General features: G+C 43.9%; 1 protein-coding gene across 3 annotated transcripts; it reads right to left on the minus strand.

The window, feature by feature from the left end:
- Positions 1 to 1,348: 1,348 nt before the first annotated feature.
- Positions 1,349 to 114,376, minus strand: CDC42EP3 (CDC42 effector protein 3). Of its 3 annotated transcripts, none has more exons than XM_054022479.1 (3): positions 114,358 to 114,376; positions 7,890 to 7,946; positions 1,349 to 3,442 (listed from the first exon to the last, which is right to left on the minus strand). In XM_054022479.1, exon 3 carries the CDS (start codon positions 3,138 to 3,140, stop codon positions 2,370 to 2,372), a length of 771 nt encoding a protein of 256 aa, XP_053878454.1. In that variant the 5' UTR covers positions 3,141 to 3,442; positions 7,890 to 7,946; positions 114,358 to 114,376; the 3' UTR covers positions 1,349 to 2,369. The 3 variants fall into 3 exon arrangements, with proteins under 3 accessions (XP_053878454.1, XP_053878453.1, XP_053878455.1); XM_054022478.1 differs by lacking the exon at positions 114,358 to 114,376 and adding an exon at positions 46,786 to 47,141; XM_054022480.1 differs by lacking the exon at positions 114,358 to 114,376 and adding an exon at positions 46,786 to 47,141 and having other exon boundaries at positions 3,150 to 3,442.
- Between the last annotated feature and the right edge of the window lie 14,095 nt (positions 114,377 to 128,471).

Consider the following 128,471-nt stretch of genomic DNA (forward strand, 5'->3'; position numbering starts at 1 on the left):
TAAGCCTCCAAAGTATGGGTGATGGTACATGCATTCTCTCCAACTAGTCCCACAAAGTTCCCCATACAAATGTAATACAGCTGCAGAGCTCCTGTTCCCAGTTTGTTCTGCAGGAGATGATCAGACTCTCCATTTTACTCAGTCCTCGCGGGGCAACTCCTGTTGAATCTCAAAGTTTGCGCAAAAGGAAAAACATGGGTTTAAAAGAAAATCCTCAGAATTCAGTCCATCATCAGTGCTAAGGGAGCCAAAGGCGGCCAGCCTCAATGGCTCCTCAGGCTAATTTTCAGAAACAGTCCAATAGGGAAGAGAATAGCCCAGTCTCATTCTTGAACTGTAGTCCTTTTGAAGATTTTCCCTCGGTCAGCTTAGGGAAGAATGCCCCTCCATAATGGGCCCTGAATAGGCTCATGGAGTCCTTTATCCAACTGGGAGTTGGGTAGGGCCTAATTGAAGTCCAACAATCGGTCTAGGCAAAAGGGTTTGATTCCACGCAGTAGTAATTAGAGCTAGTTTAATCCACCAACACCCACCCACAAAAAACCCCCAGAAAGTTATTTTGGTTCTGTAGGTTTTGAAGAGGAACCATTTGTTTATCCAAAATTATCAAGTTTCATTTGCAAAATTTTGGTTTCTGTGCTTTCTCCCTGCCACAATTCTCTCTCTCTCTCTCTCTCTCTCTCTCTCTCACACACACACACACACACTCTCTCTCTCTCTCTCTCTCACAGCAACCAGAATCTGTGCAGCACCATACACTTCAACCCCACCTGACATACCCTTCCTCCCCCAAACTCAAACCCCTACAGGGGGGCTGGAGCTTGCAATGAAGTCCTCAAAAGGAAACTTTATGGCTGTGTCTGTACTGGAGGAATCCTCCCCATCTAAATATGGGCGTTTAAGGTGTCTTTATACTACTCTGGCCCTTTTATCCAGTACAAAGGGAGCTGGGTGGAGAATAGAACCTCACCCCTCAGCTGCAATTAAAAACTCTTTTCATCTGCATTAGTTTTCTTTTAATTAGCTTAGAAAGACTTGACCTTTTAGTAAAACTTCTATCTACTTTTAACTTTGGAGAGACTAACACTTAATTAAGATAATGGGGCTGACTCGGTCTCCTGCATGACTCATTTTCCACTAATGTTGCTGCATGCAGTGGACAATCAGCCCTCAGGTTGCCAATCCTCCAGGATTGTCCTGGAGTCTCCAGGAATTAAAGATTAATCTTTAATTAGAGATGTCATGTGATGAAATCTCCAGGAATACACCCATCCAAAACTGACAAGCCTAAATCAGGCCCAATATTTCATGTGAGAGCTATGTATTTAATCACAAAGAGACAGGGGAATTCAAACATTTATTCTTTATTGTATTGCTCAGAGTATCTATGCAATTTATGTATGTAGTGTAGTTAAGGATCCACATTTCCCAAAACATCACATTGCAGCACAGTCTCTTTACACATGGTGAATAATCAGTGCCTTCTTTAAAAGGTGACAATCAGTTGCAAGTTTAAGCATTTCTGGTAGTAAATGAAGGAAAAAGCCAAGTTATCAATACATATTTTTTCAAACACTCAAAAATACAGTTTACAGAGGACCGCCAATGAAGTCAAGCAACTACTTTGATGATACTCTATCCGTAAATGTAGACTCTGCAGTTAAAAAAAAAAAAAAAAAAAAAAGCTAAATAAGCACAAAAATATATATTTTAACTTTTAAAATAATTTAAATACAGTAATATTTTGCTTATGTTACCTGTGTTTACAACATATGGTCTATGATCTGATCTATAGATATAGGGCCAGATCCTTAGCACCTGAGGCTCTGACCCATATTTAAATTGAATAACCCCAAGTTGTTCATATTTGAACACAGAACAATTGTTTAACACTGAAAAACTAGTTACAGTGCAGCTAAAAGAAATAGTACTAATTTAAACAATTTAAGATTCTAGAAAGAATCTTAGATGTAAAGCAATGTTGAAATAATTAATATTTATTCTTCACCTCATAAATCTCTAGTCTGATGCTTACAGATTGATTACTCAAAAGCCACTGAAGATCAGTTAAGCTAATGGTCACAAGTAGTATTATTATCCCCAAACAACATTTCTTAATTTTTTGATAACTAATACTGGTATTTGAAAGACATTTGTATGGTTGCTGAAAACTTTTATTAAAATGTATCCTCTTGCTACGAGATGTTTACCATACTAAAAAAAACCCCATAAAAAACATAAAAAAATATTTTTAAAGATTTTTAGAAAACCCAAACAACTGCAAATACAGCTCATCTTTTAATATATATATTCTTCAGGTTTTTTTTTTTAATGTATCATTTACAAAGAGGCAAAAAAGTACAACAGTCCTAGGATTTATTTTTGTCCATTACATTGAGGACCTCATCCAGAAGTGAGGGTCCCAGGTCAAGCTGCAATGAAAGAAGCGAGCCTGCAAGATCTGAAAGGGATTCTTCTGACTTAGTCTCTGCCTTAGTTAGTTCACACGAGAGATGACTGTCATCAAGTAAGTCAACTGTTTGCCAATCAGTGCATTGTTCAGAAAGGCTGGATGAATGACTCTCTCTGCCATTAATATAATGTGACCCAGAACCATTCGGCTCCCATAGGATGTCATCTTTGTACATTTCCCCATTCTCCAACTGTTTGCTTTTCTCCTGCAATTTTTCTTCCATTACTGGCTCACAGCTAAGCCTTGCATTCTTTGATGGCCCAAAGGAGTCCCGCTTTGAATTAAATGTCACTGGTGACAATAAGGGCAACACAAGGGCTTGAGAACCACCAATGGCAGGAAGCGAGATGGCATTTTTGAGCACGGGTGAAGGAGTTTCTGTAAACATGGAGTCACAGGTGCTGTTTGCCCTTAAGAACTCATTATGTCCACCAAACTGACCAACTCTTGGTGTTCCCTCATTCCCAGGCAACAGCTCATAATTTCCTTGCAGAAATGAGATGTCCCCAAAAACATCATGTTGTCCCTCTTTCCCAATGTGTATGGTGTGGCGAAAGTCACCAAGTGGTGGACTGATCATATCAGGAGACAAAATATCCCTTAATTTGAATTTCTTCCCTTTCTTATTATTGGCAGCTTTCAGGTAGATGGGTGTCTTAGCTGGCATTTTGTTTGCAGGTTTTGAGGTGGTCTGGTCTGTTTTATAAGGGATAAAAAAAACCAACAAAAAAAACCACTTCTGATAAGAATTAGCGATTCTTCTCCAGCAGACTTTCAATGTTATCGTTGTCACATTATTGATCTGGATGCCTCTCACAACCAGGGTCCATTTCTTCTGAGAAAGAGAATCTGGGAATTAAGAGAGCTGAAGAACCTCAACGTAGAGCTTTCCAAGTTTAAGCATACAACCGTCCTTCAGGTGAGGAGTTAGTGACCAAGTACTCTATTACTTCCAAAGCCTGAGAAAACCTGTATGGGAAACAAAGCAGGTTATTAGCTTACTCTTCATGGTTCACTCAGCCTTGCTTTTACAAAAACAATTAGTAATGGTACTGACAGTTCCAGCCTACAGATTAGCTTTATGATGTTGCTTCCCTTCATTAAGCAGGATAAAAGGCTTTAGTCTAACAAGGGCTAGCTAACCTCTTCCTGACTTCATAGTTTTTTGAAGTCAGAGTTCCTTAGACACGGTTGCTGAGCACAGTTCACTTGGTAAACTCACTATCTCAGTTTCTCTCTCACTCTGTCAGTCATCTTCAATCTGGAGAGGCAGCAATGATATTCAAAGATTTCTACATTGACATTTAAAAGAAAAAAAACCTCAAACTTTTTAAACAAAAACCCACATACTTTAACACAGAGGCCTATACACATTACGATTTAGATAGGTTTGAGAAAGTTTGAAGTTAGACTTGTATAGCCAAGATTTTCAAAAAATGGTGTAAAAGGCTATGGCTTACAGCGAGCGGCACAGCTGCACCACTGTAAGCTCTCTAGCGTAGCCGCGCTAAGTCGACAGGAGAGAGGTCTCCTGTCGGCTTAACTACTCCAGCCCCAGCAAGCCGCAGTAGCTATGTCGGCGTGAGAAGCTCTCCCACCGACATAGCGTTGACCATACCAACACTTAAGTTGGCATAAGTTACGTTGCTCAGGAGGGTGGCTAATTCACACCCATGAGTGACATAACTAGGACAACTTAAGATGTAGTGTAGCCATGGAGCCTAGATTTAGGTTCCTACCCCCATACTGAAGCATCTAAATAAGATACCTGATTTTCAAGAGTATTAAGCACCCACCACCTCTCATTGCCTCCCCCCAAGAAAATGAAAGCATCAGATCATTTATTTAGAAGCCTAACTGTAGGCCCTCTTTTGCTTCCCCGAAAGGTCAAAAATTTAGAAAGTTATCATAGAATATCAGGGTTGGAAGGGACCTCAGGAGGTCATCTAATCCAACCCCCTGCTCAAAGCAGGTCCAATCCCCAAACAGATTTTTGCCCCAGATCCCTAAATGGCCCCCCTCAAGGGTTGAACTCACAACCCTGGGTTTAGCAGGCTAGTGCTCAAACCACTGAGCTATCCCTCCCCCCTGAAAAGATATAGAATGGAAACTCTCACCTCAGCTTTAACTACAGTTGTCATTAGCACTTCAATTATAATTAAGTTCAAAAAATTGCACATTTGAAACAAATCACAGGACATAAGGAAGTGCAGAAAGTGTTAAAAACCATATCCCAGGTCAAAGTCTACTGAAGTCAATGGAATTAGGCTACAGGTTCTAACAGCAAAATTAATTCAGGCAGGCTGCATGCTATCTGCGGTCAATATGATTTATTTACTAAAATGAGAAATAAAGCTATATGGTTAAGAACAGAAAACATCATTTATGTGCAAGGTGGTCAAGTTCACTTTAATTTTTTTATTTCTTGGTTTTCTGGGTGTGATTTTCAAGCCAGTCCTCCAGTTTTTACAGGCAAAATTTTACATCCACAATTAACTGCGCCTAGTATTCATTCAGGAAGGAGCAAAATTGTGGGAGTAATTCACTGTTGGTGCCAAACAACACAAGCAAGACTGGCCCAGCTTGAAAGTCAGCCCTCTGCAAGATTTACCCTTTTGACTTCTTGCTATTCAGTTTCCTAGTGTGCACTTTTAGGAACTAAGTGCCTCGTTAAAAACTCTTAGCCAGTGACTTCTACATGCACTGGAAAGTGATCTTCATATCCCTCCCTGGGCTTCCCTTTCTCCATCATATAAAACGTCAGCTACGTGTTCTCACTTCCAAGGAACTTTAAGACCCTTCCTCACCCAACCTCATCTCTCATTCAGGATGATTGGCCCATGATGCCAGCCTCTTCAGCCCTGCTGTAACAAGAGTAAGGGAGTGGATCTGTGATAGCAGAGCTGCAGAGAACTCCTGGAACTGCGGCAGGGCCCGGGATAACAGATCCCTGCAGGCAGAGGCGAAGTAGGGGTTTGTGGGTCCCTGGGCCAGAACAAGTGGGGCCCTTCCCTATCCCTTCCCCCTGCATTCCTCCCGGTGCTCCTGCAGGGGAGGAGTGGGGTTGGGCTATGGGGGCTTCCCCCACTCCCCGGCAGGAGCGCCGGGCAGACAGAGCAGGGCAAGCCAACGCGGGGGCACCCATTTTGCTGGTGCTCTTGGGCACGGGCTCCATTGGCCCATGGCTAATCCACCACTGCCTGCAGACACAAGGTAGGGGTGAGGGAAAGGAAGATTCCAGTCCTAGCGAGGCAGACCAGAGACCCCTGGCCAGGGCTGTGAGGAAGAGGAGGACAACAGTAATGAACCTCCCTCCGGCCATGGTGGAGACCACCCAGTGCAGTGGCTGAATGGCTCAGTCCACAGGCAGGAACTGTTCAGGAACACCCCATGGCCACGCGCTCATCCTCCCTTCTGGCAGTCCTGACCGGGGGGTGGGAAGGGGGTGGGTCTCTGCTCTGCCAGGCCATGACCACTTACTGCCCTGCACCTTGCGCCTCAGTGTCTTGGGCCCCTGCTGTTGGCGCTGGTAGCCCCCTGCAGCCCCGCTGTTGGTGTTGCCCTATCTATACCGTGCCCCTCCCCCCCCCCCCCCCAAAAAAAAAATTTACAGCAACTGTAAAACTAAAAATAGCTAAAAAAAATTCTTAAAAGTGAAAAATGCAATATTAATAGTTGAGATAAAAGTCCCGGATTCTGCCAAGGCTATACATAGCACAATATGGTCCTGCTCCATCACTAAGGCTCCTAGGCACGATGGTAAAATAAATAGATAAAAAGGGCACAAATAAACTTAATAAAAAAAGGTGAAAAGGATCGCCTTCAATTTAAAAATAAAACAACAACAAAAATCCCCCCTCCCCCCGCATACTTTGAATAGAGACGAGTCCGGAGACATTTCAGCCTCAATGACCCATTTTCAGTACTTGATTCAGTTATAACCCTGTTTTCACTCAAGCAGTTTTACCTTCTATTCTTTGCTACCAAGCAAACATTTATAATGCTGTCTCAGACTCCTTTCAGCAGTCTCATCAACCAACTACACAGTCAGCATAAGCCTCCCTCATGTGCAGCCTAAAATTTTCAATGGATGCCTCAGTTTATACCCCAGCCAGCACTGCACAAAGAGTTACAAGTTAGTTTTTGAGGACTAGGACTTCTAGGCAGAGGTAAATACATAAGGTAAAGGCAGATTCCCATCACCATCCCCAGCAAGGCCAGCGGCAATTTCCTGGTGAGAAACCCACACCCATCCCATCTTTTGGAGGGTGATGATGGGATTTCTATTAGAGCAGTGGCTTTCAACCTGGGGTCCACAGACTATATCTAAGATTTCCAAAGGGGTCCACAAATGAAACAGTGGTTTTCAAACTTTTATTAGAGTGATCTCTTTTGGGGACTCCACCTTTCATATCTATCTCTGGTTAATAGGTGTCTTAGCGTTGTTCTACATACAAAGTTGCACTGGTTTAACAAGATCGGCACATCACCACACCTTTAGTTCCACCAGTGCAACTTTTGGGTTCAGAACAAGCCTTAAATCTGAAGTCTCACCCCCAAACTGTTGGGAGGAAGGAGATGCCTCCTAAAAGGGAGAGGATCTCCACTATTTTGCCCCTACCCTTGGAGCCTTCTCTCCTCTGATTAACTCCAGTGCATGCCTCTGTTGCTGCTCAGAGCTCTCCCAAGCAGAAGCAATATACATTTGACATCTTCAGTTTCATTGCTGCTCACAGGGTTCTGAATAGCAGCAGTCAAAAGTGACCAGAACCATGTTAACTTGACTCTGATGCTCCTTGGCAAAGCTAAAAGCAACGAATCTGTGCATCTGCCAACTCAACAAAATGACACTGCATTGAGCCTGCATCAGTTTACATTTTGGAGGTTCTCTTAATATACATTGGAGTTAGAAACATACAAAATAATCTTCAACTCTGCAGAACTTAACAGGACAATCTCTGTACTTGCCTTGTAGATTTGTCACTTAGTCACCAGATGAATGTATTTTTCAAGCCCTGACAAGACACTCTTTGTCTTGAATTTAAAAAACAAGGAGATGGATTAAGTACTAGACTGCTATTCAGATACTCTCCTGTTTGTCAACTCTAACAAGAATATGCATTGATAGGGTCCTCAATTAGCACAATGGCAAACTCCCTTGAAAAGCTGGACACTCAAAATACATACAGAATATATTTTATGCTACTTACAAAGCCAAAGGCCAATACAGTCATCATGCAAGACAGAAATGGGTTCTACAGAAAATGCATTACTCAAACCAGATCAGAGACTCTGGTGCAGCTACAACCCATGGCGGGCCAATGATGGCTGAAGTCAGGGCAAACTAGTTAGTACAGTGTAGACAAGCCCTTAGTTATAATATAAGCAGTACTGATATACTTAATTAAGAACTTACCATCTCTTATCTTTGAAATTCCATCTAGATTTCTGTATCTGTAGCAGGCAGCAGCCCCTGCAAAATATGAGAGAAGGACATATACGTCTGTTTCCTGGAAAAGATCCCTTAACTTCTGTGTTTATATAACTCCAAATCCCTTCTGAGTAGCTCCAACCAAATCAGTTGGTATTGTTTAGCTCTTTTGTTGCTCCCTGCTAAAGGAGTTTGCATCCTTTTGATTCAGGCCACAAATTTAATTACTCCATTAAAGATTCAGGCCAATTCACACACCAGTTCAGTTCAAGTGATTTACCCTAACACTGCTCAACCCAGCCCTTTTAGATTAAATTTACCCATTCTGTCCCAGTTTAACTCAAAAGAAACTGTAAAAAAAAGAAAAACCACATAAATACATGAGAAAAATCACACCTCCTGCTCCCCACTGGACATATATTTGTCAGTGATAGGGAATGCATGGAAAGCTTCAAATATTTGATGTCATAGTGAGCTGAAGGGAGAATAAAAGGAATTGGTTCATTTTCAGGAACACTTTCCTCTCCACTTCCCTTCCCAAAGGTGTGAAACACTTCTTATATGGATTCTATCCCTAAATGTTTTCATTTCCTCTAGTTAGATTCCCTCAATTTAATGAAACATTAGACGAAAAGTATGCCAGCAATGTTTAGACAGGTGGTGAAGATAGTTGAACTGCAAGGATAGGCTAGGACAGATGGAACTTAGAGCCCCTGCCTCTAGATATCTCCATTCCTCCTATGTCTGCTCTCCCCACAGAGTCCCCTTTTATGTTGAAGATGAAAATAAATATCAAACTTTTGGAAAAATCATTCAACTATTTGCATCTTTAAATCTTGCAGCCTTTCCCCCATGGAAAACCACCTCACACAAATCAAACCTTAGCACCTTAGTTGCTTCTATTAAAATGCACAACAATGAGATAAAGTTGCCATTACAATGGTCATACTAAAATTTCAGTTACCCACCCCACTGAAATGAATGGGGTAATTCACACATCTAGGAGCTATTATTTTAGTCTTTCAATCAGCAATCTTAAAACTGTCTTGCACTTATTAACACTTGAAAGGATATCTCTGAAATCAGAAGGGTGTCCCACAATGCCTGTTCTCACCTCTCTGGCCATTGGTTTGAACTCTACTGCTCTGCTCTCAGGTGACCAACCGTCAGCCCCACCCCATACATTCCTTTGCAAATTTGAAAGTCCCCTTCCTGTTTGCTTGGTGAGGCATGCAGTGGTCTCAGCGCGTCTTTCCAGGTGGCCATGCCTGCTCCATGCAATCCCCCGCTTGGAACAATGCCGAGCTGCTGGACCTCATCGGCATTTGGGGAGTGGAGGCAGTGCAGTCACAGCTGCGCTCCAGCCGTCAGAATTATGATACCTCTGGACAGATTTCTAGATGCATGATAGGAAAGGGCCATGACCAGGACACATTGCAGTGCAGGGTCAAAGTGAAGGAGCTGCAGAATGCCTACCACAAGGGGCGGGAAGCAAACCGCTGCTCTGGTACTGCGCCCACGAGCTGCTGGTTCTACAAAGAGCTGGACACAATACTCGGTGGTAACCCCACCTCCACTGCAAAGTACGCTGTGGATACTTCGTTGGCTCATGTGCCAGTCGAGAGTGGACTGAGCCAGGAGGAGGGGGATGAAGAGAGGGAGGGGGAACCAGAGGCAGAGGATGACTCGGAGGCCAGAGACACATGCAGTCAGGAGTTCTTTTCTACCCCGGAGGAGCCTCGCCAGTCACAGCAGTCGGATCTTGACAAAGCGCAAACAGGAGAGGAGGCCCCTGGTAAGTGGATCCGATTTGGGAAGTTGTTGGGGGCAGGAGGGTTGCAGAAAGCAGGCTTGTCTCCCACTTCATGCCTAGTTTGAGCGGCGGAGCAGGCTGTTAATACCCTCCCTCACTTCGCGGGAATCTCCCTCAGATCTCCAGGAAACTGTGGAGACACTGGGCAATCAGCTCCCATACATTCCTCGACAAAGCTGCTTTGTTTCTTCCCCATTAACGGTAACTTTCCTGCGCCACTGTGCCATTACCGGGGGAGGGGGGGAGCGGAGGGGGGGGGGGGAGAGAAGAACCATTGCTGCACACAGGTGAACCGCATAGGGGCCAGGGTGGAAGCCGCAGGATTGGAGAAGACCCTCCCTTGATTCCCTGCTAACCCTCAGCAGCGAGATATCTTCCATAATGATCACCTCCTGTGGAAAGTGTGGGGACAGGAATGATCATCAGGCCCTCCCCACAGTGCTGGCTCTCCCCAAGTGCCCAAGAGCCACATGCCCAGTGTACAGCAGGGTCCGGGAACAAGGATTTGCCCTGCCCCTGCGGCTACTCACCATTTTGGGGGTCTTGTAACTTGTGTGTGCTTGCTTGGGTCAGCCAGTTAGTGACAGTCAGGTGTGTGAATACTGGCTGTGTTTTAAAAGCACTGAAACAGTGTTGTCTGTGTTGCTTCTGTAAAAGGTTGCATTTAAACTTCACAGAGATGACCTTGGGAGCCCAGCCTCCCCCTTTGTTATCAGCGGCAGCACGGTTGCAAAGAATTAGGAAGTGTCCAAGAAGAACTAAGGCGGATTTTATGCATGAGGTTATGATGCACTCCACCGCTGAGAAAAAGGAATTGAAGAAGGAGTGGTGGGACAGCAAGAAGAGGGAACGAAAGGAGAATGCGGCACACCAGAAAGAAGCCACGGAGCGGCTCTTAACAGTTATGGAGCACCAAGCGGACACACTCCAGGCGATACTAGCTCTTCAAACCGAAGAACTCCGCGCCTGCAGCCACTGTTGCAAAACTCTTTCCCATGCGCCCCCTCCACACCACCACCACACTCTTATCAACCTCCTGGCTCCACTCTCTACCCGCAGCATTCCACTCCTCCCTCCTCACAGTCCAGCAGCGTGGACTCCCACTACCCACTGCACTCAACACCCATCCCTCTGCAGTTTGGCTCTGCTGAAGTACAGCACCTGCTGCATCGTACTCCGAAGGAGGTGGTGGATATGATTCCTGGACATACACAAATCTGTAGTTGTCCTGGGACCGCTCCTCCTCTTCAGACCTTCCATTCCCCCTCCCCCTCCCTGCTGATGAATTTTTTCGTTTGACTCTCTCCTCTGGTCGTCTTTCAATAAAATAATTGTGTTTGTTTGAAAGCAGTCTTTAGTCTATTAAGTGAAAGCAAAAAGAGCACTGCAAAGCAACATGTAATTAGGTTAAGTCCCCTTCTTGCATCATGTGCATCACCTCCTAGCATTACAAGCACTGCAATCCTGAGCATAGCAACAAATATTATTGGCTTTCAGCTTCAAATTGCTGCCTCAAATTATCCCTGATCCTTATGGTCCCATGCTGTGCCCCTCTAATAGCCCTGGTCTCCGGCTGTCCAAACTCAGCTTCCAGGCATCAAGCTTCTGTGGTCCAGCCCTGAGTGAAGCTTTCACCCTTCCTTTCACAAATATTATGGAGCGTACAGCACGCGGCTATAAGCATAGGAATATTGTCATTGGTCATTATCCAGCTTCCCATACAGGCATCACCAGCGGGCTTTTAAACGGCCAAATGCACACTCCACAGTCATTCTGCACTTGCTCAGCCTGTTGTTGAACTGTTCCTTGCTGCTGTCAAGTTGCCCAGTGTATGGCTTCATAAGCCACGGCATTAAGGGGTAGGCAGGGTCTCCCAGGATCACAATCAGCATTTCGACTTATAGAATCATAGAATATCAAGGTTGGAAGGGACCTCAAGAGGTCATCTAGTCCAACCACCTGCTCAAAGCAGGACCAATTCCCAACTAAATCATCCCAACCAGGGCTTTGTCAAGACTTCCCCTATGATGATCTTTGGGTCCAGGAAGAAGAAGGTCCCAGCTTGCAGCTTCCTGAACAGGCCAATGTTCTGAAAGATGCGTGCGTCACACACCTTTCTGGACCAGCCTGTGTTCATGTCTGTGAAATGCCCATGGTGATCCACAAGCACCTGGAGAACCATTGAGAAATACCCCTTGAGCTTAATGTACTCGGTGGCTAGGTGGTCTGGTGCCAGAATTGGAATGTGCGTGCCATCTATCGTCCCTCTGTAGTTAGGTAAGCCCATTTCTGCAAAGCCATCTACAATCTCACACATGCTGCCCAGAGTCATGGTCTTTTGAAGCAGGATGCGATTAATGGCCCTGAACACTTCCGTCAACACGACTCCAACGGTTGACTTTCCTCTCCAAACTGGTTAGCGACTGATCGGTAGCAGTCTGGAGTAGCCAGCTTCCACATTGCAATTGCCATGCGCTTTTCCAACGATAGGGCAGCTCTCATTTTCATGTCTTTGCGCCGCAGGGCTGGAGCGAGCTCATCACACAGTCCCATTAATGTGGCTTTCCTCATCCGGAAGTTCTGCAGCCACTGCTCATCATCCCAGACATGCATCACGATGTGATCCCACCACTCAGTGCTTGTTTCCCCGAGCCCAAAAGCAGCGTTCCACTGTGGTCAGCATCTCCGTGAATGCCACAAGCGTTCTCGTGCCATAACTACTACGTGTGGCAAGATCAATGTCACACTCCTCTTGCCTTTGTAGTTTAAGGAATAACTACACTGCCACTCGTGACGTATTGGTCAGTGCAAACAGCATACTGGTCAACAGCTTGGGATCCATTCCTGCAGCCAGAAAGAGGCAAGGCAGGGTGCAAAGTACACAAACCGTTGAAAGATGGTGCCAAATGCGGACAGAAGCACAGGGATTGCTGGGATGTGAAGCAATGCATCACAGGGCATTGGGACAGAACCCAGGATGCCCTGCAACCCCTTCCGCCTTCCCACAAGTCTTAGCAGCAAAAGAGGTGCTCTGAGGGATAACCCAGAGTGCACCGCTCCGAATAGCACCGCAAGTGTGAACACGCTATTGTGCAGGCAGTTGTCAGTGTGAACACACAACAGCGGTTTTCCTTTGGCGCTCTCACTTTTCCAGTGTAGACGTGCCTTAAGTGACTATGCAACAGAGGGGATGTACTGCTTTAACCCTAAGTGACTACACAAGGTGCAAGGTAGCAAAGAATTAAGCTTTTGTCTTCATTAAGGAAAATATTTACCAAAAAGAAGTTCTACTGTTGCTGACACTGCTTGAGCTCCAGCATTGTTAGGTCTTGTCTACAAACAGAAGTTGGGTGGGTTTAACTAAAGATGTGATGTTACATCAATTTAGTTAAACCAATGCAGTTTTGTGGGGGGACACTCCACATCAGTTTAAATCTGGTCTCCCTTGGTTTAGGCTTGCCCCACAGAGTTGCAACAAGCAACTCTGTGGAACATTACACCTTTAATTAAACCGGTGCAGCTTTGTGTACAAATGAGGCCTTAGTACCTTAGAGTAGCTCTAACACAGGTGCTGTGGCAGCCATTTTCAGCACTGTGTTGATTAGACTTGCTGTGATACTGAAAATGGCTGCTGGAGCCAGAGAGCTATCTATGCTTGTGCCTCCGAAAGTTGCTCTCACTGGGGAGCTGAAGGATCAGAACCAGTGACAATTAAAAACAAATCCTTAGTTTAGATCAGTGTTTCTCAACTGGTGGGTCAGGACCCCTGGGGAACATGAACGGCTGTCCTGGTGGTCATGAGATCTTGAAAATTTTATTCCAGTCTAAAGCAAAGAAAAATCTTGCTCCCTGCACACCCTTATCTATCAAGCACCAGTATTCTCTATCATTCTCTCAAAACACTTGAACACTTGCACAGATCAATGACATTTTTTACTCTTACTTTTATAGTAAATGTCAGGGGACCGAGTCTTTCTTTTTTAAAACTTCAAATCAGTGATTAGCAACCTGAAAAGATTTAGAAACACGGGTGTTGAGAAAGTTTTAAGGCCCAAGTACACACTTTGTATAGATATAAGTGACAAAACAAAGTGCAAGGCAATGGAAAACAAGTCAAGACAATTTGTACGGACCCTATTGATGGGTAAGAGTGAACCTCCTCTCGGTGTTGTAGGTCTTCCCTTCCCAAAGACTAAAGTAGAAAAGATAAATCACCGTGGGTGGCAAGGTGGTGAAGTCTTGCACTGAATTAAGAACTCTGCTTTCCTGCAGACTTCAATGAATAGGTCTACACAGCAATTGGGAGGTGTGATTCCCAGCATGGGTAGACAGACTCACGCTAGCTCAGCTTGAGCTAACACACTAAAAACAGCAGCGTGGATATTGTGGCACTCGCTAGCAGTCGACAGCTCTCACCAGCCGACTAAGTCCAACCCTCTGGGTTCGAGTTCAGGTGGCTAGTCCGAGCTCTCACTAATGTTGCACAGTCCACATTGCTATTTTTAGCATGAGTCTGTTTACCTGTGCTGAGAATCACACTTCCCAGCTGCAGCGTAGACATACCCAGTAAGATTTTTGTTTTAGATCATCATATAGAAGAGAACCCAACAGAATGAAAACGAAGTGTTAAAAATGGGCTCAATCTTGCGTTTCCAAAGCATGATTTCAATGAGAGTTACATGTGCTAGCATCACCGGACTTGCATGTTGGGTGGTCCATTTCTCATACAAGTGAAAGACATGTCAGACACTGCCTTTCTAGCTGGGGCATGTCATTGTCACCTATCGCTTGCCTCTGACTTTGCTGATATGAATGCACCATGCCAGAGAGTAATGCAATTCTTCCCGCTTCCTTTTGGAATCTGTTTGCTGACAGTAAACATGACTTGGTAAAGAGTCCTCCATAGGAGTCATGTCTCATTAACTTATAGGTCTGATATAGAACGTACCTGCTCTATCTTTTTCTGGAAAGAACCACTTAAATATTTATGCTCCGAGTGCCTGGTATTGCTTTGAAAAACAGTTATGCTTCAGATACTGCTTTGCAAAAAGCAGCCTAATTTCAAATAGCATATTTAACTAGGACCTTATTCTGTGTTTGGCAAGAACAATAAGGTACAAAGAATGAAATACTAGAGTGTGGCAGCAGCACCACTATAATTAAGACTGGAACTAGCTCATTAACAGCTGATTTTTCTAAAGCTCTACAATCTACAGGCTCTCTCCGACTGTCTTGGAAAATGAAGTACATTTTGAGGGTCTGATGTAGGATCTGTGGTCCAAACTGGAGGTTGTTAGAGCAACTGGTTCCTGAGATGCAGCCCCCCAAAAATTTGCCCACGTACTATGGCTCTGATCATTCCCAAATTTACCACACCAGCTTGAGACTGATCTCAGCTAGTGTCCATCAACCACTGTCCCTTTGGGGGAGCAATATTTAAAAAGTTATGCAGGGTAAAAGTTACATCTCACAGTGTGGCTCTGATCAACTTGATAAACCAGAATTTGCACATGTGCAACATGAGTTCTGTCAAGACAGCATTGCAGGCAGCCTGGAATTAAGGTAGCGGTCTAGGACTGAATCACCTATCTGTGAGAGAGTGAGCTTTCTAGGAGTATGAGTTATACATATTACTTGCTTTCTGCCTGCATTCTATAGGGTCTCCTTCTGGAAGTTTTGTCCTGAGAACAAAGCTTAAACTCTGGTAAAAGCTGATACTTCAAAGTGCTCCAATATCCACATGAATACCCAGATTTTACTTTTGAAGTACTGTTAAGGAAAATTGCATTAATTAACAGATGGAGGATGAAAGTCTGGTAAACAACAGCATAATGTAATCATGACATGCTCCTCACCCATTTCCTGAAGAATAGGATTGAATGGGATAAGAGGAAAGCAAGTAGTTGTGTCTCATCTATATTAACAGGAAAAGTCATTAAGTTGCCAAATCAGGTTATTATAAGTAACTTTTGGCTTGTTTTTGTGGCATGGGGCAGTTGTGTTTTTGCAGTCATGTGGCCTGCATTTTTTCCTGCTTGCCTGTGGGGAAGCTTAAAAACAACAACAAAAACCCACCAAACAAACAAAACAAACTGCCCCCTCCCCCCTTTTTTGAGGTTTTCCACAAGTTTTTTGGGCCAATGAGGCTTGGTTTTAGGTGGTGCTCTGGCACAGGTCCCAAAAACTCTGCAAAGGTCTCTCTCACATGGGAAGGAACATGGGGCCTCACAGAGACAAAGTCCCACAAATTCTAGAAACTTCTGTGACGGCATCAGCCTCTCAGTACTCAGTACTCTCAGGTCCAAGCTGCAAGAAATTCATGTGGCCAACTGGGGAAAAATACCATGGAGTGACTGGGATGGAGTCGCCCTGGATCCACCAGATACCTTCCGGCTGCAGAGTACACTTAGGTTTTGATTTATACTGCAGCAGTCACTGTAAAAATTTCCACACATTGGGTATGTCTACACTACGGGATTAATCCGAATTTAGATAATTCGGATTTGAAAAACAGGTTGTATAAAGTCGAAATGGATGCGGCCACACTAAGCACATTACTTCGGTGGTGTGCGTCCAGGTACTGGGGCTAGCGTCGATTTCTGCACCGTTGCACTGTGGGTAGCAATTCCATAGCTATCCCATAGTTCCCGCAGTCTCCCGCGCCCATTGGGATTGTGGGTTAAGATCCCAGTGCCTGATGGGACAAAAAACATCGTCGCAGGTGGTTCTGGGTACAGCCTCACCTCCTCCCTCCCTCCCTCCCTGCATGAAAGCAACGGACGGCAGACAACCATTTTCGCGCCTTTTTTCCTGGGTGGGTGAACACTGCAGACTCCATACCATGGCAAGCATGGAGCCCGCTGAGCTCAAGACAGCAGTCATGAATATTGTAAACACCTCGCGCGTTCTCGTGGAGTTTATGCTCAGCCAGGACCAGAGAAACGAGGCGAGGAGGCAGCGGCGGCGGCAGCGCAGCGACAAGCATGATGAGGACATGGACACGGACACGGACACAGAATTCAGTGAAACCACAGGCCCCGGTGCTTTGGAGATCATGTTGTTAATGGGGCAGATTCTATCCATGGAACGCCGATTCTGGGCAAGGGAAACAAGCACAGACTGGTGGGACCGCATAGTGTTGCAGGTCTGGGACGATTCCCAGTGGCTGCGGAACTTTCGCATGCGTAAGGGCACTTTCATGGAACTTTGTGACTTGCTGTCCCCTGCCCTGAAACGCCAGAATACCAAGATGAGAGCAGCCCTCACAGTTGAGAAGCGCGTGGCGATAGCCCTGTGGAAGCTTGCAACGCCAGACAGCTACCGGTCAGTCGGGAATCAATTTGGAGTGGGCAAATCTACTGTGGGGGCTGCTGTGATGCAAGTAGCCAAAGCAATCACTCAGGTGCTGCTACGAAAGTTTGTGACTCTGGGAAATGTGCAGGCTATAGTGGATGGTTTTGCTGCAATGGGATTCCCTAACTGTGGTGGGGCGATAGACGGAACCCATATCCCTATCTTGGCACCGGAGCACCAAGCCACCGAGTACATAAACCGCAAGGGGTACTTTTCAATGGTGCTGCAAGCACTTGTGGATCACAAGGGACGTTTCACCAACATCAACGTGGGCTGGGCGGGAAGGGTTCATGACGCTCGCGTCTTCAGGAACACTACTCTGTTTAAAGGGCTGCAGCAAGGGACTTACTTTCCGGACCAGAAAATAACCGTTGGGGATGTTGAAATGCCCATAGTTATTCTTGGGGACCCAGCCTACCCCTTAATGCCATGGCTTATGAAGCCATACACAGGGAGCCTGGACAGGAGTCAGGAGCTGTTTAACTACAGGCTAAGCAAGTGCAGAATGGTGGTAGAATGTGCATTTGGCCGTTTAAAAGGTCGCTGGAGATCATTATTGACTTGCTCTGACCTCAGCCAAAGAAATCTCCCCATTGTTATTTCTGCTTGCTGTGTGCTCCCCCTTACTTTCACAGAGATTGTGGAGACCTTTATGGCGGGGTGGGAGGCTGAGGCAAATCGCCTGGCTGCTGATTACGCGCAGCCAGACACCCGGGCGATTAGAAGATCACACCATGAAGCGCTGTGCATCAGAGAAGCTTTGAAAACCAGTTTCATGGCTGGCCAGGCTACCGTGTGAAATATCGGTTTGTTTCTCCTTCATGAAAACCCGCCCCCTTTACCGACTGATTTTCTGTAAGGAACCCACCCTGCCCCTTCCCCCAGCTTTCTTTCAAACCAAATAAAGTCACTATCATTTAAAAATCATTTATTCTTTATTAATAGATTAGAAAAAGAGGGAGGGAACCCGGGTGGTATTTGGGAGGAGGATTGCTGGGAAGGAAAAAGCCACAAAGAAAAGGTTAAAAAAATGACAGCCTTTTGCTTGGGCTGTCTACTGGGGTGGAATGGGAAGGTGTACGGAGCCTCCCCCCCCCCGAGTTCTTACACGTCTGGGTGAGGAGGATACGGAACATGGGGAGGGGGGAGGGTGGAACAGGGGCTGAAGCGGCAGTCTGTTTTCCAGCAGCCGTTCCTGAACCTCCACCAGACGCCGGAGCAGCCCCAGCGTTGCATCCTTCATCCTCTGGTCTTCCTGCCGCCACCTCTCATCTCGAGCGTCTCTCCTCTCCTCACGTTGGTCCCTCCTCTCCTCACGTTCACTGACTTCTTTCCTATACTATGAAACTGTTTCCTTCCACTCATTCACATGAGCTCTGTCACTGCGGCTGGATTCCATAATTTCCGAAAACATGTCCTCTCGCGTTCTCTTCTTACGATGCCTTATCTGTGATAACCTTCGGGATGGAGGAGGGAGGCTTGAGGAATTTGCAGCTGGTGTAGGGAGGGGAAAAAAGAGAGAATTGTTTTAAAAGCTACATTTTGCAGAACAATGCTTATACTCTTTCACGGTGACCAACACTGTTCACATTACATAGCACATGTGATTTCTGTGCAAGGTCGCATTTTGCCTCTTAATGCTGAGTGCCTGTGGCTTTGCTGCTAGAGATCACACGTCTGGGCAACAGAATTCGGCTTGCATGCGGCCATGGTAAGCCATTGTTTTACAGCTTCTGCACCCTCCTTTCCCACATACCAAGCATAGCCTGTAGAGTGCTGCAGAAGCCTGGCCAATCTCAGCCAGTTGGGGGGGGGGGGGGGGGCAGTGTGGGGGGGCTTGTCTGGGCCCCTTCAGGCAAGTAGAGTGCTGCGGTTTTTCTGTTAACATTCAGCAGCACCAGAAAACAAACTAACCACCCCCCCCCCCCTCGCCATGAATTCTCTGGGATGATCGCTGTACCCCTCCCCCCCACCGCGTGGCTGGTATCAGGGAAGATCCCTGCAGGCACCAAACTAACCCCCCCCCCCCCCCGCCGCCGCCCCCCTCCCGCCATGAATTCTCTGGGATGATCACGGTACCCCTCCCCCCACCGCGTGGCTGGTAACAGGGAAGATCCCTGCTAGCCAAACGCGAAAAACTCAGGGCCAATTTCCCATCTGCGCTTGGCTAACTGCAGGGAAGGATTTATTTTCCGCCACAGGCAAACATCCCAGTAGGAACGGCCACCTCTGTCCCCTTAATTAAGTTCCCGTATTTCAACCAGGTTACCAGGAGTGATATCACTCTCCTGAGGATTACACAACAAGATAAAGAACGGATGTTGCTTGAATGCCAGCAAACACCGGGACCATACGCTGCCAGGCTTTGTCAGGCAATGATACCAGATTACTTGCTGCAAGCATGGCGTGGTCAAGTGTCCTACCATGGAGGAGGGAATAAGGATCCACTGCCCAGAAACCTTCTGGCAAGGCTTTCGGAGTACCTCCAGGAGAGCTTCATGGAGATGTCCCTGGAGGATTTCCGCTCCATCCCCATACACGTTAACAGACTTTTCCAGTAGCTACAGACTTTTCCAGTAGCTGAACTGACCGCGAATGCAAAGTCAGGCAAAGTAATCATTAAAAACCATTTGCTTTTAAAACAAGTTTTATATTTTAAAAGGTAAACTCACCTGAGGTCCCTTCCATGGGGTCAGAGTCTTGGGTACTGGCTTGGGAGGCTTGGGAGGGTACTTCAGTCAGGGTGATAAAAAGATCCTGGCTGTTGGGGAGAATGGAGTGCTGTGTACTCTCTGCAAGCTCATCCTCCTCCTCCTCCTCTACCCCATCGGCAGAATCCTCAGGCGTCGCTGATGAGACTATCCCCGACCCAGAATCCACGAACACAGGTGGGGTAGTGGTGGCAGCCCCCCCTAGAATTGCATGCAGCTCGGCGTAGAAGCGGCATGTCCGCGGCTCTGACCCGGAGCGACCGTTTGCCTCCTTTGTTTTTTGATAGGCTTGTCCGAGCTCCTTGACTTTCACGCGGCACTGATCTGAGTCCCTATTGTGGCCTCTCTCCATCATGCCCTTGGAGATTTTTTCAAAAGTTTTTGCATTTCGTCTTTTAGAATGAAGTTCTGCAAGCACTGAATCCTCTCCCCATACAGCGATCAGATCCAGTACCTCCCTCACGGTCCATGCTGGTGCTCTTTTTCGATTATCAGCCTGCATGGTTACCTGTGCTGATGAGCTATCTGTGGTCACCTGTGCTCTCCACGCTGGGCAAACAGGAAATGGAATTCAAATGTTCGCGGGGCTTTTCCTGTCTACCTGGCCAGTGCATCCGAGTTTAGATTGCTGTCCAGAGCGGTCACAATGATGCACTGTGGGATAGCTCCCGGAGGCCAATACCATCGAATTGCGGCCACACTAACCCTAATTCGAATTGCTAAAATCGATTTTGGCACTACTCCGCTCGTCGGGGTGGAGTACAGAAATCGATTTAAAGGGCCCTTTACATCGAAATAAATAGCGTAGTTGTGTGGACGGTTGCAGGGTTAATTTGAATTAAAGCTGATAAATCCGAATTAAAGTCGCAGTGTAGACCAGGCCATTGCTCTGACAGAACATTTCTAAAACTGATCTATAACACTCCTACTATATTAATCTTGTGCCTCTTTTAAGCATAAACTGCCAAGAATAATCATGCCAAGTTGGGCAGACGCATAACTTGAGGAACAAATATTCCCTGTGAATTAGAACAAGACCAAAAACCATAAATTTTCATTTTTAATCCAAGGCAGAATTTGAACCTGAAGGTGAAAGACTCACACAGTAGCCCACTGTAGGTAACCCCTCTGATATCAGATTTATTGTATATTTTCTTTCATGTCCTCCTCCACCGCACACATTCAATGATTTTTTGTTCATACAGAAAAATATACTTAATAAAGTCAACAAAAATCTTTCCAGAGGATACCTTTTAAATGTCATTATATATAAACTAGATTTATTGGATAATTAATAATATTCTTCAGTGTGTGTGTGTGTGTGTGTGTGTCTCACACACACACACAGATTAATAACACCTTTCTAGATAACTTGATTGTACAAGTTTGACTGTCACAAGAATACTAATAAACTCATGGTTTCTATGTGTTACTATAAGGACTCTGGATAGTTGTTGAATCTTCTTTTCCAGAACCCAACGAAATTTTTGGAAAATACTGTGGGATTTACTTTTATGTAAACTTACTCAAAATACAAGAATACTGATCATTTGGTATTTTTGAGTAGTTTTAAATTAATTTGATTTATTTACCTTTAAAAAATAAAATAACATTCTCCAATCTTCAGCTTTTTACTACCCACATGAGAGTGCAACATTCACCCTTCTATAGAGACGGTCTAGTCCTCCCATATCACCTGTTTCCCTCAGAGTCCAATGTTGAGGATCAAACAAAATTAAATATTTAATAAAAAAAATGAAATTATAGGCATTTCTAAATCCTGCAGCTGTATTCTCGTAGAATGCCCTTTCAAACAATTTAAAACACTCTGAATAAAGCACATTAGAAGTAAAGCTTTTATTAGAAGCACAGCAGTTAACATTTATACAACATTCACTGGATTTCAAAATTAACCCTCATAAATTCACACCTCTCAAAGCTACTGTTTCAGTGAGTTTATCAACTCAGGAAGTCAGCATTTCAGTGGGTCACATCTGGAAAAATTTCTACGCAAACAGAAAGACTAAAAACCTCATTTTAAAATGAAAGCTAAAACTTGCAATATACAAATATTAAGAATACCAAAAATCCAGAGAGACCCTTAATCTGCACTATAGTTTGGCTCTTCCAACTTGTGCACTTCCAGTGTCTTTACTTCTTATTTCAGTAATACGTATAGACTGGTGTGTTTTTATTGCTTGATTAAACCAACCTTAACACTATTCTGGTGGAATGCCCTTCATACTTGAGGATATTTACTTCTCCCATGTGGGAGAAGATATGAAAAACTTTCTTGTGTGTTTTTTTCCACGTATTGGAGCACTGCTGTTGGACTTTCCATTATAAATCCCTAATTTCATAATTGCTTAGCAATGATCATTTGCTCCCTGATGAAACTTGGCATACAAAGTCTCAGGGCACAAAAAATGTTTTATCAATTTTGAAACCACCTTAGTTCACATTAAATATTGTACATTGCACAGTGCTAAAGTAACAAGTGTCTCTTAACAGGAAATACATTGTATGCTCTAGTTTCCCTAAGTATTTTGTTAGTATGTTTTACAATTAAATGTTAGGTGTAAATAATGTTAGGGTCAGCAGCTGCTTCTCAACTTCTGTACACACAGGGACACTTTTCCAAACTCATTTTGCTAGCTTGAAAGACCAATGTAATTCCTTTGGGGTCCTTAGGCCCATTTTTGATCTCACTCAGTTAGAAGTAACTGTTGAAACAAATGGAATTACATCAACGTACAACTGGTGTAAGTGAAATCAAAATCACACCTCGCTTTCCCTTCACTCCAATTAAAGCAGGCTGGACCCTTAAGATGTTGATGTATTATATGCAACTCCACATCATCCAGTGCACTCTTGCAAAAGCAAAGAATAATTTTAATGCCACTGCTGCTCCTGCAAGTAGTGGGCCTGGTCCTCTTACACCATTTTAACTCTAGTGACTTGGATGGAGTTTTTCCTGACTCCCCCAAGGATAATGACATTACAAGTGTGTTCCCAAGAGGAGCAGTGCAGTGACTGACTGAGCATGCATCAATTTACCATGTGCCTACTAGGGGGTGCTACAGACAACAGCAGAAGCACAGACACAATCCATACAGACAGGTTTGTCCTACAGGAAAGAGGGAAAATTTGGCATATTTTATAGAATCATCAATTCCAAGGCCAGAAGGGATTATTGTGATCATTACATCTGACCTCCTGTATAGCACAGGCCATAGAGCTTGACCAAAATAATTCCCACAACAGATCTTTTAGAGAAACATCCAATCTTGATTTAAAAATTGGTGGTGGTGAAGAATCAACCACGACCCTTAGGAATTTGTTCCAATGGTTAATTACTCTCTGTAAAAAATTTACACTTTATTTCCTGTCTGAATTTGTCTAGCTTCAACTTCCAGCCATTGGATTGTGTTTTTCTGCTAGACTGAAGAACCCATTAGTAAATATTTGCTCCCCATGTAGATACTTATAGATTGTAATCAAATCACCCCATAACCTCTTCTTTGCTAAACTAAATAGATTGAGCTCTTTGACACTGTCACCATAAGGCAGGGGTGGGCAAAATACGGCCTGTGGGCCAGATCTGGCCCATCAGGGCTTTGGATCCGACCCACTGGATTGCCACCCCAATGGCGCCGCGGGCTCTGCGCCGCTCCTGGAAACAGCCGGCACCACGTCCCTGTGGTCCCTGGGGGAGGGGAGGGCATAGAGGGCTCTGTGCACTGCCCTCGCCTGCAGGCACCACCCCCCGCAGCTCCCATTGGCCGGGAATGGGAAACTGTGGCTAATGGGAGTTTCGGGGGAGGTACCCGCAGGCGAGGGCACTGCGCGGAGCCCTCTGCCTCTCCCTCCCCAGGGGCCGCAAGGACGTGGTGCCAGCCACTTCCAGGAGCGGCGCAGAGCCAGGAGAGGCAGGGAGCCTGTCCTGGCCCCGGTGCGTGCCGCTGCCACCCCAGAGCGGCTCCACGTAAGCAGCGCCGGGCCGGAGCCCACACCCAGAATCCCTCCTGCAACCCGCACCCCAACCCCCTGCTGCACCCCAACCCTGAGCCCCCTCCTGCACCCTTTGCCCTGACCTCCTTCCTGCACACTGCACCCCCTCCCACACCCTGCACTCCCTACCGCACCCTAACCCCCTGCCCCAGCCCTACATGCATGCAGGGCCATGAAATTTCCCCACCAGATGTGGCCCTTGGGCCAAAAAGTTTGCCCACCCCTGCTATAAGACATGTTTTTAATCTTTTAAATCATTCTCGTAGCTTTTCTCTGAACCTTTCCCTTTTTGTATTGCGGACGCCAGAACTGGACACTGTATTCAAGTAATATTTACACCAGAGCCAATTACAGAGGTAAAATAGCCTCTCTATTCCTACTTAAGAGTCCCTTCTTTATGCAAAGGATTTCATTAGCCCTTTTGACTACAGTGTCAGACAAAGCTCATGTTTAGCTGATTATCCACCCCGACCCCCAAATCTTTTTCAGAATCCTATGCAAAATTTCAGTCTTATACAAAATTAAAACCTGTGACCTTCAAACTCTGGATCTGGTCTACACCTACACCGTCACTCACATATAATACCCTCTTTAAAAATGTCCCTACTCTTCCTGTCATCAGGCACTTTCCTTTGCTCCTGCAGTTTCAAGACAGAGCTTAGCTCTAACCTCATCAGAAAACTGAGCCTTTTGTCGAACTGAATTAGTGCAAAATTCAAAACAGCAACAGTATCCGATGTGAAAAACCAGAAGAGTTGTACCAGAATTTGTTTCCACAATGAATATTATGACTAATGTTAAAGAATATCCTGTAGTTTTAAATATTTTATATTTAGACAGACTTCTACTGTTTTGGGGAAAGTAGGATGTTTAGGAAGCTGTCCTTAAGACATTTCACAGTGCATAAATAACTCTGAGGAGAATAAGGTCTCTGTTCAGCTACTGCACAGCAGAACTAACCAGCAACATAAGTGCAGTCCATGGTATTCCATCTTAATCATCATTCCCATAATCTATTAATATTAAGAGTTAGTAATTCAGTAATTGAGTTATTTCTGCACTACAAGTCGGGATTCTAGGCAGAGCTATTCCCCACCCTACCCCTACCCCCTCCCCTTTAAGACATTAAAATGCCCAGTGTTTCAAAGATTTACCATACACCAACTAACCAGGTCAGTAAGAAAAATAAGGTGAGGCCAGCAGCAAAGCTGAGAGAGGCAATGCCTTTGTGAGACGCTCAAATAACATTCCACTTCCTTTCCTGGTGGTGGAAATCCCAGCAACTTCTCCTTCGAGGAACTTGCTCAGAAACTCTAGCTTCAGTACAACAGTTAAGTCCCGGATATATTTTGAAGTCATTATTTTAAAATTGAAACTTAAGACTAGGCTGCCAGGAGCTGCAGAGCCTCATTGGCAGCTAACAGAGAAAGAGGCTAGGCAACAGAACAAAGCAACCAGAGGAGAGGGGATTTCCTCTTTAGTCTTCAGCTTCAGAGAAACAAGAGAGGAGAATGTCTCCTGCTCTGATGCCTTCCACCAAGTTCCCTTCTGATCATACCTACCCCCAGCTGAACCCCTATTCTCCCCATGCTGCTGAACACCTTTTGAAGTCTGCAGGATGGTGGCTCTGACTGCCCAGCCATTAGGAGATACGAGTGTAAAGAGTGTGTGGCTACATGGAGCAAGGGGCTTGAGTGAGAAAAGATTGGGGAGTATTTCCTCCCTTCTTGTTGACATCCTGATGTCTGCAGTGAGAATTCCCAGTGCATCTCAGAGTGGCTCGTCAGCCCCTCTCCTTCCCTGGGGAGGCTCGCTGAGGGCAACCCCTCCTTTGGGGGCCTTCACTCACAGAGGTGGCCCTCAACTTGCATTCGTACAATATTCAGCAGCCTTTGAGAAGTCTGTTTAGACTTGGCGGGGCTGACAAGCTTATTTAGGTTCATCAGGCTCTGAAGGGAAACATAAGGCTGCACACATTTAGAGGGAAGCCCGAATGAGCTGCCCTTAGCTGTGAGGGGACCCCAATGAGTCTTAAGATTCATGAGGGAGGAAAGGAAGGTTTGGGTTGGGGTACGACAAACAATGAGCTTCTTAAGGATTTAAGGGTGATGCTATCTTAGGGCTTATGCCTTTACCCATGTGGAGCCCTCAACTCCTGCACACTTCCAAAGGTTGGAATCACCACATGGGCTTCAAGAGGTCTGCAGGCAGAAAGGATGGAAACAGTCACTGATGTGTTGCTCCCTCTCCCAGCTATTATGATCATTCTATTCACCCCTCTGCCTCCTACAGATCTCCTGAGATCAAAGGAGGAAACCCCCATCCAGCCCATGGCTACATGAAAGGTGCTACCCTCTTGCAGAACACAGGAAACCAGCAGGAAAGCAAGCAAGTGTCCCTGCTCTCTCCCTAACTCAAGTCCACTTTTCTTCCTAGTCCCATGTTAAGGCTATTTACAGGGATAAAGGAAATTTAAGGCAAAAACAAAAACAACCAACCCTTTTTAGGGTAAGCTTACGGTGGAGAGTACATAACAGTAATTTAAGGATTTTAACACACACACACAATCAATCAATCCAGTCATCAAGAAAAAACAACAATGACCAACATCCCTCTCACCCCATCCATTAGAAAGGTCTGGAAATCTAGAGCAAAGTTTCAACTTGCAAGAAACAAAAGTATCTGAATGCATGGAGGAAATTCACAGTTAAGGTACTTATACAACCAACGCTGTCCCCACAGTGATAACTTAAGGAAATCCATAACAAAGAGTTTGATCTCACCAGTGACCACAGAACATTAATCTTTACTATAGGAGGGTTGTGCTGACACAGGCTTTGTCTACACTGGCAAGTTTCTGCGCAGTAAAGCAGCTTTCTGCGGTGTAACTCCTGAGGTGTACACACTGCCAAGCCACTTAGTGCGCAGAAACGATGCAGTTGCAGCGCTGTAAAAATAAATAAATAAAATAAATACCTACACCCACACCCCCTGACGAGAGGCATACAGCTTTCCGTGCCGGAGGTACAGCGCTGCAGTGCCAGTGTAGACACCCTGGTCGATTACAGCACTGCAATTGGCCTCCGGAAGATATCCCACAATGCTTGTTCTTGCCTGTCATCAGTTTGAAGTCTACTGCCCTGCCCTCAGGTGACCAACCGTGAGCCCCGCCCCTTAAATTCCTTGGGAATTTTGAAAGTCCCCTTCCTGTTTGCTCAGTGACCTCAGCGCATCTTTCCAGGTGACCATGCCTGCTCCACGCACCAGGCAATCCCCCGCTTGGAGCAATGCTGAGCTGCTGGACCTCATCAGCATTTGGGGAGAGGAGACTGTCCAGGTCCAGCTGCAGGAATTATTATACCTACGACAGATTTCACGATGCATGACAGAAAGGGGCCATGCCAAGGACACACTGCAATGCAGGGTCAAAGTGAAGGAGCTGCGGAATGCCCACCATAAAGCGTGGGAGGTAAGCCACAGCTCCGGTGCTGCGCCCACGAACTGCTGGTTCTACAAAAAGCTGGACACGATACTGTGAAGGCCACTGTGGATATTTCGGTGGCTTGCATGCCAGCTGAGAGTGGACTGAGCTAGGAGGAGGAAATCTTGGATGAGGATATGGAGGATGACTCAGAGGTCAGAGATACATGCAGCCAGGAGCTCTTCTTTACCCCGGAGAAGGCTAGCCAGTCACAGCTGTCGGAGCTTGGCAAAGTGCAAACAGGAGAGGAGGCCCCTGGTAAGTGGCTTTGATTTTGAAAATAGCTGAAGCGAGTTATTGGGGGCAGGAGGGTGGCAGAAAGCAGGCTTGTGTCTGTATGATGCATGTACCACCACATGCCTAGTCTGAGCGGTGGAACAGGCTGTTGATTGACTCCCTCACCTCACAGGAATCTGCCTCAGAGATCTCCAGGAAACTCTCATGGAGATACTGGGCGATCCACTGCTGCAGGTTCTTTGGCAGAGCTGCTTTGTTTCTTGTCCCATGAAGGGTAACTTTCCCGCGCTACTGTGCCATCAGAGAGAGAGAGAGAGAGAGTGTGTGTGTACCATTGCTGCACACAGGCAAGCCGCATAAGAGCCAGGGCAGAAGCCGCAGTCTTGGAGAAGACCCTCCCTTGATTCCCTGCTCACCCTCAGCAGCGGTGAGATAATAATGAACACAGCCTCTGGAAAATGTGGGTACAGTGATGATTATAAACCCCCCCCTACAGTGCTGGCTGTCCCCAAGAGCCACGTGCCCAGTACAGTCCTGGAACATGGGTTTCCCCGCCCCCTGAGGTTACTCACCATTTTGGGGGTCTTCTGGCTCATGTGTGTTAGCCTGGGGTCAGCCAGTTAGTGACAGATATGTGAATAGTGGCTGTGTTTTAAATCAGTGGTCTGTGTGTTGCAACCAATACTGCTTCTGTAAAATGCTGCATTTAAACTTCACAGATATGACCTTTGGAGCCTAGCCTCCATCTTCGTTATTGCAGGCTGAACGGCTGCACAGAATTAGAAAGCAGCCACGAAGAACTGAAGAGGACTTTCTATGTGATGTCATGATGCACTCCGCGGCCAAAAAAAACAAGAACTGAAGGAGTGGCAGGACAGCGAGAAAAGGGACCGAAAGGCGAATGTGGCGTGCCAGAACGAAGCGGCTCTTAAATGTTATGGAGCATCAAGCGAACAGGCTCCAGGTGCTAATAGCACTGCAAACCGAGCAGCTCCACGCCCGCCCTCCTCTGCAACTGCTGTCGCAAAAAACTCTTTCCTATATGCCCCTCAGACACCATCAACACACTCTTATCAACCTCCTGGCTCCAGTCTGCACCCACTGCATTTCACTCCTGCCCTGTCACAGTCCTGCTCTGCAGACTCCCAGTACCCACTGCACTCTACACCCATCCCGCTGCAGTTTAGTCCTGCTGAAATACAGTACCTGCTGCACTGTACTCCAAAGGACAAGATTGCATATGATACCTGGACATACACAAATCTTTAACCCCACCTCCTCTCTTCCCCCACAGTGCTGATGTGTTTTTTTTTGTTTGTCTCTCACCTCCGGTTGTTGTTTTTTAATAAAAGAATTGTATTGGTTTGAAAGCAATCTTTATTCCATTAATTGAAAGGAAACAGAGCCCTGCAAAGCAACAAGCAATTGTCTTAAACCTTCATAGTCCATGGTCTGCACCAATCATCTCCTAGCATTACAAGCACTGCACTCCCGAGCATAGTAACAAATATTAGTGACTTTTCGCTTCAAATTGCAGCCTCAAGGCATCCCTGATCCTCATGGCCCTGCGCTGCGCCCCTCTAACAGCCCTGGTTTCTGGCTGTTCAAATTCAGCCTCCAGCCACTGAGCCTCAGTAGTCCAGCCCTGAGTGAAGCTTTCAGCCTTCCCTTCACAAATATTATGGAGTGTATAGCACGCGGCTTAAAAGAACTAAAAAAGAGCCACCGTGGCTTAACAACCATGTAAAGAAGCAGTGAGAGATAAAAAGGCATCTTTTAAAAAGTGGAAGTCAAATCCTAGTGAGGTAAATAGAAAGGAGCATAAACACTGCCAAATTAAGTGTAAAAATGTAATAAGAAAACCCAAAAAGGAGTTTGAAGAACAGCTAGCCAAAAACTCAAAAGGTAACAACAAAATGTTTAAGTACATCAGAAGCAGGAAGCCTGCTAAACAACCAGTGGGGCCCCTGGACAATTGAGATAAAAAAGGAGCACTTAAAGACAATAAAGTCATTGTGGAGAAACTAAATGAATTCTTTGCTTCAGTCTTCAAGGTTGAGGATGTTAGGGAGATTCCCAAACCTGAGTCGTCCTTTATAGGTGATAAATCTGAGGAATTGTCACAGATTGAAGTGTCACTAGAGATGGTTTTGGAATTAATTGATAAACTTAACAGTAACAAGTCACCGGGACCAGACAGCATTCACCCAAGAGTTCTAAAAGAACTCAAATGTGAAATTGCGGAACTATTAACTATGGTTTGTAACCGGTCCTTCAAATCAGCTTCTATACCCAATGACTGGAAGATAGCTAATGTAACAACAATATTTAAAAAGGGCTCTAGAGGTGATCCTGGCAATTACAAACCGGTTAGTCTAACGTCAGTACCAGGCAAATTAGTTGAAATGATAGTAAAGAATAAAATTGTCAGACACATAGAAGAACATAAATTGTTGAGCAAAAGTCAACATGGTTTCTATAAAGGCAAATCATGTCTTACTAATCTATTAGAGTATCAGAGGGGTAGCCGTGTTAGTCTGAATCTGTAAAAAGCAACATAGGGTCCTGTTTCAGATGCATCTGAAGAAGTGAGGTTCTTACTCACGAATGCTTATGCTCCCAATACTTCTGTTAGTCTTAAAGGTGCCACAGGACCCTCTGTTGCTTTAATCTATTAGAGTTCTTTGAAGGGGTCAAACAAACTTGGGGACCAGGGGGCTCAAGTGGACATCGTGTACTTAGATTTCCAGAAAGCCTTTGACAAGGTCCCTCACTAAAACTAAGTTGTGATGGGATAAGAGGGAAGATTGAGAACTGGTTAAAAGACAGGGAACAAAGGGTAGGAATAAATGGTAAATTTTCAGAATGGAGAGGGGGTAACTAGTGGTGTTCCCCAAGGGTCAGTCCTAGGACCAATCCTATTCAACTTATTCATAAATGATCTGGAGAAAGGGGTAAACAGTGAGGTGGCAAAATCTGTAGACGATACTAAGCTGCTCAAGATAGTTAAGACCAAAGCAGACTGAAGAACTTCAAAAAGATCTCACAAAACTAGGTGATTGGGCAACAACGTTGCCAATGAAATTTAATGTGGATAAATGTAAAGTAATGCACATTGGAAAAAATAACCCCAATTATACATACAATATGATGGGGCTAATTTAGCTAATCAGGAAAGATCTTGGGAGTCTTCGTGTATAGTTCTCCGAAGATGTCCATGCAGTGTGCAGCAGCAGTCAGAAAAACTAACCGGATGTTAGGAATCATTCAATAAGGGATAGAGAATAAGACTGAGAATACCTTATTGCCCTTATATAAATCCATGGTACAGATGTGGTCTCCTCATCTCAAAAAAGATATTCTGGCATTAGAAAAGGTTCAGAGATGGGCAACTAAAATGATTAGGGGTTTGGAACGGGTTCAATATGAGGAGAGATTAAAGAGGCTAGGACTTTTCAGCTTGGAAAAGAGGAGAATAAGGGGGGATATGATAAAAGTATATAAAATCATGAGTGGTGTGGAGAAAGTGAATAAGGAAAAATTATTTACTTGTTCCCATAATATAAGAACTAGGGGCCACCAAATGAAATAATTGGGATAATTTGAGCTAAAATGGTTGAGCCATTTCTGGTATTTGCTTCAGGTTGGGGGGCTAAGCCAACGCATCATCAAGGATCTATAACCTGTCCTGAAGGACGATTCCTCACTCTCTCAGACCTTGAGAGACAGGCCAGTCCTTGCTTACAGACAGCCCCCCCAACCTGAAGCAAATACTCACCAGCAACTACACACCACACAACAAAATCACTAACCCAGGAACCAATCCCTGCAACAAACCCCGCTGCCAACTCTGTCTGCATATCTATTCAAGGGACACTATCATAAGACCTAACCACATCAGCCACCAGGGGCTCGTTCACCTGCACATCTACCAATGTGATATATGCCATCATGTGCCAGCAATGCCCCTCAGCCATGTACATTGGCCAAACCGGACAGTCTCTACGCAAAAGAATAAATGGACACAAATCGGACATCAAGAATTGTAACGTTCAAAAATCAGTGGGAGAACACTTCAATCTCCCTGGTCACTCAATAAACAGACCTGAAAGTGGCAATTAGTCAACAAAAAAACCCTCAAAAACAGACTAACAAGAAACTGCAGAACTGGAATTAATTTGCAAACTGGAAACCATCAAATTAGGTCTGAATAAAGACTGGGAGTGGATGGGTCACTACAAAAAGTAATTTTCCCCTCTGCCAATACTCACATCTTCTTGTCAACTGTTGGAAATGAGCAACGTCCACCTTGATTGCATTGGCCTCGTTAGCACTACAAAAGTAATTTTCCCTCTCTTGATATTCACCCCTTCTTGTCAACTGTTGAAAATAGGCCACTTCCACCTTAATTGAATTAACCTCGTTAGCACTGACCCTCCACTTGGTAAGGCAACTCCCATCTTTTCATGTGCTGTAATATTTATACTGCTTTCTGTGTTTTTTCACTCCATGTATCTGATGAAGTGGGTTTTAGCCCACAAAAGCTTACGCCCAAATAACTTTGTTAGTCTCTAAAATGCCACAAGGACTCCTCCTTGTTTTTGATGATACTGACTAACACAGCTACCACTCTGAAATATATCATTAATGTGATCATGCATACACATAAGGAGGCCAAATTAAGGCTGCACAGACAACCTTAATTCTGACATTGGCTACCCCTGAGTTAGGAAATTATTTTTTGTCCAGATCCAAACTTTTTGGTCAAGCCTTAGGTATAGTCAAGGACCAGACTCCAAAGAAACATTTTTCACACTGCAATAAGTCTACACTACAAAATAAAGTCAACTTAAGTTAGATCGACATACAGCCACTGCAGTAATTATTATGGTTTTTCATGTCCACACTACGCCCCCTCTATCAGCGGTGCATGTCCTCACAAACTTAACTGACAGTGTGGGGCACTCGCAGCCCAGAGCCCTGCCGCCCCATGGCTCAGGTGGTCAGCCCTGCCTATACATCGCCTGTTGCTGCCTTTGACAGTCCAAGTTGTCAGCTGTAGGGCTGAGAGCTCGGGCATTTAAAGGCAGAAACAAGCAATGTTAACATAAGTAAATAGGGCTGTCAAGTGATTAAAAAAAAAATAATTGTGTTTAATTGTGCGATTTAAAAAATTAATTGCGATTAATCGCACTGTTAAAGAATAATAGAATACCATTTATTTAAATATTTTTGGATGTATTCTACATTTTCAAATATATTGCTTTCAATTACCACAAAGAATACAAAGTGTACAGTGCTCACTTTATATTATTTTTTATTACAAATATTTGCACTGTAAAAAACAAAAGAAATAATATTTTTCAATTCACTTAATACAAATAATGTAGTGCAATCTCTTTGTAAGTTCAACTTTCATGATAAATGTAGAATTATGTACAAAAAATAACTGCATTCAAAAATAAAACAATGTAAAACTTTAGAGCCTAAAAGTCGACTCAGTCCTACTTCTTGTTCAGCCAATTGCTCAGACAAACAAGTTTGTTTACATGTGCAGGAGATAATGCTGCCCACTTCTTGTTTGTGATAAAGATTCATATGTCCCTTGATCTTCAAACACCATTCCAGAGGACGTGCGTCCATGCTGATGACGGGTTCTACTCGATAACGATCCAAAGCACTGCAAACCGATGCATGTTTATTTTCATCATCTGAGTCAGATGCCACCAGCAGAAGGTTAATTTTCTTTTTTGGTCATTCAGCTCTGTAGTTTCCGCATCGGAGTGTTGTTCTTTTAAGAAATCTGAAAGCATGCTCCAAACCTCGTCCCTCTCAGATTTTTGGAAGGCACTTCAGATTCTTAAACCTTGGTTCGAGTGCTATAGCTATCTTTAGAAATCTCAGATTGGTACCTTCTTTGTGTTTTTGTCAAATCTGAAGTGAAAGTGTTCTTAAAACGAAGAACATGTGCTGGGTCACCATCCGAGATTGCTATAACATGAAATATATGGCAGAATGAGGGTAAAACACAGAGCAGGAGTCATACACTTCTCCCCCAAGGAGTTCTGTCACAAACGTAATTAATGCATTTTATTTTAAAATGAGTGTCATCAACATGGAAGTATGTCCTCTGGAATGGTGGCCGAAACGAAGGAGCATATGAATACATGCCAGATATGCTAAACAGATACCTTGCAATACAAAAGTGCCATGCAAACGTCTGTTCTCACTTTCAGGTGACACTGTAAATAAGAAGCGGGCAGCATTATGTCCCGTAGATGTAAGCAAACTTGTTTGTCTTAGCGAGTGTAGGCTCTAAAGTTTTATGTTTGGTTCTTGAGTGCAATTATGTAACAAAACAAACGAACAAAAAAAAAAATCTACATTTGTAAGTTTCACTTTCACAATAAAGAAATTGCACTTAGGTACTTGCATGAGGTGAATTGAAAACTATTTATTTATCATTTTTATAATAAAAATAATATAAAGTGAGCACTGTACACTTTGTATTCTGTGTTGTAACTGAAATCAATGTATTTGAAAAAGTAGAAAAACATCCAAAATATTTATTAAATATCAACTGGTATTCTATTGTTTAACAGTGTGCTTAAAAGTGCAATTAATAGTAATTAAATTTTTTTTGAGTTAATAGTGTGAGTTAACTGCGATTAATTGACAGCCCTATAGGTAAATAAAAAGATTTCACGGTCCCTTCAAAAGCATCTGGCGGTCTGGATTTGGTCCATGATCCGCCCATTGACTATCCTTGTCCTAATTTATGAGCGTTTGACTTTGCCACTTTAACATTCTTTGAATGTAGTTTGTGTGTAGTCTCCACACACACACACACACACACACACACACACACACACACACACACACACACACAGAGTTAATACTGATGTAATAACAGCTAGAATGCTAGGATTTTTCTTTTGCAGTACTACAGGAGGAAGTTGTAACAATACTTGTAGAGTGTTGCAGTCTTTCCCTGCAAATGTGAAGTATAGGGTGGGTGGGAGGAGGCGAGAGAACGAGATATTTAAATCCTTGTTTAGTGTGCAGAATTGGGCCCTAAAACGTATTTCTTTCCTTAGACATTGTTCAGCTGCATACAGATTCTCTTTTCATATTTTCCGTGAATTTTTCAAACACAATTCAAAGATTTAAATTTCAATGGATATGTTTTCTGCTAGGCAAAGGAATTACTGAAAGTATTTAAAATTATGAAAACACTGTTTCAGATTTAGTACATGCCACTCCACAATTTCCTTCAAAGTCTCCTTCAAAGACTCCTGCAAAGTCACAAAAGTAGCGTCCTGGCATTCCAGCGGCTATTTCAATGCCAACATTAACATTAGGAAATGCGTATAGTCTTCTGCCAACGTAGAACCCTAGAGTAGTTTCAAGGTAAGATGATATACAGAAGTCTTGAAGTCAATAAAAATAAATTTTTACTTTTTTATTACTGAACATTAGACAAAAGATGGCTGTTTGCAATAAAACTACTAGTTTTGCACTGGTTTATCCTGTTTGTTGATTTTCATCTCCTAAGCAGATCCTTTTAGATCCATTAGTACTTTTGATATTGTAGGCCAGAGGTGGTTGAGTAATAACTGTCAAATAATTGTTTAACAAAGAATGTTGCAACTTTTTAGAATGAAATTAAAGTGAATTTTGTTTTTTAATTGACCACCCAACTCTACCATTAAATCTGTGCTTTTGTTGATGTGGCTGTGGACCCTAGGCACAAGTGAACTGAGGCGGCGTAAGAGATTCCAGGGACAGGTCTAGGGTTTTCAGTACTTAGTTTTAAAGCACTGCCCCTCAAATGCATATTGCTCATGTACTGTATGTCAGTGAAGGTGTATCAAATCCTGCCAACTGGGAAAGGTGAATATAGGAACATAGTATTGCCATAAAACCAGTGCTCTGTCTAGTCTCCGACAATGGACTCTTCTACTCACCCTATCTAGCCTCTCTATATCATTCATTTTGTATGCCTTTAAAAAGGAAACCAATATTTGCTATATCTCTTTTAGGTGGGATGACAGAATTGAACACTGCACTCCAGGTAAGGGAGTACCACTGATTTATAGAACATCATTATAATATTTTAAACATTGTTTTCCATTCCTTATCTATACCAGGGGTTCCCAAACTTGATTCGCGGCTTGTTCAGAGTAAGCCCCTGGTGGGCCGTAAGACGCTTTGTTTACCCGAGCATCCGCAGGTACGGCCGCTCGCAGCTCCCAGTGGCCGTGGTTCGCCGTTCCCAGCCAATGGGAGCTGCGGGAAGTGGTGGCCCGGCCTGCGCCGCTTCCCGCAGCTCCCATTGGCTGGGAACTGCGAACCACGGCCACTGGGAGCTGCGAGCGGCAGTACTTGTGGACGCTCGGGTAAACAAAGCATCTCATGGCCCACAGGGGCTTATCCTGAACAAGCCACGAACCAAGTTTGGGAACCCCTGATCTACACATACATCACTGAAAGATGTTGCCAAACTGCAGGAAGTGTCTTTGGTCACAATGTATCATACCCTCTTGAATTGTGGTTATTCTTCCAGGGTCCTATTCCAAAAAGCCATGAGCAAACAGGCGGCCAAGTTAAATTGATCAAAAGGTAGTAAACTTTTGCATCAATCCTCTACAAGCTGGAATATACAAGTGCCTCACATGTAGGACAAAATCACATTATCCTCTCAGTGTCGCTTGTGTTCTGGTCATCCAATTTTCTCATTGTTTAATAAGTGTCAGGGCCAAGAGCAAACAAACAATCTAAAGGCCAAAAGAGCTGGAAAAAAGAATGAGACAAAAGGTAGGGGCTGTCAAAAGGAACTTAATATAGTTAAACATATCTGTACATATAAAATTGCACCAATAGCCCTTCTTTCTTACTATATGGGGCACACACACAAGAGCGGAGATAACTTTTCTTCACAAAGATACGCATAATCAAGGATGGAGACAGAGCTTTCTCCTCCCCCATCCCCCCCAACTTCCATGACTAGGCACTGCTGTATTTAAAAAAAACTAAGGGCAGAATCTGGTGGCATTTCCCCCTCCCCGATATATGCAGCTTTTGTTTTCTTAGGCTTTTTGTTTTTAATTCCTTGTGATTACATTAACCAGTATCTTAATTCTCTCAACAAACCCAGCCAGATTTGTATTCACATTTAGAACATTATCATCATGGTTGGTTCAATGCCATCATACAGGTTTTGTAAAATTAAGAAGATTTATACTGGTACAGATATAGTCTGAAACGGAAAAGGAAGAGGTCAATAATGTATAGTTGTTATACAAGACAGAAATAGAGTCCTATGGTTGGGAGGCATTTTATAGAAAAATTCAACAACACTCTAATCCCCCAAAGAGGGTATATCAACTGTACCTGAAAACAAAGATGGTAAACTGATACCAAACACTACTTACCACTGTCAATGAATCATTAGAAGCAGTGGCAATAGGTAGTCTGAGCATGCTGCTGTTACTTAATAACTGGTGTGCCAAATTGAAAACAGAACGTTGGTATATTTGGAATGTGCACCTTGAAGAGTACAGGGGGGAAAAAAAGTGACACATACCTCTGTCTAATCTTTGCCTGTGTTTCAGGTTTCGTTTGTCCACCCCAGAGAATAAATGGAATTAAAGTCATTTTAGGAAACTAAATCAAACCATATTTAGCCACAGCAGTTAACTTGAGTTCATGGTAGATTTAGAGGGTTTCTCTCAAATATTCAAAGATGTATGAAAAGCATTTAAAGAGGTGTTAATATAAACGGGTTGATTCTACTCTTGTAGTAGACCCATACACAATACGGAGAGATACACATATAGATGGAGACAGGAGCAGTGGAAGTGCCCTAAAAGTGAGGATGCTACAGGCGACTGAACTGTGGCTCTGTCCCCCTGCGTTGCACCCCCACACTGCCCTCTCTCTCTGAGCCCCCAACCTCACACAGCCTCCTCCCCCAAGGCCCCGCCCCTGTGCTGCCTCTTCCCCTGAGACCCCGCCCCCACTTGCTCCTCTCTGCCTCCACTCCCCGTCGTTCGCCCTTACAGCCAATAAAAAGTGGGAGGGACATGGCCTCCTGCACCCTCCTCCCCCGTTCCAAACACCCTTGGATGGAGAGAAGAATAGTTGTTTTTTGAGCACAGTATGTTTTCTTAATGTTTTGTTGAATACAGTTAGAAAGGTCAGATTTACCAAGGATCAGAATCAAGAATGACATTAAAAAGTCTTCGTAAAATCCAAATAGCTAGATGCGTGACCTGTACAATATTTTTTCATAATCAATGATATTTAAAAAGGCATCTATTTTTTACTTCATTTAAAAATCTCTTTCTTAGTGAGAAAAATCTAATAGTGCTGCCACACAATTCAAGGATGCATCAACATATCCTACTTAGGGAAATATTAAACAAAATTACTCAAGATAGTTAAGTCCAAAGCGGACTACAAAGAGTTACACAGGGATCTCACAAAACTGGGTGACGGGGCAAGAAAATGGCAGATGAAATACAATGTTGATAAATGCAAAGTAATTCACACTGGAAAACAATCGCAACTACGCATAAAAAATGATGGGGCCTAAATTAGCTGTTACCACTCAAGAAAGCGATCTTGTGGTCATCATGGATAGTTCTCTGAAAGCATCTGCCCAATGCATAGCAGCAGTGACAAAAATGAACACAATGTTAGGAACCATTAGGAAAGAGATAGAGAAGACAGAAAATATCATGTCATTATATGAATCCATGGTATGCCCACACCTTGAATACCACGGGCAGTTCACCCAATCTCAAAAACAGATATAGTAGAATTAGAACAAGTATAAACAAGGGCAATAAAAATGATTAGGCGTATGGAACAGCTTCCATACAAGGAGAGATTAAAAAGACTGGTACTGTTTAGCTTAGAAATTAAATGACTAAGGGGGATATGATAGAGGTCTATAAAATCATGAACGATGTGGAGAAAGTGTTATTTACCCCTTCACATAACACAAGAACTAGGGGTCATGCAATGAAATTAACAGACAGCAATTTTAAAACAAACATAAGGAAGTACTTCTTCACACAACACACAGTCAACCTGTGGAACTTTGTTTCCGGGGGATACTGTGAAGGCCAAAAGTATAACTGGGTTAAAAAAAGAATTAGATAGGTTCATGGAGGATAGGTCTATCAGTGGCTATTAGCCAAGATGGTCAGGGATGCCACCCCAGGCTTTGGGTGTCCCTAAACCTCTGACTGCCAGAAGTTGAGACTGGATGGTAGGGGATGGATCATTTGATAATTGCCCTGTTCTGTTCATTCCCTCTGAAGCACCTGGCATTGGCCGTTGTTGGAAGACAGGATACTGAGCTAGACTGACCATTGGTCTGACCCATTATGGCTGTTCTTACTATGTTTTTAAAAAGGCAAGAATATACATTTGAAAAAAAAAAAAACCCAACAAACAAACAAACAAAAACAATAACCAAACTAAAATTAAAATATTTATATGCCCTCAGCACCATAGTCCCTGAGCATTTCCCAAGTACCGAAGAAATAATCAACTGTCTCTTAAAACCCCTCTTGTAGCAAACCCTGTCATGTGAATCAGTCACTTCCTTTCAACATTGAACAAGGAACTTTACTAGAATAATGGCTATTTGGTCCATCATCGGCCTGTACTTCACTGAAGAGCTTAAACCTAAAAAGTCTTCTCTAGCACCTCTTCCTCCCACCACCCCCTGAATTATTACAGATCTAAAGCAGTGGTTCTCATATCCTCACAGGTGTCTTTGGTTGCCTTCCCCGGTAGATCAGGAGAAAAGCGAGTACTGCAGTCTAGACTAGAGAGAGTTGGTTTTACAACTGCCTTGGAAGAATTCTCAGCTGGTGAATCAGGGCCGGATTAAACTTTTGTGGGCCTGGCGCCAAACATATTTGTGGGCCCCCATGGGGGCAATGGAGCATGGCACAGGGGGTTCAGTCCCCACAGCGAGGGGCCAGCCAGGGGCAATGGGGCATGGCATGGCAGGGGGGGGCATGGCAGGGGCAGCCCCGCTCTGCCCAGCCCAGTGCGAGGGCACGATTTACAAACCGGCAGTTGCCAGATGCACAATGGCCCACCCAGCTCTGTGCTGCCAGCATGCCCCTTCCTGTTGGGGGTGAGCCCATCTTGTGCCACACAGCCCTCCACCCAACACTGGACCCCCCCCACTCAATTCCCTATGGCCAAAGCCCCCCTGGACCCGCTATGCCCAGCACCCCCCCAGACCCTGTCACAAATGCACAGTGCCCTGGACAACACCTCAACTACTCAGCGCCCCACACAGAACCCCCACTCCCTAGTTCCCCAACACACAGATCTTCCCCACCCCCTCACAGCCCAGCAGCCCCCCAGACCCTCATAGACCCACTCCCCCATGCCCTGCCTCCTGGCCCCACTGGGAGGTGACTGTGATTGCTAGGCTGAGCCGCCAGTGTCCTGGAGCAGGGAATCACTCCGGCTCCTCGGAAGTGATGTGATCAGCCAGGTCGAGCCTGCCCCTGCCCCACCCAGGCTCTCTCAGGACCCACTTGCCTGGAAGGGCCCAGCCAAGCCCCCCTTCTCCCCCCCACACTGTTCCTCCCACCCAACCGGCCAAGACTGGCCAAGCTTCTGCATCAGTCCCAGGCGGCTCAGCTCCAGGGAGACAGGTGGAGCCCCACAGGTGGTGGGAAGCAGAGACTGCCTGGAGCTGGAGGTGCACTGGGGTCTGGCCAGGAGGCAGAGAGAGAAGCCGGCAGGTGTGGCCAGGGGGTGGAGAGGAACCCTCGGCCGGCCGCTGGGCAGGCCGAGAGGAGCAAGTGGTGGGCAGGGTGTGGGGGGGTGCCAGTGGGCTGGCGGGGTCTCAGTGCACAGTGCAAGCAGAACAGGCCGGGGCCCCTTCTGGGCATGTGCCCGGCTCCATGGAGTCACTGGCGCCATTGTAAACCCAGCACTGCTGGTGATAGTGGCAGGGAACCTCCTTTGATCCCCCTTATTGGGTAGTGCAAGAAGCAGGAGGAAAAAGTCTTATGATCAAAATTCTTCATAATTAAAATTACATTTGAAAAAATCCAAAATTAGAATGTTAGATTGCAAAGTCAAGTAATGAGAAGTTAGGAAATGCCAGGACTAAAGTTTCCTGTGCAACCTTAATTTGGCCCCCTTGTGCATACACTTTAGGACAGTGGTACTCAACACTACATAGGAAGTCTGTGGCAGCTTAGGAATAGAACCCAGCTCTCCTGGCCCAGTACCTTAAAATAAGAAAATGTCTTTTCTTCTTGAAACCTCTGGCCTCATTCATTGTGCACTGAATGAGGTGAAGTCCTGTGGTGAAAAATAGTATGAGATTATGTTATGACTGATGGTCTCGTAGTAAATATGCACAAGGGAATCAAATTAAGGTAACACAAACAACCTTAATTCTGGCATTTCCTAACTTTTGCAACCTTAACATTCTTTTAATCTAATTTTTGTATTTAAACTTCCCAGATTTTTTAAAAGCCAACGAACAATTCACATGGAACAACATTCTTTAGTCAGATTGTTTTAAATTGTTTGTTATTGTTAACATTTTACACCAATGTCTAATTAACATTTAGGAGAAAGAATGTTGTGATTAAAGATTCAGCGCCTCAGTTCTGCCATTAAGATGCAAGAGCTCATAATACACATGCTCTGTTTTGCTGGAAGATTTCTCTTGGATGCCAATGAAGATCAGACTTGATATTTCAAATATTTTTAAGATAAAAACAAAAAAAAAAAAAAGTCCAACAACTCCTGCCTTTTAGGCCTTCTTTATAAACCATAAAAAGCACAAAACGAGTGAACAAACCCAGTTTAAAAAAAAAAAAATGCTTTGCATGTTACCTTTAAAATATTTTTACTGCCATAAAAGTACATCTGGACAGCTTCTGTGAAGCTTGGGTGAGTCAAACTCAGTCTGGATGACTTCAGCTTGTAATCAGCAATTTTATCTCTACAGAAGGTCAGTCATTATTTGCAATGGCATAGAATCACAGAAAAGATCACTTGTATCACCCAGTCTGACCCTTAGCAAGATAACTGCCTGCATCACTTCATCTAATGTCTTATCTAAACTTGTTCTGCAAAGAGAATGCCTTCACTACCTCCTCTGATAGCAATCTAGGTATTGAAATAGAATTTCTGAACTTTTCCCAATTAAATGTAAGCATACAACATTAATAGTGTATAGTTAAGCAACAACAGTTCATCCAATGTAAAAGTTAAGGTTGAACACATCCCCTTGACTCTATCCCATTGCATGCATGGTCATTCTATCTTTAAATTTATGAGGGTGCATAATATTTCTGACCAATATATTATAGCAGCTTTTTCTACAACTTTAGGCAAAGATGTAGCATATACCTTCAATAACATGATCACTGTATAAATGCAAGAAGGTAAAATTTAGGTTGAGCATTCAACCATAACTTTTGAATTTCTGGGCTTTGGGGTGCTTGAATGTGCAGTCCTAGCAAATATAGGTTTTTGCATATCATTTCCGAGACTTTTAAGAAGAAAAACGTTTCCAGCTCACCGACACCACCAAAGACAAAGGTTGCCTATAAATGTCATTAGTAATTTGTGGACTCAAATAGTATTAGTGTGAAAATGAATGCTTAGCTTGTAATACCTGGGCATTTATCCCACGGCAGCATCAGTTCCTCTTATCTCCCTGTTATTTCTGTATACAAACTCAATATGTATTGTTTTGCAAACTTCACTGAGACTTGAGTTACTTCCAAAACCACAAAAATATCACTGTTTGCCTAATCCAAGATTGCTTCTGTTATACCCAATTCCTGTAAGAGTCCCATGTTGGATTAATAGCTTGATACCATTTTAATGAGCTTAATACTAAATTTTAAATTCAATGCAAGATTTTAGAAGTAATGATTACTCCAAGAAGGGCATCCAAAAATACAATGAATACTACATTAAATAAAGGAGTAGGTCCATTGCAAAGCATACGGAAATGGATTCACATTTTAGGCTATATCTTCATTATAGAGCTGGCACATGGGTTAGCCTAGCCTGGTGTGAGTGTTCCCACAGCAAAGGCACATTTGTGTTATTGTGTCCTCCCTCATGCAGTCTTTGTTGCAGAGCTAACTCGGGGTCTTATTTGAGTGTTGCCCCTAATCTCTCGCCCGTCCACACAAAAAACCCTTTCACCTGAGTTTTGCAGTGCTTAAATTCTGGCTTAGCTGGAAGAGTGGTTTAGACCTCAGGGGCTGCTTTCACTTGGGCTGGTAACTCATCCACTTTTCAGTAAGGATGCAGGAAAAGTCACTTGAGGGCTGATAGTTCTCCTATTCATGTCCCTGCCCCCCTGTACCCATAAGGAAAGACAAGTTCTTCCACAATCCACTGGGAAAGAATCAGAGCGGCACCATTTACCGGAGAACATGCCCCATAAATCCTAGCGACACACTCGAGTGGTGCACCAGTGAGGATGTAGTAATTTTGCGGTGGGCTTTGCAGCGTGATTGCTCACACCTGTGCTATGCTAAGCAGGATGACAATACCCAGAGACAACAAGGAGTCTGGTGGCACCTTAAAGACTAACAGATTTATTTGGGCATAAGCATTCGTGGGTAAAAACCTCACTTCATCAGATGCATCTGAAGGCCACTCTAAAGGAGGTAGAGAGACTCCATTCAGGATAACCTGGGAACCCCCAGAGTAGGGCAATGGCTGTTTCAAGTGTGATGTAAGGAAAAAAAAAAATTTCTTGCTGCGTTTTTCACTACTTTACGTTTGCATCATTAGCTGTGCAATTAGATCAAATCCTGCAGTAGCACAAACACTGTGCTTCTGCTGTGCAGTGCAGTCAGGATATGAAGAGGCAAGAGTGGACTCTACCCTCCCAGTGCAGCAGCAGTGCTATTCAATGGCAGAACGGGAGCTTGGTGGACGCATGGACCGGGAGTCTATGAACTCTCTTGATCCTTTGGAATACAACAATCTCATTGAAAAAGGAGACATAAAAGGAGAACTAGAGCGAGCCAGGAAGGTGCTCTGAACTTGGTAACAAGACATGAGGAGAAACTCTCCTTTTAACACCCTGTACAATAACCCCTACTCAAGACTTGGGCTGGGGACCAGGATTTCACCCATAAGGAAAAGTTTCAGAGTAACAGCCGTGTTAGTCTGTATCCGCAAAAAGAAGAATTAATTAATTGGCCTCTCAGAGTTAGTAAGACAACTCCCACCTGTTTATGCTCTCTGTATGTGTGTATATATATCTCCTCATTATATGTTCCATTCTATATGCATCCGAAGAAGTGGGCTGTAGTCCACGAAAGCTTATGCTCTAATAAATTTGTTAGTCTCTAAGGTGCCACAAGTACTCCTGTTCTTCTTTTTACCCATAAGGAAGACATTTTATTTGAAACAGATTATTAAGTATGTTGCTCTCGTTTACAGAGAAAAACAGAGAACAGTTTTGTTTTGCCAAACCTTTGGCTTTACTTGGTCAAAGCAGAGCTGATACAAGTGGTTTGGAAGAGTTTTAAACAGTTTTTTGGAGCTAGATTGCAGCATTTAGCCACATCACTTGAAGGCCTAGTGCAGAGCCACAATGCCCCAGGGAAAGCTTGGGTTGAGATTGCACTTTAAAAGATAATTCTCCCCTCTTCTCCCCCCAGACTGCAAACTCCAGACCCTTCTCCTCCCAGTGCATTTGGCCAGCTTTGAAGGCTGGTATGGGGGGGGCGGGGTCACATGGCTATGTTTCCCCTCACTTTTGGGGGTGATGTGTACTTTTGACAGTGCACAAGTGAACTCTCACTGAGCTCACGAGAGTGAGGACGGTAATTTTCCTTGATCTGTGCAGAGGATGGACCCTGTGAAGCCTCCTCTCCCAACACTGCTCACCCATACTAGAGCCAGAGAAAATCTGGCTCTTTACTATTTTTCTGCAGAGACAAACAAAACCCTTTTTAAGAACAATGTATTCCAGCATATTCCAATGCAGAAACAAATGCTCAAAATCAAATAATATTTTGGCTGGATATATCTACTTCATTCACTTTTCAGAATACCAGTGCTGTAATGCTACTTGTAACATGCTGCTGTGAGAACATAAATCTAAATGTGAACCCAGTAAAAAACTAGGCCTTTCACAACACACTTTAAAAATAAAATCCTTGCAACATAGTAATCACTTGACTATATACAGGTTTATATTTCTGCAGTCACCCAGGTGACATATTGGATTCCAATATTGTGTTTTCTTTTCCTGTGAAGAATGCACAAAATCTTGCTCTTTGAGATTCACTGAGCACCACAATTCCTTTATTGGTACCATGTTTCTAAAAATCCTAAGTGAGGCACATTCATTTGATAAGAATGGTCTCATTAAGATTTCAAATGGAAGATGGGTTTTAGGAATCACCCATTTTAGGTTTTCAGTTGTTTTTAAATTCATGCTTTTAATTGTTTATTCAAACATATTGTCCCCTACATACCTCTAATCCACATTTAGCAAGGAATAATGGCCCACTTAAATGATTGCTGACAATGGAGCAATTTCCCAAATGCTTTCAAAGAAAAATAAAAGGTCAAGCTCATTTTATAAATATTAAGATTCTAAATAGTTTTAAATCACAACTACAATCTACAGTGATGAACTCTTCCACTAATTGCTTCCTGGATTTGGGACTTCATTTTCATGTGAAAAAAATTTTTCCCCCCCTCAAAAATCTTACCTCGGCTTTACTTTTAGGGTAGGTCTACACTTACCTCCGGGTCCGGCGGTAAGCAATTGATCTTCTGGGATCGATCCCGGAAGTGTTCGCCGTCGACGCCGGTACTCCAGCTCGGCGAGAGAAGTACGCGGCATCGACGGGGGAGCCTGCCTGCCGCGTCTGGACCCGCGATAAGTTTGAACTAAGGTACTTTGAATTCAGCTACGTTATTAACGTAGCTGAATTTGTGTACCTTAGTTCGAAGTGGGGGGGTTAGTGTGGACCAGGCCTTAGATAGCATCCTAATAAAACCCCTTTGGTGATTTCCTGACTTACAATCTCTGTCAGACAACCAGTATTACACTGTACTATGGGCTCTCTTTTCAGCTGAATACTCCGCTTTGATGCATTCAAGTCACAGCTATGTAGCTATTCAGAAATGCAGCATTCAAGTAGATATTTATTTTTAAACTGACCCATCCAGAACTGCACTGCAAAAATGACATCCTGCCAAAAACAAAAAAAAACCCAACACCACTCTATTTTTATTCAAATATGTGACTCTGAAAGTAGGAAATGAAACTAGGTATCACCTTTAGTAATAAATTGCATCAATTATATTTGTCTGTCTGAATGCTAATTTTTTAAGTCACTGAAATTGACAGCTTTTTAAACAAATTAACTCAGACAGTAGCCAAGCCGCTTCAGTACAACTGTCCTAAGCTGCCATGTGTTATGGCAAAACACACTGCATCTTGACTCCTGTAATCGGCTCTTGAGAGAGCAGAGTAAAAAACCTGTGATGCTTATGGCAGCTCCACGCCCAGAATTTTGCCCATTCTGTGCACACAGAGGCGCAGAAAAGAAGAGCCATGCTGCGCTGGGTAGATCCCAGAGCAGAATTTTGCCAGTTGTTCCCTGTGGAGAGCAAAGTATCAGCCAAGGTGCACGGGGAGAGCAGAATTGTGCCCGTTTCATGCACATGCTGCAGAATATTGGAGCAGAGATGGGCAAGGTGGGTGTTTGTTGGAGCAGAATGGGACCTGTTTCACGGGGAGAGGGAAAGCGGAAAATCTGAGCCCTGACGGACTGGGTGGCTCTGTGTGGGAGCAGAATTGTACCTGTTTTGCACGGAGGAAGGAGAACAGAACCACTAGTCGCACTGCACTGGGCAGCCCTGCGCGCAGAGCTGGCTCGCCCTGCACACCCCTAGCAGAACACTGGAGTCCTGCTGCATGGGGCGGGTCCGGGCACAGGGCTGTGCTCGCTGAACATGCCCAGGGAAAGCCGGATACCCGAGGGGCAATGCCGCAGGCAGCTCTGAGAGCAGAATTGTGCCCCGCTCGCGCCTTGGGGGTGCTGCTCCCCGGCGGTTAGGCTTTATAAACCCGCCCTTCCGCCGCTCGCAGCCCAACACACGAAATCTCCACATCATGCAAGGGAAAAACAACACCCGCTGCCTGCAAACCACCTGCCTGCCAGGCCAGGAGGCACGGGCAGGGGCTGGGGACGCAGATCTTTGTACGCAGCAACTTACAGGCTTCCCAGGGCGTCTGCTCCTTCCCCCGGCTGCGCGGCTCGGTGGCTGCTCCTCCTGCAAGCAAGGCCGCCTGTGAGGAGTTGGCTCTGTCTGGGCTGGCAGCCGCAGCAGCCTTGAGGAGGGGGAGGGGGAGCAGCAGCTGGTTGGGGCGCAGAGACGCCTCTCCCGTGACTCAGAGGCAACAGCAGCACCTGTGACCGCCTGTCACCCGGCAGCTCCCTCCCCTGCGTGCTCTCCCCCTCCTCTGGGCTGGTGCATTGGATGGGAAACGCCTTGCTCGTCCCCAGAGGCTGCAGGCGAGAAAGCAGCAGCAGCATCCACAGGCTGTTGCAAGCCTGATGTCTGCAGCAGGTCCTGCGTGTGGCCAGCGCTTCCCTCTGGAGCCTGGGTGTCTGCTCACACCGGCACCCCTCAGGGCTAAGCCCACGTGCTTGCTTGGGCGCTAGGCAGTTCTCTGGTGTGAGGCCAACTGCAGCTGAACTGAAAACCTGGCACAGGTCAGGGCTGGCTGGAATACACTCAAGACACACTTGATTTTTAAAAATATATATCTTGATGGCTAGTTTGCGCACAGCATTATGGAGGCACTAACTGCTCCCTAGTTAAAGCTGCATCTGCACTAATGCCAGGCATTCCTAAATAAATAACTAAATAAAATAAATCAGGAACGCTCTCCCCAAACATCACGATTGGCTGGGGAAAATGAGTTTGAAACCACATTTGGGGTTCTTTCCATTTGCCTCCTCATTTTTCGATCCTTTACAGTTCATGATTGCAAGCTTTTCTCTGCAACTGGGAGGGCTAGGGAGACTGTTTTGTTTTAAAGGAGGTGAGATTTTTGCATGGAGTGCCATGACTCCAGGAGCTGGGATTGTAAGAGAAAACCCCCAAACATGGCAAGAATTGGCAACAGAGCTCAGGCTTTTGCTATGCCCAAAGATATAAACACATGCTTTAGAGAGACACTTCTGTGTTTGTTAGGAGTTCTCACAACCAAGCTCATTTTGAACACCAGATTTAAAAGGAAACTGTCCATCTATTGGATGAAAGCGAAAATGCTTTAAACAGAATGTTAAAGAACTAAGAAAATAGTTGTTGGCAGTCCGGCAGGTTATGGGATAGGAAGCCCATAAATACTAAACTGATGTTAATATTTTTACAAGTGCCATAGTTAATCCTGATAGAGACCCCAGCATTGTTTGGCTTCTTCCAATGATATCCTCCCAGAAGTTATTGTTGGCAGCTACCTGAACTTAACACAACTCTTCTGACAGTTTTACTAAAGGTTCATTTTTCAAAATGTTACATTTGGCACAAACACGCAAGCACTGCATGTGAATTGATTGAAAATATTAAATATGTTACAGACCTTACACAAAGATATTTTTATAAATATTTACACAGTTTTCATTATGCATGGTATTTTTATAAGTATAAATGCTAGATATATACCCAGTATGTATACTTCTCCCCTCTATTGTCAGTGGCTGTTAAGCACTTTACTTCAGGGCGATTGGGAGTAATTTCTTTTACAGTTTATATAAATACAATGTCACAGGACTGAGAAAGCATTTTCACTCTGTGGCCCTGATTTTGGAGTGGTCAACATGCAGGTGGACTGCTGCACCCTCACAGAGACCCTATGAGGGCTATGGCTGGGCACAGCCATCCAACCACACATAATGCATAGAGTTAAGGTCCCGATCCTGCAATTTTCATAATTCCCTCAAAAAACCCTACCACCTTTCAAATGAAGTTTCACACACTCAGAGTTGGAAGTTAATTTTTTTTTGGAAAACTTTATAAAAACCCCTTCAGCAAGTACTGGAGGGGGGAAAAACAGGTTTCACTTGTTAAAGGAAAATTGCAGTGATGGATTCTCATCGATTGAAGAGGTAAACACTAGTCTTCAGTATATAACTGAATTTCCAAACTTTTCTTTTTAAATACGTTCTTGTCACACTTTTCATACTTGTGTTACTGTGAATTGTTCTGGTGTCTGAGTTATCACCAGATTAATGGCCTGCTGTAGTGATTTGCTCCAAACTCCCTCAGATTTAAATGGGGCTGAATCTGTAAGATGCCTTGAATGGCATCAAATGCTGTATTGACCTTACTGGAATCAACCCATGCTCTTTGACTCCAGCCCACAGAGAGATAGGGCAGAATACAACTCTATTATTTGTTACGAAGTGCTTCTCTGGAGATGAATACATGGGAGGCTGGAGGCTTTCATGTTTGTTTATAATAAGTTGAGTTATGTGTTATAAAAGTTTGTGTATAATAGCATTCATGATAGGAAATGCTATTGGTGAGTTCAAGGGCTTTCCATTCCACTTACTGTTTTCATTTGTGTATAATTATTTTTTTAAATGTTTAGACAAACACACTCCATGTTTGGTTTCACACCCAGGAGGTGAATTTGCTTCCTCAGTTGGACTGCTGACAGTTTGGAGTTTTGTGCAGGAAGTTATTTCCCTTGCTACTCTCTGTGTGGTGGGGCTTCCCAGCTACAATGAGAGTACCAACTCAGCAGCTGGAACTAGAGCATAGTCCCACTGCTGCTGGAGAATTGGAATGGCTCTATGCCCTGGCAGCCCTTAGTAGTAGTGGCATGACCAGAGCATGCAGTATTTCAGTGATTCTTAGTTGCTCCAACAGCCTACATAAATTGAGAGCAGCTTCTGGGCTGCTCTAAACTTAAACAGGGGGCCAGGCATAGACTGTGGGTACCACAAAGTTGTCTTAAAGTGGTCTTTGTCACATCATCTCCATTCACACCCTGAGAACAGTTTCGGAAGAATGGTGAATGGGACACACGGTCTGAAAAACACAAGTATCCCCTGTGCAGCAAATTGGTACTTTCAGGCCCCAAGTAATGTTACTTACAAAAAATATATATATTCTTCTTAGCTCAATATTACCCCAACTGTTATGAGATACAGGAGTTGCCAGTTAGGTTTCTTGGTGGAATGGATTTCCATTCCACCCCAAAGGGAAAAAGAGAATCCTTTATTAAATCTTACTTCTGTGAGTCCCTTTCTAACTGCTGCAATGTTCACATCAGGCTTTGCGATTGTTATTTGTTTGCCAGAATGCACTTATGCATTATCGGTCTTTAAACTGACTACTGTTGAGACTGTGCTTTCATTCTAAAGACCCTGTTATAAGCCACTTAAAGGTAATGTTGGGGTTCAAGTTTGTCGTGCTACTTGTTAGTTCACAGGTGAAATTTGTGTTGGTGGTAGTTTGAAGAAAATCTAGGGTTACCATACGTCCTCTTTTTCCCGGACATGTCCGGCTTTTCGGCAGTCAAACCCCCGTCCGGGGGGAATTGCCAAAAAGCCGAACATGTCCGGGAAAATGGCGGCTCTGTTTAAGAGCCGGGCTGCCTGAACGCTACCGGCTTCGGGCAGCCCCGTGCCTCCAGACCCTGCGCCGCCGGAGCCCGGGAGGGGAAGTGCCCGGCTGGGGGCGCAGGGTCTGGAGGCACGGGGCTGCCCGAAGCCGGTAGCGCTCGGGCAGCCCGGTTCTTAAACAGAGCCTCCAGCGGCTGCGGCTCTGTGTAACTGACACTGTGTCAGTTACACAGAGCCCCGGGGGCTGGAGGCTCCAGCCGCCCCCGCTCTGTTTAAGAGCCGGGCTGCCCAAGCGCTACCGGCTTCGGGCAGCCCCGTGCCTCCAGATCCTGCGCCCCCAGCCGGGCACTTCCCGTCCCAGGCTCCGGCGGCGCAGGGTCTCCAGGCACGGGGCTGCCCGAAGCCGGTAGCTCTCGGGCAGCCCGGCTCTGTCAGTTACACACAGCCCCGGCGGCTGGAGGCTCCAGCCGACCCCGCTCTATTTAAGAGCCGGGCTGCCCGAGCGCTACCGGCTTCGGGCAGCCCCGTGCCTCCAGATCCTGCGCCCCCAGCCGGGCACTTCCCGTCCCAGGCTCCGGCGGCGCAGGGTCTCCAGGCACGGGGCTGCCCGAAGCCGGTAGCTCTCGGGCAGCCCGGCTCTGTCAGTTACACACAGCCCCGGCGGCTGGAGGCTCCAGCCGACCCCGCTCTATTTAAGAGCCGGGCTGCCCGAGCGCTACCGGCTTCGGGCAGCCCCGTGCCTCCAGACCCTGCGCCGCCGGAGCCCGGGAGGGGAAGTGCCCGGCTGGGGGTGCAGGATCTGGAGGCACGGGGCTGCCCGAAGCCGGTAGCGCTCGGGCAGCCTGGCTCTTAAACAGAGCGGGGGCGGCTGGAGCCTCCAGCCCCCCGGGCTCTGTGTAACTGATCCAGTGTCAGTTACACAGAGCCAAAGAGGAGCAAAGCCTCCAGCCCCCTGGGCTGTGTGTAACTGACACAGAGGCTCTGTTTAAGAACCGGGCTGCCCGAGAGCTACCGGCTTCAGGCAGCCCCCTTGCCTCCGGACCCTGCGCCGCCAGCCAGGCACTTCCCCTCCCGGGCTCCGGCGGCGCAGGGTCCGGAGGCACGGGGGCTGCCCGAAGCCGGTAGCGCTGGGGCAGCCCGGCTCTTAGAGCCTAAGAGGAGCAGAGCCTCCAGCTGCGGGGGCTCTGCTCCTCTTCGGCTCTGTGTAACTTATACAGTGTAAGTTACGCAGAGCCGCCGGAGCCCCGGAGGGGAAGTGCCCGGCTGGGGGCGCAGGGTCCGGAGGCATAGGGGCTGCCCAAAGCCCGAGCGCTACCAGCTTCACGGTTTGCTGGGCAGCCTCCAGACCCTGCGCGCTGGGGCTCCAGCTGCGCTGGGGAAGCGCCGGCCGGGGGCGCAGGTTCTGGGGGCTGCCCGGCAAACCGTGAAGCTGGTAGCACTGGGGCAGCCCTTTCCCCCTGGCTAGGAGTGGGAGGGAGGAGGGGGCGGAGTTAGGGTGGGGGAAGGGGCGGAGTTGGGGCGGGGCTAGGGGTGGGGAAATGGGCGGGGCCATGGCCCGTGGAGGGTCCTCTTTTTTTATTTATGAGATATGGTAACCCTAGAAAATCCAACCAACCATTTTTGAGGACTGGATAGTCAAATAGACACAGATGCATTTGACTGCCAACATTTATAGAACTATAGAATATCAGGGTTGGAAGGGACCTCAGGAGGTCATCTAGTCCAACCCCCTGCTCAAAGCAGGACCAATCCCCAACTAAATCATCCCAGCCAGGGCTTTGTCAAGCCTGACCTTAAAACCTCTAAGGAAGGAGATTCCACCTAGGTAATCTATTCCAGTGTTTCACCACCCTCCTAGTGAAAAAGTTTTCCTAATATCCATCCTAAACCTCCCCCACTGCAACTTGAGACCATTACTCCTTGTTCTGTCATCTGGTACCAGTGAGAACAGTCTAGATCCGTCCTCTTTGGAACCCCCTTTCAGATAGTTGAAAGCAGCTATCAAATCCCCCCTCATTCTTCTCTTCTGCAGACTAAACAATCCCAGTTCCCTCAGCCTCTCCTCATAACTCATGTGCTCCAGACCCCTAATCAGTTTTGTTGCCCTCCGCTGGACTCCCTCCAATCTTTCCACATCCCTCTTGTAGTGTGGGGCCCAAAACTGGACACAGTACTCCAGATGAGGCCTCACCAACGTCGAATAGAGAGGAATGATCACATGCCTCGATCTGCTGGCAATGCCCCTACTTATACAGCCCAAAATGCTCCTGCAAAAATTTGTTTCAGTCATGGCACACATCCCAGCCCCTTTGAATGCCTTCACTGGCTTTTTGTCTCTTTGATCATTTGTTTCAAGATCCTCACTTTCAAGGATCTGCACAAGCTCACTCTCACCTATATCGCTGACGTAGTGTTCTTTTGCTCCTGTGATATACAGGTCTGTCACATCTTACACGCATTTAACATGTGCGATTTCAACTTTATGCGGTCGGCAAAAAGAGAAAAACAACAATTTTAATACTGTACCTGTAGTGTGGGCGATTTCGCCCGCCATTGAACTCAATGGGGTTTTGGCTATATGCGGTTTTCGCTTTACGCGCTAACTGTGGAACCCCCACGTAAGATGAGACAGACCTGTACCACATTTGTCCAAGTCCTCTTCTCCATCTCTCAGCTATACAGTCTTTCATATTGTCCCCTAAGTTTGGATCATTCTCTCACCGCTTGTCCATGAAGCGACTCTCTCCTTCAAGCCCATTTCTGTTAGGAATCCCATTCATCCTACTTTCCTTATATGCTTATCCTTACTGTCATCTTTCCCTTTCCCCAATTCATTCTAGTATCTTCCTGATTGTAGAGTTAGATTGTTAGCTCTTCATGATGGGGAATCTTTTATCTATCCTGTAATGTGCCAGGCACAACTATAGAGATATAAGTAGTAATACTGCTTAGATCGTATTATAAAGAAATAAAGGATTAATAGTGCAAAAAAGTCCTGCTCAGATGTATATAAGTTTATAGAAAAACAGTTTAAACATAAAATACACAATTCAACTTGTTTGTATAGTCTTACTGGAGGAGTAGTTTAATAGAAAATGCATTTTCCCCCTACTGTAGGATATACACATCAGAAGAAGAATCAAGGTTGCTAGGGGAACCTGAATTCCTAGTTTCTCAATTCCCGTGTAATTAAAATCTCAACATTAACACTGTATAATAACATACAGCTACTTATAAATGGATTGCAAAGTAGGAGTGGAAATGCCTCTCCCATTCCAACCAAGGATTTATGCTTTCTCTCTATAATTTAAAGCTTTCATAGGTAGGAACTTGTGCTGGAGTTGAAAGGTTGGTCTTAGTTAAAGTTCCTAATTGACATTAGGCATACTAGTCCCAATTCAGATCAGTACTTAAATCCCACTTCTAGTATGTCATATGGCAATTAGAATGGATTTATATGTGCCCCATTGAAGTCAATGGCACTTTAGCATTTATTTCACTCTGGCATCTGAAGAAGTGAGGTTCTTACCCACGAAAGCTTATGCTCCCAATGCTTCTGTTAGTCTCAAAGGTGCCACAGGACCCTCCGTTGCTTTTTACAGATTCAGACTAACACGGCTACCCCTCTGATACAGAACTTAAATGTAATTTGCAAACTGATTCCTTTGTGTTTTGAAATTGTCAATTTATGGCTTTGAAACTGACAAGGCATGTACAAGGGCTTTATGGTCATTAAAGTATACCCCTTTACGCCTATCTACACCTAAAAAACTTGGGTTGACCTAGCTACGTTGCTCGGGGTATGAAAAATGCACATCCCAAGAGATGTAGTTAAACCAATCTAAATCCTGGTATAGACAATGCTTGGTCAATGGAAGAATTCTTCCATCAACCTAGTTCCTGCCTCTTGAGGGGATGGATTAACTACAGTGATGAAAAAAACCTGTCTGTCACTGTAGCAACTGTCTATACTACAGCGGTGCAGCAGTCTACACTACAGCGGTGCAGCGCACAGTGTAAACTCAAAAGAAGTTGAGAGTTTAAACAGAAAGTAAATGCTTTTCAAAAAAAACAAACAAACAAACAAAAAAGCTTTGGTCATAAATAAGGAAGTTGCACTCCAGGCCTACAAAATATTTTTCAAAAGCCATTTAATACTGTTTCACAGTGCACTCAAAAGGTTGCATTCTGGAATACATTTGCTGGATAATATATAGTAATAGGTTTGATTATTTCTCCTCCCACCTTTTTACAATCCAAGTGGATTACTGAAGGTACATAGATCTCCAGTAATTCACCTTCTCTCACCATTTGTTCATACCACGTCAATACAGTGCCCAGGGGCTACATAACACATTTTCATGGAAGTGATTATATAGTTCTTGGAAGGAGACTTTTTTGAAATTTTTAAAGTTTTCTTTAGCCTGTTGGTCACAGATTATTTCAGTAACTGCCACTTTGGGAATTTCTATAAATAAAATCACTAGCAGGCTGAGCAGTGGATCTTTTCTACTGATTTAAAAAAAAAAAAAAAAAAAAAAAAAAAAGAGAAAATACTTCTGCTTTTCATCTAAATTCTTTATATCGCTGAAATCATTAAAAGAAGAAAGTCCAAAGAAATGTGGTTAGCTTTGACCAAAAGTCTCCCACTGGGATATTTAACAGAATATGTAGAGAACAATATTGAAAGTCTTTTTATAATAATTGGAACCCATTTTTTAGAATCTGATACTGTTATTTCTGATGTCCAGAGTTTCTTGTTTAGCTTGAACGTGATCATCCTCTTCAGTGTTAATACTACAGATGTGCGAGAGAGAAAGACTAATTCACCCTTGTTTGAAAGGGGGATGGTTTTGTTTTTAGCGATGTTCACCTTATTTATGATGTCTGAATCATAACATATTGATATGCAAGTGCTGTGCAAGATTTTGCCCTGTTACTCTGGCTTTTGCTATTATATCTAGGGCCTCAATGTCAGTAAGTGGACCTTCAGCGGCCCTTGATCCCTGCTCCACTGGGTCACTTTAATAGCAAGCACTGCCCCAAAACTGGATGGTGTTGACTGGGGCAGGAGCACGGTTAAGCTGGCCATGGTATGTGCTAATTCATACACATCCACAGGCAGCCTTTGGATCTCCAATAGCAAGCTCAAACGGCCTTTCTCTGCAGTGCACTTGGAAGAGAGATGCAAACTGAATATGCTCGTGCCAGCTGGGGAAGGAATCAAGGTCACTGTATATATTAAACCAACAGATTCAACTCAATAAGCTTTTGTTTTTAGTAAAGACAATTAATGGTTATTGTCTGGTAAGCTTTGAAGGAGAAAAATAAAATGTTAATTTGTGGGTAAGGGATATGGCAATTGTTAAGAAGTGCACATGGAGTGTATGAGCAAGACATAGAATAAATATTGTAATATTGATGAAAACTGCTAGCTTATAAACAAGAAGAAAGCCAAATTCTAACTGGAACGTTCTCCTCATTTGTTGTCTTGCTCCATACAAAAATTGCCATCAGCTTTAAACATTAGGGGCTAATCCTGGAAGTTGCCAAGTACCCTTCACTCCATTTGACTACAGTGGGAATTGAGATCACTCAGCATCTTGAAGGGTCAGGCTCTTTGCCATCTTTGATGTAGAGTCTAATGATACTGAATAAAAATATTCTTGGGGATAGCCTGCAATTATATAGTATGAGCTCATTTTTTTAAGTATAAAATGTGAGTTGAAACCATTCATAACTGCCAGGCAATATTACAACAGGCAAGTCCAGTTTTTCATTGCATGGGAAAAGCACTAACAAGCTTTAATAAGATTCAGAAATAGCTGCCACATCAACAAAATTGTGATTGTGCTTGGTTTTCTAATGCGAGTACCTGTTCCGCCGACATCACTTAAACAATAGAATCAGAATCACTCAGGGAATGTAAAACAGCTACTTTATTTGTCAGCTGCACACCCATTGTTTTCAGTCAGAGCCAGCAGAGCAGCTTCAGCTGTACATTCCTGGGAAGTGAATAATATCAGTGGAGATTACACTGCAGTATCACATCTATTACTAGCACATTATAAAGATTGAATATAACCTAATTAGGAAATGCTGCAGTCTGCTGGGTGTGGACTTGGGCTGGTAGTCATTTTACATGACCTCTACTTATTGAAAATGGGAGTTCAGAGAGGATAAAGCAAAGGTGCTAACCCAGATCTCAGTCCTGAGTCTAGATTTCACAAATACATTCCTCAGACGATTACCACTTACCTAAGACAGTGCTGTGCCCTATATTTCACTTGTATGAAACCCCATTGCAAACAGCAGCATGAGCCAAGTTTGGACAACTTCTTATGTTTTATTCAATGCAGATGAATGCAAAATTCTGTCTTAACGAGCTCAGTTTTTCTGAGTCAGCCAGAATTCCCCCTGGGGTGTCCTAGGAAGCACATGTTGCAGCTGTTGTCTTGCCACCCTAGCAATGGGTTGTGTTCCCTCAACGTTGCCTGTTAACACCTTCACCATACCCCAGCTGACCAGTATACAGGGTAGCAGGGTTGTGGTCTCCCCATTGTCTTCCCTCATCCTTTCAGGTAGCCATGGAAGCATTGGGGTGTGGTGTGGTGGGGCAGCATCTGCACTCCAGTATGAGATCATGCCTAGCAGCTGTGCAGGTCAGGACCTACCAAAATCTGACCCTAAGTTTTTGTTCCATTGTCATTATTTCACCTGCCTACTGACAGGAATGGTAAATACTTTATTAAATGGACTGAAAGATCTTCAGTTTTCTTTGCAGCTTCTCTAAGGTCCTGTCTTCAATGAAGAAGTGAAGGGGCAATCTCCTCCAACTGCCTCAGGAATGTGGCCTTCCTCACATGGATGTTCTGAAGCCACTGCTGATTTCTCCCACTTCTGCATGATGTAATCCCACCACTCTTTGCTTGTGGTCCTACTCCAGAGCTTCTGGTCAGTGTAGGGGGATCCCACAGCTATTGAACCTGCATTAGCTGTCTCCACTTCTCCATGTCTGCATGCATCCTGCAGAATCCTCTTAGCAAGGTATGCCTTCTCAGAACAGACCAGTGCCAAAATGCCCTCCACTGTGTGTCGTGACCTGCATTGACCTAATGTTTCTGAAATAAGAATTGCATTAATGCCAACTGCTGGAACAGGTCATCCTTCTGAGTTGGATCCAGCCCTTGCCACTGGCTGGAACAGAGGCTGAAACCAAGAATCTAGACTGTGCCAATCCAGAAAGAGTTTACTTTACTGCCTTGGTGGGCTAAGAGCACGTCCTCACAGGGGCCCAGAAAGGACAGACAAGTTGTCCCATGAGACGCGGCAAAAGAATTCAAATTGGCAGAGTTTATTGTAGCGCTAGGAACGATGGTATGTGCCCCCAGAAGTTCTAGCACCTTACACAAATACGGATGCGCTCAAGTATGGCTTTGCATTTTGGCTGTCCACACCCAAGTTAGGCTGACCCAGGTCTCCCATATGGGTGTCAATCATACAAGTTCCCTGAAGTTACGACATACCCTAATGGCCTACTCCAAAACCCATGCAAACAATTTAAAGATCTCCCATTGTTTTCAGTGAGCTGTGGATCATGCCCTAAGTGTTGTAGGTCTGATTCTAATCTCATATTGGTATAAAATCAGGAATAACTTGGTCACCAGAGTTACACTAATGAAAAACGGGTGTAAAAATCAGAATCAGGTCTCTGTATCTTTTGCTAAAATGCTCTGACTTATTATAGTGCTTACTGAATCATAACTTGTATTCCTCCAACAGCTGTGACAATACACTGAAAGGGGAAAATAATCTTCCAATCAGTGTAATACAACTTTGGTCACAAACATGTGCTCAACCAGGGTTCTGTGTATTTTCTCCATTGATGTCAACAGATCCTCTAACTAAAATGCAGAAAGAAAGAAAGTTACCTTTCTGTACTATAGTCCTATGAATATTATAAAAAGCATTTTAAGTTTTAGGTTGAAACCAATAAAAGTGATAAAACTAACTTGCAATATTTCACTGCTCGTTTTAATAAATAAAAGCACTGAAAAGAACTGTTTGGAATTTAATTTGTTTTCAGCTTTTCTGTTCGATTATGTCCCCATATTCATGGGCAAGAACATAAGGATGGCCATACTGGGTCAGACCAATGGTACACCTAGCTCAGTATCCTGTCTTCTGACAGTGGCCAGTACCAGATGCTTGAGAGGGAATTAACAGAACAGGCAATCGTCCAGTGATCCATCCCCTGTCATCCACTCCCAGCTTCTGGCAAGCAGAGGCTAGAGACACTCAGAGCATGGTGTTGCTCTGACCTAAGAATACTGCTAGAGATTGCATTTTTGCATCATATAGCTTTTTTGTGTGTCGAGAGAGCATTCACTGGACTGAAAGTGATTACAGGGGAAAAAATTTGGAGGAAAAATGCTCTGAACATTTTTAATGTTTTTAACTGATAAAATTGTAATATATAGCTTGACATTGAGTCCATCTACTAAAATCAACAGTGAATTTCAGAAAGCGTTAACACCAGCAATCAGAAACCCTTATCATAAGTATCAGTTTTCCATAGTGATTTGTTTGTAATGTACACACTGGTTACTGTTATGTTTTTAACCAGTATTTCTGGTACATAATGAAGATGTACCTTCTATCTGGCTAAGTATTGTGATGATCAGTATTTTAATCACATACTGTTTAAGTTGCATAGATGATGACGAGGTAGCATGGGGGGAGGGGGGAAATCCATTTACCTAGGGGGAATAGGAAGTTTTTCCCAGACAAGAGCATCACCATCTGCAGAATCTAAGCTTCCATTCAAAAGTACAAAATACCCACACACAGATCATATCCTGGAACAAACATTTGGAAACTGTTCAGCCTAGTCTTTACAAATGTGTTAAATACCTATAGTTAATCAGCAATTAATCAACTGGAGGTAAAAAGCTTTAGTGTAGACAAGCCCCAAGATGGGAAAGGCCCCACTGAAGTCAATGGGAGTTTTGCCTGCATAAGACTTACAGGTCATGCTCAGATCCTCACAGTACAGGACTGGAGATTTGGAGAGTCACCAGATATTTCAAAACCCCACATATCTTTAGGGAAGTCATTTGTTGCAAGTGTCCTCTTTAGTAATCCAGTATTACAAGACCACATATTTTAGTGAAGAAAGAGATTTGTATTAATATTTAAACATTAGTCATGCTGCTGAATGACATAACTAGCATTTCTTAATTGACCACAAGACTTAAGGCTTCGGTTGTCTACATGGCCCTGCAGTTTGGACTATAGGGACGCAAATTGTTGTGCACACTGCACACCATGCTAGTAACTCCTCCATGTGAATGCTGCTGGCATGAACTAAAAAGGTACCTTGTTTGTGTTAACTTAGTCATTTTTGAAAGAGGTATTGTATTTCTAGTCGTGTGCTACTACCAGTTTTACTAATTAAGTGGCAGGACAAGATCAGCAACCGCCTTCGTCGGTACTGGTTTTGTTTCAGCAGCTTTCTTGATATGGACATATTATTAGGATGGAAGACCAACTAATTACGAAGCAAGTTTGCCAAGGAATGCCACTACATGGCCAGTGATCATTTGAATGCCAAAAGCTTTGGTGATATGATGAGATCGCCAGTGATGGACAAAAATGGAATATCCAGTCAGAACATCTTAAGGACCAAGCCAGACATGGATGCGGGTGATGCTCGATTTACAAGGAGGCTATGTGCCCTTGGGATTTATCATGCTGATCATGCCAGTTTTACATATGTCACATTGGCAGATGTTTTAGAAATGTATCCTATACTGTCAGGTTGTTTGGTGTTGGCTAAAAGAGTGGCAACATCCTCATGCCTTCTACAACTCGAAGTGAAAGATGCATCACTGAAAAAGAAAATTACAGAGAAGATTTCACTCAATTCCCTAGAGGATTTTTTCAGAAGAGGAAAGTTTCTTATTCTGAGTTTACTTACAATGAATCAACTCCTGCAGTCCTTACTCAGGGCAGGATCATTTCCCTCAGGAAATGTGAATACAAGAATAAAAGAATTCTCTAGTTTTGAAAACGTCCATTGGGCATGGTTGGAGAAGTCTGTACCTGGGGGAAGACCCCATTTCTGTTAGGCCTAAGTTTTTAGATTCACCTTAGTTTGTCCCTGATCTCCACTGTATAGTGTTTGTTTTGAAAATGAGTCCGAATTTATGAAGTCTTTCGTGAGGATGGCCAGTAAGTTCTGATTCATGACATCTTGCAGTAGTTTCATATTGGTTAATAATACCTACTCTATATGGGTATGTGTTTCCAAGTTGTGAAATACCACAGGCATTGATGAATAATAGGACAGATTTCCAGGAATACAGAGTACAGTCTTTCAGAGTACAGACCCTTCTGCAAATAATATTTCTGGAATATTTGGTGACTGGCCACAGCTTCCATTCCTGACCCCGCCCCACCAAAAACAAGGGGACCAAGTTGCAGGGGCTCCCATGCTTTTAAATTGCAATGTATGCAAGATAGATTAATGTGAAAGATAATAGTTACTAGTTTAAAGTCCGGTCCTGGAAAGCCTAACTAGTGGGTGTACTGTTTACTGCAGTGGACTAATCATGGTAGCTAAATACTGTGATCTTGAGCCAAGCCCACTGAAGTCAATGGAAAGACTCTCTGACTTCCATGGGCTTTGGATCTGGCAATATGCCTGGTAATGTTTGCAAACTTGGAACTGTAAACTGGCATATTATTTATATCCAATTTTAAATTATGCTGCTATTTAGAATAAATCAAGCTCTGCAAGATTAACAAAGAGGGAAGTTCATTTCCAAAGGCACAGTCTCTTAAAGGTGAACTGGAAATGAAAGTGTAAATGCCACTTATTATAGCAGTGTGCTGAAAGGTACCACAAAAACCAGACTACAATAGTAATTCAGTGCGTAAACAAACTAAACTTCACGATCCTTTTTAATCCCTGTGAAGTTGTGCCAGTTCCTCCATGATGCTCCAAAGGGCACAGTTACCAGAGTGACATTTTATATGTGGGGCACTTCTCAAAATTCCTTTAGTATGAGGTAAGAAGAGACTGGGTTTCTTCACCTCAAGTGGAATTACTATTTATTAACCTGAAGAGCAAATATTGACCAAGACAATATTACCTTAAAGCTCAATAATTACTTCCATGGGAATAACCCACTAAAGGGGCAGGAAACACTGAGCTTCTTGTGGCATTTCCAGTCATGGTAGTTCTCTATCTTGCCCCCTGTAGAATGGGCAATAGATGTGACATCAAATGACCATTATAGGTTATAGAAGAAGACTGAAGTACTCCCTACAATCAGTCAAATTCCACTTAGCTGCAGGGGGAGGTAGGGATGAAGAAAAGGGTTCCCCTTGATACTCCCCCCCCCTCCCCCACACACACATCCCAGTACAGCTCTCTGGATCAGTGCTGTCATGGAAACCCTTCTCTTCCCCTGGCCCCATTTTTCAGCTTTTCTCCTATCACTGAAATCTGTATTTTCAAACAAACACAAATTTAGCCTCAGTGGATCTGGAGGGGTTTGATCTGTAGCGAGCAGGCAACATCACATTGCATCTCTTCTTTCTACCACACCCTCCCATCACCACCACAAAAATCTAATCCCCACAAGTCATAAACCAAGATTCCTACCTCTGCCTCTCTCCCCAATGTATTTGGTATAATTAGCACTTCCCACTGTGGCTACATTCCTTATTTAGTGCCTAGTGTTCCATTACTTGTTATCCATTAAGAAGGTAACATGCATCATTTGATTAGATTATAGGTGGGCTTCAAAAATAATCATACAAAGAATCATATTCTGTGATACAAGTGTATGATTTTGCATCATGACTAGATCATCGTGTGGTAATATCCCTTAAAAATAAGCTTGGTCTTGTGTTTTTCCAAAACATATGCCCTTTTCCTCTTGAAACATAGGTGGCCATGATAATGACAGCATGATTGGTAATGAGATACACCTCTACCTCGATATAACGGTGTCCGCAGGAGCCAAAAAATCGTAGCGCGTTATAGGTGAAACCGTATTATAGCGAACTTGCTTTGATTTGCCGGAGTGTGCGGCCCCGCCCCCTTGGAGCACTGCTTTACCACATTCTATCCGAATTCGTGTTATAGCGGGTCACGTTATATTGGGGTAGAGGTGTATATACTAGTGGGTCTCCTCTACTCTACAAGACTCTGATGTATACCTCTGAAGGGGAGACTGGGTGCCAGCTGATGTACAAGTTAAACACAACGACTATGGAAAAAATAATGAGAAATTATTATCACTACTGCTATTAAAGATTCCCCACATCACAAGAGGATTCTCCCCACACCACTTGGGGGGCTGGATCTGCAGGCATACCACAGATTTATTAGATTCACGAACTGGTTCCAGGAAGTTTGGATCTGGACCAGAGATCAGAACTGTGGCTTTGGTTTGTGCCTATTTTCCCTTACTGCATGTGTAGTGACAATGTAAGGGAAAACATTTATAATGATGCAAATCAGGAATAATTCCACAGATATCAGTGGAGTCACACTAGTGTAAGATGACTAAGAGGTAATATTTGGACCCTAAAGATTTATAAGATAAACTTTTGTATCTGAGTATAACATTTATTTTCTCTATGTTGGTTGATACTTAAATTCAGCATGAAGGGCAACTTGCAGGTTCAAGACCAACAGTTCAACCTGGTAGCAACTGCTTAATGTCTATTTGCACTTTTCCAAAAACATATGGCTAGATTCTACTCTCTCTCATGCTGGTGTAAATACAATGAAGTTAGTCCAGATTTAGAAAGAACAGAGTTTACTAAGAAGAGAATTTGGCCCTTTTTGTTTAAAAACAATTTCCTAGTGCAGCAAGATAGGCACCTAAATCCCTTTGTGGATCTAAGAGCCTAAACCTAAGTCCAAAAGGTAGATTCTCAAACGCACCACTAAGCTGCTGCCTAACTCTGCAGGTGCCTAAATTTTTGACAGTGGGAATGCACACAACTGCCTAAATCCTGACATACAGCATCTAACTCACACCTGAGCCCTGGCAGGATTTACCAACTAAATGATCCCCTGCCTGTCCTGCCTGATCCGGTAGGTGTTTTCTGAGGCCACCTTAGAACATCTCTACTGGAGTGGGCCCTGCACAAAACACATCTGGAGGTGGTTGTGCCCCCTTTTCCCAAATATTCTTTGGGGGGGGGAGGGGGGGGAGAGAGAGAGAGATTCTATAGCCCATTGGTTAGGGCCCTCCCTGCAATGTGGGAGAGTCAGGTTCAAGCCCCTGCTCCAATGAACATTTGATTTTATACAAAGTGTAACTGCTTTGACAGGAGAGATTTAGGGAGACCCTCCCCAAAATACCCCAGAGCCAAGCATCTAGAGCACTCACCTGGAAGGTGTGAAACCTGGGGTCAAGTCCCTACTCCTCTTAGGGAGAATGAAGATTTGCCCTTGAGTCTCACAGATCCTGGGTGAGCCCTCTAACCACTGAGCTATTGGGTAAAAGGGGGGTATCCAACACCGCTACATCCTCCATTTTTTGGAGAGAAAGAATCTTAAGACAGATTGGCCCTAACTCCAGAGAGGGTTCAGGGCGGCAAACCCCAACTGGAGAAAGGTACCTCCCTCAGACTTGGAGTTAGGCAGTGGTTAGGGCCAGGCTATCACCCTCTGGTTAGCATTTCCTGCTGGTTAGTTTAGGTGGCTTCCCACTCGGCATGCTGGCATTTGTTAATCCCACTCTTTGGCGCCTATTTCTCCCTATGCATTGTAAAGGGAGCCTGAGCTCCTAACTCAGGACTGTGGATTCTACTATATGGCAGAGCACCTAAAGGTAGGGATTGCAACATTTAGCCTAAGTCCCCTTTGTGGAACCTGCTCTTGAGACAATCATAAGAGTCAAACTTCAAATGAGAACTATATTTTAGCAGTTTGTCTCCTTAAAACATACTTCCCCCCTAGTGCATCACAGAAAGGGCTCTATTTTTTCTCCCTGTAACAGTCATGCAGTTCTAGATAGAAGACCTAACACTGGACTTGGAAAGACACTGATGTTTTCATACATAGGAGAGATAATCTGGAGCAGATGATAATTCATTGCATGAGAGTGCTAACGTGTTAATCCAGCTGCTTTGAGAAGTTGGAAGTGCTTATTGGGATTCCCAATTACAGTCTGAGCTGTGTTTCTCTCAGCCTTGATGTACAGATTAATATGGGAGCATGAAATGTAGAGAATTCTTACTACATTCAGAATGGTTTCTCTCTGAAAAAGGACACTTCAGCCAAGTTCAGAATGTGCAGCATACAATACTTGCTCTAGGAAGAAATACAGTGATTACATGTTGTATTTATGGGGGCCTACTTATCTTCTCCTTTTGGCTTTCTCTAGGTTTTCCCTTTGGTAGTGGATAGTGAATAAAGTGCAGTATCGGGAGCTGCCTTAAATGTTTTTCCTACCTCTTTTGCCATGCTTGCCTCTAATCTGCTTAGAGAGATGGAGCTCCCCAATGCTGAGAGCCAGCCAAAAACAGAACGGCTTCTTCCTGACTGCAAGCGTTTCTTGGGGAACACTTGTGAGAACACACACAAAATTTGGAAAACTTCAGACCCAGCTGTGGTTTGCTATGCAGAGGAATGGCTCCTTGACAGTTTGGACTTCACGGTCTCCAAGTTGTTTGATTGCAATAACTTACTGTACATCTAGCAGTTTAAATATTGAAAACTATCTGCATACATTACATTTTAGTGAGGTTTTTTTTTGGTCTCCTGTTTCTCCTGAGGTGTTCTGTTTGTTTTACTGGCTATATCTAAAAGACTATACCAGCATCCGACTAGCTTAACCCAATATTTGAGAAGATTGGTGGGGGTGGGTTTTTTTTAATAGGAAAAAATGCTGAAGAGAAGTTCTTAAATGTTTGTTTAGCAACACTTTTCTTACCAGACCTAGAGAGCAAGAAGTGAGCAATGATCATGGGCTAGTCTAGCATGAATCTGAACTGTATAGGGTCACTTATGGTCATTAGTATATTCTAGAACACAGAATTTTGATTACATTATTTGTTCAGACAGTAAGTAAGGTTCTGAGAAGGAATTTTACATTTAAAAAAAGTGTGGTTTTTTATTGTTTACATGGTGCTTTACAACAACTGAATCATCTACCATTCCCAGTTGTTAATACAACTGGATTGCCACTCCAGATGAAGGATCTGTGCAGGGTGGGAGGAGGCAGCTGTTCCTCTGTCTATTGCACAGTAGTGGGGGATATAAGCAGCATCAAAAGAACATTTTCAAAAATGCCCTTGCTTGAACACAGTCAGCTGTTACAATAAATAACTATGTCCTCATGTAAGGCCTCAATCCTGCTAGCATTTACACACACGTTTAACTTGTGTGTATAGCATCAGAATCCCAGATTCTAACCTGGAGTTATTGTGAGCATAGGAGGTGGTGTAGGAAAGAGGTGGGCAGATGGAGACCAGGGCTGAGTTATGGATGGCTTTGAAGGCAAGGACAAGTTTTAATAGCAACATTAGCATAAATTAAGACTCACAATGTAGAGTTAGGGTTGAAAGCTAAATCTATGTCCAGCCTTAGGGCTTAAATGTGACCTCTTTACAAATAATTCATTCGATATAAACGAATATAATGCAAACTCCCATACACTAAGTATATGATTTTACACACACAAAATCTTTAGACATGGTTTCATTGCTTAAAGGCATCAATGAGGTTTACAGAACATCTTCATTTATCCATAGTTTGAATTTACCAATCTGGGGAAGAGACTGGAGCTGGTCACTCACTCTTCTCCCTTGCTTTGTTCTCTGTAGATTTTCAGGAACTGTACAAGTAGTGTGACATCCTCCTGGATGCTACTGAAGTGTTAACCCCCTTCTTTCCCCCACTTCTTCCTTTCCAAATTTTGTCCTCACAAAGCCAAGAAAACAAGGATTTTCCACTTCTCCTGCCTTGCACTTGACACATCTCTGCAATATAGTCTTTTACAAAATTAAGGGGAATCTCAAACATGGATTTCTCATAGCTAAAGATGTGCTTGTCTAGTATTCAGTGGGTCCATAAATAAGAAATACATAAAGCTGTGTATTCATGTACGACACACTGCTCATTTTCTTATGTCAGATTGGCATATACATAAGACTGGCTGTGGGTGCAGTCTTCAGACCTAAGCTTTTGGAATATATATTTTTACCATGATTCTTGTGATCATGCATTATTGTTTACACAGTTTTGGTCTATTACCGTATCTGTATCATTTTAACTTCTCAGTCCATGAAGGGTTCCCTATGTATCTTTTTCTGGAAAGATCACTACATAGGAAGAGATTAACATTATAAGGGTAAATAATCTTTTGCCAAGACTATAAATTCCAAATAATTTAGCCAATTTGTTTGACCAAGAAATAATATCATTTATAAGCCACCACCTCCTTTTCTAACCAAGAAGCTCAAGGTTCTTCACAAGTTGATAAGAACCAGTCAGAAAAATAGATGGATTACTCTAATTAAAACATTATAAGCACCTACTTTGCTATTCATATGGAATGTAGTATTGTTGTCTCCATTTCACCGCATTGCCAAGCCCAACCATCCAAAATCATAAATCAGGTCCCAAAGAAGAGACTTTAAAAAATAATAAATTTTGTGGTTCCTTTTATTTGCCTTCAAGCTTTTCTCTGCAACCATGAGGACTAACAGCTTTCCTTTTGTTAAGCATCAAAGCTGAGAGTCATATTCACATGACTCCAGGAACTGGGGTTTTAAAAAACCACCAAATTTCATAGGACTCAAAATAAAATAGCAAGAATACTATTTGTAACTATTGCAAATATCCACTTCACACATCTCAGTAATACTACCAAACTAACTAATAGATACTGTATCATTTAACAATCAAAGTTCGTGACAGAGACATCTATCCTTCAGGGTGAGACAAACCATGAGGGAACTATGAGAGGGTTAAGGTAGCTGTTCACAGGTCAATATCAATTGAAATTAGTATCAAGCTCCAAGACAAAATTAGGAGAAACACACACTGCAGAAGTCATTCCTTCCTTACATGTCCCCTTATACTATTTAAAACAAAAAAACAGGCTCTCTTACTTCAGAGGAGTTGTTACCACTCTGGATTTTCTCTGGATCCAAAGGAGGCTAACAGAGCTTGATGACAGACACTATTTGGAGCTAGGTAAAGAGGCTTCTGAGTGCTGCTGTTTATATTCCCACACACCTGGTGCTAAGCATGCATCATCCTATTATAATGAATTGGGAACTGCTTAGTTCTAAGTTTGCTGCTTTTGTTTGGTTTATTCTTTTTCTTATTTATTGTGTTTGTTTGTTCATGGATGACTGGTGCTGGGAGGCTCTACTTTTATTTGGCCAGGGGAAGTTAAAGAGGTAAATTATTTTTAACAAAAACACATTCATTTGCCCCTCAGCTCCCCTCCCCCCACCCCAAGAAAGAAAGAAAGAAAAATAAAGAAAAACAAGTGTGTGTGTGTGTGTGTTGAAATATGGATCAGGAAATAATGTGGCAAGGTAAAAGTGGCTGACAGACTGAAACCAGGAGAGGGGTTAAGGGTGGCAAAGAAGCCCAGGGACAATAAGGCTGGTTTTCACAGCTAGGCAAGTCACTGTCAGGTAGATCTTGTAGTGTAGTTAGGTCTTACTTCAGGATTCAATCCTGAAGGCATTCTCTAAACCAAGTCTTTATAATGGATGGCAACTTTCATAAATATTACTTGAACTTTTTGTGACCTGCCACCTATGATATGACTCATTATAAAACCAGAATTTGATATGCCTTTCACCTGATACATGCCAAGAAATTCAGCAGATCTCTCTTACATATCATAAGGGCATTCAGTTGTGCCCTTTTAAAAAGACATCTATACATTATAAAATCAATGAAATATATAGTACTTACGATTTTATCAGTTGGTACACATTTGCTACACTGTGTCAGTAAGTAATTATACACCAGCTTATTAACAATAGCCAAAATCATAACAGAAGTTTGACTTTGTAACTTTAATGTTATTTAAAAATAAACTAGATATTGAATTTTTCCATTTAGCTCTAATATATTGAGTAGTGCCAGATGTTCAAAAATCATGAGTTAAGCCCCACAATCGTTAGATTTGCTGAAAATCATGAGATTTTAATAAATAAATGTGTTCTTTTTATTAACCTTTTAGTTTTCAAGCCTTTAGGATATACTCAGGTTACATTTTCAAACTTTTCTCTGAAACCAAGAGGTCTAGAAGCTTACTTTCAAAAGAAAAAGAAAAAAAAAAAGAAAAAAACAACAACAAAAAAAGGAAAGCTGAGATTCTTAGATAGTCACAGGATTACAGGAATTGTGGCTTTAACAGAAACATGAAATAGCTCAAGATGTGATAAAATAGCATGAGCTGACAACACTATTTCAATTGTGACATCTTCAATCCTTCTGTTTGCCTGCCCTTGTCCCTGCCAGCCATACATAGGCAAAATTGAGATGACATGGGATGAAGACATTCCTTTGCCCATTGAAATAATTCTACACAGTTGAAAAAAGAATAATTCTACAACTGTATTGACTAGATCGCATAGTGTCTGGAAAACTGTCCCAAGATCAATGTCTAGACTTCAGAGACGAGACTGTCTTTTAAAATTTGGATCATGTGCTATTGCTTGTACTCTAAAATGTAGGGTATGTCGACATTGCAGCTGGGAGGTGTAATTCCCAGCTCAGGTAGATGTACATGCACTTGCTTTGCATCCTGAAAATAACAGCGTGCCCATTAGCTGCCCAAATACATACCTAGGATCTTGGACCTTGTACTCGGGCAGATAACGTGAGCTGTGCCACCGGGGCCCCATACTGCTATTTTTAATGCACTAACTCAAGCAAAGCTGGTGTGTGTAAGTCCTTCTGAGCTAGGAATCACACCTCCTACTTGCAGTGTAGACATAGCCATAGAGTAAAGGCTGGAGTGGGGCAAGTGGTAATTGAGTAGAAAGAGCATCAAAAAGCAAAAAAGACTTTTTCTTTTTAGTTACAGCTCACCATTTTTACATGAAATAATACAAAAAAATAGCTTGCTATCAAAACAGGCAGAGTGAGCTAGGACTGCCCCCTTTTTACATTTTACATTTTCCAGCAACAAAAATACTTGTAGTACTTTATTGTTTCTGCAAATATTTGTAAATTACCCAATTTTGAGAAAGATAATTCAATAACTCAAAAGCAGATGTGAAATCTACTTGACAGTATATTACTTTCCAGCAGTTGCTATATCTAAAACTAATTCAATATGGAATGAGACTTGTCTGCTATCACAATCCCTACATTTCAGACATATTTGGGGGTCTGACAGTGAATGATGAATGTACGTACGGGAGAGAGTCTATTTTTATTGTAGATCAAAACCAGGAAGAGTTTCAGCATTTGTAGAAATTTTAACTAATTTTTTTCTGATTACTCAGCGCCTGATTTGAAGACCATTGAAGTCGACGGAAAGATTCCCATTGACTTCAACAGCTTTTGGCTCAGGCTCTCAATGCCTAAATTCCTTACTCACAGATTGTCAATTCTCTTTCCTCTATGAGGGTACAGAGATCTTATCTTATTATAAACTAGTGAAATAAATCATAGACAGAAATTCCTTTAACAGCAGAATTTTGTTTGCTATCGATTTCCCTTTTTTATGTTAACAACATTGTATAATTCTGAACTTGTACATATATTTAAAAAAATATTTTATACCATCTTTAGAGTTGAAAAGAATATTTTCAGGGTCTATAAAAGAACTACTGTATACAAATTGTTTTGTTCCTACACCGTCCAGATTGAATCATTAACACCAGACAGGAGCCATAACCATAATTCTTGATACAAACATCCCCAAGATTTTGCAGAAGTCCAGATCCAAATTTTGCAGCTCCGGCCCAACTCTTACTGAAACTAGCCATTGGATCCAAATTATGATTTATTTTGAGTTTACTCTGGGATGTCAGTTTTACCCGTTCTCATCTCACAGCTTAAATACAGTACTGCTCACCAGAGAGTGTTTGAATGTGGCTATTTCCCTTCTACTGGTGGGTTGTTTCTTTTACATTGTGCAGAAGAAGTGTAATAGAATTTAACCGAATATTCTCTCTCTGCAGTGAGGCCTAACACCCATCTTACATAGGCCTGAATTCTGCAAGGAGCTCCACAGGTCAACTCCCAGTGACTTTGTTGGGGCTCTGCACACTCACGGTTCTGTCTACCCAGAGCTCTTTTTAAGGCCATAGTCATTCTTACATGTCTAAAACTGCAAGCGAACAAATAACTAAGCAGACCTGGAAAACCTCTTCTCTAATGGTGAAATCCTGGCTCCACTGAATTCCATGGGAGGTTTTGTCATTGATTTCATTTAGGTCAGAATTTTAGCTCAAATATTCAGCCCTTCACCTAGACATGCACTCCACCTCCCTCCTGTTTAAGTTATCAAACAAATGCTTTCTGATTCTCTCTTCATTTTTACATGTTCTCTTAGAGAGTATGGCCAAGCATTTCTAAAAACTGCTGAGCCACTGGGCCAGACTCTAATCTCACTTACATGGATGTAAAACTGCCACAACTCCACCAAAGTTAATGGAGTTACTCAGGGCTGTCCATAGGATTTATGGGGCCCTTCGCAGTATTATTAAACTGGTGCCCCTATGCCCGACGGCAGCCTGGGCTTGCAGCCCGGGGGGTGAGTGGGTGGGGAAGGGTCGAGGCAGCAAGGATACTGAGACGTCCAGCCTGCCTCACAGTGGCGGAGAGTCATAGTTCCCCACAGAGACCCCCGTACTCTCTCCCTCATGCAGAATGAACGGCGCCAGCGCATTCAGCTCTGTGAATACAGCCCCTGCCTAAGGACACTGCAGCGCGCGGTGGGTGTGCGGGAGCCTACCGCTCTTACCTGCTGTCATGGGCGATGGGTGAAGCTGCTGCTTGGGGAGGCTAGCTCCCCAACCCACCTCTTCTGCCTGTGGCCATGCCCATATTCCACTCCTGCTCCGCCCCAGGCCCCACCCCACTCCACCCAGGCCCTACCCTCTCCCCACTGTCTCCCTGCTCTCTTCCCTCCCCCTCCCTGCTCACCTCCTTCCAGCCAAATCTCTGAACCCAAATGAAGCAACTGACATTTGAAAGAAATTGCAGAAGAGTGTTTTTTTTTTCAAAAGAAAATGGAGTATGTTTTCCATTGCATGCCAGATGGTGAAGACTGGACATGCAGAAGGTACCTAATTAAAAGCACTAAACTTGGGAATAAAAAATGTTAGTCACAGGTATTTTGATATACTCTGAAGTTTGTCTGAGATTTATTTGTGAAAACTTTGTAGTAAGGGCAAGTCAGCTGTCCTGCTGAATACAACATTAAATATTATGGAATACATGATGCAGCTCTTCTCTGTTTTACATTTTCTTAATCAGTATTTCTAATCTGATTTTATATTTTAAATGTACTCTTAAACCTTCATAAAGTAATCATTCCAGATTACTACATATTTAACTCACTGAAACAACTACATTATTTTAAATTAATCAGTCACAAAGGTTTAGTGTGTTCATAACAATATTCATTGCTTTTAGAAAAAGGGAACACTAATTTACTTTGTGTGATCTCCATAACAATAGACATGTTTATGAAATTTCACCAACTTTAAAAAATGTTTCCAAAGATTTTAGGCATAACAAAGGATTTTATACCTTACTAAGGTACTGATTTTGCTAGAGGGTTCTCTTAAAACTAGTTAATCAAATAGAAGTAAAGAAAGGGAAACTTATTTGTCCAGCTATCTGGAAGGAAAGGGGTGTTGTCCTCTCTTTAACAGGGGGGTGAAGGGAGAAAGGGATGAACAGAAAGGACAGGAAGACTTTGGAAGCAAGATTTTGTACTATAGTAATTAGAATTAAAATGTGTGTTTTAGACAAGGGTGGTCTTTTGAAGGATTTATTTAAAAAACTGGATGTCTGAAGATCCAAGCATTTAAGGCTAAAGATGAATACTCAGATTGTGCATCTAAAAATCTATGCAAGGATTTTGTAGAGATGTGATTTTATAATCTTCAGCAGTTTTCTAATGAAATATTTTTAAACCAAATTTTAAACTAAGGTCCTGTAGATTAACATGTTCTGAGTAAATATTACAGTAATACACAAATGTTTTTGTCAGTAAATTCAGAAACTGACAGGACACCTCTACTCTAATATAACGCTGTTCTCGGGAGCCAAAAAATCTTACCATGTTATAGGTGAAACCGCGTTATATCAAACTTGCTTTGATCCACCGGAGCACGCAGCCCCGACCCCCGGAGCGCTGCTTTACTGCGTTATATCCGAATTCGTGTTATATCAGGTCGCGTTATACTTTTAAGTTGGTAGATCCCCTCCGGAGGAAGACTCACTAGGCTGCAGCAGCCAACTGTAGGAGCCTGCAGGAAAGGTCTGAACAGGGATAGGAAGAGGCAGGACGGTGGACACTAAGACCCAGGGGTGCCCCAAATTTTCAGGTGCCCTACGCAGCCACATATGTTGCGTATGCCTAAGGATGGCCTTGGAGTTACTCCAGAATTAGATCAGTGTAAATTAAATCAGAATCTGTCTTAGTGCATTACAACACTTCATTCGTTATTAATTATTAATTATTATCTGGAAATAAGGCATACATTTTTAACAGTGAGGATCATTGTTGGATTCTCCATCACTGACAATTTTTAAATCAAGATGGGATGGTTTAAAAAAAAAATGCTTTCATTCAAAAGGAATTATTTTGGGGAAGTTCTACGGCCTGTGTTGTACAGGAGGTCAGGCAAAATTATCACAATGGTCCCTTCTAGCCTTGGAATTTATGCATCTATGAATTATTCACAGCTACTCTTCTATTGTGGATCAGAGATCTATTCTGGCTTTCAAAAAGTGGAAGAAATCCATATAAATTGTACTTAGGGGAACAATTCATCTTAAAAGCACAATGGTAACTGGGTTTGAACTTTTAAAGTATGAACCAGCCAATTTGTTCACTAGGCCAGGGGGGCTGGAACAGTTTGTATAGTGGGGGTGCTAAGAGCTATTGGACCACTCTGTAAACCCTGTATATGATGGAAACCACTTCAAGCCAGGGGGGTGCGGCAGCATCCCCCCCACTCCTAGTTCCAGCACCTCTGAACTAGGCTACACATTGCTTAGATAACTGAAATAGCTAGAGAGAGGTGTAACTTTGGCCACCAGTGGGTTTTTGTAATTATGTAATACAAAAAATCATATTGGAAAGTGTGACTAAAGAAGCAATGGTAAAACTCTAATGGTACAATTAAAATTTGTATGAACAGTTGGAAACAGGGACTAAAGGTCACACCATACGCTATTGGAAGGATAAGTATTAATAATAATACTTAGCATATGCATATTCAGAGCACTGGACAGTCTAACTAATTAGTCCTCACAACGCCTCTGTTGAGATAAATACTTTTATTCCTATTTTGCAGGTGGGGAAACTGGAAGAGAAAGATGAATGGATTTTCCAATGACCAGCCTGTGAAGTAGCAGCAGAGTCAAGATTAGAACTCAAAATCTCCAGGCCACACTGCCTTCCCACTAACATGCAATCAATTACCTTTTATTTATATAATATAGTAAATGTGCATGAAGTTTACCATGAGTAAATTGTATTAAACAGTAAACTTGGATTTAGTCTATAATTTTTTGTATTTGACCTATCTGACCTTGAAATGTTTGAAGCCTGATTCTCCACTGACTTGCACCTTGTATGATCATTTACACCTGGGCAAGATGAGGTTAAATTGCCACCAAATCAGAATGGAATCATTGCCAAGGAGCCAGGGGCAATGAAGGGGGAGACATGGGGGAGGGATAGCTCAGTGGTTTGAGCATTGGCCTGCTAAACCCAGGGTTGTGAGTTCAATCCTTAAGGGGGCCCCTTGGGGATCTGGGGCAAAATCAGTACTTGATCCTGCTAGTGAAGGCAGGGGGCTGGACTCAATGACCTTTCAAGGTCCCTTCCAGTTCTAGGAGATGGGATATCTCCATTAAATTAATTTATTTTAGACTTACACAGCCTTTACTTTGCACAGGTGAAAAATGATGCAGCATTGTGCAAGGCAGTGGAGAATCAGGTCCTTGGATGTGAACTCCTTATACCCTAATCACAACCTACAATACTATTAAATGCCCCAAAACTTTGTTAACTTAGGGCTTGTCTACACTGGGGTGGGGGGTGGGGATCAATCTAAGTTACACAACTTCAGCTATGTGAATAACGTAGCTGAATTTGATGTACTTAGATCGACTTACCGTAGTGTCTTCACCGCGGTAAGTCAACTGCTGCCGCTTCCCCGTCGACTCTGCCTGCGCCTCTCGCCGAGTTGGAGTACAGGAGTCGACGGGAGAGCGCTCGGGGGTCGATTTATGATAAATTGACCCCCACTGAATCGATCACTGCCTGCCGATCCGGCGGGTAGTGTAGACATACCCTTAGAGTTACAGTTGCCCAATGGTGCCTAAGGCCTTTCCAGAGTGTACAAAGTGACACATACCTTAACTCCATATTTCCTGAGTTTTCAGAGGTTTAGGTATATGTCACTACTCAACACAACTTTAACTTTGCCCTCTTTGAGTGATGCCAAACATGTCAATAACACACCTACTAGCACTCCACCCTGAGAGATAATGTAGAACACAGACAACAGAGCATATGATCACTGTAGGACAAAGTCCAACACCTCTTTGCTCTAGGCGCAAAACTCAGATTCAGGGCAGAGGCTATCTACAGCTGGCCTATACCAAAACACTAAGCCTATTCCACACAACTCACCCCACCCTAGACTTGCTAAATGTCATCTCCCCTCCACCCTTGTCCTGTGGATTCCTTCTGAGACATTGCCTTCACTTACCAGTCACTAAGTCCTGGAGACTGCTGTCACATAGGCTATCAGACTGCTGACAAGCCACATGGAAAGAAGAGACCCTTGTGCACCTCTGACTCTATCTAAAAAACTCAGTGCTGAAATAAGGCCTACTTGATCCCTTCAGAGACGTATCTACCTCTCTCATATTACACCACAGCTCTGCCAAGTTGCTCCAACATTCAGTACAGCTACACATAGAACAGTGAATGCAGCTGGGATGCATGCAGATAAATGCTGGAATTCAAATCTGTGGAACACGCACATTCTCTTCGTCCTTCTTTGTGTCTATTTATTACAGATTCATAGATATTAAGGCCATAAGGGACCATTAGATCATTTAGTTTGATTTCCTGAATAACACAGGCCAGAGAATTTCATCCAATTACTCCTGCATTGAGCCTAATAACTTGTGTTTGACTAAAGCATATCTTCCAGAAAGGCATCCAGTCTTGATCCGTAGACATAAAAAGATGGAGACCTCTCTTCTTCCCTTGGTACTTAGTTATCCTCTCCATCCCCCTTACTGAACCATTCCCAGTGGCTTTTGCCAGCCCCAGGGGGACAGAGTTAAGGTTGCATTGCAGGGGTGATACCCTAGCTTTTATTTTCAGCTTGTTAGAGGTTTAATTTGAGCTGTTGGCCACATTCTGGAAAGGCATGAGGCTACACTGGGCAACCATAACTCTGTTTACAGCACTTAATTTCCTTATTTTTTAAAAAATAATTTCTTGGCTCCCCATGTATCACCGCCCACGTCTCCCCCTCCATTGCCCCTGGCTCCTTGGCAATGATTACCCTGGCCACAGAATGCACTGGCTGCACGATAGTCCCTTCATTTCCCTAGTATTATCTTCTCATCTGCCCTCTCCCTGCCTGTCCAGAACAACCTTGTCCTTTCTCCTCAGCCTGCCTCCCTACAGAGGGGCAGGGGTCAGCATGGGACCAGCAGTTTGAGGAGCTGTAGAGGGGATTTAGGCTGAGTACAGGGATTAGCGTGGAGATATTTTCTAAAGGGGGTGACAGACATGAGAGGGGCATGGATGTAGGGGATTTGGGGGGGACAGAAATGAAGCCCCTTAACACTCCCCACTGCACATCTGACACCCTGCTTTCCTTCTCACTTTTCCCTATACTATTCCAATTCTCCCTCATATTCCTTGCCACTGCTCTGAACCCCCCCATATCCCCTAAAACTCCCTAAAACCTCCACCACTGCTCTGACACTGTCCCAATTTCTTCCTCCATCATGCCTATAGCTCTGACTATCCCCACACTCAGACTAGCTCCCTCCTCCTCCTTGTCACTCCATGCCCCTGGGCAAGCTTGGAGGGATAGTGGGGCTGTGAGGAGTGCATGTACCAACTGGAGTCAGGGAGAGGCAGGAGACTGGAGATGCAGAGTCCCCACCCCAATTCTGGATCTAGTGTACAAGGAGAGGTGTGGCTATTTGCAGCATAGGAGGCTCAAAGAGGTGTGAAGTGGCCAATTCCTTTCAATGTGATGATCTCAGCTGAATGAGACCCACCCCCTGAAGATGGATGCAGCCTGAAATAATAGCTCTGAAATGTGTGAGCTATGTCATTCATCTCAGTGGCTGCTCTCATCCTCCCACTCCCTCTGGCCTTTAGTATCTCAGCTCACATATAGTGGGGAAGGGAGCTTGCTCACATGGGGTGGTCAAGGAGAGGGGCAGAGCGCCCCCGAAATCCTGGTCCACATATGGGAGGTCCTTGCCTTCCCTGGATCTGGAAGTCACTGGTCCTCTCCCCTTTGTGTGAAGTGTGTCCCCTTCTGGCTCCCAGCCATTGCCCTGAGAAATGGGGCTATGAATGGAAAGCACCTCCCCTCACCACCCAGGTTGGTGACTACAAGGGGAGCAAGGAAGGGGAGGAGATAGGAGGCTTCAAACAGGGAGAATATGGGGCAAACACCCCCCAACTTCTCCAGTCCCCCATGTTTCCTAGCTCTGCACCAAAAAGTTATGTTATAAACATATGAGGGGGCTGTATATCAGGAACCCCTTAAGTGACCCAGTAACCTGCTTTCCTTTGATCACAGTCAGTTCCATTGTTCAGGAAAAATAATCTCATTATCATGCCTGTCTTCTTCCTTCTGTTTCATTTATGCTCATTTATTTGACAATATTTCTAAAGTAAAATCAGAGTCTGCATTTGGATTTTCGAACACTTTGAACAATATCACTCTTAAACCACAAATTTTGGTCTCAAGGCAAAACTTCCAAAATGAGCCCCTGCAGAATGCAAGGAGTGTGCACAAGATACATTCTGTGAAACTCTCAAGGGTAATAGGGTTCAAACTCACACTTAAGTTCAATGACCACAGCCTCTCACCATGAGCCCTCCAGTTACAACAGCCTCTTATTTCAACAGAGCCCAAGTACACATTTCACTGTTTTAGGGGCATCAGTTTGGCAGGCACTGATCTGGAGTTACAAACTTTATCTTTAATATTCTTTTCAATATTGCTTCCCCAAAGGGGCAATAGGTACCATATGCTAGCAGAGATGTACACTAGGTGACTGAGAACAGTTTGGAAAGGATCAGAGTCATCGTTTGCACCCCACACATGGACAAAAAATTAGGAAAATGATTTTGTAAAATGCTGTTTTTAGGGGATGTATCTCAGGAACCCCTAGATAAAATGACCCTAAATTTGGAGTACGTACACTACCCAGCACCTCTATGAGGCACAACAAATTTGAGTCAGCATCTGGATTTTAGAACACTTAGAACCATCCACCTTTAAACAGAAAGTGATGCTCAACCTTAACTAAAGTAAATCTACCACTCTGCTATAATATTGTAAATAAAAACAAGAATTTCCCTCCATTTTAGCCATAAATACCCCCCAATAAATAAGGCACATGTTAAGAAGAATTTGAATGTAATGTTAGAGTGCTTAGACCTGTGTGAAAGCCTAAGGGGCTATATTTTAAAAACTCAGATCCTAAACTGCTCACCGCTCCAAAGGAAAAAAAAAAAGAAAGAAAAAAAGCTGCAAGATAAATTCTGTGTAACACTAGGGTACTCATAAGTATATATACCCATTTGCACATTCATTTACCTGATTTGAGTACACAAATGCATTTGTGTGTGCATATAAGAATACTTTCTACAGGCATAATCTAGAACTTACGTTTTGAAAATTTGGCCCCAAAAGTATAAAATTCCAGAGCACAAATCATTGTCACTTTGCATCTTGTGTAAACCTTTCCAACAGTGTCAAGTCGATATAAAATGCTACTATTCTGACTTGGCAGTATTTTACAATCATTTTGCACTGTGGTATCTGACTACCAAAGGAGCAGTGTAGCAGGGTGGACACCCGCTCCTGCCCTGAGGGGCTTAAAACATCCCTAGGAAAAGGCTGTGGCAGGAGAAAGCAGCCACTGGGCTGACTGGGGGAAGCAGGCAGAGCTGCGGCCCAAACAGAGCCCCACTGGCCCCTATAAGAGGCTGCAAGCCAGGAGCCCAAACTGACTCTCTCTCTAGCCTTTGAGAGGGAGGAGCCTGGCTTCTGGGAAGCTCAGGGTGCCTAGAGTGAGGCAGGGCTGGGGAAAGGCCAGAGGGGCTGGGGAGCTCCAGGCTGGCAACTCCCCAGGCTGCAAGGCCTTGTCCAAGGCCCCATAGAGGCACTGGGTTGCAGAGAGAGGCAGCAGGTCCAGACCCAACCTTGCCTATGATGAGTAGCTGACACTGCAGTCTGCCCCAGGGCGTGGGGGCGAGTTGGTGACTGGCAGTAGCCTATGCTGAGGCAAGGTGGGGATAGGGGGTGAGGGTTCCCTGGGGAGGGGAGACCCTGAGTGAGAGGGGTGTACAGCCAGGGGGCAGCACCCCAGATAAGGGGGAACTGGAGTCCAGGGAGGGACATGGGGGCCTAGCGGCAGTGGGACACCAGCCTGCAGAGGGCGCTCCAAGGCTGGCAGAGCTAATTCCCAGAAGAGACCAGCAGGAGGTGCCGCAGGGGTGAGTCCGCACACTTACAAGCAGTGACTTGGATCCTCTATGCTTGGTATTATAAGGGCAATCTCTAGGATGGATCACACCTGATCCTGCACAGCTAGCAACTGGATTTCTTGCTTTTTATAATGTGACTCAGATCACTTTTGTGACTTTCAGTGTCTGAGCTCAGTTTCTGTATATCCCTGTCCTTCACTCTCAAAGACTAGATGAGTTCTCAACAATTAAATAACGTTCTTCAAAGCTAAAATGCCCCATCTTTAGTACCTGTGCAAGGAATTAAAACAAAGTAAATGAATCTCTCTTCCTTAAAACACCAAATAAACTTTCCAGTGTTTTGCTTGAATTCTGACTTAAATTAAGGAATGAGAACACAATCAGAGTTACTATTTAAAAAAAAAAAGAAGTAACTTGAGAGAATTGATACACTGAGCTACCTCTCAACACAAATAGTTCCTGACCTACCATAAATTATGATTGTTCATTTTTCTAACTATGACTTTGCCTAAGTGACTGCAGCAACTCAAACCTAATTTGTTTTCATTGTTGTTTATGACAACTACATTTTAGATAACTTAGTTCATTTAGTTTAAAGTCCCCTCTCATTTAATGAAATACAGTATCTGGCACTTCTACTGCAAAATCCATTAAATGTTTCCAGATTAGATTCCAGCTTGTCTGGTGTATTTGCCCAGCGGAGTACAGTGTATCTTTGTGCTGTGTTAATGGGCTGAGCTACTGGACGAGACCAGGCTTTCTGACGATCAAGAATTTTCATATGAATTACATACTATGAGATGGAGATACACAGAACTTGCAGGAAATCAGGAATATACTACATATTTTTAATGACTAACCCATGTCACTTCCATTACACTATGGATTGAGATGAAAAAACCCCTCCTCAAAAAAAAAAAATCCTTAGGAATTGTAGTTGGTTTTTTGGAGGAATTCTTAGAGAACAGACATCGGTGGCCTCTGAAAATAAGAACTAAAGTGAGGTCTTTTTGTATGCTCCACATTAATTATTTGTTAAGCACCCACTGATGAACCTAGGGCTTGTAATGGGGGTCAATGGGCCCTCAGGGGATTCAATAGGGAATCCACTGGGACCAGAAACACCACTCTATTTAATGACATGCTCCCAAAGGTAGGGTGGGGGGGAAGGAAGAAGCCAGAAGGGATTAACAAGGCACAGATGCTTCCATACCTCTGGTCTGACCATGGAAGAAGAGTCGGCAGCTGTGCTTGGCCCAGGACCCAAGCAGGGAGAGCAGGTGGATTGTGCAGTGTGAACTCATGGGAATGCAAGTCCCCAGCAAGAAAGTAATGGAAACCTGGTGCAAAAGGAGCAAAGACATTTTCATGGGAGAAAAGGAGATGTACTGCAAAACATTCCTTTAAACCCCACCTATAGTTTTATGGTCAAAAATGTGGTAAAAGGGAGAATGCAAGATTGAAGTCTGCCCATCCACTGGAGACATGCACAGGAAGTGTAAGGACAAAAGTTACTCTAGAAGCATGTCTGTTGTAGCAAAGGAATGAGGGCAATGTCTGCTTCCTAGGATCTGTGTCTAAAGATGGCATTCTTGAATAGGCTTGAACTGATAATCTCAAGTTTGCAGTATTACTGTTGTTTAATTCCAAAACTGATTAAGGGGTACAGATGACTGTGATTCTGGATAGGGCTCAACAGTCCAGTGTGACTAGGGTTGCCAGGCGTCTGGCATTCCAGTCGAAAAGAGATCCTGGCAGCAGTGCTGATCGGGCCATTAAAAGTCCAGTCGGTGGCGCAGCAGGGTTAAGGCAGGCTCCCTGCCTGCCCTGGCTTCACGAGGCTCCCGAAAGCGGCTGGCTTTTCCCTCCGGCTCCTAGACGGAGGTGCAGCCATAGGGGCTCTGTGCACTGCCCCCGCCCTGAGCACCGGCTCCGCAGCTTCCTTTGGCCAGGAAATGTGACCAATGGGACCTGCGGGCGTGGTGCCTACGGACTGGGCAGTGTGCACCGCAAAGAGCTGCCTAGCCTCACCTCCGCTTAGGAGCCAGAGGGACATGCCGCCCGCTACCAGGAGCCGCCTGAAGTAAGTGCCGCCCGAAGCCTGCACCCCAAACCCCTTCCTGCACCCCAACCCCCTACCCCAGCCCTGCCCCACCTCCCACACCCAAACTCCCTCCCACGGCCCATACCCAGAGCCCGAAAGAAGTGGCTGTGCCATAGCATTCAGCACAGCGACAAGAGTGTCAATCCTGCTGTTTCCCACAATGAAAGAAGAATTGGGTGAGGTGGAGAAGAATGGCATAACAGAACACATTTCTGAATGGATAGTGATGTGCCCTTATGGTCCCTGTATTTGCTTTTTAAAAAGTACATCCAGATCTGCACAGACTTATAGAAATGCAGTGAATGAGGGAAAGGTATATGTTCCTCCTTGTGTAAGAGAGAATCTCCAAGTGAACTGGTCCAGTAATGATAACCTTACTAAGGACTTATCTACACCACAATTTAATCTTTTTCTAACATGTTAGTTGTGACATGAATGTAAATCGGAGTCTGGATAAGGAGCAAACATCTGTGCTGGTTGCATATAACCCTAGGGTCCAGCCAAGGATTAGAGATTTCTGGTACACTTATGATATTGAAAGCTGTGCTTTCTTAAAAGATTTTATAAAAGTTGTCAGCTTGGCCCTGGCACCGTGGAGTGGAACTGAGTAGAATCTCTGCTAGGCCTTGCCTATACTGTGGTTTGTAAACTTGGTTAATAATCTTGTGAGCTCACTTACACACTATAGTGTAGATACAGCTGGGGCATTCTGGCAAGCTTTAATCTGCCATAACTCTTCTAGGCTGGCACTTTTTATAATGTTATTTGGAAGAGATTGCTCTCATTATCACAAGCCCCCTAGAAATCTTCTAAAGTAAATGACTGAGGCTGGGTCTACACTACCCGCCTGAATCGGTGGGTAGAAATCGACCTCTCGGGGAGACGCGACAACGATCCCTGAATCGACGCTCTTACTCCACCAGCGGAGGTGGTAGTAAGCGCCGTTGACGGGAAGCCGCAGAGGTCGATTTTGCTGCCGTCCTCACAGCGGGGTAAGTCGGCTGCGATACGTCGAATTCAGCTACGCTATTTACGTAGCTGAATTTGTGTATCTTAAATCGACCCCCCCCCTGTAGTGTAGATGTAGCCTGAGATTCTGGAAGGAGTGGCAATTAATACGGATGACATTTTTGTCTCTGGGAAATCAGAAGAACATAATGAGGTTAAAACAAATTCTGATGACAACTAAGGTTGCTGGACCAAAATTAAAGAGAAAAATATAATTGAGGACAAATCCAACTTCTGCTCTTAGGGCATACAACTGATAAAGAAGGGGTGAAGGCAGCTTCAGAAAAAGTCAAAGTCATAGCTGAAATGCCACCACCTAGAAACATATAGAAATCCACACAGTTCCTCAGTAGGATATAAATTTTATTCAAACCTGACTTCAAAAGGCCAAGCTATTTATAAACCTACTAAAAACAGATGGGGATAAATCACAGGGATATGCTTTTGACGATATAAAGCATCTATTGACCTCCTCGTTATGTTTCCAAGTCTACAGCCATTTCAGCAGCTACGGCCTTATTGAGTTGCTACTTTACTTAAATGAAGATGATCAGAAGCTGGCAACACATTCGAACAAATCTAGAATGCCCAAATAGAAAGACAGAATATTTGGTGAGCATGTGGGTGTGTGAGATGCTTGCAGATTTTGCAAGATCTTGATAACATCCTGCTTGTGACAGACCACAAGCCACTTTTACCATTAATAAACATTAAAACCCCAGACAAGCATGCCCTTAGATGACAGATAATAGAATACTCCCCAGGGAAATTCCTTGTGGCAGTTGTGCATGAGGCGGAATGTAACAGCTGCACAATATGCAGTAATTTAGAGGTGAAAGTGAAGAATATTGAACCTTCATGTATGCAGAATGGCATTAGAGTACTGGAGTTAGAATCTAGCCAGGACAGTTGAGCATTGCCCCAGCTCCATGTTTAAGTACAGAGTCAGAATGCTAACTGAAATAACAACACCACTTCCTGCAATGTCTAGGAACCAAATTCTACCCTGGTGTAAAAAGGTGCACTCTTTGGTCTGAACTTAATCACAGGACTCCCATCTTTAACTTGAGATCGGATGGGGCAAGGGTGCAAAATGACCATACCCCTTCTGTTTGACTTTTTACTCCTTAAGAAAATTCAAGGTTTTAAATGGGACTTAACTACATACATGTTTCTGAGAATAGCATAATATGTTATGTAATGAAAGTGAAGAGCAGCGGGAAGAGTAACATGTGCCTCCCACATGGACATGTGAGCTACATTAATTTTTTCCATGAATAGCAACAAACATGTCCAAGAAACATAATGAAGGAATGTGTCATCCTGTTAACGACTCCAATAACTTTTGACAAGATTTTTTTATAAAGATGATTTTTTTATAAGTTACTCCAGACAAAGTTATTAAAACTGCTGAAATGACTACAGATGTGGTCAACCAGGAACCCCTCAAAGGGGTATCTCTGCTTTGCTGTCCCGTAGGTTCCTTCAGTGCAATAAAACTAAACTGCACAGTCACATTCATTAGCAGTGGATCAAACATACTAATAGGCATATCATGCCTTTCAGCCATATTATAAACGGGAAACGGTGTATTGCACTACAGAGTAAACAAGAATAAGCAAACCAGTCACATATCTGTAAATGGACGGCAGACGCTAAGGCCCAGAACCTCAAAGGTATTTAAGATGCCTATTTTCCATTGGCCTAAGATCCTGCATAATGATACACAGCTCATCTAAATCCTCTTGCTGTCAGGTGTCTGAACCCTGCAAAAGATGCAGGTTAATTACAGCTGAGTCACAGTATATATATAACAAGAATGTAAGCAGGGTTGGAATGTCTTTCCTTCTCTGAGATAGAGAGAATGAGGGAGTGGCACAGAGGAGGTCCTCCATGGAAAGTCTAAGGAACAGCCAAGTTTGGGAAGAAAGCCTAGATTGAGGATTGTGTTTTGTTTTATCATTTTGAGTTACCAATAAAGGGGATAAGTCTGGACTCTATACAGAGTATATAGAATTTGTTCCCAGCATGGTGTGAATTTCACCAGCTAGCCATTCCTTGTAGCAAAATTGCACTGATCATCTGAGCAGGGCTGGCTCCAGGCACCAGCCCACCAAGCTTGTGCTTGGGGCGGCACCTGGAGGGGGGCAGCGCGGTGCTCCGGCTGCGGCCGCTGGGGAGAGCGGAGCCGCAGCGGGCTCTCCGCCCTCCACCCGGCGCTCTGGCCGCCACTCCGCCCTCCTCCCGGCGCTCTGGCCACGGGGGAGAGCGGAGCCGCGGCGGGCTCTCCGCCCTCCTCCCGGCGCTCTGGCCGCCACTCCGCCCTCCTCCCGGCGCTCTGGCCACGGGGGAGAGCGGAGCCGCGGCGGGCTCTCCGCCCTCCTCCCGGCGCTCTGGCCGCCGGGGAGAGCAGAGCCGCGGCGGGCTCGCCTCCCACCTCCCGGTGCTCTGGCCGCCGGGGAGAGCGGAGCCGCGGCGGGCTCTCCGCTCTCCACCCGGCGCTCTGGCCGCCACTCCGCCCTCCTCCCGGCGCTCTGGCCACGGGGGAGAGCGGAGCCGCGGCGGGCTCTCCGCCCTCCTCCCGGCGCTCTGGTCACCGGGGAGAGCGGAGCCGCAGCAGGCTCTCCGCCCTCCTCCCGGTGCTCTGGCCGCCAGGGAGAGCGGAGCCGCGGCGGGCTCTCCGCCCTCCCTCCGGCACTCTGGCCGCCGGGGAAAGCGGAGCCCCGGCCGGGCTCTCCGCCCTCCTCCCGGGGCTCCGGCCGCCAGCGTAGCCGCGGCAGGCTCGCCACCCTCCCCCCAGCACTCTGGCCGGTTGGGGAGAGCGGCCTGCGGCCGGGCTCGGTGCCCTCCCCTGCCGCGTAGAGGGGGGGGGAGGCTTTTTTGCCTGGGGCGGCAAAAAAGCCAGAACCGGCCCTGCATCTGAGAGATGATCAATCAGTTTATAACCGATAACTCAATAAGCCTTTCAATACAATAATGCAATGTCCTTTAGACTACAATACATTATTGTACAGTACGTTTCTAGGTCCATGCACCCTCTGTGCTGTAAGTTGAAAGAAGACTTCTTTAATGCTATCTAGTGTCCTGAAAGGGAAATGCAAGTGATTTTAAAGTTCTGGCAATATCAGCTTTAATCAGCACAGCTGTCTAGTGTCATTTTCTGAAACTCAAGAAAATTCAGTGGCATTTCCTATTTATGTCTCAATGCACGGCTCATTGCATCAATGGAGCAGAGTTCACAATCCCCAAAGAAAAGTGAGTTCCTTTTAGTTGTCACAACTGTACTATCATAAACTTATACGCACCCTACAACTCATGGAACTACCAAATGGGTTATCTAACACAAATTTTGACTAATCCTATGATAGCATCACTTGTTTCACTCTTTGTTTTTTTTTCTGGGGGAAAAATTCATTGTTATACACCTCTGCCTTGATATAACGCCGTCCTGGGGAGCCAAAAACTCTTACCGCCTTATAGGTGAAACCACGTTATATTGAACTTGCTTTGATCCGCTGGAGTGCGCAGCCCCGCTCCCCCCAGAGCACTGCTTTACCGCATTATATCTGAATTCGTGCTCTGGGAGGGAGTTTGGGTGTGGGAGGTGGGGCAGGGCTGGGGCAGGGGGTTGAGGTGCAGGAAGGGGTTTGGGATGCGGGCTTCGGCTGGCAGTTACTTCAGGCGGCTCCTGGTAGCGTGTATATGAAAAGCAGAGTTCATTATAAATATTATATACAGATATATAAAAAAGACCCTTCAATAATGTCAATTATCTTATAGCAAGGGGATTGATGGTATAGGGCACTGGTATGAGTATATAGCAGCTTTTCACTCCAACATTGCCTGTTTTAGTCTATTCCAGATTCATGGTTGCTGAAAATTATTGCTATTTAGTGGCCTATGTCAAATGAGTTTGTGGTCTTAGCTCAGGCTTACTAAACCTATGTTTAAAAGCCACCATATCAGCTGAAACGCTTGCTGGAAGTTTTAGCGAAGAGGACAAGGATTATATCAATACAGAGAATGAATTTTTTTTTTTTTTAACTCTCCAGGTGCTCCCACCAACTCAGAGTTAAGGCATATTAGCGAGGTAGTTCAGTATAATAGCTGGTTGGGGAAATTTCACAGGATTCAAAATCCATTGAAGTTTTGCAGTTCTAGGTTTTTTTTTAAAACCACCTGTACAGAGTAGGGAATCTCGCAGTGACGCTGCCTTTGCTGCGCTAGAACTGTGGGTAGAAGTCATCTGCGTCAGGGGATGTCAAACTCATGCACATTGAACCCTAAATCCACGTATAAATATTTTTACTTAAGAAAAGTAGGATATTTACAGTTTCTCTAAGCCAGCGTATACTGAAGAAATGTTCAGAAGAGTTCTTATGCAGGAAAACGTGGCTGATGTGTGGAGGAGGGGTTTGGTTTTGCATTATCTTATAGCATTACTGAAAATTCCAAATGCTTCCAAAAAGCACACAACCTAACAATAATGCAATAAACTGGTTCTTAATTATATGAGTCTCCTGGGTATTTTCAAGCATCCACTTTTTTTGTTTTTACAGTGCTGGAAGGAATGAGGACAACAGCCAAAGTTCTCCGGCCAGAGTCTAATAGTAATTGTACTTCACTACATTTACCTGTCATTGAAATACTAACTGATTTAGGAAGCAACTGTTACCAGACTAAGTTGCACCTATTACAATTAATGCTGTTTAGTAACTATTGTTGGTATAAATGATGACAAAGGGAGAACTTTTACAAGTATTTGATAGGTTTAAAAACCAAGGAAGGAGAGAAGTTTTTTAGGGCACTTGATTGATTGAATACCATCAGAGACAGATCATATTTGAGTTAATTAATTAAAATAGAAAGGGTGTTTAGAAAATGAGGCTGTGGCATACTCTAATTAAACTAACAATTAGTTAGGAGAAAATGGAGATGCCAACGGGGTTGATAAACTAGTCTGAAAACCTAGTACAAGAACCTTGTATAGAACAAAAAAGGGAATGTAACTTATTTGCCCAAAATTCAGCAGAGGAGAAGCCATTTTGTTTGGGGAAAGCAGTAGCTGATCCCTACCTACTGCTTAAACGTGTATCCACCCATTGCTATGAGCAAATAACTTTTGGTCTGGTCCACATCTCTCAAATGCAGACTGGTGGGCTAGAACACAGTTCAAATACACTGCCAAGGTGACAGTCAATTGTAAGGAAAGGAGGCCGAGAAATAAGCTTACTGAGTGGTGGTGTGAGAGTATCATTGTTCATGTACTGTTCGAGAGATTGCTTTCAGGTCTAAAATGGGAATAGGGGGATAGTCACACCTAAACAGTACAAACAAGGAGCACACTACCTGAAAGGGGTGAAGCCAACTTCATGGGCTGAGACAGGTGGTGCTGACAGACGGAAGTAAAGAACCTGCTGCAGTGGTACTATGCCACATGCCCTTTGTCTTACTCTGATTTCCTCCATTTTTGAAACCTTTATTTTTCAAAAGATACTTTGAACATAGGTTGTTACTGGGGCAACAGCAGCTTTTCCATAGAGACAAAGGCAGTAAACTTCTGATGCCTTTTGAGAAGCAGAAGCAAGTCAATGTCTGGAGCACTTACTTGGTCTGTCAAGGGAGCAGCAGGGTGATCCTTCTGAATAAGTGACACTAGCTGCAGGCAAGCTGGATGCACCGGGAGGGCTGGTGCTCAAGGGGGGTGGCAGAAAGGAAAGCTCTGGATTACAGGGTATTACAAGGACAGCGCGCCTGCCGACAAAGTGCTGTTCACGCCAGCGCTTGTTGCCGACAAAACTTTTGTCTTTCGGGGTGTGTGTTTTGTCATTCAGAGATGTTAAAAAAAAGTTTTGTCTTTCATTTGCCAGTGTAGACAAAGCCTTAGGCAGTTCTGTGCTGCCTTAGTGCCACAAAATAACTTCAAAACTGTCCTATGGGTGAGGATGCAACTCCCGACAACAAGGAATCATTGGGTGGCATATAGCCAGTGTAGCAAATTCTACACTGCCCACTCCCCTCCACTGGCATTACAGGGCAGAGAGGAATCAAGTGCATGGTATGGGCTGAACTTGGGCTGCAGTAGCTGGGGTAGTTTACAGAGGAGCAGCTGAAAATCTGTCCCAAAACATGGTGCCAGTTCTTGATAGAAAGAATCATGTCCAGTCTTCTTCCACCAGAGGAAAGATTGGTGTCACATGGGCCCAGATCCTCAAAGATATTTGGGAACCTAACTTGCACTGAAATCAATAGGAGTTAGAGTTATTTAGAAGCCTGAGGATCTGGGCATAGGAACTTGGAGGAATAAAAAGGGAGTAATAAAAACAAAATATAGTAATGACATTTATTACTAACAAACACTCTAAATCAGACTGTACAAATCCAGTTTAACCCAACCAAGGACTGGCAGAACAAGCAGCAGCTTTGCCTTGCAACAGACGTGGTTTAAAGAAAGTGCTCTTTGGTAGTCTTCTCTGCGGGAGACATCACAATTACAGAGAAGACAAGCTGGTGAAGCTCAGCTTTCAAACAACGTAACTACTCCACAGCAGCCACTTGCAGCTACAATTTGCCTCATATTTCTACTGTATCTTTCTGTTTCAAATATCTCCCTTTTTCCCCAAATCAAAAATCAAACTCCCTCCCCCCCGAAAAAAACCAAAACACCCATAGCAAACACTTGTATTCAATGAAAAATCCAATGATTAAAAAATACACGAGAGATAAGGGGATAATACAAAACATTTTCTAATTAACAGACTGTTATCAACAGAGTAGTCCTAAGTAGACTTGCATGCAGGTATTGCATTATCTAACTGTAAATTAATATTGGTAAGTAACCAAGACTATGAATAATGTAAATCAGTTTGACATTTTCCTGGTATGGCTGTAGCTTAAGCAGCTATTTGTCTTTCAAACCTGTCTGTTATCAGGCCTAGAGGATGACTTGTGTGTGTGTGTGTGTGTGTGTGTGTGTGTGTGTGTGTGTGTGTGTGTGTGTGTGTGTGTGTGTGTGTGTGTGTGTGTGTGTGTGTGTGTGTGTGTGTGTGTGTATACACTCATCCACACCCCTTTCTGATGCATATATTACATACTATTACAAATTGAGGCTGTTAGTGAGAAATGTCTCATCTACAAAGACAAAGGATGGGTATTTGTTTTTATTGTGGAATTAGAGTTTACAGCCACACTGCCAGTGATGAACAAACTGATGAACAAACCAGAGTGAAAAAAAATACACCGTAGCTCCTAGATCTGGCCATGCATAGAAAACAATTGTACTGTATACGTGCAGCAGCCAAAATAATTCTCAAAAGAGTCTGAAATCAACTTCATTTTTTTTGAGTTAGACATTGCTGCATTCACACAGTGTTTTTTAATCAGAAACAAAAAGCATCATATAAAGTACTGCTCTAATCCCCTTCTTGAATGTTGTTAGCAAGCTGAATGTTGAGAAATGCTAATTACCCAAAGCGCAGGGAGGGAAGCAGTTTAATGGAGTTAGCTCATTCTGTAAACAGAGTTGTGTATCTTGGATTCCACAGCAACTGCATTGGAAGCATCCTTTGAACTATGGGAGATAAGTGATAAACCATCTCAATGACCAAGAAACAATGCTGCAGTTCAAAAATTGTTTATCAGATTAATATAACTCAACATAAATTGCCACAAGCCAGGATGGTGGTTTTTTTTTTTTTAGCTTTGTCAGTATTTATTATTTGGGGTCTCACTGTAGCACTCCGGATTCTGTCCAATTCCCAATTGGATTATTCAGACTCCTGTTCCAGGGCTCAGTGGAGAAAGAGCAATTTCAAGGAGGCCTGTTTGCTCACAGCTAGCATTATTTGCCCAATTACAATCAGTTAGACTGTTTAATCACCAGTTTTAAAAAAGGACAGGCTATAGATAACTCAAAAGAGAGGGAGCCCACAATAAACACGTCAAGGTTTTCCCCTGTCTTACAGAAACCTTCTTGTTTCCTGATTTAGATTGGAGCAGGGTCTAGCTGGGTTTTACTATTTTAATTTCCACGTATAGTTTTTCTTTCTCCTCAGTTGCTCAACTGGGAACTCTCTGCCCCTTCTCCAGGACTCTCAAGAAATTTACCAGGAAGCATCAGCTTTATGGATGTGCTATAAGCCAAATTAAGAACATTGTGCTGCATCAGTCGCTTGCTGCTCTAGTTTAAATTCGTTGTTCCCTTCTGACTGCAGGTTAACAGACATTATTCCAGACTTTAACTAATACCAGTTTTTAAAAGCTGGCCTCAAGTTGCCCAACAGGCAGGTTCTGTACATTGTATGCAGTCCTGAATCAGGGGTGATGCAGAGCTGCCATACCCTATGGGAACAGCAATTCCTCCTCTTGTTGCAGGCATACAAAGGGAATATGTACAAATACACACCCCAGGCTGGTTTCTATTTCACTTGGGATGACACAGTGTGATCTCTCTCTGTTGTCCGTCAGCTCTTCTGCCCTTCCACTTTGGGGTGGATTGTACTATTTTAAGTACTTATATGGCCCTCACTGCTTTAGTATCTTGACACCTCACAATCTTTAATGTGTTTATCCCTATTTTCCAGATAGGGAATTAAGGCAGAAAGAGGCTAAGTGACTTGCTCAAGCTAATACAGAAAGTCTGTGGTAGAGGAGGGATTTGAATACACATCTCCCAACACCTAGACTAGTGCCTTAACCACTGGACCATCCTTCCTCTTGTGTGCCCAGGGTACTGTGACCAGATGTCCCGATTTTATAGGGACAGTCCTGATTTTTGGGTCTTTTTCTTACATAGGCTCCTATTACCCCCCACCCCCTGTCACGATTTTTCACATTTGCTGTCTGGTCACCCTAGCCCAGGGCTACTAAGAGAGGAGCAGTCCTTGTGTTCCCTTGAGTGCTGAGATTGCTATTCTGCCTGATGCTTGTGGGGTGGATTCAAAGGCAAGAGATTTCTTGTGTTCTCTCCCTACACCCCCATCCTGCCCCCCACGTACCCATGCAAGGCACAATCTTACTCTCAGTTAACATGGCATTTCAGTGTGATCCAAGCGGTTCTATGCAGTGACGTGAAAGTCTGACTACTTCACCTCAAACAAGGCAAAACCTATAAGGAATCTAAATATTTTGATAACTGGCTCTACCCAGAATGTTGGCAAACTTCCACCTCCCTGCCCCCCCCCCCCCTCCCCATAAAGCTCTGGAAACAAAACATTTTTAGAATTCCCCAAAGAACCTTCTTATGCAATGGCTAAATTTATTAACAATTTGAGTAGGAGAAATGTTGCCAATCACATGGTTCAGTGGTCAGAAAAAAAATATGATGGCAGTGTTGTTTTGGCTCAATCTTTGGCACATTTTGTTGTTGGGATAAATATATTCTCACAGTGAAACTTTCCGGCCATAGGGCTGGCAGGCTTCTCCCCAGCACACAAATATATGAACTGTGGAGGCCTTCTCCACTGTCAAGAGTTTCTTTATCCTGCTCTGTAGATGAAAGGATGAGGAAGCTATGGCTCTGCTTTGTATCTTTCTATGCAGGCAAATGTCTCCTTTATCACCAAGAAATACACAAAGATTCAGCTGCGATATAAGGCTGGGAGTGGTTGTGCTGAAGCTCAAGTCACAGCCCAGCACTGCAGGCAGTCAGCAGCTGGCTACAAACCTCGTGACCACTGGAGGCAGACAGGCAGTCATTGAGTGCTGAACAATCCTGAGCGGCTGTGATCCTGGCCTGTGAGCCTATATTCAGGTGTTGTCAATTACTTAACAAAAAGAAAAATCTAGCAAGTAGAGTAGCCTTTAGGCCTGATCTGGATTTCAAACCCCACAGTTAAAGGGGCCCGAATTTTCAAAAACCACTACTGAGTTTGGATGCCCAACTTGAGACACCTGGAAGGAGTGTGACTTTCAGAAGGTGGGTGCTCAGCCCTTCCTGAAAATCAAGCCATTTGAGGTGTCTTAAATTTGGGCACCTAAAGTCACTGGCTACTTTAGAAAACACGGGTCAGCATGCAGGGCCGGCTTTAGGAAGTGCGGGGCCCGATTCGAACAGTTTCGACGGGGCCCCGACAGGGATGACTAAAAAAACAAACACGTAAAAAAAACACGTGGGGTTTGTATTCACCGGGCGGCGCTCCTAGTCTTTGGCAGAGGGTCCTTCACTCGCTCCGGGTCTTCGACGGCACTGAAGGATCTGCCGCCAAAGTGCCGCCAAAGACCCAGAGCGCCGCCAGGTGAGTAAAAATTAAAAAGGTGTCTCTAGCCTGGGAAGGGATTCTCTGCCACTTGCCCCCCACTCTGGGCGGCCCTGCCACTGGGCGCGGGGCCCGATTCGGGGGAATTGGTGGAATTGGCCTAAAGCCAGCCCTGCATATTTGGTTCAGTCCATTATAAAGTCAGTGGCATCTGGAACATTTGAATCCAGATACAGGTTTGAATTGTAAACACCCTTACATTTCAGGGAGTTTTAATTCATGTCCATCTTGCATAGTGGCTAGGACATCTGGGGCAAATTCAGCTCTAATTCTTCAGCCTTTAGTTTGGTGAGTAGCCATTTGACTTCAGTGGGATACTTGCATCTGCAAGTTCTATTTAACATGAGTAAGGCTAATAGAATCAGGCCCATTAATGGCAAAATAGTAATCAATAATGTTTTAATCCTAAGAGTATGAATGTTCAGAAGCTAGTCAGGTATTTGCAGTGCCAACAGTGTGCTTTGTCTTGTGCATTCTAGAGGGAGACAGCCCAAGCCTGCCCCAAAGAGTTTAAATCTAAGATGACTTACAATGAGAAAAATGCTTTGGAAAAAAGCTTTGCAGGTTTCTCCTTCCTCTGCTGTAGGTTTAGCTTTAGTTAGAACTGTTCATTCACATCAGCTTAGCTGAAAAACAGCTTCCCATTTCCACAGCATTAGTTTAAAAAATAATATACAAGAGGGAAAGGACATACCTGGTTTCAGAACAACTAAAATTCTGAAATGGAAATGAACATACAGCTACTGTAGCTGCAGCATTAATAACAACTGTCTTTACCTCAACAAGGGGTTAGTTAAGATTTGAAAGCATTTAAAAGAATGTATTGAAGTGTTGCTTTCCCACTTAAGTAAACAAGTATCCTAAAGACTTAAGTGAGATCATTTGATTTTTGGAAAATTTCATGTCAGTCCATCTTCCCAGCAACTGTATATCTCCGCTAGAGTGGCTAAAATTCCCTTACGTAAGGATGTGTGTCCACCCAAACCGGTGCAAAAGGGTGTGTGGACATTTTGGTTTGGGTGTCTTATTTGGTTTAGTTTAAAGCTGTTCCTAAGTGATGTAAGCTAAACTGAAATCAGCCTGGTTTAAACCAAAATCAGTGTCCACACAGCCTTTTGCATGAGTTCAACTCAACAGGTTTAAAATAACACCTGTTGTTAAACTGGTGTAACTCTGGGTGTAGGCATCCTGACCTCTTTTGGCTGAGAGGTTTGTTCTTAAATATGGAATCTGTATTAAAAACAGTGGGTCTGATCCTGCGATTATTGAAGCAAATGGACTTCAATAGCAGCAATACTGGGCCCATTCCATACCAAGAAGAAAAGTGTCAGTAGAACTAACTCTTACACGTCTTAAAAATAAACCTTCTGTAAGCTGCAAGGAAGAGAGCCTATTCTCAGAATAAGGTTTCATTAATGACAAAGCATCATTTAGTTCCACATACTCTTCAACACTTTCTCTATTTAATTCTGGTTCTGCGAATAAGCTTCAATGGGCACAGGATAAAACCTTTAATGGTAAAGCTCCCACTGACTTCATTGACCAAGGATCAAGCTCTACCAGAGCTTTATTACTTGAGTAGGAAAGAGAATATCCTGAAAGGTGCCCCAGGAAAAGGGAATGGGAAAGTAAGTGTAAATAAAGGACGAGTCTGGGCAGACCCACAAGAAATATTTAACATTCCTTGCTCTCCACAAAGGGCAGGTCAAGGAAAGGGAATGAGTGGTTGGGATGGAGCACATGCCACAAATATTTTTCAAATACTGTTCAGCACAGTATATCTGGTCACATAAACATCCACAACAAATAGAATGAGTTTGTTCTAGAATGTGGCAAACCTTCTGGGTAATTGTATATATGCAGGATTGGGTGAAACTATGTAGAGAAGCCACAGAAGTTGAATTCACAGCTGTATGTTGAACAGACAGGCACAAACACTGAAAGCTGTATCCTGAGCACCAGATGTTTTCAAAATTGAGCAGTTGCAGTACATCTTGCAAGAGTCCCAGTCAAAACAGTATCTATAGCCATGTAATAGGTGCACATATAAACCCCAAAGGGGTTTTCAAGAGTCAGAATTGAAAAATGTCAGAAAACCTTTAATGGCAAATGAAAATGACAGATATATTGAGCCAGATGCTGATCTCTGTTACAACTCTGAAATCCAGAGCATCTCTACAGATGTCAAAATTCTGACCCATTGTACAATTTATACAAAATAAAATCAACAGGCCTGATCCTGACATCACTTATGCTGGTGTAAATCAGAACTAATTCCCCTGAAATCAATGCGAGTGCAGCAGTATAAAACTGATGTGAGATCAGAATAAAAATTATAATTCTGTTTATGGTGAAATTCAAGACACACAAACATTTTTTATAGTCGTTTGGCCAAAATGTATTTCCAACAAGCTGAGAAAACCAATTCAGTAGGAGCGAACATACTTTTGCCATTTAAATGCTTCTGTCACTGTTGCTATTCACCAGCAGGCCTCCCCCATGCATTGGGGAGCCTCTCACTGCCTGCACTGCAATACATGCATATTGGAAACAGCTGCACTTTACTAAGGAAACCACTTAAAAAAAAAAAGTAAACTGCACTGTGCAAACAGTGGCATAGGAAAGAGTAGAACAGCAGCATATAGCTCAGTGGTTCTCAAACTCTTTTACTGGTGACCCTTTTCACACAGCAAGACTCTGAGTGCGACCCCTCTTATAAATTAAAAAACACATTTTTTATATTTAACACTATTATAAATGCTGGAGGCAAAGCGGGGCTTGGGGGTGGAGGCTGACAGTTCATGAACCCTCACATAATAAACTTGCGACCCCCTGAGGGTCACAACCCCCAGTTTGAGAACCCCTGATATATCTGAAAAAGCAGAGTACTTAACAAGGACAAAGTTAAATCAGAAAAGCTATGATCAGGATGCCTTGTATAGATGCTATCAGATAGCATATTCAGATACCCCAATCACATGATTCAGGGTATTCCAACATAGCAGAGTCAAAACTTCATGAATTTACATTAATAAATAACCATGTAGTTTTCTCATCTATTTAAGAGGCAGCCTTTGCTCTCCTGTTCCCATAGAAAAAAACAGGAAGGTCATGTCAAATAACCACTCAGTCTCTGGAGCTCTGGATAGGATGCCATGGTCACCCATATAGAGACCTTGGGCCTGTATGCTGCTCTCCAGTCTACTCTGGCACCCGTGGCACCATGGCTTCTGCAGACCTGTGCTTCCAGAGGCATCACCAACTAGCCACTTCCCTGGAATCCCCCTGTAGAGTATAAGGAATAGGCTGGTTTCTCTTCAAATAGTTTCAGAGTAACAGCCGTGTTAGTCTGTATCCGCAAAAAGAAGAACAGGAGTACTTGTGGCACCTTAGAGACTAACAAATTTATTAGAGCATAAGCTTTCGTGGACTACAGCCCACTTGTATGCATCCGAAGAAGTGGGCTGTAGTCCACGAAAGCTTATGCTCTAATAAATTTGTTAGTCTCTAAGGTGCCACAAGTACTCCTGTTCTTCTTTCTTCAAATAGTTTGTGAGCCCTCTACTGGTGCTCACTGGGTTCTATATTTTAGAAGCCATCAGAAACCAGAGAGAGCGGCAGTATGTAGCTAGGTAGGCAGGCCTTGCACATTCACATAGAGTTAGTAAAACAGTTATTTTGGACCCAACTGCGCCCTGGTGGCTTCTTCATATTATTTTTATTGTGTAAAGATCAAAAAGACACCACACTGCCTATAGAGGAACTCCACATCACAGGAAGTGGGGTGGGGGGAGGGCGGACCTCTAATAGAATTAATTTAGTAACTTCCTCAAAGTATGCTGGGGAGATGCTGCTGCAAAACCATCAGCAATTAGCACCTTCTTGTGAATGTTCATTTCTTCTGTTAAGGTGCAGTGCTGTGCTAGATCATCTCAGCAGGAGCACCAGCCGGCATTCTCTCTGGAAGGGGCAGAATGCCTCCTGAAAGGCCCCAGCATGCAAAGGGAGCTCAAACTCTGTTACAAGGGTGTAGAATACTCTTCCTTCTGGGCTGGCTCCTGCACTGGAGGGCAGAGCCACGGTTCTATTTCCTTTGGAGCCCCTTGAGCTCCTAGGAAAGTAGGGAAGGGTGCGCTGAGCATTTGGACTAGAATTCTTCCCACCTCTTAAAAAGGATCATGCAAGAATGAAGGAGGCATCTTAGCCTCCTTCCTTTCCACAGCCATGTAGCTGAATCTGACCCTAGCATGGCATTAATGGCCTAATCCTGTTTACCACATTCATCAATGTGCTATCTGAGCGCCCTACAGAAAGGTGATAGCTCTAGGATAGTATGGGTTAGCTATAGTACCTGTTTTTCCTTTAGTATTGGTGCATAGTTAGCTCCAGCAGATATTTCCTTTTGTGTGCAGTTTAAAGCAGCTTACTAGTTGGAGTGGTTGGTGATTTAGGGATAGGTGAACTTCCTGGAGTTTCATGTTTTGTGAACCTTGTGAACTATTTTTGTGGAGACTGAAGGGTTCAGAAATCTAGCTGGAGTTCATGAACTTGATCTTCCTGTAACTGAAACTCATGTTTTAGTCAAGGGTGATTCAATATTTAAAATAAATGTTTTCCTTGCTAACGGGAAAGCCTGTTCTATGTATAAGGAATAGAATAACACCCTCCCAAAACCCATGTGGCAAAAGTGGGTGGCCTGTACGCTAAATGCGCACACACACACACACACACACACACACAAAATCAATTTTCTAATTAGAATATTTTTCTTCACCCCTCTCTTTTTTGTCTCACAGTCTGTCTCCTTTCTCCCTGCCTGATCTCTTATCCTGTTGTACATGACTTTTCAATTTATTTTTTTAGTTTCTGTCACTTTTCTGTTCCCCTCCCCCTGCAGTTTCCTTTAAGCAGAAGGTGAACCCTGTAATGTTAGAGTTCAGATCAAATTTCAAACCTACAATCTTTGTGGGATCATATGTCCAATCTTGAACTGTTGACATAAACATGATGATAAATTTAGGCTTAAATCCATCCAGCTCGTAACTTGAATTAGCATCAGTACCTGGTGTACTGAGTACCGGGTATCTCCACAGAGAGGTCAGGGTAAGAGATCCTCTCCACCTCAGGCTGCAGAGTGACTGTGGAGGTGCTCTGCCACTGCAGTCTGAAGTAGCCCCAGCAATCCTAATGTCCTAAGGGTTGATAGGGGATCCTTCAGCAGAGTGCAGGGTGTGCTTAAACCCTGAATAGCCCCTGTGCGTCCTGCAGCCCTCTTGCACAATGGCACTTCATTGGTTTCCTTTGCCAAGGGCTCTTTCATCTCCCAAGGATGTTCCACTCCCAAACTATATCTGGAATTCCCATCAACACCAGTGGATATTCCACTCACAGATCAAGGGCAGTACAATCCTAACATGCACAGTCATCGTCCAAAGACAGTTTTTTACCAATTTTGTTTTATGAAGTCACAGAATTATCCATCATCTAAAGGAGATAAATCATTAAAAACATGCTAGGACGTTAGGCAGGAAAATGTAAATTACAGGTATGACAGAGTCTGCTCCAGATCAGGTTCTTTCCTTTGATCTTTGGAAAGATCGTTATTAACTAGCAGGGTCAATGCTAAGACTTTTGCTGGAAAATATGCACTTCTCAGCCACCCACATAACAAATAGTCACTAATCCATTTTAGTGCCCAAGGCAACCACATGGACAGAGGTCTTCAGGTGATCTGGGTAACGTAATCAGCATAGGAACAAATTGGCTATAAACAATGACATATATGGTAGGTACAATGGTCATTTTGCAGAACATCATTAGGACCAAATTTTTTCAAACTTGAATAAAATGGGTTAAATTCTGCTAAGTTACCTGGGTGCAAACCCACTGACTTCAACAGGAATTACACCTGGGTAAGGATCCATCCACACTATAGCAGGCTGGAGGAGGAGGTTACAACATGGCAGACTCCCAAGTTAAACCACATTTTGATCTTGCAGTGTTGGTAGAACTGAACCATGCTCATTGGGCTCACACTACAGCCCTGATAAAGTGCAAAGACTCTCATTGGAGTCAGCGTGAGTTCCACCCATATAATGGAGGGCAGATTAGGGCTCTAAGGCTGTTCTGAAGTTCAGAACAAGTTGGCCCATCTATATGGCATATGACTTATGTCTGAAACAGTGGAGGACTACCATATTACAACTGGGTCCCACAATACACTTGCTGCTTTAATGCAGACCAGACCAAAATGAGGGGAGAATTTGACTCTGTCTCTTCTACACCCAGCGGCAAGTTAAATCTGTGAATCTTTCCCTCCATTGTGAGTGACATGCATGCCACATAATTCATTGGCAGCATTTTACTTTCAACATGGGACAATAAGTTTGTTTGCACTATTTTGCCCATGAAAGCAAAAACAGCTTATTTAAAGGGAGACCTTTAAAGTATCAGACTATGAGAAGTCACAGTTCTGCCTACTTTCTACTCCCTTCCAGAGGCACTATGGGTATGTCCACACTGCAATTAAAAACTCATGGCTGGCCTATGTCAGCTGACTCAGGCTTGCAGAGCGTGGGCTGCTTCATTGCAGTGTAGACATCCAGCCTCAGGTTGGAGCTGAGGGTCTAGGATCCTGTGAGGGTCCCAGAGCTCAGACTGCAGCCCAAACTGGAATATCTACACTGAAGTTAAACAGCCTCTTAGCCCAAGCCCAAGCCAGCTGGCACGAGCCAGCCAGGGTGTCTAATTGCAGTGTAGACATACCCTGAGAGGGAACAGTCTACCAGGCAGGGGGTGAAAGGCAGTGATTGTGCCTGGCCTATACGTGAGAAGTATGCAAGGGAAGTTTCATCCCTTGCATTTCTCATCTACACACTCCTTCAAGGAGTGGGAAGAATCTGGCCCAAAGTAATCAGGCCTGACATTTAATTTATTCTGTATTATGGACTGGCTGTTCAGAAAATCACAGGCAAGTCATCTTGCCTAACTAAAGTGATTCAGCTGCGAAGCTATCCAGACCAAGAAGAAAAACCCAGTACATTCAAAAAATACATATCTGATAAAATGGGAGTGAGAACTGCCTATCTGCTCATGCAAACATATGTCACAAGTTAGGCTAGTGTTTCCTGGGTGCCTCCTTTTATAGGCATTATCTAGAACTGGAAGCAAATAGCCAGCTGATCTAGATAAAAAATTTGCAATCAATTACACAATGGCTGTCAGTATTATGATAAGAATCAAAGCAACATGCACAGCAGCTGAAAGGCTAGACATCTGTAGCCTGGGATTACTTTGCTGGAACTATAAAGTATGAGGTTACTTACAATCTGCTTTAGGGGGCTCTGGTTTACTACTATAGTATCTCATGCTATTGTTGGAACATTTGAAAGCAAACATCTTCATGTGTTCTAGCCTTCTGGAGAAAGCTGTAATGAAGACAGTAGGTAAAGCTGGCTCAGAAAGACAGACAACCATAAAACTCCAGTCACTGTTTTATTTTTCAGATGTAGGTGAGTCTGTTTAGAATCTATTCTAATAGAGGGGAATTGTGTGATTTTTGGGCCTGATTCAGCAAACTACTTTAGCATCTGCCTTAACTGTAAGTAGATGAATAGACTTATTGACTTTAGCTGGGCCTACTCACATGCTTAAAGTTAGGCATACACTGAAGTACCTTGCTGAATCAGGCCCTTAATGCTAATGTATCTACAGCTGCTTACAGTCCTAGCTGAAGTTTGCTATCATTGTAAAGTATAGATTCAGAGTCTTCATTCACTCTTATCTACTATCTCTTCCCTTTTAAAACCACACGCTCACTCATTTTCCTTCTGGGTATGACTCAACTCGTTACCTCCCTCAATAAGAAGTACCCATAAAGCTCAGGCATACTATATTGCACAATATTTTAATGGAGTCTCCATGCTCACAGGGCTGCTTAATGTGCATAGTTTGGTAGGGGGGCTCTTCTCTATATATTTAGGTGTTTAAAATACATAGCTGGAAACAGAAGAATAATAGTTTTTAAGCTGATTTTTTTGCAGTACATGTCTACCATAAACTGGGCTTGAATTTTAGACAGCAGTTAAGCACACTGTTCCATATGTATTTTACTTTTGATTCCTGTGGTGAGAGTTCAAAACTTGATGCCGGTTAAGCTGTTGGGGATAAGAGACCATTGCCTACCATGCTGGCCAGTATTGTCTCATTGTTGCTTCTTATACTGCTACTTCACTCTGCCTGTATCCCTCTGGTGTCTTGTCTTACACTTAAATTGTAAGCTCCTTGGGGCAGGGGCTGTCTTTTTTGGTCTGTGTTTGTACAGTGCCTAACACAATGGAGTTCTGGTCCATGACTAAGGCTCCTAAGTGCTACAGTATTACAAATAAATTAATAAACAAATTAGATCCCTTCTAAAAGTGCTGAGATTTCCCCCTTCCCCACACAGCTGTCACTGTTCATCCTTCCCTTCCCTTTCTACATGTCTCCTGTGATAGACACCCCTGATAAACTCTTTACTAAAGAGTTTATGCTCATGCCATGCTGGTTCAGTTGTGCTAGGTAGTGCAGAGGGGGTTGTGCCAAGTTTCCTTTACTCATACATGCACGATTAGAACACAAGGACTGCATTTATGACTAGTGACTAAGGGATGCAAGGTGGGGAGCGGAAGAGAGAGAGAGTGTCTTCTAGCACTGTCTATTCCCCCTTCTGTTTAACACACATTAGGGTGTCCAGACAGCAAGTGTGAAAAATCGGGGTGGGGGTAATAGGAGCCTATATAAGAAAAAGACCCAAAAATCGGGACTGTCCCTATAAAATTGGGACATATGGTCACCCTAACACACATGCAGGGTTAAACACTAGCAGGTCATTCAGTGAGACTCTTAACTGCCCCAGATGGCTCTATTACAGTTTAGAAGAAAGAAGGAAAACAGTATACAAATGTGGGGAGGGACTTGGTGTGGTGATTGCAGTAGCTCTGCTGGTTGTATTTGCACATGCTACTGCCACTAGACCTTAGACCAAGTTGTACCAGGGGATTTATTGTATCTTTTTCTGTCTGAACTCTGACACCTAAAACCAGACACTAATTGTATGTTTTCCAATACAAAGAACAAGTCTATGGAGGTGATTCAGGACATATTCCCTCTTATGCAGAGAAAATTTATATTTAGATATACATATATATCTGCGATGGACTGCGGCTTGTTGGGTTTGTGTGTGCGCGCGTGCAAAAAGAAAATAAAAATGTACAAGCACCACCCTGAACTATTTTAAATCTTGGCAACCAAACTGATTATTATCTTCTGTCTAAGTTGTAAGCAAATGACTACCCATTCCACGAGTGGGACAAGCTGAACACAGTGGCAAGTAAAGGAATGGGATAATGAGCAGAATGTTGTACATTTATTTTAAAAGCACAAAACTCACTAACTATTACATATAGTTAAATAAAGGCTTAAAAACAGAGCTTGGCAAAGTCTTTCGACAAAAATGTGAAGACTCAGATGTGTGCATTTTTACCCAACGAAATCAGTGCACCAAAAAATGAAAACACAGCAAGAATTTACTGCCCTACCATTATGTCTTTGATTCTGTTTTCTAACAGTAAGGTCAAGAGATTGGGATCTATGACTCTGGATTCTATTAATGGTTCTGCAACTGAGTCACTGTAAGTACTGACAAGTCATATAGTCCAAGAACATCAGGTCTAAAGTTAGGCACCTATATTTCTGTTTAGACATCTAAATAATTGGCATGTTTTTCAGGGATAGCGAGCACTCCCACTGCAAATTTATTTTCCAACTCCAACTGAAGTTGTTTATGTAAGTGCTTAACTTTATGCACCCAAGTTTGACTATTTTGGCCAGAACCTACCTGTGCCTTAGTTTACCAGGGGTAAAACTTAATTACCTTCATAGATGTGCTGTGACACTTCATAATTTAATGTCTTTTAAAGTACTTTGAGATCCTTTGAAATGTACTTTAAAGGTTGGGTGTAAAATGTTATTACCTGGTAATTATACAGTGGTGACAATTTATTTACAATGTTAGGGATATAACTTGATGAGGCTAGTGTGAATTAATTGCTATTGTTTCCAATGAAGTTACTACATAATGATATTTAGCAACAAGTAGTTAAGTGACATATTCTCATTCAAGCATTCTTTTAAAATCTGTATATATTCACAGTATTATAACCCCAAATGTTAAAGCATTTTTGATAGACTGAAATATTGTAGAGAGGAGGATTTTTAGGATGCTATTTTACCCCAAAACCAATTAAGAGTAGGCATAGCCTCTTGCAAATCAGAGACTTGGCCCTGAAATGTTTGAAGTTGTTGAATACCTAGTGAGCAAGTAAAGACACAAGGTGCCATGTAACTAAGATAACATTTTAATTTATGTGTTTATATGCTGCTTCATAACTCTTTTGGTCAATTAAAATGCAAAAAACCAGGGAACTGAACCTTAATAACTGGAGCTCTGAATGGCCTTTGGACAAATGACATAATCCTTAATGAGGAAACAGTCTTTGGGCCTTTAGCAGCCACTTAAGTCTGTTCACCAGACCACACTTGGCAAGGAAACTTTGGCTAAAGACCCCTTAGTTTGATACATCTTTGAGATAGTCTTGATAATGAAAACTGCATGAAAGGCCTGCAGGAGCAGGATAGCAGTGACAAGTCCTTGGTATGGTCTCTCCCAATATTCCCCTTTCTTGTCTTTATGATCTGGGCTGTTAACCATGGCACCTTCTGAGCTGCCTTAGCCCTTAGTGCCCTCTCTAACACAGCTGATTATGGAGGCCTGTGGTGGCTGGTGAGAGAGATGGATGCTTTCACAACTTCCTCTCCACAAATATACAAATGATGCCCCAATGGCGCTTGAGTCCTTGAAGGGATGCTATCCCTTTAAAATATAAACCCTACAATTAGAGGGTTTGATTTAGTGTAGTGAACCTGCTGGCTCATTACTGACCGCCATATTACTTCCCACTCCAACGTCCATAATCCTTCCTGTACAGAAATACAACCCTGAGGTCAAGAGGGAGCTAGAGGCTTAAGGTAGAGAGGCAGCAGCTTGGGAACTGTCTGTGGAAGGAAGGCTGGGCAGAGGCAGCTCAAGAACTGAGAAGGAAAGTAGCCTGTTAGCAGCAGGGGTCCAGGAGTAGTTGCAAACAGGCACATACCTAGAAGTGGCCTGCAAACTGGAGATCAGGGCAGACAGGCTCCAATGAAACAGCAAGGGCCGGACAGACAGGCTGAATTCTGCCTGGGGAATCTGCAGGCCAATGTCTGATTGCCCCTGTGTGGGGTGTGGTCTGGAGGGAGGATCCCTGGAACTGGGCTGGAGAAGCCCAACTTGTAGACCCCTCTAATGCACTGCTTTTGGGGCCTGGGTTAGGAACTGTTGTTTTGTGCATTTACCGTAATCAGTAACGCATGTCGTGCATTGGAGAGCTGCCTGTTGTGTTTCTGGTAACCCTAGTAAAGGATCCCTGTGCTCCAATGGGTGAGTGTTTTGGGGACCCCATTGAGGGCTATAGCTTGTAGAACCTTCTGTTTGGAGCACGCTACAGCACGTGCCTCTGAGCTGTTGGGAGACCCTGCACACTATCAGACAGCAGAGGGGCTGCTGCATGACACTCAGTGTGTTGCCAATTCTCAGGATTTGTGCAATATTTACTATTTTTCTTAAAGCTTCAGATACTGGAATCTGGCTATTACCAGAGAATCTCAGCTTTCATTTAAAAAAAAAAAAAACATTTCTAGCCTTCATTTTTGGGGAGAAAAGCTGGCAGTATGAACCCTAATGCTCCAATACCAAGAGGCAAATAAAGAGAACACAACACTTATTTAAAAAAAAAAATCTAATTTTTACACTAATCCCATGATTGTGGGGGCCTGACTCAATTTTATTTTTTTAAACACTTGGGGTTGGCAGTACTGCACTTGCAGTGACATCCTGCAATGGGGTCAGTTATGCTACGCTGGATAGATTTCCCTGCTTCTGTCCCTTTTACTGTAGAGCAGCTTCTGGCTTCACCAGTACTGCTGGAACTGAATGCTTGCCTCCTCTAGGGTTTCATTTGCACTGGCTGCCCCAGGGTTCTTGTGGACTGTCCTTTCCCAGGTACTTAGCATCCACCATGGCTGCTATCACCAGGAGTGGCAAGAGGGTTTGAGGGAGGATTTTTTTTTTTTTTAGGGTAGAGTAGTGTGCATGAAGGAGAGAGAAAAAGAGAAAGATTTAAAATAATGGGAAGGGAGAAGCCAAGAGATCAGGAGGGGGAGGTAATGGAACTTTCAAATGCTTTGTGTGGTTGAGACTACACAAACTTTTTACTGAGACAGTCTTCCCTCTAAGTTCTTGATGCATATTTACAACTTTAAACAACATTTTTGTCAGGAAATTATAAACTGATAAACAGGAAATGTATTATAGTAAGCAAAGAACAGGAAAAAGGAAGAGTTAGTAATCAAACAGGAATAGGGTTTGTTAACACAGAGAGAACAAACAATATTTATACACGAGCCCATTATCTTTCAGGATTGGGACTGATGTCTAAGGTTACCATGAGATAATACAGGACAGAAAAAGGCAGTTACAGTGTGAGGAAAAATAATGTTCAGGATCAATATATTTGGGGTCAGCTGATGCCTTTCTTTTGCTCCAGATAAAGAGATTTCCCACCACCACCACCGCTTCAGTCCCTGTTCAAATGCCAGGCACAACTGCAGAGGCCTTACACAGTTTAGTTTCATAAGCTTATATATGGTGCCAGACAATGGACCTACCCCAGCTGAGCAGCTGGTCCTTGGTTTTTCAAGTTGTTTTTTTTAATTATTTTTTAAATGGCATGGGTGCACACACAAACAGAACCCTGATACATTACCGATATAAAATACTGACAAAGCTAAACTGCACTTGTAGAACAATAATATACCAGCACTCCTCTAACATTTTTGTACAGGAACATCCTATTTTCAAAGAACTTTAGCAGGCTAGGGAGGATCCTTTTACGTATCCTTTGTTCTTTTTTAGTAGACATGCTACACATTTTAGCAACAAAACCCTCTTTAGAAGACAAACTATTTTCTGTACTGTATCCTTAGTTAAAAATAAACCTTAGTCTTATTTTAATTGTTGTTCTGTGAGCTCTATTGTAAAAACAAGACACTTTTTTTGGAAAGTCTTAGTCATAAGTGTTGTAGGATTAAGATCCATTTAATAATCAGGGTATTTGTTATACTTACAGGGCAAGTGTGTGCTAATGAAGAACTATTTGACTATGCTTTAAAATTACTATCTTTCTGCAACTATCACTTTCATAATTGAAATGCTAAAAACAAGTTTAGACCAGACTCTGGCTTGTTACAAAACAGCATGTTAAATCTTATGTTGTTGTCTGCTGATTTCTTTCTAAGCAAAATTATAAATGTACTTGATTTGTATCTTCACTCCCTTGGGACTTAGTCCTGCTGCTACTGAAGTCTGATCTAGCCAGGTGCTTTTATGGCCTCATCACCATGATATCGGAGTGTTTGACAGTCATTAGCAGATTTCATCCTCCCAACACTTCTGGGAGGTAGGAAGCCTTAGCTGCATTTTACAGATGGGGAATTGAGGCACAGGGGAGACTTGTCTCAGGTCACAGAGGAAGGGTGTGGCTGAGCTGGGAATTGAACCCAGCTGGTCTAGTTCGCCGTCCACTAGACCATCCTACCAATCTGTTCTTTCCATTGATCCAGTTTTCCCCATTGACTTCAGAGATTGGATCCTACTCCTACTGATCAGTAATGGCCTGATTCTGCCATCCCTTCTTACAGTGAGTAGTATCTTATGCCTCAAGCAGCCCCATTCATTCTATCAGGGCTACTTATAAATAAAGTACTACTAATTGTAAGGATGACAGAACTGGGGCCTGAGGCAAATCCACCCCATTCTCTATGGTGCCCCCGGTACTGTGGAAATGGTTCATGGGAGGAGTCTGGATGTGGGAAACCAGATGGGGATGATATACAACCTGCATAAGCTTCTTACATAGTACCCTGGGGGAGGAGGTGGGGCACTGCTGAGCTGCGGCCAGGGGAATCCACAGCATGAAGGTGTTCCCCCAGTTCATTTATGTATCTCTCCAACATCCAGCCTGACTACTTGGGGACTGGATTTGGGCCTAAGAGTTATATTCTCCTGTTAGCAAGATTTGCATGTACATTCCTTCCAAGTCAACTTCTCAGTGCACCAGTAGGAATTCCCAATACTCCACTGCTTTGCCAGGCAGGACTTGTAGGTATGGCTGACTGGATTTTTCTAGACTTGTACCTCCTCTGCAGATGCTCCAAGTTCAACCAAGAGCTGCACATTATGGATATAGGAGTATGTGTGGATGACAAAAGTTTCCACATTTCAGCTGGCAAACACAGCTTTATGCATTAGTTTCCTTCACCTTAGTACACACAGGTTGTCATCCTATCTGGCATCGCAACATAAACAAGTTCAGTGGCATAGCAACATGCGTGATTAAATAACAGGTTCAAACAGGACAGCTTTTGCCATATGATGAATGTCATAAAGCAACACCACCTGGAACACCTTCCAGAAGAAGGCTGCAGTGGATCAGGCAGGCCCACCTCAGTTTCCCTTCTTCAGAGTCTCCAGTAATTCCATGTAAGGTTTTTTGACTCATTAATACACTCCTCTGGGCCAACTTATTACCAAAACATAGTGCAAAACAGTCCTAACTAAAGTTCCAGACAGAGTCCCTTTCTCACACCCAGTGTATATAGCCCTTGAAATCTATATACTCTAGTCCCTTGACATAGCCCATACCACACTCCAGCATCTCCCCAGGCGGGCTCTTCTCTGATCCACTCCTGTCCTTGTGCCAGGAAAGCCACCCAACCCCTTTCAGTTAGAGTGCAACAGCCTCTCTCTGCTGGGAATTCATCTTTACCAGCAAAGCATCTATTATTTCCTCTGTTCCATTAACTTCTTGGCAGGTAGGTCCTTGCACTGTTCCCCTGTCTCCAGCTCTCTAGCCTGGAGACATCAGCAAGTAACTCTTCTGCTAGTCTCCTACCTTCAGTTTTCCCCCAGGAACCACTAACTAACACCTTCCTTCAGGGACCTCCTACAATCTCCTAGTCTCTGGAAGCTTTCACCTGTCAATTTCTCACTCCCAGGCAGCCCTCACTTGTCTTTTTCCTGACCACTCTTCTGCCATCTCAGTCTCTCCCCAAGTGCTTTCTTTTAAGCCCAGTTGGGGTCAGCTGACCGCTCTCAAGTGAACTAACCTCTCCTTTTTAAAAGGCCAATGTCACCTCTGACAATGGGCCATTTCATTTAAACAAAAAGCCCAGCCTAATTAGACAATATCCTTCATGTAACGATAGACTGATCTATAGTACTTAGAGCACTTTCTCAATGAGCGGTCTGTGGACCAAGGCCAGTCCCTGAAATCTCCCTGAGACAGTTTAGGAAGGCAGCAAGCTGGTCTCTGGTATCAAAAAGGTAGGCCTTGGCTACACTCACGGATTCACAGCGCACCCGCGGCAGCGCTGTGAAGCGCGAGTGTAGTCGCTGCAAGTACTCCACCTCTCCGAGGGGAATAGCTTGCAGCGCTGCGGGCGAGCGTGCAGCGCTGCAGGTGCTGATTACACTGGCGCTTTACAGCGCTGCACTCGCTGCGCTCAGGGGGGGTGTTTTTTCACACCCCTGAGTGCAGCAAGTGCAGCGCTGTGAATTGCCAGTGTAGCCAAGGCCTTAGAGAAACCTTCTGGATCACAGGCAACACTTTAAGGCCAGTGTTAGAAAAGGGGGCCCACAATTACATTGTGACATCTCTGTAAAAACACAAGTGGAATCACAACAACAGGACCTAATATCAGACCTTTCTTATACACATTAATGCTGTGGTCGTGAGTAGTAATGTCAAGTCTGGCACAAGGAGCATGTCTCTGATTCTAGGCATGTAAAATAATACATGCCAACAAACTACTCAGCAATGTACTGGTAAGTAGAACTGCTTGGGAATTTTCCGATTTTTTTTTAAATCGGAAAATGCCATTTTGTCAAATCCAAAACTATTTGTGGGAAAGGGTCGGCTTAGACTAATCTAATTTGAAAAAAGTTATTACATCTTTTTTTAAATTATCACAATGGCCCGTTTTGACAATTTCCAAAAGTTTTATTTTCTAGTTTGGAACAACTTTGTTTTAAGACTTTAGTTTATTTATACTGAAAAAGATTAATTAAAAAAATCAAAACAAAACATTTGGAAATTATTCAAATTAATGTCTCAATTGACCCAAACCATGAAAAATTTGGACTGTTTGTCCCAAATTGGGACAGGAAAAATATTCAAAAATGTTTGCAGTTTGGAAAAACTGTTTTTTGCCCTTTTCTTCTAGTAAACCACATATTCCCAAATATGGCTGTTCTTTAAGGTATTGGATATTAGCTCAGCTTCTCAAACACGGGGGTCAGTTCTTTTGCAGGTGTAAACTGGCGTTGCTCCATCGAAGCCAAAGTTTGAACATTTTTTTGCCCAAACCTCTATAATTATTATATTTAGTAGAAAGTTCACTCGAGTACATTAAGGCTAGAAAAATGGATTTATGCTTTTGGTAACTGGGAGAGGGATAAAATGTGACAGTGGAGTGACGATAACGGCTATGGTGAGTCCCCTGGAGCAAAGGTGACCAGGTGCTCCGGGAGATGGCCCTGAGATTGCTGTCCCAAAGCAGGAGCAGATCTGCCCAGAACTGGGAACCTGCCAGAGGCCCCTGAGAGGGGTGGAGCTGACACCTGCAAATAAGGCCCGAGTTAAGACTGTTTTTCTATTTACTTGCTTTTATTAAGAAAATAAACCTCCTTGAAAGAGAATTGGTGTGGCAGCGCATACTATGGAGCTGGGGAAGCCCAGCCCGGTGACATTCCCCCACTGAATTTCCAATCTAATGCCATTTCAGGTGGCAAAGCTGACATATCAAGCAGTACATTTTTGTTTTTGGAGCTGATGTTTGGACACTGGTGAATGTTTGTGTTTTTTTATCAAACATTTAAAACTTTTGACAACTTTTGTTTAAAAAACAACAATCAAAATATTTCAACCAGTTCTCTAGTTTTGTCATGATCAGGGTGGCTCGGTAATGGAGTGCACCAAAGCAGTGTACTAGCTGCTGGTAGTGTGCTAAGTCTACCGGGAATCCGAGGCAAAGGCTGGAGGTGCTTCAGCAGATAATAATTGTGGGTGTTGCTAACCCTTGTGGTCCCAGTAACCATGCAGGGTGCATCTACACTGGAGCTGGAAGTGTGCTTCCTTGCGTGGTAGACAGACATGGGGTAATTCTGCTTGAACTAGTGTGCAAAAACCAGCAGTGCAGCTGGTGCAGCACAGGCAGCGGCTCAGGCTAGCTAGGGGGTCTGGGTGGGTTTGTATTCAGGCCAAAAGCCTGTGCAGAGCTAGTGCATGCCTGTCTACCTGAACTGGGAAGCATGCTCCCAGCTGCACTGTAGACCCTCAGACACATAGCTAAGGGAACGGGTTTTTTTCCAGGGATGGCAGGAAAGGGAAAGGTTGCAAGTACCTTAGGAACAGAGGTTTAAACAGTTATAGTTCATCTTGAGCAATGGTGTTGTTTAGGCTCCTGGTGGCAGTCCAGTCAAGAGCTAGGGCTGCTCATCAGGCCTAGTGCCTGGGATTCCCTCTTCAGCCCAATCTCTGTTCAAGCAAACAAGAGTTTGTGGGTTTTCTAGGCCAGGCTCAGATAGTGTCTCTTAGTAGGACCCATCTGCCCTGACACCCTGTCTACCTGCGGTTGCACCCCCATCGGTCCACACAGACCTGTACCCAGCTGTGATGTGTGGCAGTCACGGCCTGTTCCACACGAGGCTCTGCATGAAGTTAGTGGGAATTTTGATCTCTACCCAGCTTCTCTGCAGCTCCTGGCTAGCCATGCAGCCACCACTTCCAAATGGAGCCAGGTCACTTCCTGGAATAGGACCTTTCTCCTGCCCTGGCCAGGAGGAAGGGGATGTGCAGTGGGGAGGGGGCTGATGGGAGTTGTAGTCCCCTGCTTAGCAGATCCATCAATTGTTCAGAAATCAGAAAATATAATGGAAGTGTCATTGACATTTCTTTATTTACTGAAATTTAGAATTCTTACAAACTTTTTTTGGGGAGGGGAGGGGAACCCTCCACAATTTGTATCAGAGGGGAAGCCGTGTTAGCCTGTATCCACGAAAATAACAAGGAGTCTGGTGGCACCTTAAAGACTAACCGATTTATTTGGGCATAAGCCTTCGTGGGTAAGAAACCCACTTCTTCAGATGCAACACTGGAAAATGTTGTCCAGCTTTAATTGTATACAAGAATAATGCCCAAAGCCAGTGGACTCTAGCCCTTACCATGTGACAGGGTTAAAACTTGTTGTAATCCTGTCTCTGGTCATGTGACTGGGCCAAGAAATAAAGAGGTTTTGTTTTACCAGCACTTCTGTGCCACCTTCATTACATTGTGGACCTACTTGAGCCGATGTGATTTTGGACTTTGTTCCTTTTTGACTTTACAGAAACTGACCAGAAATACGCTGCTGGCCACAGCTTACTGTTTAATCAAAAAAAAAAATCATCAACAACAACAACAAAAACTATCTATAAGAACATATTTCCCTTTATTCAGTCTACTGAAATATAATTTGATAGCCGTTAAACAAGCTTCTTATTTCATAACTGTCCATGTTAGGTAGATGCAGTGTTGCTGTAGCCATGTTGGCCCCAGGGTATGAGAGAGACAAGGTGGGTGAGTTAATATCTTTTATTGGACCAACTTCTGTTTTATTGTGTAAGCTCAAAAGCTTGTCTCTCTCACCAACAGAAATTGGTCCAATAAAAAATATTACCTCACCCACCTGGTCTCTCATGTTAGATATAATTGGTTCTGGAATAAATGTGATACATTGTCTTATAAAAATGTATAATCCTTTCTGTTTTCCCTTGACCTCAGTCTATTTTTAAGGCTATTAGTGTTGAAATGGAAACGTCAGGTTTAGTCCCTGAATGTATACAAGCTACTATTATAAAGCTTCACTTCTCTTCTCATAGGGCCCTACTTTGGCTCACTACAGACAAACCTATTAAAAATGTCCATTTAGTCACCTATATTAAAAAGAAATTGCTTGACTGCCAGAATGTTTCTAGAGAGTTTATTGTGCACTTTTCACTGTATTAAAAATGTTCCAAATCAGACCATGACATCATCTTGTTCTGAATGTTGTCTTACTGTTTCAACTACCCCACTTGTCCATGCTTACACTAGTTTGAACTCTTCTAGCAGTTTGTTGGTTCAGAGGCGTAATTTTTGACTCACTGTTTCCTCCCAAGTTTAAAAGGCAAACATCAGTGAGGTAGTGTGAGGGAAGGGGTTTATTTGCAAGAGTCTGATACGCCAGAGAACAATTTATTGGCCTGTTTGAAAAGCTGAGGATGTTTTTGTAGCATATAAGCCAAGCTGACCTTGATAAAAACCTTTTGGGGGTGCAACACACAGGTTGTTTTCTGCCTTTGATTAAACCCTTATATTTGGGAATAACTTAAAATGTTGATTGTTTTACTGAAGATTTGCAATTCTCTCTTCTCAAGAGGCTTGTGAACACTAGTTTCTTCCTAGGCATAGTCTGTGAGTAACCCACAGGGAATTCACCACCCTTACACTATATATTTCACCGTATGATCCAGTATATTTCTAGCATGAACCCAAACAAAGGAGACACGGCTGCAGTAACACTGTCAGAAAACAAAGCTCTCTAAAAACCAGATGCAGATTCCAGAACCAATGAAATCAATGGCAGAGAGGGAGGAATACATGTGTTTACAACGTGTCTCAAGGAAAATATTAACCCCTTGCCACCAACAGCTGTGGCAGCACCCAGCAGCATGAGTGCAGAGAGACATAATCACCCAGTCACAAGGGGCTAAGGCCCAGTACCTCAAAACAAGCTAGATGTCTAACTCCCATCCCCAAGATGTTTCAGGACCTAACTCACATTAATTTCAATGGCAGTTAGGTACCTAAATACCGTTGAGTATCTGGGCCTAAAAAGTATGAATGTAATGGACAACTTTTTAAATGATTCAAACTATATAAATGTGAACATCTTCGCACTGTCTGTGAAAACAGCTAACATTTGCTATTTCATTTAACATCATCATAAGAAACAACCCGCTCTGAGTAAAATTGCTTTTTTTTTCTCTCCAGTAAACAGCACTAGCACTTTGTGCCTGTAGGAAAAATTATGTGAGACACCTAGGGCTGAAGGAGGGAAAAGACCATCCCTGAGATCTATTGCTAACCTAGTGTTCTTTGCTGTGTTTGTTCTGAAGACCCCATTTTCCATAGTGGAGTGTCCAGTGTTATAGCTACAGCCAGGGTCTGTCTCAGGTGGCGCTAAGTACTGGCAGTGCAGTGTCATTAATTACTGCTGCCACCAGGCACCCGCATTATAGCCTCCCTAAGCTTTGTTTAAAACTAACAAATGGGGAAATCACTCAGATCAAGTCCCAAGCAATGTATTAAATAATGATTTCCAAGTGATTACAAACGAGCACTGAGAACCAGAATCATGGTGCCCCATGTATGTAGTTAGGCCTTTGCCATGATATTAGAGCTGAAGCTTGTATTGAGGCATCCCAGCACACCTGTCACTCTGTAACCAGCACTCACCCTAGCTACTCTTGACCTTCTGTGTCTGTCTCTTTTCATTCAGTGGACAAACATGCTTTGTATCACCTGTCCTCTTTCAGCATCCGCTTTGGCAGTTCCTCCTCTTTTCTGCACCCCTCACTCCCAATCTCTGCAGGAATCCTTCAAATCCTTCAACACTTTCTTTTCTTCCTCTTACCCTACACCTTATTTCCATGTCTTCAGTCTCTTTGCTGATGACTTCTAAATCTGCCTCTTCTCATCTATCATCTTCTCTCTCTCTCTCTCTCATTGTGGTCAGGGTGTGCTGTGCTCTGGCTATCCCCAGATGGTGAACAGTCCTTTTGGACTTTGACAGAAATCTTAGGGTGAGGTTCTATGGCCCCTGTTATATAGAAGATCAGACTAAATAATTATAATGGTCCCTTCTGGCCTTAAAAATCGATGTATCTGGTATACGTTGGAGCAGCCCACAAAGTGTTCTAACCTGTACCAGGACTTAGCAGATAACCAAGAAGGTGTCACAGGCTCCCTGATTGTCTCCCACCCTTTCCTGCCTGCTGTACTGAAAGAGGCCTGGCACAGCTGAGAATTTTGGCCATTATTTCTAAACCAACACATTTCTTATGCCTTCTACACTAATCTCTGAGGCAACAGCTGTCTTTAACTGTCAGCACGAAGATCATCAGTGCTTACAAGTAATAAAAAGTAAATGTTAGCTCAACTCTGATTCTGCATATCCATGATTACAGATAAAACTCTGTTAGTTTATAAGGTCAGGTTACTCCTTAGATTTCAGTTTTTTTCTTCCAGTCTCCAATCATGAATATCATGGAGAGATTAAAATCATACATCAAACATAATCAAACTCTGCCGTTTCTCTTCCTAATATGTGGAAGACGATAGCACATGGATAGATCAATTATATATAAATATGACAGTTAATCTGAGAAAGCAGAGGCACCGTAGCTCCTTAAAAGAGAATTTATATATAAGGAATAATGTCCCTATTCTTTCCAAAACACTGCTTGGATGACACTAAAAAGACCCAGCAACTTTGAACTTATATACAGACTCTGTAATTCAAATAGATCTCATTTGCATCTCAGTCAGTTAAGTTGATAAACATGAGTTTAAACAACTAAAATATATAATGAAACAAATATATACCTCTTACTGGATATATATCAAGAGAATTCACTTTCCTCTGCAGATAAAAAAGACAAATTTAGTAAGACAAGTCTAATGAAAAAGAAGGGTTTTTATAAATGAAGTATAATGTTACTAACAGGCACCCTTTGTTTGTTTGTTGTCAAGCTGCCTGTAGTATTTCAACAGCTAGATAGCATTCATCGATTCATAGATTCTAGGACTGGAAGGGACTTCGAAAGGTCATCGAGTCCAGTCCCCTGCCCGCATGGCAGAACCAAATACTGTCTAGACCATCCCTGATAAACATTTATCTAACCTACTCTTAAATATCTCCAGAGATGGAGATTCCACAACCTCCCTAGGCAATTTATTCCAGTGTTTAACCACCCTGACAGTTAGGAACTTTTTCCTAATGTCCAACCTAGACCTCCCTTGCTGCAGTTTAAGCCCATTGCTTCTTGTTCTATCTTTAGAGGCTAAGGTGAACAAATTTTCTCCCTCCTCCTAATGACACCCTTTTAGATACCTGAGTGAGCGTATCTAATTTTGGATGGGCAACCTTACATTGTTAAAAGTATATTCGGGGCTGAATTAAGGCAAGCCAGGATGTGAGGCATACTATACAGCAAGGCCCCTTATTGCTTTCTCATCAACCCCCATGATCCTGCCTTACACTATGGCTCCTCCTTTCCCATGTTAGAGATGGGGATGATGAAGGCTTGAGCTTGTTGGAAGTTTTCCAGTGGAATGTTTTTCCATCAGAAAATGCAGATTCATCCAGAACAGTGGGAATGTGTTGATTTCAACAAAACTTTGGATAGAAACCTGCCTGGTTTCCTGGCACTTCAGCAGCCCACATCAGCAGCCTCCCGGGCTCCCAAGCTCCTCAGAAGTTCACCAGGCAGTGTGCCAGAAAGCATGGGAGCCCAAGATGATGGGACCAGAATTTTTTGAAATTTCCATTTCAGTTCTCCTGAAATGGAATTTTTGGAAAATAGCTCTCCTGTGAAAGGTGTTTGCATAGCTGACCTTTTGTTCCAATTTGGAATGGATGTATTTTTAAATGTGAAAGTTTCTGCAGGAGAAAAATTCCAGTTCCTGCACAGCTCTAATTGAGATCCTCTCCTAGAGAAGCATGGGCAAGGGCAGCAGCAAGGGGCACCCTTCTTCATTCCAGGAGCTGCAGGAGGTGTACCCTGCTCTTGGGTCCTCTCTCACCCTTGGAGACAGGCAGAAGTGGGGAGCGCACCACTTACTCCAGCAGTGAGGGGTGTTTGCTGAGTTGGGGGACCAGGGCTGCTGTATTTTTAACCTTCTGGCACACACAGTTCTCTGCTGGGCTGCTGTTGATGGACCTCTTCTGTCCCCACCCCCTGAACAGTGTCTTGGAGTTAACAGTCCATTGAGATACATGGGGCAGTTCACCACACTCAGAGCTGTTATTTCAGGCGAACTGCGGACTGGGCACACATTGCTGCCTCGGTTATGCTCAGATCTTGTTTCAAACTTTTCTTCAGTCATGAGTGCTAGATGCTTGCATTTTTAAAATGAAAGCTGAGATTCTGAATTAATCACGACACAAGGAGTTTAGGCCCTATTCCTATATAGTAACTATGCCTCAATCCAGCTTTGAATGTGTTAATTTTCTTTACAATAAAAACACTGGAATAAATTAGCAGGACAAAGCAGGACAAATGGCAGTTATCTCACAGTAAAGTTTTGTTTTGCCCAAACCCCATCATCATATAAAATCAGATTCAGCCAAATCCTGAAGTCCTTATTCAGGCCCTGATTCAGCAACCCCCTTTAACCCCCATTGACATAAGTGCTTTGCTGAATTGGGGCATCACTTCATACTCAGGCGAAGCTTTCATTCAAGTCAATGGACGTTTTTCCTGGGTAAAAACTGGGCTTCAACTTTTCACCCATTGTTTGAAGTTTCAGGAACATTGCACCTGCAAATAAAAATCATCAGAGTCTCATTTTACACTGTTCCATCTCTTTTTGTCCCATTTAGATTTTTTCTTCAATCTTCCCCTAATTTATTTTACCACTTATGGGTATTTGTACAAGCACAAACTGAGCAGTACAGCCTTGTAAGGCATCTGGTCAAGAGGCAGAATTAAACTTGTCATGACTAATAGATTTGCCATAAAAACAAGTGAAGAGCTCATTCCTCTTTCATTGATTCCATTTTAGGTTGTAAGCCGAGAAGTGAATATTTTGTTAAAAAACCTGTATTGTACACAATACCAAAAGGTTAAACATGATTTTTTTTTAGTAAGTGCAAGCTTTTGGCTACAACCCAGCAGACACTTTTTTTTTTGTCCATTAAATTGATCTCCTACACACTGTTCCAGGGGAGGATGAAATTCCTTGGGTCATGTTGTTATAAACATTCATCGCTGCAAACACACTCCTAATAGAAAGAACAGGAGACAAAATGTAAGACTGTGCCATGTTGAATGTGCTCTACATATGGAGAATCTAAAGTCAGGACTGAACCAATAAAGCCAAAGACCAAATAAGCCACTGTGAGGCAATTAGAAAAGACAATTTGCAGATAATCAGGCTCAGTAAAAGTTAGGAGGAGAGAAATTTAACTCTGTCACTGTAAACATAAGACACTGTAATATTGAGATGTCAAAGGGAAGAGTTAGGTGTGTTGACTTTTATTTTAAATATCTAAACAAACAGGAAAACTACTGAGATCTCCCTTGGGGATATTTTGCTAAACAGATCTTACCTAGAAGCACTTCAAAACCAAAGAATTAGCTTTAATTTCCTCCTCTTGGGCTGGAGGCTCCCCGCATCTTCATAAGAACTGTGCAGAATCTCCATGTTATCCCATCTCTTCCTAGTCCCTCAGCTCCCGTTACTTGGTTCTGCCACTGAACAGGCTAAGTCTGAAACACCTTTTTCACCCTGGTTTACACTGAAAAATTAGATCGACCTAGCTATGTTGCTCAGGGGTATGAAAAATTTATACCCTGCGCACCATAGTTAGGTCTACCTATCGCTTGGTGTAAATGTAGCTACGTTGATGGAACAATTCTTATGTCAACCTAGCTACCGCTTCTTACACTACGACTTTAGGTCGACTTTAGCAGCGTTAAATCAAATTAAGCCTGGACACGTTCACACGACGAAGCCCTTTCTTTCGACTTAAAGGGCGCTTTAAACCGGTTTGTTTACTCCACCTCCGACGAGGGGATTAGCGATAAATTCGGCCTTAGCGGGTCGGAATTGGGGTAGTGTGGACGGAATTCGACGTTATTGGCCTCCGGGAGCTATCCCACAGTGCTTCATTGTGACCGCTCTGGACAGCACTCTCAACTCAGATGCACTGACCAGGTAGACAGGAAAAGACCCGCGAACGTTTGAATTTCATTTCCTGTTTGCCCAGCGTGGAGAGCACAGGTGACCACGCAGAGCTCATCAGCACAGGTAACCGTGATGGAGTCCCAGGATCGCAAAAGAGCTCCAGCATGGACCAAACGGGAGGTACGGGATCTGCTCGCCATATGGGGAGATGAATCAGTACTAGCTGAACTCCATAGCAGTAAAAGAAATGGCAAAATATTAGAAAAGGTCTCCAAGGCCATGAAGGACAGAGGCCATAACAGGGACGCACAGCAGTGCCGCGTGAAAATTAAGAAGCTATGGCAAGCCTACCACAAAGCCAGAGAAGCAAATGGAAGGTCCGGGGCAGAGCCGCAAACTTGCCGCTTCTACGAGGAGCTGCATGCCATTCTAGGGGGTGCAGCCACCACTACCCCAACCATGGTTTACAGGGAAGTAGAGTGAACCAGGTGGGGGGGGGGGTGCGGAGGGTTCATCAAGGAGAAACAAACAGAAGTTTCACACTGTAGCCTGGCCAGTCACAAAACTCATTTTCAAAGCTTCTCTGATGCGCACCGCGCCCTGCTGTGCTCCTCTAACCGCCCTGGTGTCTGGCTGCGCGTAATCAGCGGCCAGGCGATTTGCCTCAACCTCCCACCCCGCCATAAATGTCTCCCCCCTACTCTCACAGATATTGTGGAGTGCACAGCAAGCAGCAATAACAATGGGGATATTCTTTTCGCTGAGGTCTGAGCGAGTCAGTAAGCTGCACCAGCGCGCTTTTAAACGTCCAAATGCACATTCCACCACCATTCGGCACTTGCTCAGCCTGTAGTTGAACAGGTCCTGACTCCTGTCCAGGCTGCCTGTGTACGGCTTCATGAGCCATGGCATTAAGGGGTAGGCTGGGTCCCCAAGGATCACGATAGGCACTTCAACATCCCCAATGGTAACTTTCTGGTCTGGGAAGAAAGTCCCTTCCTCCATCTTTTGAAACAGACCAGAGTGCCTGAAGACGCGAGCATCATGTACCTTTCCCGGCCATTCCACGTTGATGTTTGTGAAACGTCCCTTGTGATCCACCAGGGCTTGCAGCAGCATTGAAAAGTACCCCTTGCGGTTTATGTACTCGGTGGCTTGGTGCTCCGGTGCCAAGATGGGGATATGGGTTCCGTCTATGGCCCCACCACAGTTTGGGAATCCCATTGCAGCAAAGCCATCCACTATGGCGTGCACGTTTCCCAGAGTCACTACCCTTGATATCACCAGGTCTTTCATTGCCCTGGCAACTTGGATCACAGCAGCCCCCACAGTAGATTTGCCCACTCCAAATTGATTCCCGACTGACCAGCAGCTATCTGGCATTGCAAGCTTCCACAGGGCTATCGCCACTCGCTTCTCAACTGTGAGGGCTGCTCTCATCTTGGTATTCTGGCGCTTCAGGGCAGGGGAAAGCAAGTCACAAAGTTCCATGAAAGTGCCCTTACGCATGCAAAAGTTTCGCAGCCACTGGGAATCGTCCCACACCTGCAGCACGATGCGGTCCCACCAGTCTGTGCTTGTTTCCCGGGCCCAGAATCAGCGTTCCACGGCATGAACCTGCCACAGTAACACCATGATTTCCACATTGCTGGGGCCTGTGCCTTGTGAGAGGTCTATGTCCATGTCAATTTCCTCATCACTCTCATCACCGCGCTTCAATCGCCTCCTCAGCTGGTCCGGGTTCGCTTTGGCATGTCCTGGCTCTGCATATACTCCAGGACAATGTGCGTAGTGTTCATAGTGCTCATAATTGCTGCGGTGATCTGAGCGGGCTCCATGATCCCAGTGCTAGCTATGGCGCCTGGTCTGAAAAAAGGCGTGAAACTAGTATCTGACGGACCAGGGGAGGGAGAGAGGGCCGAGTGACGACATGGCGTACAGGTACAGGGAATTAAAATCAAGAAAGGTGGCTGTGCATCAGGGAGAAACACAAACAACTGTCACACAGAATGGCACCCCCCCAAAGATTAAACTCAAAACCCTGGGTTTAGCAGGCCGTTGATTTCATGGAGGGAGGGGAAGCAAATGAATACAGAACAAATCTATTTTTTACATCTTAATCTGGCAGCCGACGGTGCAGCATGACTGATAGCCACTGCAGTACGACGACGACGGATACCAGTTGTAATATACCATCTTCTGCCAAAAGGCAAGGGGCTGCTGCTGTGTAGCAATGCAGCCCCATGTCTGCCAGCCCCACATCTGCCAGCACCCAGATCGCCCTCGGCCTCTTCTGGGTGCTTAGCAGAAAATACTGGGCGATTGGCAGAAAATAGCATACTGCGACTGATAGCCATCATCATCGAGACAGTTGCATGTCTGCCCAGGTGCCCATGATTGACAGCCACTGCAGTACGACAACGATGGATACCAGTCGTAATATATCATCTTCTACCAAAAGGCAAGGGGCTGGTGCAATGCAGTCCTACGGCTGCCAGCTCCACGGCTACCAGTCGTGCTGCACCGTCTACCGCCAAAAGGCAGTTAGCAGCTGCTGCTGCTGTGTAGCAATGCAGTACCACGTCTGCCGGCACCCAGATGACATATGGTGACGGTGAGCTGATCTGAGCGGGCTCCATGCTTGCTGTGGTATGTTGTCTGCACAGGTAACCCAGGTAAAAAGGTGCGAATCCATTGTCTGCCAGTGCTCTGACAGAGGGGGAGGGGCCTGACGACATGTACCCAGAACCCCCCGCAACACTTTTTTGCATCATTCAGGCATTGGGATCTCAACCCAGAATTCCAATGGGTGGCGGAGACTGCGGGAACTGTGGGATAGCTACCAATAGTGCAATGCTCCGGAAGTCGACGCTAGCCTCGGTACTGTGGATGCGGTCCGCCGACTAGAGCACTTAGAGCATTTTATGTGGGGACACACACAATCGGCTGTATACAACCGATTTCTATAAAACTGGCTTCTATAAATTCGACCTAATTTCGTAGTGTAGACATACCCTTGGAGGGGTGGATTAACTATAGTGATGGAAAAAAACCTTTCCATCACCATAGTAAGCGTCTACACCATGATGCTACAGCAACACAATTACAGCACCATAGCTGTACAGCTGTAGTGCAGAGAAGTCCTCTGTCCTCTTCCTGTGTCTTTGCTTATTTCCCCACCTCACCCTCCCCAACAGTTTTCCTGACTAGCTCAGGTAATTTGGTCTCTGTCCTAATATACAGGGCTTAGCCTTAGGTGAATTGCTACTGTAAACAGATATTTTTTGGCATTCAACCATTGGCGTGTTCTGAGTCAAACTGGAGGAAAGAAATCCGTGTACCCTGCCACCACCACTGGTCTATAATTCGTGCATCCGACCTCTCCCACATTCCACAGGAACAGATTAAAGGGTTGGCTGATGCTACCGCCACAGACATTGCACCATCAGTTCCCAGCCAATCCTAAATGGGTGGTGTCAGGAGAAGAGCAGGTTGTTGGGCAAATGTCCTTAAAAGGAGCTTTCTGCTGCTTTGTCTGCACCTATGTGAGTCCCCACTAAGTGCCCAGCCAGCCAGAGTGCCATACATCCTACAGCATGGCATCCTGGCTGGTTGGCTTTTAGTCCTATGCCTGGGGCAACAACTACTGATTAATTGGCCATTTTCCCCTTATGGGAGAGTCCTATGGAATTGAATAGAGACGAAACCAATAAGGTTCTATAGAAATGTAATAGGGTTCTGTTAAACTATTCTGAAAACTTGTAGAATATAATAGAGAATGAAGGTTTTTTATACAGGGTTTTATTTGTAAAACCAATCTACGTAAATCTATGGAAGGGGTGTAAATTTCTATTAAATTCAGTAGGATGGTGCAGAAAACCTATAAAAAAGTTATCATGTTATATTAAATCTTATAGGACTTTTCCATAAGGGCCAAAAGTGTGACTTAGCTTTTCTACAAGCAGCACTTCCTGGATGTGACTGGCAAGCAGCTCCTTCTCTGCAAGAATGGATTTTCTCCATCTTCCTTTGTTTTTTCTCTGTTTCTTCCTTTACTTTCTGCTTTTTTAACTACTCAGTTTTGTCTCTTCTCCTGCTTCTCTGTTCTGTTTTCTGTTTCCATCCTTCCCTCATAATATTTTTCTTCAACACTTCTCCTGCAGTTCCTGTATTGTAGTAACTCAGAGAACATGGGTTTGTTCCGAAACTTTTTGTTTCCAGACAAACTCATGTTTGGCATTTGTGTTTTGTTTAGGAGTCTGCTAATAAACAAATCCCATGATAAGTGAGCTAGTTCAACTCCAAACTCAAAAATAAGAAGAACAAAAAGAAAGGGAACTATACTGCTCTCTGAAACTAGCAAACCCCTCATAGTAACTGCTGCCTTGCGGGTGGAGAGATTTGGATACACGCAGAAGTACTAATGCACAATGTCATTCCTTCCTCCACTAGTATCCTGCATCTCTCCTTCCTTCACAGCGTCCCTCAGCTTAACTATCTGCTTTCAGGATATATCTACAGTGAGCTGCGGCGAGTCTCAGAATCTGGGTTGACAGACTGTGATGGGGTGGCCTAGACCCAGAGGCCTCCTGCTGGAGGCCTCAGGGTCCTACCACACCCCGTCCCTGAAAGGAGCAGAAGAAAAGTCCTCCAAACCTCCTAGACTGGTTGTGAGGAAGCTGCCAAACGAGAACGGCTGCAGGAAGCAGCAGACTCACATAAAAAGAGCTGCAGGGGCAGAGTCAATCAGTCTGCCCCAGCCCCGCCCCCACTCCACCCCTTCCCCTGAGGACTGCAGCAGGGGTTGGGTGCCCTGCACTCACTGGGTGGCGGTAAGTGGAGTGACCCAGCCCCAGCCCGCTCTGCGCTGCCAGCTCCCAGCTGTGCCTCCAGTGAGTGCTGGTGGGCGGTTCTCCCCTGCCCCCCAGTCTCAAGGCCAGGAGCCAGGGGAGCAGAGCGGAGTGAGCTGGGGCCGGGTCACTCCACTTCCTGCCGCCATGTGAGTGTGGGGTCGGGCCTGCCCTGCACTCACTGGGCGGCAGGAAGTGGAGCGACCCGGCCCCAACCCACTTCGCTCTGCCAGCTCATGCTGGGGGGTGATTTTCCTCCTGCCCCCCGGGCCTGCTCCTGCCCCCCCTCCGTGGAGCCCTGCCCCCCCACCCCGTGGAGGCCTGGGGCCACACCCCCACGGGGGGGCTGCGTAGGGCACCAAAATGTTTAGGGACGGCCCTGCTTACAATGAACACATCTGGTGTGTATGTTGCACAGTAAGAAGCACTGTGACCAGTCCATATCTGGTACAGAAGCATGACCCACCTAGTTCTTCCCTTCTCCATCATTCTGTCTCCATTCTCCTCTGTTCCAAACCTCTCTCTTTTCAGCCTTCTCTTCTCTTTCAATACCTCTTCCTAGAAAAACTAGTAATAGCCAAATCAAAAAAATAAAAATACTGTAAGTTGTTCAGTTCGGCAACTAAAACCTTATGCAAAATGTCTAAGCCTGTTGGGACCAAGATTTTAAAAACTGAGTGTCTAAAGTTAGACACCTATGTTAATATTAAAGCACCTAAATAAATAAGTGGACTGATTTTCAAAAGTGCTCAGCACCTCACAGTTTCCAGTGAAGTCAATCAGACATTTCTATCAGTGCCTAACTACGGATTCTGAAGTCACGTTTTAGGCCTCCCATTTAAAAAAAAAAAAAAAAAAATCTTAGCCCAGCTCTATAGGCTTTCACTGAGAATCCCACACAGAGGCTCTTACGTGAGACTTACTGTTTATTGCCACAAGAACATGTAGCAAGACCTTGTAGCATTTCAACATTTCCATGTGCAGTCCAGAGTGGTATCAGAAAGTACAAAGCAACTGGTGAAAAATTGGGGGTGGAGGAGGGACTGCATATTTTTTAACTTTATAAAAGTTCCTTTCAAGGGATGGAGGAAAGGTTCAGACAATTCTTATTTTTTATGTAAAATGTGCCTGTCCCTAGTTAAAATAATAAACTAGAAGAAAGAAATCCTGGAATGTAGTATGCACTGACAAGTGTTCGTGTTGGTACGAATCATTGGTGCCGACTTCCCCGCTAGCAGGGGGTGCTTGACCTCCCCACTCTGCCCCAGGCCCTGCCCCCACTCCACCCCTTCCCCCACACTCCTACCCCGCCTCTTCCCACCCCTGCTCTGTCCCCACCCTACCTCTTCCCCTCCCCTTACCGCCCACTCCTCTGCGTTTGCCCGTTCCCCACTCCTCTCCCTCCCTCCCAGAGCCTGAGGCACACTGTTCGGGGCGAGTGGGAGGTGCTGGGAGGGAGGGGGAGGAGTAGATCCGTGGGACTGCGGGTGGGCGAGAGGTGCTGGGGGGTGGGGAGGAGCTTGGCTGCTGGTGGGCGCTGAGCACCTGCTAATTTTTCTCTGTGGGTGCTCCAGCCCCAGAGCACCCATGGAGTGGGCGCCTATGATACAAATCGTGTGCAAGAGAACAGGGCTGAGATGTGCTAGGATAAATGAGGACCTTACACATGCCTCTGTGATCCAGAAGGTGCTGTGCAACTCTGGAAAGGTGCCAAAAAAAATTGAAGTCAGTGGGAATAAAAGGGACTCTGGCCCTCATAGGATCAGGCCAAATATTGGGGACTGCTTTGTTTCAGCACTGATATTCATGAGGAAGAGGAGGGGTACGTGCAGCTTCATACATACAGTTACATCCCTTAAATAGTTATGCTTCAGCAATTGCTTTACTGAGATCTGCCTGGCAGCAAGTTACATTCTAGCCCCCCCTAGTGGATGATCACAAATATGAGCCTGAGATGACATGAAGGTGATGTAAGGAGACCTAATGAATAACCTAGATTTTTTTCTAAAGTTAAAACAAACCCTGTTAATATTAGGAAGGCCCCCGGGCCACAGAAACTGAGGGTGACCCTTCCTTCTCCTAGAGTCAGCCCAAGAGCAGCCAAATATCAGACATTTTCATATGTGTGGCTGAAGGTGGAAGAAGTCATAGCTAGCATTTCCAAATGCTCACCTTTTAACCTGTAGGGTAGTAACATATGGTGCAGCTGCTTTTACAGAGTAATGAAGGCCACCTGCTTGCATTGCAATATCACACTGGGGATTTTAAAAAAAGGCTTGCTGCTTTATGATGTAATTTTTGTGCCATAATTGTTTCAGTGTTGAATTAGGTACTTCCAATGTCACTCATGCTTATCCAGTACTGTTGGATGTGCCTATGATCAACACCTTTTGGACCAAAACCCAACTACAGAGGCTCCATTCCCTTTCCACGTCCCCATTGCCTCACCCAAGAATGTAAAAAAATACCCAGCAGCCTGAACATAAAGTAATGTGAACCACTGAGGTCTGCTGAAGGATGGGTCCAGGAAGGCCATTCACAGGCCAGGGCCAGCTCCGAAAGCAGACTCTTAGTGAGATGACATTCAGCACCTGGTTTCCTGTACCAGAGGAAGCAGGAACCATGGAGAGACCACCCAGAGCTCTTCCCCCTATCAGAAGCAGCTAGGTCAGGTAGAGGAGGCGTTACCAGAAGATTTGAAAGCAATTGTATTAAGCCAATGATGTTGCCTACAAATGCTGCTTTTAATTTAAAACCTTTATTTTTAATTTATCTATTCTGGTAATTAAAGCTGTGGCCTGCCCTAAAGGAGGTTCCAGGGAAAGCCTGGCTAGCTAACTTTCCCTTGAAAGGACACGGATACAGCTCTCCGATCAAGAATAGACAGTCAAGCAGTAAATATTTGCAAACAAAAGTAATATTAATTTAAAAGTGAGTGGTTACAGTAAAAGAATAGAGATAGATAAAATAAGGTTACAATTAAAAAGGGAATGAAATGACATGACAAATAAAAACACTACAGTACAATAACAATTTCAATTTAACTCTGGCATAGAGCTACTCCTTGCTTAACGTCGTTACGTTCTTGAAAAATGTGACTAAGCAAAATATTGTTAAGCGAATCCAATTTTCCCATAAGAATTAATGTAAATGGGGGGTTAGGTTCCAGGGAAATTTTTTTGCCAGACAAAAGATGTATACATATACAGTATAACTTTTAAATAATTTTAAACAAACAATTTCATACTGTACTCACCAATGATGATTGTGAAGCTTGCTTGAGGTGGTGAAGTCAGAGGGTGGAAGAGGGTGGATCGTCTGGCTACTCCTCTTGTTGAACTTTCCCAACTTGAAAAAACACATCTAGAGATTGTTTTGCTTTCCTTTTTTTTTTTCTTGGTAAATTTCTTTATAGCAATTCATTGCATCACCAAATCCTCTAATCACTCTGGAGCTGCATTACCTGTTAGGATAGTCATCACTAAGGATTTGCAAGCCAGCTTCAAACTCTTGGAAAGCTTCAGAAAGACGTTTGGTAGTCAAAATTTGATGGGTTGGTTCTTCTTCTACTTCTTGGCCCTTCTCTTCCATCACCTCTGGTTGCATCAGTTCTTCATTGGTTAGCTCTTCTCCGTGTGATTGCAGAAGTTGTGTAACATCCGCTTCTTCCACTTCATCAAAACCCGCTTTCTTGGCCAAGTCAAGGATATCTTTCTTCATAGCAGGGACATCTTTAAATCCTTTTAAGTCATTGATACATTCAGGCCACAACTTCCCCCACACACCATTGACGCATGCCTGAGTAACTTCAGCCCAGGACTCACCAATGTTATCGATACACTTGAGGATGTTGTAGTCATGCCAAAATTGCCGAATCGTAGGTTTGCGTTCCCTATTGGTGCCCCTGATGACTGAGCTGGTCGAAAGTACGGCATAAGTAATACACCTTAAATGCAGCGATGGCTCCTTGGTCCATGGGTTGGATGAGTGATGTCGTGTTAGGTGGCAGAAAGACAACTTTAACATTTTCACACAGGTTGTCCAGGTTGATTGAATGAGCCGGTGCATTATCAATAAATAATTAAATCTTGAAATCAAGACTTTCCTTGGCACAATATTCCTTCCATGCAGGGATTCACAGTCAACCTTTCTGAAAAAAAAAGCTCCAGTTATCCATGCCTTCTTATTGGATTTCTAAATGACTGGAAGGTGTTCCTTTGAAAATTCCTTGAGAACTCATGGTGTTTCGGAGTGGTACACTGTCAGAGGTTTCATCTTCATGTCTCCGGCAGCATTACAACCTAGAAGCAAGGTTAGGTGGTCTTTAGCTGCTTTAAATCCGGGAGCGGTCTTCTCCTCTCGTGAAATGCAAGTCCGTTCAGACATCCTCTCCAGTAGAGTTCCGTTTCATTGACACCGAAGATTTGCTTAGGTGAATAGCCGCCTTCCTCGATTATGCTCTTGAGATAGGGAATTTTTTAGCTGCTGCAGTATCACTACTAGCTGCCTCACCAGACATCTTGATGTTATGCAGGTGGAAGCGCCTCTTGAATCGATCAAACCATCCCTGACTTGCGTGAACGTCTCTATCTATGATCTTTCACCTTGGTCTCTCTTCGAATTGTCATACAAACTTTTTGCCTTAGCTTGTATCACTAGCAAACTTAGAGGTATGTTCCGTTGATTTTGGTCCTCTATCCATGCTGAGAGAAGACATTCCATGTTTCCCATTAAACTACTTCTTGATCTACTTATTTTAGTAGCACTAAGCGGTGTTACACACTGAGCACTAGCCCTGATCTTGTTGGCATTACTCTGAATTGTTCTCACAGTGGTTGGAGTAAGACTGACAGCAATGCCAATGTCTACCACATGGTCACCTGCATCAAAATGCCTTAAAGCATCTAATTTAATACCCAAACTAATGGTTTTCCTGGTTTTCTTACTGCTACTGTGAGGCACTCCACTATCACTTGCTGGGCATTTTTGACTCATGATGCTGGGTGATACAATCACAACAGGTTAGAAATGTTCAGGGAATACTTGTACTGACACAACATAAACAATGGCTGCCACACTGAAGCAGGAGTGTCGCTTGGCTTATGTCACAAAGTAGTTACCTACTAGCAGGCGGCGGCCAAATAACGTTATAACCAAACATTGCATGACTTTAAACGAGTATGTTCTCTAATAGATCAGCAATATAATAACGAAATAATGTTAACCAGAACGATGTTAAGTGAGGAGTTGCTGTATAACAATATAATCATTCACTTAATACTCTATACCTTATAACAATATAATAATTAAACATGTAACAATATATTAAACATTCAATATTAAATACTTAAAACTAAGCATCTAGTAAGTGCTGGCCTAGCAATTACTAAATGGGTAGGAGAAGAACTTAGACCACAGGCATTCAGCTTTATTTACAGTCAAAACCCATATGCTCTAGGACAGTGGTGGGCAACCTACGCCCCGGGGGGTGCATGTGGCTCATCAGGGTAATCTGACTGTGGGCCATGAGACATTTTGCTGACGTTGACCGTCCCTGCAGCCCGCTGCTTCCCACAGCTCCCATTGGCTGGGAACGGCGAACTGCAGCTACTGGGAGTTGTGGGGGGCCTTGCCTGTGGAGGGTCAATGTCAGCAAAATGTCTCGCAGGCCGCAATCAGATTACCGTGATGGGCCGCATGCAGCCCGCGAGCTGCAGGTTGCCCACCACCGCTCTAGGATATTAAAATAGAAGAAAATTCAACTTACAGAAGCCTTCTTAAAAATCCCTCTGAACCGTCTTACAAGGTCCTTCTGCTCTGTCTCAATTAGGGATCGTTTGTAAATTTAGGGAGCGCAAGTTCTCTGGTGAGTTCACCGCAAGCTGCTGCTGAGGTAAGTGCTGCTCTGTGGTGGCAGAGACTGCAGCCCGTTGGTAGCTGCTGTGGGGCTGCTGCCGT

This window comes from Malaclemys terrapin, chromosome 3, assembly GCF_027887155.1.
Source record: "Malaclemys terrapin pileata isolate rMalTer1 chromosome 3, rMalTer1.hap1, whole genome shotgun sequence".
In the NCBI taxonomy this organism is placed as follows: domain Eukaryota; kingdom Metazoa; phylum Chordata; order Testudines; family Emydidae; genus Malaclemys; species Malaclemys terrapin.

Coding starts and splice junctions, on each gene's coding strand:
- CDC42EP3 (XM_054022479.1), bottom strand. CDS start 3,140: ATGCCAGCTAAGACACCCATCTACCTGAAAGCTGCCAATAATAAGAAA.